General features: G+C 35.4%; 15 protein-coding genes across 23 annotated transcripts; 6 read left to right on the top strand and 9 right to left on the bottom strand.

Moving 5' to 3' along the window:
- The first annotated feature begins 12,786 nt into the window (after positions 1-12,786).
- LOC133883113 (uncharacterized) lies at positions 12,787-15,679 on the top strand. The gene is made up of 3 exons (XM_062322327.1): positions 12,787-13,119; positions 13,476-13,597; positions 14,965-15,679. The coding sequence occupies exons 1-3, from the start codon at positions 12,885-12,887 to the stop codon at positions 15,127-15,129; spliced, it is 522 nt and encodes a 173-aa protein (XP_062178311.1). The 5' UTR covers positions 12,787-12,884; the 3' UTR covers positions 15,130-15,679.
- A 3,435-nt stretch (positions 15,680-19,114) lies between these two features.
- On the bottom strand, positions 19,115-25,348 carry LOC133851729 (3-epi-6-deoxocathasterone 23-monooxygenase CYP90C1). The gene is made up of 9 exons (XM_062288285.1): positions 24,942-25,348; positions 23,461-23,785; positions 23,216-23,365; positions 22,868-23,140; positions 21,271-21,360; positions 21,052-21,130; positions 20,867-20,973; positions 20,370-20,497; positions 19,115-19,526 (listed from the first exon to the last, which is right to left on the bottom strand). The coding sequence occupies exons 1-9, from the start codon at positions 25,139-25,141 to the stop codon at positions 19,430-19,432; spliced, it is 1,449 nt and encodes a 482-aa protein (XP_062144269.1). The 5' UTR covers positions 25,142-25,348; the 3' UTR covers positions 19,115-19,429.
- Positions 25,349-30,576: 5,228 nt separating this feature from the next.
- On the bottom strand, positions 30,577-34,755 carry LOC133852323 (CDK5RAP1-like protein). The gene is made up of 3 exons (XM_062289068.1): positions 34,407-34,755; positions 32,546-33,603; positions 30,577-31,428 (listed from the first exon to the last, which is right to left on the bottom strand). The coding sequence occupies exons 1-3, from the start codon at positions 34,691-34,693 to the stop codon at positions 30,917-30,919; spliced, it is 1,857 nt and encodes a 618-aa protein (XP_062145052.1). The 5' UTR covers positions 34,694-34,755; the 3' UTR covers positions 30,577-30,916.
- A 236-nt stretch (positions 34,756-34,991) lies between these two features.
- Positions 34,992-42,464, top strand: LOC133852421 (D-2-hydroxyglutarate dehydrogenase, mitochondrial). The gene is made up of 16 exons (XM_062289179.1): positions 34,992-35,160; positions 35,246-35,559; positions 35,875-35,976; positions 36,134-36,181; positions 36,663-36,733; positions 36,970-37,088; positions 37,400-37,495; positions 37,583-37,692; positions 38,362-38,442; positions 38,889-38,989; positions 39,636-39,744; positions 40,615-40,720; positions 41,083-41,168; positions 41,253-41,378; positions 41,476-41,569; positions 42,093-42,464. The coding sequence occupies exons 1-16, from the start codon at positions 35,043-35,045 to the stop codon at positions 42,095-42,097; spliced, it is 1,686 nt and encodes a 561-aa protein (XP_062145163.1). The 5' UTR covers positions 34,992-35,042; the 3' UTR covers positions 42,098-42,464.
- Positions 42,465-48,692: 6,228 nt separating this feature from the next.
- On the top strand, positions 48,693-54,863 carry LOC133851463 (probable ubiquitin-conjugating enzyme E2 16). The gene is made up of 6 exons (XM_062287897.1): positions 48,693-48,826; positions 48,973-49,076; positions 49,483-49,585; positions 49,702-49,765; positions 54,147-54,235; positions 54,475-54,863. Exons 1-6 carry the CDS (start codon positions 48,797-48,799, stop codon positions 54,568-54,570), a joined length of 486 nt encoding a protein of 161 aa, XP_062143881.1. The 5' UTR covers positions 48,693-48,796; the 3' UTR covers positions 54,571-54,863.
- An 8,474-nt stretch (positions 54,864-63,337) lies between these two features.
- Positions 63,338-65,369, top strand: LOC133883126 (uncharacterized). Its single transcript, XM_062322343.1, has 4 exons — positions 63,338-63,745; positions 63,889-64,071; positions 64,177-64,418; positions 65,048-65,369. Exons 1-4 carry the CDS (start codon positions 63,464-63,466, stop codon positions 65,295-65,297), a joined length of 957 nt encoding a protein of 318 aa, XP_062178327.1. The 5' UTR covers positions 63,338-63,463; the 3' UTR covers positions 65,298-65,369.
- Positions 65,370-66,554: 1,185 nt separating this feature from the next.
- LOC133851735 (uncharacterized) lies at positions 66,555-68,144 on the top strand. The gene is made up of 4 exons (XM_062288290.1): positions 66,555-66,836; positions 66,934-67,116; positions 67,372-67,613; positions 67,818-68,144. Exons 1-4 carry the CDS (start codon positions 66,555-66,557, stop codon positions 68,065-68,067), a joined length of 957 nt encoding a protein of 318 aa, XP_062144274.1. The 3' UTR covers positions 68,068-68,144.
- Positions 68,145-69,321: 1,177 nt separating this feature from the next.
- On the bottom strand, positions 69,322-76,347 carry LOC133851856 (folate transporter 1, chloroplastic). 2 transcript variants are annotated; one of them, XM_062288454.1, is made up of 11 exons: positions 76,105-76,347; positions 75,943-76,019; positions 75,116-75,192; positions 73,411-73,504; positions 72,792-72,885; positions 72,109-72,182; positions 71,581-71,694; positions 70,608-70,679; positions 70,497-70,517; positions 70,232-70,299; positions 69,322-69,590 (listed from the first exon to the last, which is right to left on the bottom strand). In XM_062288454.1, the coding sequence occupies exons 1-11, from the start codon at positions 76,220-76,222 to the stop codon at positions 69,461-69,463; spliced, it is 939 nt and encodes a 312-aa protein (XP_062144438.1). In that variant the 5' UTR covers positions 76,223-76,347; the 3' UTR covers positions 69,322-69,460. The 2 variants fall into 2 exon arrangements, with proteins under 2 accessions (XP_062144438.1, XP_062144439.1); XM_062288455.1 differs by having other exon boundaries at positions 71,581-71,691; positions 76,105-76,345.
- A 1,068-nt stretch (positions 76,348-77,415) lies between these two features.
- LOC133851857 (uncharacterized) lies at positions 77,416-80,610 on the bottom strand. 5 transcript variants are annotated; one of them, XR_009895849.1, is made up of 3 exons: positions 79,847-80,610; positions 77,801-78,026; positions 77,416-77,708 (listed from the first exon to the last, which is right to left on the bottom strand). XR_009895849.1 is itself a non-coding variant. In XM_062288458.1 (2 exons), exon 1 carries the CDS (start codon positions 80,439-80,441, stop codon positions 79,848-79,850), a length of 594 nt encoding a protein of 197 aa, XP_062144442.1. In that variant the 5' UTR covers positions 80,442-80,610; the 3' UTR covers positions 77,416-78,026; position 79,847. The 5 variants fall into 5 exon arrangements, 3 of the variants coding, with proteins under 3 accessions (XP_062144442.1, XP_062144440.1, XP_062144441.1); XR_009895850.1 differs by lacking the exons at positions 77,416-77,708; positions 77,801-78,026 and adding exons at positions 78,055-78,327; positions 78,429-78,977; XM_062288458.1 differs by having other exon boundaries at positions 77,416-78,026.
- A 1,943-nt stretch (positions 80,611-82,553) lies between these two features.
- LOC133851654 (peroxidase 72) lies at positions 82,554-84,723 on the bottom strand. The gene is made up of 4 exons (XM_062288172.1): positions 84,429-84,723; positions 84,092-84,283; positions 83,838-84,003; positions 82,554-83,115 (listed from the first exon to the last, which is right to left on the bottom strand). The coding sequence occupies exons 1-4, from the start codon at positions 84,651-84,653 to the stop codon at positions 82,703-82,705; spliced, it is 996 nt and encodes a 331-aa protein (XP_062144156.1). The 5' UTR covers positions 84,654-84,723; the 3' UTR covers positions 82,554-82,702.
- A 7,343-nt stretch (positions 84,724-92,066) lies between these two features.
- LOC133851039 (uncharacterized) lies at positions 92,067-99,664 on the bottom strand. Its single transcript, XM_062287334.1, has 17 exons — positions 99,353-99,664; positions 99,166-99,257; positions 98,373-98,414; positions 98,198-98,251; positions 97,211-97,285; positions 96,440-96,505; positions 96,257-96,299; positions 95,434-95,479; positions 94,653-94,746; positions 94,492-94,544; positions 94,256-94,340; positions 94,021-94,123; positions 93,850-93,942; positions 93,243-93,309; positions 92,789-92,855; positions 92,619-92,672; positions 92,067-92,421 (listed from the first exon to the last, which is right to left on the bottom strand). Exons 1-17 carry the CDS (start codon positions 99,384-99,386, stop codon positions 92,317-92,319), a joined length of 1,173 nt encoding a protein of 390 aa, XP_062143318.1. The 5' UTR covers positions 99,387-99,664; the 3' UTR covers positions 92,067-92,316.
- A 120-nt stretch (positions 99,665-99,784) lies between these two features.
- On the top strand, positions 99,785-106,272 carry LOC133851038 (uncharacterized). Its single transcript, XM_062287333.1, has 7 exons — positions 99,785-100,388; positions 101,340-101,482; positions 101,827-102,098; positions 103,196-103,350; positions 103,740-104,002; positions 105,429-105,491; positions 105,697-106,272. Exons 1-7 carry the CDS (start codon positions 100,142-100,144, stop codon positions 105,952-105,954), a joined length of 1,401 nt encoding a protein of 466 aa, XP_062143317.1. The 5' UTR covers positions 99,785-100,141; the 3' UTR covers positions 105,955-106,272.
- Positions 106,273-106,665: 393 nt separating this feature from the next.
- Positions 106,666-110,241, bottom strand: LOC133851040 (uncharacterized). The gene is made up of 3 exons (XM_062287335.1): positions 110,084-110,241; positions 108,212-108,433; positions 106,666-107,028 (listed from the first exon to the last, which is right to left on the bottom strand). Exons 2-3 carry the CDS (start codon positions 108,377-108,379, stop codon positions 106,831-106,833), a joined length of 366 nt encoding a protein of 121 aa, XP_062143319.1. The 5' UTR covers positions 108,380-108,433; positions 110,084-110,241; the 3' UTR covers positions 106,666-106,830.
- Positions 110,242-111,943: 1,702 nt separating this feature from the next.
- Positions 111,944-112,934, bottom strand: LOC133852070 (dehydrin Xero 1-like). The gene is made up of 2 exons (XM_062288744.1): positions 112,483-112,934; positions 111,944-112,397 (listed from the first exon to the last, which is right to left on the bottom strand). Exons 1-2 carry the CDS (start codon positions 112,804-112,806, stop codon positions 112,191-112,193), a joined length of 531 nt encoding a protein of 176 aa, XP_062144728.1. The 5' UTR covers positions 112,807-112,934; the 3' UTR covers positions 111,944-112,190.
- A 3,116-nt stretch (positions 112,935-116,050) lies between these two features.
- LOC133851149 (uncharacterized) lies at positions 116,051-128,608 on the bottom strand. 4 transcript variants are annotated; one of them, XM_062287461.1, is made up of 9 exons: positions 128,198-128,608; positions 126,765-126,863; positions 125,895-125,989; positions 124,801-125,479; positions 124,468-124,549; positions 122,980-124,023; positions 118,575-119,378; positions 117,167-117,427; positions 116,051-116,454 (listed from the first exon to the last, which is right to left on the bottom strand). In XM_062287461.1, the coding sequence occupies exons 4-9, from the start codon at positions 125,189-125,191 to the stop codon at positions 116,295-116,297; spliced, it is 2,742 nt and encodes a 913-aa protein (XP_062143445.1). In that variant the 5' UTR covers positions 125,192-125,479; positions 125,895-125,989; positions 126,765-126,863; positions 128,198-128,608; the 3' UTR covers positions 116,051-116,294. The 4 variants fall into 4 exon arrangements, with proteins under 4 accessions (XP_062143445.1, XP_062143446.1, XP_062143443.1 ...); XM_062287462.1 differs by lacking the exon at positions 126,765-126,863 and adding an exon at positions 126,131-126,284; XM_062287459.1 differs by lacking the exon at positions 126,765-126,863.
- Between the last annotated feature and the right edge of the window lie 4,599 nt (positions 128,609-133,207).

The following is a 133,207-nucleotide window of genomic DNA, read 5'->3' as shown; positions in this document are numbered from 1 at the left end:
CATGATAAATGTAACATTTTATGTTTGGCATCACAAACATTTTGTTTGGCATGTTTGGAATGTTTGGGTGTTCTTTTTTTGTCTCTTTTTTTTTCCTTGATATACATTTGGAAACTCCTGCACGGAACTTAACTTTTTTCAACCCAACTCAAAAAAACAAAAATTAACAAACAAACACAAGAATTAGAAAGAAAAAAAAAAAAAAAAAAAAAAAGAAGACAATCAAGAAAAAAAAAAAATAGAAGGGACTCGAGGGTGGCCGAACTACTCCCAAGCAGTTTTCGAGGGTGGATAGGCCACCCCGTCTATGCTCAAGCGTAGCCACCCACTAGTTCGGGGGGAGGGGGGGTGATTTGGCCACAGAAAACCACCTCAATTTTTTTTTTTTATATATATTTCAATTTTTGGTTTTTAGAATTTAGAGATAATAATTTTTTCCAATTTAATTACATTCTCAAACATCCTTTTTCAATTTTGTTTTATATTTTTTAAACTATTCAAATATAATTTCAAAACTTATCTTCGTCTGTATTCGCAATTTTGAAAACAATAAAGAAAAATATGAAAAAAAAAAATCGAATAAATCTAATTGGCTAAGAATGCCACTAGGGTACTACGAATTCTAATGCAATGAGTTACAAATCGATGTGAATCATGTTATATTTTTACGCCAATTATTAAACTGATATAATAATCTATGTGACATAAAAATGTCTTATAAGTAAAGTAAATAAGGCATGGTTAGACCACCATTTCGTTTTACATTTTAAGGGAATAATTTTTATGGGTGGCTAACTACCCTCTTAGGGTCAAAGAATAGTTATTAATAGCTCTCGTCAAATCCTTAGGGGTGGTTGAGTACTCCCAAAAACATGGGAATGATGACAACCTCTCTCTCATGAGCCATAGAAGGTAATTCAGCAACTCTCTTAATTGATTAGAATTTCTAAAGCCGTTAGAGATAGCACGATTAAGTAATAGTGCTTGCACCACCCCCGAGACAACGGGTTAGTCAAGACCACCCCCTCATGAGCAAACTAAGGTGATTTGGTGACCCTCCATTCTGCCGGAGCCCCCAAAAGTTCTCAAGAAACATCCCGATTGGCGTGGAAGAGGGTTAGAATTGTTGAAATTTTTTACCAGGAAGAACAGTAGAGGGACATTGGAAACCGTATTATTATAACGAAAGTAGAAGCATGATCGTTTGCGAAATCTTGTTAGTATTGTCCAGCCAAAATTGCTAAATTGGCAATGAAAGTATTCTAGTTAGGCTTTGGCAACCTTCTGTCGGTTGGCGGTAAAAGAGTCGTTATCTGAATCTTTTATTAAAAAAAAGAAAAAAAAAAGAAAAAAAAAAAAAAGGATCGCTGCAAATTCTTCTAAATTCATGGAAAAAAGTGTAAAATCATCATCTGATCTGATCGCGCTATTATATTAATTAATAATCAGTTTCTAAGATGCTCTTAATTCCTCCAACGGCTTCTAGTCAGTCTAAAGTCAACTGGCTGTAATTACACAGATGGTAATCATCTTTGTGTCATATGCCCCCACATGGCATGTTTAGTGGGCTAATTAATGAGACAAGTAATTAATTAAGCAACGGTCTGTACCATTGTTTCCTTTTGTTACTTCCCTTTGTCATACGTTTTCTTTATAGCCTTCAACGGCGGGAATGACGGAAGGAATAGGGGAACCCTAAGACAGTGGGACCTTCGTCCCACTCCGCCATATCTGACCACTGCCCACCCACTAATTCTAAGCGCAGATTTCGGGTTTTTATCTCCTAAATTAGGCCACCCACTGATCGTAAAGGTCACCCAGTAATTAAACTGACTAACTACTTAATTCCTTAGACAAAGAAAAGATAAGTAACTATCAAACGGTAATAACACTGTGTCTGCTCAATAGGGTGCAATCAAAGCCACGCTGTCCTCAGGTTGAGACCTCAAACTTTCAACCGGTGATGAAAGAAAAAAAAAACCGAATAGTTTAATTAAATGTGTTAGACCCTTCAACTCTAATTTATTAATTTTGTGTTGAGTTCATATTACATTCACGTGTCGTGTCAAAAATTTTTACTCATAAATGTCGCGTGTCAGGTTTAAATCGTATTGTGGAATGAGTATAATACTATTTAGGTTAATTATAATCTGAGCCATTTAGTTAATTAAATGGGTCATGCCCCAAAACCCTATGCTAATATTGTGTCCTGTTCGCGATCGTATCAAAAATTGTTAACCCAAGTGAAATCTAACACATGAAATATTCAATTGAAAATAAAGAGCACATAAAGTGTTCAGTCAGGAATCCAACTCATAATATCTGCTGTAATATTACAATGTTAAATCACTAAATATTTCAAAAATTATAACTAAAAATTGTGAATTTAATAATTAATTAATACTTCAACAACTTTATTTGATACGGATCCATATTTCCCAATGGAGCAAGGTTATCTTCTTTAATACCAAGCGACATGCTTTTGTCCGTAAGGTTTAGTTGTACATCAAAATATAAATATATAACTTGCATAAGAGCGAGGGAAGAAGAAAACAATTCATCCATCGAAGCATTTATTCGACAGTGAGAGGTGTTGAAGTGGGTGCAAGTGATTGCAAGAGTCCTTTATTGAGGTTTTTCATTATTGTTGAGCTGCCTTAGAATCCTGCAACATTATTTCAATCACGCCACCTTGCTCAGGCCCTATTGCCGTTGTCTACTCCACTCATCCTTCACAACAAATTTGACAATGACTGCGTTATGTATGGATGCCAATGTCACATCGCATTAAGAAAATTAGGTATACCCTTAATGTACACAATAATAGCCAATTTGGACCTCCATATTTAGGGTTAGGGGTAGGCAAATTATTTACCTATTGCCTACTGATTGCCATCGACCGCCTACCAACTAATTTTGATTCGGTAGTCAGTATAAAATTTTGTTCTAAAAGTCGGTTCAGTAACCAAACCGAACCGTCTTTTAACCGACTTATCGAACTGCCTTTTAACCTACCGATTAACCGAACTGACATAGAACTTAACGACGTTGTTTTAGTAAAAACAAAACGTTTTGATTGTTTTTTTTTATCCTTTTAAAAAATCAAAACGAAATCGTTTCATTACTCATGTTAACCAACTTAATCGAAATAATTTACTAATTGCATTCCGACAAAAGTCGGTTAACCAACTTAACCGCCTACTGAACCGATACCCAACCCTATTTAGGGTGTTTGAATAGCTAGCAATTCTTACAATTTCATAAAGAGAATAATTGTGAGGCTCGCTTGCCACTTGCCTCTTGCCTCCTATTTGTCCCAAACAGCCCTTCATGTGCCTAAAACAAGTGGATCTTATAATCTCCCACTCCCTAAGGATGCCTAAATTATTAATAATTCGGACACCCTAGTCTAGGAACTCTTCATCTCAATAATACCACATTCATCACAGTGGCCTATTGAAGTGGGTGGCATAACGAACTACTTTTTCCATAACTAGATTAAAGTTAGAAGCTAAGCACCTTTTGTAAGCTTTTACCCATGCTGCTGCATTAGAGCTTTGGGGGTTAGGTTTTATTTTTATCAATGAAAAAAAAAAAAGCCCTGCTCACCTAACATTTCGTCCCTACAGGCTACAGGGACATCACAACCACCCAAAAAAGGGGAAAGCACTAGCTAAGTGTCACAATTTTGTGCACATTCTTTATATGTAAAGCACCACCATAAATCAATGGCGACAAGCAAGCATGGTTTCTGCGTTTCCTGATCCATTTGAAAATGTTCGGGTAAGTATTATAGTTTTTCTTATATATATATATATATATATATATATATTTTAAAAATAATTACGTAGTAATAGCTTAATAATTGAAAATGCTCGTGACTGAAGTGGTAACTATAACGTATAGTTGATAAGAAATTTATAGTTATATATATTATTTGATAAAGTGCAAGTAGTTGATCCTTAAGCTAATAAATTAGGTTGTTTGGTACTACTATTCACTGTTATAATTAGGCTGCATGACAATATCATAGCCTGCTTTAGGGTTAGAAAGCACCTAATTAAAAGATTCCCCTTTCTTAAAATAATAATAATAATAAAAAAAAATAAAAAATAAAAAGAAGATTCCCCTTCGTCCTTCACTATCTTTTATGGTCGCAGTGACTTTAGAAATTCGATTGAATCTTGTGTATGAATTTCCCTTTGAGCAGATAAGTGCCTTTTGTGTGATAGACTCCAAATATATACCGTACGTACGCAGCACCCACCTTAACGCACTATCCAATTTATTAAATCAATAGGCCTTAGGCCCCACTAAATTAATAGATAAAAATCATTAAAAAGAAAAAGAAAAAGAAGTGTTATGTATCACATTTTCAACAGGAATTGGTCCAATAATTGATTGGACCGTCACATTAACATTGTTACATTGTAAGATAATTGTGGATAAAAATATAATTTATTATAGCATTACTTTTAAAAAAATTAATTAAAAAATTAAATATTCAATTCTTATCGACTTAAATTTTTGAGATAAATAATAACTTAACATCATATAAGAACAAATGTTTTAAGTTCGAATTTTGTGATTCACTTCTTATTTTAAATAAATATTTTATAAATTTAGTCTTAGTTATTAAAAAAAACAGTTAAGCTCCAAGTAAGAATATTAAAAAAAAAAGTATTATAAGAACACAATGTAAATAAATAAAATAGTATATGTCAAAATAAAATTAATACACGTTAATCATATGATATGATAAAAAAAAAAAAAAAAAAAAAAAAAAAAAAAAAAAAAAAAAAAAAGCGAACGAAAGAAAGAAAGAAGGAAGGAGAAGATTAGACAGCATTAGGAGCGGTAGTAGAAGTTGTCTCTGGACAAAGGTCATGAGAGCTACAACAGGGGTAGCACCGCGTGATTTGCTGGGTGGGTGATGGTCCACGTGACAGAAGGTGGGCGCCACAAGTGTGGTTGTTGTTGAGGGGTCCATAGCCAAGCGTCGGTGCACGTGCAGTGCATGATTGTCCTCCAGGGCCAAAAAAAACACCGTTTGATCACGTTCCAGTGGCCGTTACTCACCGCCGTTTGATCTTCGCGTGCTGATTCGCGGTGAACTCTCGGGATCCTCCTGCCGTTAACGTCGGTGGAAACGACTCCGTTAGGCTGACTTGTTCCTTTTTACGCTTCTATCCTCGTGCAAAATATTCTCAATTTCTCAGGAGGAATACTAACGACGCACCGTCAGGGATCGTGAAAGTCGCTCCAATCAGGTTGTTTTGCCCAAATTTCCTGCGGTTTCATTCCGAATAATTCTAGCCGTCATAGTTATGTTATTTTTATGTTATTTTAAAATTATGTATTTTTTAAAATTATTATATAATTTATAATAAATTATTATTAAATTTTGATCAAATGATAATGTTAAAAGTCATATCAATCTTAAAAGAACACAAGAAAAACTTAAGTATAACCAAGGACGGAATTGGTGGGGGCCGCCAGGGGCATTGCCCCCTTCAATTTCAAAAACAAAAATTTTTAAGAAGTGTATATATATATATATATCATTTTTTTTTATTAAAAAAAAAAAAAAAAAAAAAAAAAAAAAAAAGAAAAAAAAGTATGAAACCACTTTGAATAGAAAATGCTAGGTCATTTTTTTCTTCATAAAAATAAAATGTGATGTAAACAAAGTTAAACAAAAGTCGTACAACAATCATTTTTCCAATATCCAAAATCATAATCTTATAACCAACCTGCCCTAAACTCCAAGCAACCAAATGGATATATATATATATATATAATTTTTTTTTCCTTGTTAAGCTGATCATTTTGTTATTTTATTTTGTAAGATTTGAAATATATTGAATATTGGTTCAGTAATAGACTTCTTGGTAGCCTATTTTCTTCAATAACAAGTTTTCTCTCATCTACATGAGCATTGTCAAGCGTCTATCTGATATTCGATAGCGCTTTGACTGAGTGTGGTGTTTGGCTATTAACTCTTAACAAATTATATCTCAGGTCACATCGCCTTATAACGTGATACCATTCTAATTAGATAATTGTGTCAAATTAGATAGCACATGCTACGATTATAGGGATGTAAGATTCAATTCATGTATCAAGATGTGGCGCGGTATTCTGCTGAGAATATAGAAAGTGATTTAAGTAACACAACGAAATAAGATGACGTTCCTTTTTAAACTCTTTGTGTACCGAGTCATTAGGCTCTCGAGAGGCCAGGCTTGTTTCGACATAGCTTGTTTGTAGTGTCTGCTTATAAGATGAGCCTTATTAGATCTATCTCGAACTTAAAAGCCCACTACCTAAAAATTATTCTTGGGTACAGCACATATACTTATTTTTTTTTTACTTAAAACTAATAAACATTATTTTTATTGTGAGAAACAATTCTCACTGTCCTTCGTTTTTTTTTTTTTTAAAAAAAAAAAAAGAACAAAAAACAAAATTCAAGCCCATCTGCCCATGGACACCATCATGTCTATCCTTTGTAATTCGTAGGAAGTTTCCTATCAAGCCCATACACACCTCGTCGAGAGTACGGCCTGTCAGGTAAGGCGAGCATACCCCACTAAATATCTATGTCGGATCCTATGACATTTTGTGCCGCCACGTGGTAGGATGTCGTTGCTTTTAAGTTTTAACCTTCCTCAACCCCTCGCCCCAATCCCAAATATTCCTTTGCATGTATGACAAAGCAAGTTCTTTCACTTTTTCTTTTTTATTTATTTTTGTTAAAAAAATAGTTTGGTATTTGTTGTAACAATTTTTAAAATGCTGTTAAAGATTTATAATTTTATTATTATTTTTTTTTTTATATAAATGAACGTGACAGTTCATATGAAAGGTTAATCTTCCATTAAAAACGTTACTATATAGTCTATATGGTACTATTAAAAATGTTGTAAAACTTCCTTTATTACATCAAAATACTCAATAATACAAAGACGAAATTGAAATCATGCTTATAATATCAAGAACTAAAATGGTAATTTGACAAAATAAAATTATCAGCTATCACAAAATTTAAATTAACATATTAAAGTTAATCTTCAACGAACAAAAAAGAAAAAGAAAGTAAAAAAAAGGTCAAGCAGGTTAAAAGAGCAAATCAAGATTATAGCACTAAACCCTATTAATAAGTCCCGGAAAGAATTGTCTCCAAGAGGTCGCTCAATCGGCTGGGGATCACGCCTCTTGAAGCGGAGGTCACTAGTTCGAATCTCCTCTCTCCCTTTTGTATGAACATGTCAAAAAAAAAAAAAAAAAGTCCCGGAAAGAATTATGGCCTTTGTGTTTGATGTTGCCGGCTGGTGTAGCAGGTCTTCTCTCCTGTTTGGGGTGTTTGTTTCCCGTTTCTACCGGAGAGACTTTCGTTCACACCCTAGTCTAACAGAAGATCTTATTCCCGTTACATGAGGGGGTTTTGCACGCGCTTACAAAGGCCATTCATTCGTTTAGACGATTTACTTAAAGGTGGCACCTTTTCAGCCCATGATTACTAGTTTGACACTCTCCATATATGCTTTGGGGCCTTAGATGATGGTCCTTAATTCTTCTTTTGGTCGGTCCTCTGATTCCTTTACGTTCCTTCAACAAGAACACACTTGTATTCCTAACCTTTTTCTTTTTCTCCTTGTTCTGTTAGACCATGATCAATATAAAGGACTTTTTGTGGAACTTGCAGTTGGGGCCAATTTTAGGGGTGGGTATTGGTTCGGTCGGTTCAATTAAATTGATTTTCAATTCGGTTAACCGGCTTTGCTCGTTAAGTCAATTAATTAATTGATTTCATTCCGACAAACTATATTTTTAAAAATATTGGTTAAGTCGGTTAAAATTTTAACCAAACAAAACTGATTTTCGAAACAAAATTTTATACTAACTACCGAACCAAAATTAGTCAGTAGGCGGTCGATGGCGGTTCGATAAGCGGTCGGTAGGCGGTAGTTGGATAATTTACCCACCCCTATCCAATTTAACCAATGCCCAATTAAAAAAAAAAAAAAAAAAAAAAGTTTTATTTGGATTCATGTGAGAAGATTATGCTGGCTATTGATGAATTCTGAAGTAGAGCCTCCCATCAAGGGAGAATATAAAACATTGGCAAATAAGGGGTTAATAATAATAATAATAATAATTTTTTTTTTTTTTTAAAAAGGCTTCATTCTGGTTGACATGTGTTGAAGAAAATTTATCTGACTCATTTTATTAATTGATGTGTGTTCTTAGAGCATGTGATTCTTATATGTATTTTTAAAAATTACATGTTCTAAGTATACATGTCAGTTTAATAAATCAGATAAAAAAATGATTTGGATTCAATTTGAAAGAAAACTTTACCCTTTAATGCATGGACTTCCATGTTTTACTGTTATGTTCTTATTAATCCTTATTTTCATCTTTCCTAAATGTTAATCTCAAAATTTACATGAAATAAAGAAAAGTTGTCAAGAATGGACAGCTAAGCAAAAGTTATTTCATTTTAATGAATTGGGTTTTAGAACAAATATTTTCAAGCATTTTGGGTTAAAAAGAAATATTAATGAGCCTATGAGCACATAATTGATCCTAATTATCTTGTCGACTAAAGTAAAGTCCCTGTTTTTTTTTTTAAAAACCATAGAAAATACATCTTAAAAGTACTTATAAATACATTTATTGATATTTTTCTACTCTTATTCACTTATCTATAATTATTTTCATATTTTTACTTGTATATATTGCAAAGTTAAATAAATTAGTACAATGTCACAAAATGGTAAATAAGCACAAACTTATGGCTTTCAAAAGTTATGGGCTTTAGGACTAGTCAAAGCCTTAGGATTTTTTATTTTTTATTTTTGAAAAAAAAAATAAAAAAAATTAAACATTAGGCTTTCGTTGAGTTGCAAAATTGACAAATAGGTTATTGAACCCAACTTACCGAGTGCCACATCAGTACTTATTAAATTGCGACACGTGTCTTTTCATATATATATATATATATATATATATATATAAAACAAAAAAAATAAAATAAAAGAAAATAAATTAAAAATGAGTGGTCGGACCACCCCTCATTTAGCTATTTGGGGTGGGTAAATCACCCCTATGACCCTTCTTCTTCTTTTATATATATATATATATATCGGGGACATGTGTCACTTGGAAAGCAAATTCATCTACTGCATCTTTAAAAAGGAAACTCATAGATAATGTAAAAAGAGCCTTGAACTACCAGGATAAATACATAATAACCCCCCCCATGTGGCTCAGCAAAAAAGAGAAAGGAACAAAAAGCTTTACTAGGTAAGACTTCTTAAAAGCAATGATTAATTGGCACATTAGCTCTAATCATTTCTTGGTAAGTATGAACTCTAATCACTGCTAAAGGGGAATCCTACAAAGGGGGAATTTGATTCATTAGGATTCGCACGATCTTCGAAGGCCATTTCTTCATTTACACGATTGACTCAAATGGTGCACCTTTTGAGTACACGCCATTATCACCAATTCTCCATGACATTCTTTGATTCTCCACACTATGGGGCCTTAGATGGCGGCCCTTTATTGTTCCTTCTCCCCCCTCTCCAAAGTAACCCCTTTATACATGTTCCTTCAACAAGACCACACTCCTAAAGTAGATTATTCAACTTCTCAATTCTCACCATTATCACCGATTAAAACACTATTAATAAAGTAGTTAAGTAGATTTTACCATTAAGGATGGAGTAACCGATTACCGATGGCCCATTTGGCCCACCAACGAAGCCCACTGTCAAGGGCTCATTTGACCCCGGCCGCCACCCTCAGGCCACCTCCCGCATCAAGGATCACTTAGGACCTATGCCTTGAATCCGTTCCTCCCCACGCCTATAGCCAGCCAGTTGTGACCATATAAGACAATGTGATTCAGCCTTTATTATTTTGTTGATCTTAGATCAATTTACTAAGGAAAGTTACCATTAGGAAATTCTACGAGGGAAAGTAATTTGCGAAGGACTTACTGCCTTCCTTTTGGTAATTGCCAAATCAGTGCTTAGCAGACTTCACTTGCTAATTAGAGATGAGAACAGTAATTTTCTAAATGAAGATAATTACTCTCTGGGTATGCTCTCTTTTACCTTCACTCTCTTTGCTTACATATTGCCTTGTGGAAGGCCTCAAGGAACAATTTTTCTTATATGAAAAAATTGTACCCAAATATTATTGCATTGATTAAACTCTCTTATGATTTTGTTTTGGTTTTGTCATTTAAAAGGTGAACAAGGCCAAAGAAGACACATTGAATAGTATAGTAGTAGCTTCCTCATACAAGTATAATTAGATAAGTCCCAGAGCCATGCAAGAAGTAATCATTTTAGGTTACATTGCCCTAAAAAGTATACACCACTCACATGCATGTAATAAATAAAAACTCCCCAAACCCAAGCTAGAAACTATCATTAACATTAATTACCCAAAAAAAAGAAGAAAAAAGAAAAGAAAAGAGAAGAAGCTATCGTTAGTTATTCCATGCTGTAATCATGATTTTCTTTGTTCATATAAATATTCAGAGTTTAGCATAGCAATAATGGTTTGATACTTTCTGTCGGTGCCTAATTACAGGGTCGTGGATGAGATTTTTCTATATTTAACTGCCTAATTGCACGCAATTAGGGCATTAATATTTTAGCGACGAGAGATTTAGATTCTTTTCAATTTTCTATTCAGACCGCTAACCATTCAGATAATAAAATTATTGAAAATCTCTATCCCCATATGGAGAGAGCCTGCGGAATCATGAGATTAAACATCCTGGTCCATCTCAAACCCAAGTGTTTCTCTACCACACACAGCATAATAAGGTATAGAGGGCCAAGATCATGTTTGGTCACTAGGAAAATAATTTATAAGATTCCAACTCCATTTTTTCCATAATATAGAAAATAATTTAGAAGATCATGTTTGGTCCATAATATAGAGCACGTTATTTTTATGTGCATTTAAAGTTTAGGTGAAATTTTTGTCTACTTAAAAGCTTAACCCTCTATTTGAGAATGGTTGAAGCGTTACTTACATCAGGGCTGTCAATTTTTTACATCACCAATAAATCTGACATGAGCCCTACATGAAATTTAAGAGTTAAGGTTGAGAAGTCTGATTCGTTTAATTAAATAGGTCGGATTATGGTTGAACTATATAGTCTTATACTTATGTTTTGACATGATACGATTCGAACACGACATGCCACATAATAACATGTAATTTTTGACATAACTCGCAAATACGACATAAACCAATACAAAATAAGAATATTAAGGTTGGAGGATTTGACCCGTTTAATTAAATTGATCGAGTTATGATTGACCTATATAGTCTTATATCCACACATCGACACGATCTGAATTCGACACACGAACACGAATTGTCATCCCTAACTTTTATTTATATATAAATATTGAGGCCCATAAGCCTTCTGAAACTTTTTCATACTTTTTAGGTAAGAGCCTTTCTAGCTTTCAAAAAGCTCTCATATAATGGTTGAGCCTGGTTGGGCCTAGTTGCGGAATAGGGGAGTTTATGACCTCTTGTAGAGTTAACCCATCACACAAGACCTCAATCTTCCAGATAATATTACCATTCCTAGAAGCCCTTATCAAAGTCTGCAATAAACTTCTTTTTTTTTTTTTCTTTTTTTTTTAAAGACAGTCTGCAATAACTTTTTAGTCATATCATGATATGATTAAAAAATTAAAGATTTTTTTTTTTGGTAAAATTTAATAAATCCATTGTGTGTCTACCATGTCTTCGCCTGCAAAAATTAATTAGAAAAATGAGAATTGAACAACACATTATATCACTAAAAAATGGTTTAAAAAATGTCTTTCGCCTTCGAGATTTTATGCTGTAGTGGGGTTTTTTTAAGAATGAGAATGATGTTACTGCAAGAATAAAGAGGCGATCCAAAAGAAGTCAAAAGAGAGGAAGAGACCAAAAAAGAGTTGCACAAGGCGAGAGGGAGAGACTGAGGGATGGAGAGACCAAGTGGTCTCTAGCCAAAAGAAAAAGATCCCCTCCTCTCTATGCCTTGTCATTTTCTACAGGGCCTCCTCTTACCATATACAATTTTAGAAGGGCCCCATCTTAATATTATATTATGTGTGATATTTCTTTCTAACAAGTTTGATCAGACATTATATAAATAATTTCATAGTTTGCTGAGATTTCTCTTTTCATCCAAGAAAGAAAGTTTGGATTTGATTCATTGTGGGTGTGAAAGAGAAATCCAATATACCACATTTCTAATTGCGCAATTATATCATAATATTGACGTGTCAATTCTAATCAACCTTTTGATATATATATATATTAACAAGAAATAATCCAACGGTTAGTTGAGACTACCACATCAGCATTGTAGATAGTTGTGAAATAAAAAAATAGTTTATAGCATTACTCGGAAACAAATTTTCTACAAACTGATTTGTAGGAAAAGCATCTAAAAGCGACATGTGTTCTTTAAGCTATTAAAAAAGTACGTGAAAAGTACATGTAAAGGACACATGTCAATATTAGAAATTAATTTGTAAAAAAATTCATATAAATCAGCTTGAAGCTTTCTGTCCGGTGTGAAATATAAAAACAAAGTAAGAAGAAGAAGAAGAAGAGACGAAATGGGCTTGTGGGGCTGGGAAAGAGAGTCCAAAAGCAAGGGAAGAGTGCCGATATTCGCCATTTTGGGCTTTGTAGCTTCAGCCCACATTCGAGCCCTCTGACTGGAAAAGTACCATTACCTGTGGTCACACCAATTCTCTGTCCGTCCATCCCCGAGGTTTACTCCGTTCTCTCAGTAGAGCTTCTTTCGCAGCCATTTCAACCCGAGCAGAAAAGAGACAGAGATGGGGTTTGGAGCTCTAAGGACCCTAATTCGACCCCTCTCTAGAACCCTAATCTCTCGTACCTTCCCTCGGCCCACTACGACGCTGTTTCCTGCCACTCTCACATCCCCGATTCACCGCCGAACCCCGTGGTTTCCGATCACGAACCATTTCCACAGCTTGACGGACACTCGGTTCCCGAAGAGACGGCCCACCGACAAGCCTCGCCGCAAAAGAGTCAGCTTGAAACCCCCAGGTTCCTCATTTTCCCCTTAAGAAAAACAACTTCTACTTATTTTTTCCTGTTTCTTTTTCTCAGCAACCAAACACAGAAAATGCTCGTTTTCCGTGATTTTTTTTTTTGTTGTTCTTTTTTGCTCCTTACATATATGCTTTGCAATTCATGCCTGGTGCGTGCGGTTATGTGAAGTTGGGGTTTTTGGAGAATGAGTTTAGCGATTTAGTTGCATTTGGTGGATTTGGTTTAGAATTCACAGCAAAAATTGGTTTTCATTTGGTGGATGTGATTTAGGATTCTCAGCCAAAGTTTCTTTGCATTTGGCGAAGAATTCAAAGCCAAAACTGCTTACTGTGATTAGTTGAAGAATGCAGGGCCGTATGCTTGGGTTCAGTACACACCAGGCGAGCGGATACCTCCGTGTAGTCCCAATGAAGGCAGTGTGAAAAGAAGGAACGAGAGAAAGCGCATGAGGCAGCGCCTCGCGTTCATACTGGTGTGTGTTTTGCAAACGCTCTTAAGAAAGTTATCTTTTCCTTTTTAATGTTTTTGGGAATTGATTCGTGTTGTTTTTGTTTCTTTGTTCGATGTTCGAGTGGTTTTGGCTAAACTCTTTGAGTGCATCACCTGGGTATGTTCAGTTTTGAGCTGATGCGAATAATTGATTTGATTGGAGAAGATGATTCAGAAACTCTCTTCTGCTCTAATATACTGCATTATCAATATATGTTGCAGTGATGGTATCGGATTTTCAATTCATTACTCATGATTCTTGTTGGGTCATGTTGATGCAGTAGCAGCTTGAAAGTGTTATTGATAATGTAAGCGCTCAAAAGTATAAATTATAACTAGCATTTGTCCATGGAGACTGTGTACCATCATGGAACTAGTTTAACCTATATTGTGGGGAGCTGGTGATCGGCCAATGTTTGACACATCTTCCCTTGCTTAGCTCTTCTCTCTTTTTTTTTTTTCTTTTTTTTTTTAAGGAACGCAATTGTATGCACATTATCATAACTTATATATCATTACTAATTGGTGAAGTTCCAAGGATCACTGTCTATAACAAGATTTCCAACCAAAAGGTTTTCTTTATAGATATGTAAGTGTGACCTCTGGCTTAGCTTTATCCCTTTTGTTAGTAGATTAGCAGTAATGTTCACAGGTTGAGTGGTGTTATCACTTCTTGAGCTTTATTGTGGATCATATATTCAATCCGACTATGGCTTGGTCCACATAAAAAAGGACAGTGTTAAAAGATCCAATTGAATCTTTTGACACATTAGATAGGACATGTTAAAAAAACTGGAGATTATTTCAGTGTTTATAAAACTTATTTTCAGCTCTTCCTAGATTTATATTTCTGTTGACAAGTATGTCTGTAATATTTGTGTGCATGCATTAAGAGCCTGCATTGTGCTATATGTATTATAAAATGAAAGATACCAGATTTCTTGTTCTTTTATTGTGTTGATTCCTTGAAAATATTACCATTCATGTGCGGCAGATGAAATAATTTTGGAAGTTGGAGAGGTGGTTTATAATGTTTTATCATTGGGTGCCACTTACCCTGTATTACACATTGCTGTTGGACCTTTAATCTGCTGGAGACATCCATAGATTCGGATATATATCCTCTTTATTTTTAGTTTTTATTTATTCTTTGTACGAAATTTTAGTTTATGCTTATTCATAAAAAAAGAAAAAAAAATTTAGTTTATGCTTTGAGTTTTTTTTTTCCCTCTCGCCCACTTGCACAAGTCACCTGAATAGACAGGCTTTTGTGTTGAAGTTGAATTCAAATTACTACCTTGTATAGTTGATTGTTTTCTTGAATGGGACCTTGATTTTGGGCATGTGCAGGCAGAAAAAAAGAAACGGCAGGCTCAGTTGCGGGAGGCTAATAGGAAGAAGAGCATTAAGAGGGTAGAGCGGAAAATGGCTGCTGTGGCAAGGGACAGAGCGTGGGCTCAAAGACTTGCTGAGCTGCAGCAGCTTGAGGAAGAGAAGAAAAAATCCATGGCTTAACATTCATTCGTGCTTGACTTCAAATGCAGATGATGTCGCTGCTTTTTGGCTTTTTGCCCATTCTCGAGTGATCATCCAAACTAGTTTCTTTAAGCACCTATAATGTACTTCCTATCTGTTAGATAGGTCAGCCTGTGTTTAGTTTGTCAGCATTTAGCCTTCCTAACATATACAGAGGTGTGTTGTTTTGCACATTGTTCAATTGTAGACTAGCAGAGTGGCAGTGTGTACTCTGGCATGCTGGGCCTGAGTTTTTAAAGTAGATAGAGATTGAGCAACCGTATTGGCTGTCCTCCCCAGCCCCTCTCCCCACTTTTCTTGAATTAATGCCTTGTTGGGGCCATGAAATCCTGATTGGCTTATTCTCTTCACAAGGGCTTATCATTTGGTTGGCCCAAACCTGCTGACTCGAACTGATGGGTTCGATTGGGAAAACCCGACTACCCGTCTGTTGGTCTGACATGATTGGGTGGGGGGTCTTGCTAAACCGACTATATATTATATGAAAATTTTGATGTTTCTAATAAAATTGTTTTGTTTTTTGTTTTTATCTTTGCAATGTATGTCTTAAATTTTCCACTTCTAATGGTAATGGAGGAAAGAAAAGGGGAGTGAAAGGAAATGCTTCAAAACAAATTATGAGAAGCGGCCTATTTAGCACTTTGATGTGTATGAAATTTGGCACATTTTGAGATCTTCAACACAATCCACTTCTTAACAAGGAGCAGCTGCTGATGGATGTCGGTGATGATGGGGGCACAAGGCCAATCGGTAAAGAGATGGCTTTTGTTGATAGCCAAGTTAACAGAGTCACCTTCAAGGGTGAGAGCATAGCATCAATGAAACTATGAAAGACTGGCCTCCCCAAGTGAATACCCGGGGAAGTTGCAATAATGTTACCCTCATGGTCACTCAAGGCTACAGCAACCACAACAAATTGAGGACGAATCTCCACTTCAAAATTAGCTTGATAGAGCCTAATGGAGGGGGAATCCAATCATTCGAGGAGGGAGAGATTTTTTCCCAAGCTGAGAGATGAGCTTTCACTGAGGTGAGGATGGTTTTCAGGGAGGACTGACGAGGAAGGGTTAGACTGAACATTGCTATGCACAAGCTTATTCCTAGCCAACCAAATTTGATCCAAGGAAGCCAAAGCAAAGATTTGAAAATCATGTACTACATTCTTGGGAATTCCACCAGATGGTGCTGAAGCAAGAATTTTGTCCAGACCACAGTGGGATGAGAACCAAAGTCCGAAGAATTTAAAGGCCACCTGGAATTGCGCCAAATGGATCTGGCAAAAGGGCAGTCCAAGAAAATATGTCGAATGGTTTTCGGAGGGCCATTACACATAGGGCAACAGCAGCAATCTTGAATCTTGATCCCTAGAAGGGATGAAACGATAAACGTTTGCCCTTACTAGAAGAATATTCCAAGTGATCTTCCAAAGCAAATGTTTCAGCTTCTGCTGAATTTTAAAACTCTTTTAATCAGTCAGGCTATTAGGAGACGAACTAGAGAAGTGGCTGATGGTATCTACTTCGTGGGCAGATCTTACAAAGAATTGGCCCTTGGAGGAGGAGACCAAACCCAATGGTAAGTGGAACTAGACTGGCCCAGATGGATATTTAGGATTTGCTGAGCTGAGATGGGATCAAACAGGTTGTTTATGAGGCTAGAATTCCAGGTTTTGATAAGGTCAGCTATGTGCTTGTCATGAGGGTTGAAAAGGTTAAGGTTTGGTACTGGTGCAAAGAGAGAATCCATGGAGAATTCCAAATGTTCAGAGCAATACCATTGAAAATTGCCCAACAAGCTCCTTTTTCCATCACCTCCCTACTTCTAAGAATCCCTTTCCACAGCCAAAAGCAGAGGGTTTGACAGATACCTGAAGGAAATCATCCCTGTGGAGATACTTGGCTTTGAAAGAATCAACCCAATTCCTAACGCAAATCTTGATTAGTAAGGACTTTTCCACGACTAAGCCTAGCTAGTAAAGCTCTGTTATGATACTCCATAGACCTAAGCTCGGAGCAGTGATTCACGGTGGACGTTTTTCCGTCTCTCAACCGACACTTTTTAATAAAAAAGTAATCTCTAATGTCAAATCAGAAATTACTTTTTTATTAAAAAGTGACGGTTGGGGGACGGAAAAACGTCCCCCACACATCATTTTCGCTAAGCTCGAGGCCCCCAATAGACCTATGGGAGCAAATTCTGTTCTAACCAAAACGAGTGAGATTATTATTATTATTATTCTTTTTTTTTTATTGGGGGAAACGCCACCGAAACTATCTAAGAGCAAAATAAATATCCTGGCATAGAGATTTAGGCAACATGAAGAGGGACATGGACATGGTGTAGCTTGGGATGCATTGACAACTGTTTTAATGAGGGTGGTACGAGCTGCCTAGGATAGAAGCTTGGCCTTCGAGCCAGAAATCCTGCTTAGAAATTTGGCTATGATACGACCCACAAGGAAAATGGAAGGTGTGTGGTCACTATTTGGTGCATTTGGGAGGAAGGGAAGTGGGTTTTCCTGCCAGTTTAGAGCCTCAGTTTGGGTGATAAACTAGTCAATATCTGCTTGAGTCTTGTTCATGGCGAAGGAAAGTGGGGGTACGTAGATAGGGGAACGTAAGGGTGAAGCAGAAAGGGATATGAGAGTATTCTCGGGTAAGCTCTACGAGAGAGAAGATTATCTTTTGATTTTTGTAATTTTTTAAAGTCAGTCCATTTGATTTCATTCAAGTTCTGCTCTTTTTTTTTGATTAATGAAATTGGTGTCTAATTTGGTAGATTATTTCTCTTGACAAATAAAGTCCAACAGAAACTTAGATCGTGCAAGGATGTCCATCACGTTTGCTTATTTACCTGTTGCATGTTACTTTCATAGGCCAGTTTAGGATAAGTCTTAAAAGGGATATTTATCCTAAAAACTTAATTGATAAAAAAAAAAAAAATGATAAATTTAATCTTTAACATTTCCGTGTGAATTCAAACTCTCATGAGACTCAATACCTAAAATATTTAACAGAAAATAAGGATAAACTGTGAAATCAAAATCTATATTCAATCATTGCTTATTTCAAAAACTCTAAATTAATATTTTAACAGATAGTTGGCTATGATAAAGTAAGAACACTATGGTTCACCATCGAGTAGTTCGGTTATAAACAACTCCGAATTGTTAAATTATCAATTATCTCAAATGCTTAAGTTAATGGGAAGAAGTAAATTTAACTATTTAATCAATACTTTAACATTAACACTCTTTCTCACGTGTGTACTTAAACTTCTTTTTAATAGGTAAGGTCTAACACGTGAAATATTAAATTGAAATTGAGTGAATTGATGGAATCAAGGTTCGAACTTAAGATCTTTGGCTCTGATACTATGTTAAATTATAAATTATCACAAAAACTTAAGTTAATAGGAAAAAAGTAAATTTAATCACTTAATCAATACTTTAACACTTCCTCTCACATGGAGCTAAAAGGATAATTGATAATTTAATATGGTATCAGAGTAGATTCATTGGACAATGATTGACCTTTTCTTCCCGAAGTTGAACACGTGTTTGGCCAAAGTTGCCTCACGTGAGGAGGTGTGTTAAAGTATCCAAAATCACCAAAAGATACATGACTTAGATACTTTATAAGACATAATGTCACATTCTCTTTCAAGCCGTCTTTTGAAAGTGAGTAACATCCATGAATTTTTACATGAATGTATTACCCATGTATATCATGCTACGTGATGAAGATGCTACCAGAGTCATTTAAAAGTTTTAAATAATGCGTCATCACGTACACCGTTGCAACAAAATAAAAATCTCAAGCATGAAATGACTGGTGTGGATCCTTGTCCCAAAATAAAAACATAAAAAAAGAAGGTAATTGGAGGGTACGGGACTTGTACTAGGGCTCCACTAACCTAACGTTCATTAGTCCAGCACATGCAGTCGATGGAAGGAGAAGCATCATGGCCCATGCAACCGCCGAACTGTTATTATCGAATCAAACAGAAAATTTAATAGTTCGAGACCAACATTTGAAAGTTAGATTTAATCTTTCCCCACTTGCATTGCTCTAAGGACAGGGACACTGGCCCAAACAGCCCGTCCTGCCATGAACACAGACAGTGACACCAGAGCTAACACAATTATAGAGTCCTATTTGATGGGGGATGCAACCTCGTGGGTCTGTCTAATTGTATTTATCCTTTAAGGTTTAAGATCCATGTGCTGGGCTTCTTCCTCCATTGGTTAATTTTCATTCTTATTTGCAGTTGCACCAAATTAGTCTGAAGTGCTTATGGAGGTGACCCTGATGGGGAGCTTTCTCTTCATCTTCACCGTTGGAAAATGGACTATGTCATCCTGTTGAGCTACCCACCTGCACAACGAAAAGAAAACAAAAAAGAAGAACAGAAAGCTCTATCAATTATTGACTGTTTTTAGCCCCACAATTTCCCACACCAAGTATCTTGTTTGGGAGTACCTCTCGAAAAAGAAAAAGAAAAAAAAAAAAAGATGGTTCGGTTTGAAACGTGCCAAAATTCACGTTTCGCACTACGGAAACCACTAAACCACGACATTTTGAAACCGCTAAACCAAAATGACATATTAGAGCATTCCTAGTAGCCTCACCAAATTTTACTCACCAAAATAACTAAAAATTACTTTTTTCTATTCTGATGAGCCACTTTATTAAAATTCCCCCAGCAGCCTCACCATTTTAACTAGTCAATATTTACTATTCCATTTAAATAATAATTTTTTTCATATTTCTTTATTTTTTCTCTATATAATATTTTTATAAAAAATCATTTATATCCATGAAATAAGGACATTATCGTGTGAGAGATGGGAGATGAGAGAAGAAAATGAGAGAAAAAAGGAAAAAGTGTGCTAATCATGTGAGAGAGAAATGTGAAACAAAATTTGGTGAGTGGGTTGTTGAGTGAAAATACCTGGTCTAATTTGACTAGTAATTTCAGTCATCAAATTTTTTTGGTTAAAATGGTGAGGCTGCTGGGAGTGGTTTTTAAGAGTTTTCATCAAATTGGCTCACCAAAATAGCTAAAAAACTAATTTGGTGAGGCTACTAAAAATGCTCATGTTTGAACCGATATTCAATTCTTTTTATTTTTAAATTATGTGTGTTTAACCAAAACGACATATATTAGTGTGATTCGGTTATCTTGTAAGGTGTGCAAGATTTGGTGGGCAAAATTACCTGTAACTAGTGACGAGATGATGAAGAAATATTGAGAGCTCAAGCCGGGAAAGTTCTAATCCAGGGCATAGCCTCTGTCCACCACCGAATGGTGTTAAACAGTTGTTGTTAACAGCAGCTCCTATTTTCTGAAAACAAAGATATCATATATAATTAGAGACTAGAGAGCCCACAAAGATTCCATGCCGACTAACCTGATGAACATGATATTCCATGCTTCAAGTGAAAGAATCATTATAATTTGTTTAGTTTCTTAAGCTTAAGTCGATACGAAATAGTTGATTTAATCACTTAATTAATATTCTATATATTAATCATTTGCTCACATGTGTGTTCACACTCTCCTTCACGCGCATGCTTAAACTCTCGCAGGCCCAACACGTGAATTAGTGAATGATGGAAAAATATTTGAACTCAAAACCTTTGTTATGATACCGTGTTAAATCACCGGTCGTTGTAAAATTTAATAAAATATTCTAACATTATTTAATACTTACCTCCCATCTCCATGGATCAAACTGATTTGGGTTTTCGTAGTTGTTTTCATCCATGTGAACAGAAATAAAAGATGCCAATACACACCATCCCTGAGGTATCGAATAACCTGCTAACCATCATAACAAGCCTAAATAAAATTGAAAAATTGAACAAAGAGAGATTGCAAATTCTCTAGAAAACTGACCTTTGATTTCTACATCCTTGAGTGCTTTTCTCCACACCCCGTTGATGATATTCGCCATTCTAAGAGTTTCACTAATCACCTTTTGATGAAGAATAAGAATAACAGGGTCTGATGTATTAATATATATCTCTAGTTTCTTGAAAATAGCTTTAAATTTCATATATAATGCTGTAAATAGATTATCAGTTCCCTCTCTTTCTAACTGTTGATGAGACTCACATTTTGAGTAAACTGCAAAGACATGTAGTCAGTCCAACCATAATCATCACAGGAATCGGTCTTCCTCTTCTTCAATTCCATGTTCTCCTCCTACATGATAATTACCTAAACGCATTAAAACCAAATGCATAAAAAAACAATGAAGTTTTCCTCCTAATTTTCTTCAAACTAAATGTTTTAAGGATAGATGCAGTAATTTCCTCTTACCACCCAATTCAGAGAAAAACTTTATCCCATAGAAAATGAATGAAATAAAATCAACACTGTAAAATTTAAGGCCAGGTCACCAATATCGATCACAATTACGTACAATACACAAAATCTAAAGATTGTTTGGGACTGGCCGACACATCAACATTGTAAAATAGTTGTGATTTATGGCATTACTTTTCATAAATATGTTTCACCCACAAAATTTAGCCACTCATGCACATTTGACAAGTTAACCTATATATAAATATTTTCTTTTACTTTAGAATACAATTCACTTGGCTAATTAAGGATAAATTTATGTCTTAATTAATTACAGATTAATCCTAATTCTCATGAGAGAAACTTTAGATTTACCTCATAAATTACAGGGCTACCATTTGGGTTTTAAGATACTGTGCCTTGATTCATATCATATCAAAACAGAATGATTTTTCAGTGCTGAGGAGCACAATATATATCAAAAAAAAAACTTTCTTATTACAACCCCTAGATCTGTTGGTCCGTTTCTGGCTACCGGCACTAAGAAATTTACATGTTTTTTACAAATTGATGCGACCCTTATTTGGCACTTTTCACCTCACTTGACGACTAATTTTTTAAAAAGGTAATGTTTCGTGCACAACAAATGATGTAGCAGTTGTCACTTAAGATGCCACGTGTTCATAGAAAAATTGTAATAAAATTGGTATTATCTCTAACATTTTCCAAATGGTTAATACCCAAGTATACCCTAGCATTCTCCTTGAAGAATTCCAAACAGATATAGTAGCAAGGTCGGAGTGATATAACCCAAAAAAAAAATGAAAAAAAAAATAAAATTAATACAACACTTTACATCGATTTATTACACTAATTTTACACAATTTCCATGACATATTTTAAATGATTTTATACTTTTATTTTTTAAATGGTTGATATTGTAAATCTCTTCAAACACGTGTTTTAGTCGGTATAATATAAGCCTGATAAAACTAGTTATGAAGAGTAGCTTTATTAAAAATAAATAAATAAATAATAAAACGAAAGGAAAGAATTCCAAAGTGAATTTACTGAACACCGACAATATGACAGCTAGTGGTCGCAATGCGGACAGACACGAAGTTAATTAGGTGGTCCTGACCTGACAGCCGTTCAATCAAAATCATACGGCTGCCAAACGTCCACTCCTTACTTTAACTCCACGTGGACCCTCACACGTACTCTATGTCTCACTCGTGTGCTTGTGTTCGTGCTTTTAGCAAAAGGTCAAACACTTTTAACAATATATATATATCTTGAAGTGGACATCTCGGGGGGCCCATCGATGTACGAACTCAGAAATAATCCCAACCGTTGATTAAAATCGAAGTCAAAGTAAAAAACCATATTCGAATCTATTACGTACCATTAAGTTTTCTAGAGCAACAGGGCAGTCACTGAGGAATTTGACAGCTAGGGTCATTGCCGTGGGCATGGTTTCCTCTCCGGGTACCATCATTTCTATGATATTCCCACTGATGAAATCCAACGGCAGGCGTTCCGTATCGTTTGAATCACTACCATCCCGTAACAGCACGTCGAGTGCATCAATTATCGGACCCTTCTCGTCTGTATTTTTCCGAGCTATTTTTCTCTCCTCCACTATCTTCTCCACCATCTTCAACATCCTCTCCTTAGCCTACATGCAACACCATGAAAAGTAAACCCTAACAAATCCTGACATAATATAGAAGAGCTTTGTTAAATTAATTACCTTGAGAGATTTATATAGTCTTGTTCCAGGAAGCTTAATAGGTAAACAAATCAACCCTTTGATGAACTCTTCAAATTCTCTTTTCAAAAAGTTCAAATCTTCACCTGGACCAACGCTCATCAATGCTTTAACCAGTACCTCAAACGTGATCTGCGACACCCAGAAGCCAAAAACTTCATGAGAGAGGGAAAAAAAAAATTGAGTTGTTTGTAGTTATATATTGTTGTGTTTAGGGGGAGAGAGACCTTTTTGGTTTCATCTTGGACGTATATTTGGTGCATGTCCTTCCAAGTAGCTAGGGAGTTTTTGACCGAGTTTTCAATGTCTTTGGTGATCCGGGCTTTGTGCTGTGGGGATCTAAGGAAGCCTGCGATCAGTGCGTGCACCCTCTTGTGAAGATTTCCGTTGATTTGGAGTATAGAATTTTTTCCAAATAATTCTGTAATCGATTTGGGATATGCAGGGATAAAAGTGTTGCCATGGTTGTGTAAGATCACCTTGTTTACGTCCGGATCCGTGGAAACTATGATGGGTGTTCCCAAGATGTGTGTTTTAAACACCTTCCCGTACCTGTTCAGAGAGTGAGAGAGAAGAAGGGAGTTGCTTTCATTACCGCTTTTGTTTCTTCTTTTTGATTGATTGATTGAAGCAAAGAAATGGTCAGTTTATTGGGAGGCTGAAATATATCTACAGAGAGAATAGACTCTGGTTACTGATCATCTTTTATCTAAGCCCCTAGAGGTCTAGTTACTGCAAATGAGCAGGCTTTTCTTTCTTTTACTTTATTGGGCTGCTCCTGTCTAACTTTGTTTAGCATTACTCTATATATTTAATATTTAATTTATAAAGCACCATCCTCTTCCAAAACTTTTCGTAAGTTTTTTAATGGTAAGTAGTCCACATATTTTATAATGGTAAGTAGTACTCCACATAATTTATAAAGCACCATCCTCTGCCATCTCATTTTTTGTTCGTAATAAGGTGTCAGAAAATGTGATCTTAGATAAAGCTTAATTTGCTTACACTATTTATTTCTTTTCTCTTTTCTCTTTTCTCTTTTCTTGAGCATATAACTTATCGAATAAATACTAGCCAAGTTTGCTTGTACAGTTGTACTTGTTCAGCCAATTCAATCATATTTTGGTGGGATTTCTAAGGAGCAAGACGGTTAGGTTTGTTAAAATTTCAAACATCCTAAAATACAACTCAATCCTAAAAATACAAAAACATTTTTGGCCTTTACATGACAACCATCCTAAAATATAAAAACAATTTTCACTTTTACAAAGAACGGTTTTACAGATCAAAAAAAAAAATATTATCCCAAAACACGTTGACAAACATTGCCGTTTAACATGTTTTTAATTACAGCAATTGATCATGCATGGTCTTTTTTTTTTTTGAAAAGGATCATGCATGGTCTTATGATGAGACAAGATGATCATGGACAACATAAGTAAAGAGACTGCAAGCCGTTGCTGTGATCTTAATATGTGATGAAAATGTTTTGAAAAACAACAACATAAATAGAACTCAGGCTTTTTTAATTGAAATCAAAATTTGAAACTGATTTAGAGTAGGAAAAATTAAAGAAAGAAAGAAAGAAAGAAAGAAAAAGGTACATCAATCTATGGAGGTAACAGGGCGGCAGGGGGACCAAAGAAGGGGAAATATTGGCTGGGTAGGATTGAAGATGAAATAAATAGAGAAGAGAGAAAAAGCTTACAGAGATTTGCGTTTGTCCATGAAGCTGACAGGTCGGCTGGTGTAGCCACAAGCAATGAAGTCGAGAGTTTCTCCTACGAAAGGCCAACCTAAATTCCCTCTTGGAACCCCACTCCTCTTTTCTATCTTGCTCTTCTTCTTGAACCAATACCATCCCACAACAATACCTATCAAAACCCAACATCCAATAACCCACTTCATTTCTCTCTGAAACCTCCTTTCCTTCACTTTTTTAAGAGCTCTGAAACCCTAGCTCTACACCCTGCAATTTTTTTGAGGTAACCAAGACATGTCACTCCATGCAGCTCGATTTTACCGCTTTGTGTGTGCGTCTTTGACAGAGAGAGCCACAGAGAGAGAGAGAGAGAGAGAGAGAGAGAGAGAGAGAGCCTGACAAGGAAGAACTTGTTTGTCCGTGTGAGATAATTGAAAGATATGGGGATATACATCTTATAATAGTGGGCGATCCGGAAGATCTAGGGCTTACAACAAACCATTTAATGAGGTGGCCATATTGGGTGCACCTAATGCGCCACGCTTGCGCATTTTGTCTTCACTTCATTGAGATATATACGTATTTCCCGGAGTTGTAGTCTAGCATCTCCAACCGGCCGATCCACCAAAGTTGTTACACATATTTCGTAATTCATTCAAGATGAGAATTATATGATATTTATAGGAAGTCATTGACAAATGGATGAGGATTCTCTTTTGAAATGGAGAAATGGAGAGAAACTAATTTATAGTTTAATTAAATTTTACAAGATAAATGTTATATATAGAGTATTCTTTTATTTTATTTTTATTATACTTTGTTGATGTGTCTATGCAAATCAGTTATTGTGGGTTCTATAGATTTAGTGTTAGATCTAGAAAAAAAAAAATATGGATGGAGTTAGGCGGGGGTGGACAGAAGAAGGAAAAATAGTATTTCTCTATTAGAGAAGCATTCAAATGTTAATTGATAGTACGTGTATTGCATCAACAAAGTGACATATAAGTATAGTGTATGAGATACGATACGATTACAACTTTTGTATAATTCCTGAAACTTTTTTTTAAAAAAAAAAATTAACAATTATATCTATTTTCCTACGTACATGTAGGTCTTATATATCTAATGATTAATTTTTGTTTTTATTATTATTATTATTTTTTAAAAAAGTTATTGGGGTTGTATAAAAGTTATATAAATGTTGTAAACGTATCATATCTCATAGTGTATAACATTACTCGTATTACAAATAATAATTGATATTTTCTCAAATGATGAATACGTAATTCAAATAAAATAGAGAGGATTTTATTCTTGACAAATATGATGATGATGAACTTCCTTTTTAAGAAGATTGAGGCTGTGATTTTTTTGTTTCGGATTTTAATTTAGAGCTTCTATATTAAAAGCATGAGTAATGCTACTATTTACACTATTTTTTATATCGATTGATGTTGCGTGTTATAAGTTGCTAACACTTTCATTTTTTTTAAGTGACTGATCGACATGGGAAGTCGCCTAAAATACGTCACGTTAACTGGTATGAAATTTGTGTGATAAACAAGCATAAAGAGTTACATTACTTTAATATATATATATATATATATAGTACAATGGTTAGATATTAGTATTTAGCATGATGCACAATTGCACATGTAATTCTTATAAATAAGTCAGAGTCTAAATTCAGATTCATTACTCTAATATCATGCTATATTATTAGAAAATCAATAGATTTAAACCCATATAAAAATAAGAAATTAGTATTTAAAGATATCTAAACTAACTATATATAATAAAAATGAAAATCTTAAGTCAAGAGAGTTTGAGATTTCAACACGGATCACATATGTCAGAGTCTAAATTCAGATTCTTTATAAGATAATTAACAATCAAAATGAGATTGCTTCCCTTGTATAAAATATCCTTAAGGAATTCAAAACATTACTTAAATTACACAATGTATGTAAATAAATCAATGAGAAATGATATTCCTACACCTTCTACACATTTACTATATATCTCATTTTTAAATCTACTATTAAATTTATGGGGCACACTGAGTCCCACAATATCAATGGTGAATTTGAAACTTGGTTGTATGTAAATGTGTAAAAAACGTATAGGAAATATATGTGTATCATTTCTCTAAATCAATATTCAATCTATAATTTAGATATTGTATGGAACACAATCGCTGAATTTAAAGTGAAATAGATAATACCTATTTTATAGTTTTAACAAAGTTCATGTTATTTATATTTCTTTTGTTTAAGCTCTCTCTCTTTCTTTTACTGGATTTTATATATGCCGTAACTAGCTTAAATTGTTTAGTTTAAAGAAATTTTATCATTGTTTTTAGTTTTGCTACAAATTATTTAATACATTAATATCTTTCTGATATTTATCTTATTTGATTGCATTAAGTTCCTGATTATTAATTTTTTGTTAATGAATTACGATCTTTAATTTTTTTTTCCTAAATTAATTGATTGCAAAAATCACATATAGTTTTTTGTTGTTTTTGGTGTTGTATGGGATATTCTGTTGGTTGCATATATATCTTGGGATGCGTTGTAATTGTAACTTATAAGATAGGAAGGGCCAAGGGGGGAAAAAAATCTAATTAAGACCTAACTAAGGCCCTCGGATGCCAATAAATTTTGTTGTTAATTAAGTATTGTTCTGATAATCTCTTCAGACTTCCGAGCTTGCACCTTTCATATATGTAAAGCTCTAAACATGATGCGGTAATTAGAGTGAAAATTTAGTCCATCTCTATTGTAATTTAGATTATGTCTACTTTTATTAGATATTGATGGGTCTAAGTTGTATGGAATTGTCTCAATTTTTTGTATAAAATTTTCTTTTGTTGAACAAAATTATTTCAATCTAATTTATTAAATTAACATATGTCCTAAGAAATATAATTTTCACACACATTTTGATACACATAAAAATTACATGCTCTAAAAATAAATATCACATGTTTTCTTAATTTGATTGAATAATTCGAGAAGTCCCTCATGTGTGACTATTGTGTCCCTAAAAAAATGATGTGGCTTTTAAAATCACAATTTGATCCAAATTAAATAGTGATCAATCACAAGCTCAATAATGATTTTAAGAGCACCTCATTTTTTGAGAGACGTCTTCTACTCTTCTAGCGTTACTCTAAAATATATATTAAAAATCACGCATTCTAAAGACATGTGCATCTTAGAAGTAATTCTAAATGTTCATCTAAAAATGTGATGGCTTTTAAAATCATTATTTGATCAAAATTTAATAGTGATCAATCACACGCTCAGTGGTGATTTTAAAAGCCACATCATTTATAGATGGAGTTCTAACATTACTTGCGTCTTAGAGTGCATTTGATACTAACCAAAAGTGTGATTGTAAACCAAATCACAAAAAAAAAAATATTGTTTAGGGAGTGTGCTATTAAAATATTACCAATACGTGCTTTCAAATCGCAGACAATAAAATGCATTTTTAAAAATACACGATTTTAAAGGTCTAATTATTATATTTATAAAAATTATAATTTTAAATAGCATATTTTAAAATTTACCGTCGAAATCGAAACGGGCCGGGTGGTGGTAGTGGTCTTCCAAGTCATCAAAGCCGGTGTTTGGCACGCATGGTTGCAGAGAGCATGTACGAAGAGTCCATTCACCATTGGGCCGAGAGAGGGCGCCGAAGTTGTCAGTCAGCCTCGTCATCTGGGCAAACCAAACCCTCGTCTTGTCTTCATCATTCTTCAGTGATATCGACAGTCTCCACCTCCACCTCCAACACCACCACCACCAATCCTTTCGCTCGCCAACTTTTTTTTTCTTCTTTGAAAACTCTTCGGCACCCAATATTTTGACGAAATCACTTTGACCCAGAAACTGTTTTCGTGTGATTTTTCTCGGCATATATATATATATATATATATATATATATATATATATATACATCGAGTGGATCATGGCAACCATTTTATATCAGCATGCACTAGCAAGTGGTCCGTCTATTTGCGTGTGAAGCTCACTTTAAACAATGCTGAAATGCTTGCGCTTAATGCAATATGGGCCATACAAACTGAGCATGATCATGCAATACTAGGCGAAGCTTCGGATAGTGACACATTCTATCATTGATTCATTGATCGATGATGATATACCAATTACACCATCGGTGGTTGGGTCAAAGAAAGCAATCATTGAACGGAGCAATATTGAGGAATGGACGGCAAGTTCAAAAGCAGATACAACTGAGGTGTTCATGGGCGATGAATGGTCGCTCAACCATCTCATGTTTGGTATGATGAGCGTTTTCTGAGCACACTTGGGTTGGGTTGGGTGGGGTAATATTTACTGCTAAAGTCCACAATAGCAAGCGCAGGAAAGAGATGGGGGCTGGGGGCATGTGGATCAATTCTCATGTTTACCAACCAGAAAAGAAAAAAAAAAGAAAAAAAAGAAAGAGAAAGAATGACGATCGAAAAGCTAAAAATGCATCTTTAAGGAATTTTTTTATTTTTCTTTCTTTTTTGGCTTGAAAAAATATTTAATGAGAGGAAAAGGTGAAAAGTGTTTTTAATTATGATTTTACGAGTGTTTTGTATTTTATATTATTTATTAATATTTTTGTTTTAAGAATAAGAAACGAAAATTTTAACAATATGGTAAGACATTTATATTCGGCTAAGTAAATTTCCTTTTAATTTTAGCTAAAAGATTATATTTTTTATTTTTTAGTTATAAACTTTTTTGAAGCACCTACATCCGGCTCTTTTTTTTAGTCATTCACTTTTACTATTATATTTAAATATTATTTTTCAAACATTTATTTACTTTTTATTGAGAAGAGAAAGAATGTTAAAGATTAAAAAATGCATAATTTTTTTTTAATTTAGTTATTCACTTTTACCATTAATCAAATTTGATGAGCAATGCATCGTAGAATCTTACCAACTGTTTTTTTTCCAAATTCCTCAGCCAGATCCAACTCTTTTTACTCTCATTTTGATATCTTGGCCAACCAAAATAATGTTTGCTAGTAGGATGAGAATGCTCTTAGGCCACTAGCATCCGGCTTAACAAATTTATTCTCAATTTTAATTAAAAAAATTATATTTTTTTTTTTTCTATTTTAACTATCTATTTTTTTTAAAGCATTTACGTCTGATTTTCTATCTTTATCTATTCATCTTTACTATTCTATTTAAATAATTTTTTTTTCTCAAAAATCTCTTTATTCTTTATCAAAAGGAGAGAAAATATTAGAGATTAAAAAATGCCTTATTTTTATATTTGGTGAGTAAACAATGCTCCCCACATGCACACTCTTGTGTCCTACTTTTTAACATCTCATCTAACCAAAATAACTTTTAAGAGCATTATGTAGCTTGATGAGAATGCGCACACTCTCGTGTCCTTCGGTTTCTGTAGATGATGCAGTCATCGAGACCAACCAAATTGTACCCGTTCCTCATGATGCAAAAAGTTCACGCTGGAGAGTCTAACATGGATGGACCTTTTCAAACTCAATTAGAACGAAAATTGTTTACATTAGCAATTACATTGAAATAATATATAAACTACTAAATTCACATTCACAGAACAAATGAAAGCCTAAGAGCAAAAAATTTGTATGGAATGCAGATTGCAATGGTCAATCTGCAAATGCTCTCCATCAGAGAGCTCCATTGACTGATAATTTGAAAGTGAAATACAAAAAGGTGTTGCACCTCTACACTATGTTGAAGTTGCAAGTCATTGGAGACAATTTGAAGCACAATCTTATATTGTAGACTCTCACGCCTAAACCATTTTCATGGCAAGAGAAATTTTAACACATTGTGATCCAATCAGATCTCAATTGCCCAGTAAGAAGCTGCCCGCCAATGCTGAACAAGAATAATCTTGCAAAATTTCATTTGAGGAAAAAAGGGAAGATAAAATGGCACATCCAAAGCTGGAGAAATTTCAACTTCGGCTTTCACAAGCAACAGCTTCTTCACCCACATTGTTGTAAAATGAACTCAATTTAGTTATAGCAAGTGCCTCCCCAGAGAGTGATGCTCGGCTAGATTTCAATATATGAACTTCCACATAATCACCGACTACAGGATTTCTGTTCCCATTAATACCATCATCCCAGCATGGTACTGGCAGATTTATAAATGAAACTCTATGACCTCTATCACTCTTGCCAATAAGCTCTGTATCTGGAGCTCTCTTATTGGGCCCTTCAACCAGTACCAGTTGCACAGTTCCGACCTGGGAATCAAAACATTGACCTGTACTCTCACGGAAAGCCTCAATCAATTCAGTCAGTCGCCTCTGCTTGACGTCCTCAGGAACATCATCACTGTAGTTTCTGTGGGCATGGGTTTTCTCCCTCATACTATAAGCAAACATGTATGCCATATCGTAACCAACAGCCCTAATGAGGCTTAGCGTGTCCGCATGTTCATCCTCTGTTTCTCCACAGAAACCTGCAAAAAGGAATAAATTTATAAAGAGGGCAATCAAGTATGTGTCTTAAGTTTTCACGAAGTGAAAGATACAAAGAATTGTATGTTGTGATTTCTGGCTGAGGCATGTCAATGCACCATTTGATACCTAAGAGACTGTTTGAAATTGTGTTAAGAGTTTTAAAAAGTACTTTTAGTATATAAAAATCTGTGCCAAACAAAAAGTTGGTATGTTTGGTAAAAAATTATAGAAGTACTTCTTTGATTTTTTTACTCTAAAAGGGGCTAAAACACGCTTTTGAGAAAAACTTTAAAATAAAGCTTTTTCTAAGAAGGTTTTTTTTTTTTTTTGGCTTTAAAAGCTATATTTCCCAATGCAATCCCAAACGGCCTCTAAATAGCTTTTTCTAAAAGGTTATTAAAGCTACTTATCGTGCTATTTCACAAGCACAGAAAATAGCAAAAAACATTAAAGTAATAACAGTGAGTAATGCCATAGGATGCAACAGGAATTCCCTTAATTCATAAAGCATCACTTCAATAGAAAGAAACCATGGTAAAAGAAAAATTTAACCAGCAATGTCCATGATAAGACAATGCATCAATGGTATGCTTACAGGATACAAGCATGAGACGGGGATGAGATTCCCTAAGAAGAATATGTCACTAATAAGAGCTCAAATACAGATCTATAATGAAAAAGTGTATGAACCACCATGATAGCATAATATTGAAGACTAAAATAAGAAGAGATGGAATTTGCAAGTGCATACATTGATAGTAAGTAGATTAACGTTGGTAGCATTAAGAAAATATCAAATTGTCACATGATTTGTAATCTGATCTCTCGCATTCTTTTGAAATAAGAAAATAGGAATCCATATGAAGAAGCTTCATCTCCAAGATAGCTGTGATCACTTCATCTCTTATATTTTATTCCTAAACAATTAACTGGGCGCAAGAGAAGGTAGGTCTAAAGTATTTTGAGTGTAAAACTTTTAAAACATCAATCACATCCGGAATAATTCAGTAATTAAACAATTTCCTTGCTGCTAATACTTTCAACACTACTGTACAACAACCCAAGTTTTCATACGTAAAGAAGATTTAAAAATTATAAGAATCTGATAACGCTTACCACATATGAAATCACTGCTTATTCCCACATCTGGAATAATTCTTCGTATCTTTTCCACAAGATCTAAGTATGCCTCTCGGGTATATCCCCGACGCATTCTTTCAAGTACTGTGCTACTCCCAGTTTGTGCAGGTAAATGGATATATTTGCAAATATTATGTCTGTCTCGCATTAAATAGAGTAACTCATCAGGGTAATCTTTCGGATGTGGGGATGTGTATCTGAACCGCATCTCAGGAAATTCTGTGGATAGTCGATCTAAGAGATCAGAAAAACGTAAACCCATTTTTTTTACCTTGCACATGCTGGAAAAGCCTTCACTAAGGCTCCAATTAGTTCCTGGTTCAACTTCTTTTTCATCCCCAGATGCATCATTATAGCTGTTTACATTCTGGCCAAGAAGTGTTACCTCTTTCACACCTTCTTTCCAAAGCTCCCCCACCTCCTTCACTATTGATTCCACAGGGCGTGACCGCTCCCTGCCTCTAGTAAAAGGAACAATGCAGAATGAGCACATATTATTGCAACCCCTCATCACTGAGACAAAAGCAGTAACTGAATTTTTGGAGATTCGAACCGGACTAATATCAGCATAGGTCTCTTCAAGTGAAAGAAGCGTGTTGATCCCCTTTTGTCCGTACTCTACCTCTTCTAACAATTGTGGCAAGTCTCTGTAAGCATCTGGTCCACAGACCACATCAACCATTTTGTCTGCGTCAAGTATCTTGTCCTTTAACCTCTCAGCCATACATCCCAAGACCACTACTTTTGGAGGGTGCACCGAGTTTGATCTTCCAATAGCGACATTGCTCTTCCAGTGTCTCTTAAGAAACCAAAAGTAATTAAGCCTCTGCCACACCCTTTGTTCCGCATTGTCCCTGATAGCACAAGTGTTGATGAAAATGATCTCTGCACTCTCAGGAACATCCACCACATCACTATATCCAGCATTCTTCATGATAGATAGGACAATCTCCATATCATTGATATTCATTTGACATCCATAAGTCTCATGATAGATGCGCCCTCTTGAAGTTACTTCAGAAGCTGGTAATTGGCTAGACAGATAAGTAAAGAAGAAAACAGAGTTATGAGATACAGTTGCATAATTTGCAATCGTGCAGAAAGAACATCAGGAGCTTTGCATGTGAAAGTTCCAGAGCGGTCCATACAGATAACGAGGCAAACCATGCCAAAGATAATAACATTAAGAAAAAACATAAGGAAACAAATTAATGTTGATTCATATAACTATCGTCTTTCTGAGAACTCTGGGATCTAATAGTAATATCTAATATCCAAATCTCTCTCTGTGTGTATATATATTCATTGATTTGCTTAACTCATTTTACAACTTCAAATGCATTTTCCACAGAGTATCCTCGAGTGATCCCATAGATTTAGCCAAGCCAGAGTAGACCCAATAATTGATAACGTTATCCAAGTAAAATGGGATCAATAATAGTCCAAACACCAAATGGGCATTATTTCGAACATGATTTTTTGAAAGTCACTTCACTCAGAAGTCACCAAGTAAAAAATGAAATTGTAAACAGAAGTTAGAGACAGGTTGTGGCAGTCATTCAAACACACTTGCAGCTCAAGCTTGGGGTTTTATTTATTAATTAAAACAAAAGCAAAACATCCACTAAAGAATAGCTTAGCAATGCACAGCATGTTGGGCAGATAAATCATAAACACCGCCCTTAATCCAAAAGCTTAAGCCCATGAGTTTAAACATAAAATATAATCAAATCCCATTACAAATATAATCAAATCCCATTACAAAGCCCTACATCAATAAATCTAATAATGCAAAAAAATAAGCTCAATAATTCAAAATAAATAATATGCGACTCACTGGGGCTGGGCTTGGGAGGCGGTGAGAGCAGCTTGAGCGACGAAATGGCGGAGGCTTGGGCCCTCCGGGACGGAGAGATGGGATTGGGAGAAGCTTCTGGAGGAGAGAGCGAGAGGAACGGCCCTCCGGAGCGGTCGTGTCGCTCGGCGGGGGAAGCAGCGGGAAATCGAAGCCTGGGGCTTAGGTGGGGAGAGAAGTATGAGACCCACGCGGCATCGACTGTGGAGCCTCTTGAGGCGGAGACTGCAGTGGGGGTGGCCGAGCACGGAGGATAACGACGACGCCATTGAAGCTTTGTGCTTGTGTGCAACCAGTCGATAAGCTTGGAACTGGATAGGGAATCGATGATGATGGTGCTGGGCCAGAATGGGCCAAAAGCGGGCCGGGCCGATATGCTATTTGAGCTCGAGCCCGTTAGTAAGCATGTCAGGTTAATTACTCCAAATAGCAAAAAAAATTAGAAATAAATAAATAATTTTAATAAAATTATATGATAGAATATTTTAAAGGATTTCAGAGACTCTCCTCGACTTGCAGGCAAAGAACACGTGTACGAGCTTTAAAGGCTACTATGATCGTCATTGCGACGTCTCGTTGTGCTCAACAGTTGCACATACACACCTGAAACTCCAAAAAATGATAATGGAGAGGTTGAGAGCTACACGTCGTCTCCTCAATTACTCACCCAAGTCTTTCTTTGCTCCTCGATCGCATCCAAATTCTTCCGAGCATTCAATTTGTCGCTCTGCCTCCGGTAACATTCTCAGAATTATGCCTCTGTAGCTCACAAATTTTAACAGAATTTTTTAGTGCCATATCTTTATTCGGCTTTACAACAGGTTTTGCGCATTGGGGCCGATATAGTGAGCATCAAAAGCGGAGATTTGGAGGAACTGTTTGGGATCCTTTGGGAATAGGCCTTGGAAAGGCGAGCACAATCCAGTGCAGATACTTTGGTTCAGTGGCAGCGAAGATTCAGAGGGACCCATCATTTTCACCGTTGAATTCTGACGATATCAGCTATTTTAAGGGAATATTGGGCGAGAAAAATGTGATTCAGGACGAAGACAGGCTTGCGTTTGCAAACACGGACTGGATGCGGAAATACAAGGGCTCCAGTAAGCTTCTGCTACTACCGAGGAGCACTGAGGAGGTTCTGCTCTCTTGTCTGGGACTCCCTGATCATCATTTTAGCTGTGTTTGACATTTTCGGCAACTGACATTTTAGCTCGAAATAAACACACTCTAGTTGTTCAATGCTTTTTAAAATGATTAACATAGTTTTGTTGTTCAATGCTTTTAAAAATGACTGAATTTTTTTTTATTACTTATGAGTTGCGAAAAAACTCTTTCTGGGTCTAAACTATTGCCTTGAATAATAATACACGTTGATGTATCATGGGATAAAATTACCAAACTAAGAGGTTCCTGCATTTCTTTTGGTTTAATTATTATTTTCTTATTGCAGGTCTCTCGGGTTCTTAAATACTGTAATTCCAGACGCTTGGCTGTTGTTCCTCAAGGTGGAAATACTGGCCTTGTGGGTGGAAGTGTTCCTGTTTTTGATGAAGTAATGTAATCGTTTTCCATTTTTTGGTTTCTTTGGCTTTCTCTTTCAGTGGGTGGAGATTGGTGTTATGCATATTACCCACATTGGTTCAGTGAATAACATCATGTTTCTGATTTGCTATCGATCTGAATAGCTTTTCTGTGATATACTTCTACAGGTGATTATCAACATGAGTTCAATGAATAACATCATATCTTTTGACAAGGTAGAGATTTCCGGCCATTATGGTGTTCTTGTTTTGAGCTCTCTCTCCCTCCATATATAGAATTTTAAAAGACTCTTTTTCCTTTTTGGGCTTGTTACTGTGCACTCTCTCAGTTATGTGTTCATTGAGTTGTGTTATTAAATTTATTTCAGCAGTATTTTGTATCAGAAAGAGGTTCTCTCTATCCTTCAGTTCTTAGGAGTTATAGCACAATAATTTTTCACCTTTCTCTCCAACAGCTGGCTTGTCTTACTGGCTCTCCTTGTAGCGGCCTTGACTGAGATTTGAAGACCCTAAAGTTAGGGGTTTAAGAGCTAGTAGAGAGAGAAAACTTGCTATCCTTGTCTTGACGACTTTCAGCAATAATTTTAGTTCTAAATGCAGTTTTGACTCATTTAGTGTTCTAAAGTTAATGTTGAACACCGTTGCAGCAAGATAACTTTGTGCTTATTTATGGATTGCCCTTTGCTCCTTTTTTTAGGTCAGTGGTATATTGGTAAGTGAAGCAGGATGCATTTTGGAAAATCTGGTTTCTTTTCTGGACAACCAGGGGTAATTTTCTGTTGAACCATCACTTTCTCTGCTCATAAGATCTGTGATATGTTATGTTTACCAGAATCACAGGTTCAAATTTCACAGATGTATAGTGTTAAGAAAAGTCCCCTACTTGTATAATCACGTCAGACTGTTGAATTGTTAGTTTGTCACGGCTCTCGCCCATTTAAGCTATGCAAAATGGAAATTTGACATATTTGCTCTTATGCTACTTAAGTTATGCTTCCATTCAGATTCATTATGCCACTGGACCTGGGTGCAAAAGGAAGCTGTCAGATTGGTGGAAATGTTTCAACAAATGCTGGTGGTTTGCGTCTTGTCCGCTATGGATCTCTTCACGGAAATGTACTTGGTGAGGACATTTGTTATGTATTGAACTTTAATGCACAAAGTGGACTATAATATGCTTCAAGGTTCATCGTTTGTTTGATTTAATATGCTCATGGCTAGTTGTCAACAAAAAAAAAAAAAGGGATGGATTTACTAGTTCATTCCATTAAGGAGTTGAGCAGAAAAGCATAGCCGTCTTAGTATACAAAGTATTTCTGCTGCTATGACTCAATATCTTGTTTTTTAACAGAGTACACTTGGTAAAACTTTTCTTCTTGTAGGGTTTTTTTTTTTTTGTTTAATTCTGAAGCATATTTTCAACTGATGTTACAGGTATTGAAGCTGTTTTAGCAAATGGTGATGTGCTTGACATGCTTGGGACTCTTAGGAAAGATAATACTGGGTATGACTTAAAGCATTTGTTTATAGGTACGTATTAAACACTATATTGTATTGATACTTTAATGCAAAGAACTATAGTTTTAAGTGTATGGACTTTTGCTATCATCATCGTAGGAAGTGAAGGATCCTTGGGTATTGTAACTAAGGTTTCCATTCTTTCCCCTCCAAAGCTATCTTCAGTGAATGTTGCTTTTCTTGCTTGTAAAGACTATTTCAGCTGCCAGGTATGATTAGTTTCCTTACTCGGAAATTTCTTCTGCTGACTCATAATACTTGATCCATAAGTTTGATGCCCTAAACGATCAAAACAAACAATATATTACCATCAGTTATATGCGAAAATGCATTACAGACAGTGTGACAATCTTACTCTCTCTCTCCAGCAGGTTATACTGAAACTGTACAGAGTTGGCAATAATAATCTGGAGAAGAAAATAAAAATCCCGAGAATAAGAAAAAGTAATCTTTATTCACATAGAACAAGTATTTATTAAATAAGGGTAAATCAGATAGATCATGATTAATAAAATCTGCTCTCCCACCTCCCTCATAAAGAAATAGAAAATAATCTACTGAGAAAATTGAAACTTTATGTCACATCATATCCTGTATACCTGACCTGCATGCTTTGGTTAAAAATTTTATAGGCTTAAGTTGCCACTTAATGTCTAGTTAAAATTTTTGGTTTCCTGAAATTTACACCATTATATATTTCCTAAAGTTTAATAGTCATATTGACTTTTCTTGTGTTTTTTTTCTTCCTTGAATGGCCGATGTTTAACTAAAAATCTAGATTTTTTACTTTTAAAAATTCCATGCACTCTTCATCTCTTCCTGTCTCTGAGCAAGAAGAATTGCTGTCTCCTCACCTTTATTGCCATAATGTTTATCAGAAACTTCTATTGGAAGCAAAGAGGAGACTTGGAGAGATTCTATCTGCCTTTGAGTTTTTGGATAATGAGTCACTGGATCTGGTAAGGTTCTGATGGTTGTGTAATTGACAAGATTTGTTTTAGTTTGCCTAGGGTTTCTACCTATGTAATTTAATGGTCACTTTCGATCTGTTTTTTTTATGAATGTTTGGCATATATATGACGTGTCTATAAAAAGAAGTTTGCAATTTTATTTTTATTTTTGTGAGGTTGTTTGTGTTCTTGTTTCGTAGTCAACAATATTATTCTTCATTTTGGGTAGGCAAGGTTAGAGCATTATTTATATGAGGTTTATTGTAATATGTGCAATTTACAGATGACATCTTGGATCTTTTTTAGTTGGAAAGTGATCAATATGTTCTTTTTCCTAACATCTCAAGAAAATTTCTTGAAGATTGTACTTATCCATTTGAAGAGAAAGTGAATGCCATTTTCTGTTTGATCATTGTTATATTTTTGAAGCATACTCATTTTATTTTATGTAACAGGTTCTGAATCATTTAGAGGGTGTTAGGAATCCGTTACCTCCCTCAATGCACAACTTCTATGTTCTCATTGAGACAACGGGCAGTAATGAATCTTATGACAAGTGAGCTACTTACCAGTTTGATTGTTTACCAGCTTGTATTAGAGTGCTTTTATTCTTGGAAAAAATAATTTCTAGTGTTGAACTTTACCTATTAGTCCGTATCCATGGTCCTCACTGGAACAAACAGAACTGTAGTATGGGAATCTACAAAGGTTCACAAACCTACCCATAACATCTAGACCTTGAGTAATTTCTGTTCTCACTCTGGTTGTGACTCCGCGTGATTTAGATAAAACGTTTTGAAAGCTTGAGTAAAATGTGGCTTCTAACTGTAGACTGCTGGAGAAAGTGAAAGTGATTCTATATTTTTCTAATTTTCCTAAAAAATCACTTAGCATAAAACTGAGGCTGGATTCCTACCTGTAATTTTCCACAATGAATCTTATCATATGCTTAAACAAACGTACAGATTCTCAAACTAAGATGTTCCTTATCATTTTTTTCTACAGTTGCCTGTACCTTTTTACACTATACTATGATTTTCAGTTGACTGCTTTAAGGATGCCAGTAGCATCCTTGGTTTGTAACATATTGTATTTTTCATGACAATATTTTAGACTGTAATTTGTTTTCGCAAATGCCTTAAGAAAAATCAATGGCATGTTCATATTTCGAAGATCCTAAAGATTTATTTAAAAATTTCCAGAGAAAAGCTTGAAGCTTTCCTACTTCGCTCAATGGAAGGTGGTTTGATTTCTGATGGTGTTCTTGCACAAGACATAAACCAGGCCTCATCGTTTTGGCGTATACGTGAGGTTACCATTTCTTCCAGTTCATTGACTTTCTCTATATGTTGAATACCATATGTTCAAACTGTCCTCAATATAGTGTTTGTATGTGTTTCTTTTTTACTCAGGAAAGAATACTTTAGTCTTCAAAATTATTATTATTCATCAAAAAAAGAATACTTAAGTCTTCATACAGTAATGAATTACCACTATGGGTCACTCCCAGTTCACTATTAGTGCTCCCACCTATTGTTCTGGACCAGTACTAAGAATAGTCCAGTTCTTCAGCTTTAAAACTCCTTTCTTTCTACTATCTGTCTGGATCATGTTTTCTTATCAATGATCATCTCACCCACCCCTTATTTTACGATGGCAACTTGGCTTTTTCTGTCCTGCCCTCAGAGTGCCTTCAACTTAAATGTCATTGGTTGTTGTTGATGTGATTAAGTTGTCTTTGCTGATCATAAGCAAATTATTGCAGCACATTTTCTCACATCTGTATGATAAATAGCAATAGGTTCCGCCCTTTGCTTCTCGCGAATGCTTCTCTCTTTTAAATCCAACCTTTCTTGTATAACGCAATCCAACCATTTGCTTATCCTCACATCTGTATGATAAATAGCAATAGGTTCCGCCCTTTGCTTCTCGTGAATGCTTCTCTCTTTTAAATCCAACCTTTCTTGTATAACGCAAACTAACCATTTACTTATCCTCAAATCCTTTTGGTAAGATACAATAAATTATCGTTGCCATCTCTTGAAATTTATTCTTCTTAACTGGTCATTTTCCCTGTCAATTATTTTTGAATCACATATAACTTAATTGCGTTCTTAAAACATTTTAAGAATGTGCTTCAGTGGATCTTTTATTTATTTTATTTTATTCCAATCATCACAGGGTGTAGCAGAGGCACTCATGAAAGCAGGAGCTGTTTATAAATATGATTTGTCATTACCTGTTGAAAAGATGTACAATCTTGTCGAGGAAATGCGGATAAAAGTTGGTAAGACAACCTAGTATGGCTACCTACATTTTGAAGTATTGTTTTCTTTCTTGCTCCGGTGGGAAGATGTATCCTCTTTTGTGATTGTGTGGGATAGGGTGTGATATGAACACGCAGGCTTTTCCTTGCAGGAGTGGTAATTTTCAAAAGAACAATTTGAACAGTAGAAACGTTGGATGTGCCCTTAACTTGTTTAGTGTGACCAGTTTCAAATTTCCCACTATATAATCCAGTGAAAATTATACTATTCCGTTGAAAAATGTCTATGATGGTAGTATCCTAATCTTGCATCTACAGAACAGCAATGTGTTAGTTTAAAACTCCACTTTCTTATGATGTATATATTGTTATTTTGCTCTTAGGTAGTTCAGCTAAAGTAATTGGATATGGCCACCTTGGAGATGGAAATTTGCATCTTAATGTTTCAACTCCACAGTATGATGATATGGTAATTTCGTTCAGCATACTCCAAAAAGCTGCTCATATGTTCTATAATAAATGGTTTTGTATTGACATCTTCAATAAATTGCAGATTTTAGCACAAATTGAACCCTTTGTCTATGAATGGACATCTAAGCACCACGGGAGTATTAGTGCAGAGCATGGCTTGGGACTGATGAAAGCTAATAAGATTTTCTACAGCAAGTCACATAAAACTGTGAGAATTTTGTGAATAGCTAAACATCTAAGATGTATTTCTTATAGTATCTACATCAAGAAATACAGATGTCTAATAGAAGAATCTGTTTGGACAGGTGCAACTAATGGCTTCTATCAAGAAATTGATGGACCCCAATGGGATACTGAACCCTTACAAAGTTCTTCCGCACTCCATATCTTACAGCACAGGTAAGGGACTTTATCTGTGATTCGTTTTTCTCATTCTAAATGATCACACTTATGTTTGAATTTTTACCTTCTGAAGAGTGATTGCAAAGTTGCTTTTGAAATTTAGAATGTATTTGGGGAACAATGTCCCTCTAAGCCAGCTGAAACATGAATGAGGAACCAAGTTTCCTGGGTAAAGAACTAATACCGCTGTTTAATATTGCATTAGGAAACATTCTCCCTTTTGTTTTTGTTTTTAAAACAAAAACATTAACAAACAACTCAAAAAAACAAAACATTTAAAACTGTTTTCACCTTTATATCACGTCAGGACACGATTTCAAATAAAAAACATTAACAAACGAGGCCAACGTGGCCAATCAATTAGTAATCTGCAAGATGCAGATAATGTCATCTTATATCACAAGTTGAAACTGCAATCACCAAATAATATAATTCAATCTTTTAAAGTGTACTACTTTGGAGAATTGTTAACATATTGTGTTATTTTCAGTTGATGTCTGTTCATGTTATTCTAATGCAGTCTAAATCTGAAATTCAACACGCCCGGTGGTAGCCACATCGTGGTCTGATCTCAGGTCGGAGCAAGTGGACATAACTCAGTGGGATGCAATTCTAACTCTATTCAGTGAACTAGAGAAGTTAGAGGCTCTCTTTAATAACTGGCATCTGACTAGAGAAAGATCAAGTTGTGCTAAATACAGATCACACCAAGCTAGCCAATGGTTATTTTGGCTAGCCGGGTTGCAAATTTAGGTGCTAAAATAGTTGTATCCGGCTAGTTACTTTAGCCCAAAATTTGGTAAGCTGATACAATGCTCACCAAATGTAAAAAAAAATAAAAATACAAAAATTTACTTTTTATTCTTGATAAGACATGCACACGACTTTGAAATGTACATGCTTTAAAAAAGAAAATATATTTAGATAGAATAGTGGAAGTAGATAATTAAAGTTTAGAGTGATATGTAGGTAGTCAAAATATAAAAATTTAGGCACCGTTTGGCAACCTTTTATTCTCCCCCCCCCCCCCCCCCCCCCCCCTTTTTTTTTCTTCACTTCTTTTCAAAAAAGTCAATTCCAAAACATTTGAACTTTTATTTTTATTTTTTATATCACATCAATTATTTTTTAGGGTAAATGTATAATAAATCTCTAAGTTAATGCGCAATTTGAAAATGGTTATTCACTTTTTAATTTTAAACATTTACTCCTTAATCTTTTCGCGTTTTTGAATTTGGTCATTTTGTCCATTTTTCATCCAATTTTGTTAACTCCGTTTGGTTGAGTCACCGTTTGGCCACATTAACATCGACAACTAAGTTTAAAACGACGTAGTTTCAATATTTTCTTATTTTTTTAATAATTTTATTTTAAAAAAAAGGGGTGGCTCTTCATTTTGGCGAAGGGGGTGGCTTAGCAATCCCTTTGGCTGGTCTGGGGTGGCCAAACCACCTTATAGCAGAAAAATAAAAATAAAAAATGGTTCGGCCACCCCATACCGGCCAACCCTTGGCCAAAATGGGGGTGGTCGGCCACTCCCCTTCTTTCTTTCTTTTTTTTTTTAATTTTTTTTTCTATTTTATTATTTCTAAATAAAATTATTTAAAAAAATAAGGAAATATTGAAACGGCATCATTTTTAGGCTTAATTGTCGATGCTGACTCAGCCAAACAGAGTTAACAAAATTGGATGAAAAATAGACTGAATGACTCAATTAAAAAATGCAAAAAAGTTAAAGAGTAAATGTTTAAAATTAAAAAATGAAACAATTTTCAAATCGCACGTCAACTCAAAAATTTATTATACATGTATCCCATTTTTTATTACTATTTAAATAAAAAATTGGACTACAAAACAAAATTTTTTTTTCACTTTTTTATAAAATAATTTTTTTTTTTTTTAATATTTTATATCCCATCAACTGTTTCTTATTACTATTAACAAAACTTTGGCAACCAAACCATTTTGAACTTCAGAGGAGATGAAGTGATGTGAATGCTATGAGCAATATCAAACAAAATGTCATGTCATTGAGTTGTGTGCTTAATGGGGTACATCATGAAAAGAACTGAGGTGCTATAGTTTTTGAGTTCATACAGACCCGATCAATTGTCGGCATAGTGGTTTACGCAAAAATGAATTTGTACAGCATAACTCTTTCTTCTTTTATTTTTTAGCAAAATGAACAACATTAAAACGAAATAAAACTACAATAGTAGGGGTGAGGATAAAAAAATAAAAAAGTCAAGTGCAAAAAAAAAAAAAAAAATTACAAATAAAATAGAAAATTGATCCAAACAAATTCGTTGTTATAGTTCCGGTTCCCGTGCCGGCAATAAGTAATGCAATTGGAAGAATGGACCATCGAAAAAAAAAGGTGCATTAAGCTGTCTCCGGCAGACTTGCTAATTTAGTTAAATTTGATTATTATTAACATTTTTTCTTCTCCAGCAGAATAATCAATTTAACCATTTTTCTTAACACATGAACAGTAAATAAGCAATGTTGCTTATTCACTGTTCATCTGTTTACAATTTTTTTTATTAATATTTTCTCTCTCTCCCTCAATCGATCTCTCTCTGTTCTCTCTTCTCTACGTGAACACGACAAACAATACAAGACTGGGGGGATGGATAGGAATCAGAGAGGGAGATTGAGAGTGAGAAAGAGAGAGATCAAGTGAGAGAAAGAGACAGAGAGAGATCGGACAGAGAGGGAGATCACCGGAGAAGGAGAGAACCAGAGGACCCATGACCCAGAGGAGTTGATCAACGGTGGGTCGTCGTCGTGAACCCAACCGGGGTGATTTCCGATGAACCAGGTGCGAAGTTCGGCCGATTTTCGATGAAAAACAGTGGGATTAGGGGAGACCGGAGAATGAGAGAGAAATGAAAATAAATTAAGAAAAAGATTAAAAAACAATATTTAAAAAAAAAAAAAATAGAAAGTGAACTGTTGGAGTGTGTTTAGAAAAATGAGTAGCTAAAGTAGATATTTATACTTTTTCAGTAGCTATTTTAACTTCTCTTACTGGAGATGCTTTTAATGATAACTATAAAAAGGTAGTGGATGAATATCTGATTTCCCACCTCCTTAGACAAAAGAGCATCTTCTACTAAAGTTTTCTAGCAAAAGAGAGAATCATTTCATTTGATTGAGGAAGGAAGTGGGAATGGGCCATCGGGGGGTCAAGGATCCTCTCTATTTCAAATGAAGATGATTCCTCCATTTAGTTAAATATGAAGGGTATAGTTGTCTTTTCATATTTTTACAGAGTGTAAAAAGACAATTATATCTTCATTTTTACACTTAACGGAGAGAATTCTCTTTATTTGAAATGGAGAGATCCAAATTCTCATCTGGGAGGGCGGCGCTTGTTGTTCATGATAACTTGTTGATCGATGTTCAACCCATGGAGGTGCTTTGGGTGTTGGCCGGCCCATTTTTATTGTGGACCTCCTTTTCCTGCCTGCTTTCACGTGTCCTTCTTGCACAGGTTTTCTTTTTTAATTTGGAAAAGCATTTCTTTGCATCTTGCTAAAGGCATCAAAATTAGAGAGACAAGTAAAAGCAATCCTTAAGGAATAACTTTTATATTATATACCCTAAAAATATAGCTTCCACTTGATAAATGGTAGGACTCAGGAGAAGAATCACTTTATCAAATCCGCTTCTCAATGTTCCATTCTCAATGTTCCATTTGGACTTTCTGGGGAATAAAAATAAAGAATGAAAAATAGTTTCGTTTTTAATAGGGGTCGGCAAATTATCTGCATACCGACTACTTACCGAACCGAATCACCTGTTATTCCGACCGATTAACCGAACCGACATAAAACAAAACGACGTCGTTTTAGTAAAAATGAAACGTTTGATCTTTTTTCTTTTTCTTTTTCTTTTTTCTTTAAAAAAATTAAAACGACGTCATTTCATTACCCATGTTAACAAATTTAACCGACTTAACCAACTGCCTATTAACCGTTTAACCGATTTAACCAACCGCCTATTATCCGCTTAACCGACTTAACCGAAATAAATTCACCGACTGCATTCCGACAAAAGTCGGTTAACCGATCGAATTAACCGACTTAACCGCCTACCGAACCGATGCCCACCCCTATTTTTTAAAGGAAAAATAGTTTATATAGAGTGCACGGCTTATTTTGAAAAACTAAAAAAAAATACAAAAAAATTAAAAACAATATGATGGAAGAATACAAATAATAAGTTACCTCTATAAAAAAATGTGTTACCCAAACATGCCCTTAATCTAAAAGGTATTTCAAATGAAGGGCAATAATATATATTTTTTAATTGAAAAAAAAAAATCCCTTCTTAGTGGAAGTCCTTACCTTGAAGGTTTTTCAATGGACAAATTGCTAGGGAACATTTCCATATTAGTCAGGGCTGGAATATGCTAATCCTACTTTGCCATGGCCCTCGAATTTGAAGTTGATTGAGAATAAACTTAAAGTGAAAGGGAGGGCAAATACATGCCTAAAAAGATGCCAAGAAAGCAAAAAGCTACTACCAAATAATTAGAAATTGGTCTTCTTTATTGCTTTGGTGCTGGATAAGAAGAATTTTGGAACACAGCCCAATCTCATACAAAGCAAAAGGGTTGAAGAGAAGGGCACAATACATGCCTAATAAAAAGATGCTGCCTCCCGAGTTTGACTGCTCTTTTGTTTGGGCATACCCTGCAGGCAGATATGATATAGATTTTAGTACAAAAGTCAAGTTCTTTTCAAGTCTTTAACCATTTACCTGAAAAAGTTATACCACTTTACTAAATTTTTTTTTGTTTCCCTTTGGCTTGTCCAGCAAGTTATTTTAACTAAAATTGATGAATTGCTATTATACTTACCTAACATATATATATATATATATAATTAATAATAATAAATTAAAATTTAACTTTTGATTAGATATATACATGACTTTAAAATGTGCATGCTTTTAAAAAAAATCAAATAGAATATTGAAAATCATAGTTGAAATAAAGAGTGTGAAGTACGTGTTTGGAAAAAGTGAATAGAATAATGCTCCGATTCTTTCGGTGTAAAATGATTTCTGAAAAAATGATTTTGGTATTTTTCGGTATTTGGTATGGATAAAAATAATGGTCAACTAGAAAATGATTTTTATTTGACCAAAAATGCTTAATAAATTTCGGAAAATGATTTACGCTTTTTAAAAGCGTAATTTTTTTTTCGTAGATGGTAGATGCAATCGATTCTCTTTTAAACAATGCAGTTGACCTTTACGTTCAAGTAACGGACTATTGTCGGATTTCGACAAGCCAGATTCCGACTCCAGTCGGTGCCGGAATCCGACATATTAGGTCAGAATCCGGTGACGTCAGGCAGATGTCGCCGGATTCCAGGTATACCGTGCTTGATTCCGGCTAGACTGGCCAGAGGATCCGACCGTTTTGTGCCGGAATTTGTATCTGGCAAATATAAAAAAAAAATATTTTTATATTATTTTATATTACTATTTTTTATTTTGTGAATAAAATTTATTTATTTTTTTAAATTAATATGATTAAATTAAAATATAAAAAATATTTGTAATTTTCCGTACGCGCCAAACACCGAAAAATGATTTCGACAGAAAATATTTTTCCTGAAAAATGACTTCTCCAAAATTATTTTACGACGGAAATCATTTTACACCGAAACAAACGGAGCATAAGGTTATTTTTTTTAAGCTAAATTAAAGAGACAATTTGCTGACCTGGATATGAAGCACAAATACTAAAAGTTAGAGCAAGAGAGGATTAATGATTGTAATAATAATGATGTCCGAAAAAAATAAGAATAATCTTAATATTTTTTTTCTAATTAAGCAATAAATAATAGTAGTATAAGATGTGGATTCTATTAAGCTGTTTAAATTTTACAGAAATTACTCGTGGGGTTTCAAATTAACTCATAAATTTTCATAAATCCCACAGTCATGGATATTAAATTCCTCTTATTTGTTCTTGTCTTCTTGAAATAGACAAAACGCAATTGATAATTCTAGTGTATACAGTGCTATATTATTTAAAGTTAATAAAAATTAAATATTTATTATCCATGTGCCAATTTCAAAAGTATATAAAGTAGATTTTTATGGTTGAGCTATATATTGTTTTTTTTTTTTTAATGCAATAATGCTATATATTGTTATATTCTCATTCCACCCTTATTTTACTGGGCTAATTTGGTAGTACTTATCAGATCTTGATTTATTTTTTTAATAATGACTGATTCAAGGGTTGATGGACACTATTACCTCAACCTAATAAAATAAAGGTAAGATGTGGTGTAATATATATCATTTCTCCTTATCTATTATAGAACCTTCATTCCTTAGCTTGAAAGAAGTAAAATTAATGATAAAAAGATGGTAACTATTTTTAATTGATGCCATGTTATGTCTTATGATTTATGAAAATTAAATTTTCATATCAAATATTCAATTTCAAAATGGTTTTTTTTTTTTTTTTGGAGAGAGATTCAAAATGGTAATACTATATATCATTCCCCATCTCCTAATGCTTATTTGGATCCTTTATAGTATTTGATGTATAAAGATTAACTTTTTAATTAGAAGATCACACTACGTGGGTATTGAGAGATGGGGTGATAGGGGGGATGAATTAAATTGAATTACTCATAACTCTTTCAATTCTATATATCAACCTAGTTCATATAAAATATGCCGTAATTTAAGTGGCTTCTCATATCGGTCCGAATAAATAATAATTAAAAATATATCACATCGATCTATATGTTTTTTATTTATTTATTATTTTATAAATAACATGTGCCAAAAGAGTCGGAAGAGTAACATTTCTCCTTTCAAAAATAAACAAAAGTTCTAATTATCACTCGGTAGATACTCTAGTGTTTCAATTGAAAAGGGAAAAACCATGAAAGAAGAACAAGACAATTTGAAAATGACAAGATGGAGAATAGAAAAAGAAGGAAACAAGAACAACGCGAAGCAACGTCGAGTCGCACGTGTTAGTCAGTTGTGACGACGTCGTTTTAGGGATTAGTGCCTTGTCAGCACAAAAAGCTGCCTTGGTAAGATAAGACGTGAAACAAATAAATAAAAATATACGGTGGGGGCAAATTGGCTCACACAAACCGTCGCTGGCTCTTTGTCCATTTCGTCAAACTCCACAATCTCTCTCTCTCTCAGACTCTCCGCCATTGTAGAGAGAAAGCCATGACCAGCTCCTCCGCCTCCACGCGCAAGGTTTTGCCCTAATTTTCTCACTTCACACATACGCTTCACAAATAGATACAATAAAAAACAATCCTAATTCGTATTTATATGTGTTATTCAAATCTTTCATATTTATATTGGATTGTGGTTGTGATTTTGAATATTGGTGTTCTTAGGCTCTGAGTAAGATTGCTTGCAATCGCCTCCAGAAGGAGCTTGTCGAGTGGCAGGTCAATCCTCCTGCAGGTTTCAAACACAAAGTCACCGATAATCTCCAAAGGTAGTTTTGATTTTTTATTTTTTGGTTCTTTAGGGTTTTATATGTTAATCAATTCAATTTATAATCTCTGCTTGCATACTGAGAAAGCCTAGGGAAGAATTGTAGACAATAAAATTTTGAATCGTTGGGCTTTGAGCGTGTTTTTGATTCCTAGAAATGATTGACTGGCCTTAACTTAGGAAAATAGTGATGTTAGCGTCGGGTTAGTGGACATGTGTGTGTATATGTGCGTGTATTTTATAAGTTGTTTTTAATATTGTAAGTGATTGAAATTTTGGGTTCAAAATCTGGTTTCGATGTCTTTTCGTCTACTTTTTCTCTGATTTTGATGTATTTCTACGTTTTACTGCTTTAGTTAGTATATTGAAATTGAGTTGTTATTTTTTTGGGAATTTTGGATCCAAAGGTGGGTAATTGAAGTCAATGGAGCTCCAGGAACCCTCTACGCAAATGAAACTTATCAACTTCAGGTCGACTTTCCTGAGCATTACCCAATGGAAGCCCCACAGGTCTGCATGAAGTCGTTTAATTGTGTAATATGTACTCGACCTCGGGTAGAGTTAAACAAGTGTTTTGGTGACGTTGTCCTGTTGTTTGCTTTTGATTCTGGCTGTGATTTTGACAGGTTATATTTCTGCATCCTGCTCCACTGCATCCTCATATATATAGCAACGGCCATATTTGTTTAGGTAATCTTGTTGGCCTCATATTACTAGCTTATTTTTTATTTTTATTTTATTTTAAATTGTTAGCATCCCCTTTTTGTATAATTTCTTATCATCTAATGACATGTGTCTTCGCTTATCGCTGTTTCTTTTTCCCCACAAGTTGAGTTATTATGGCCCACTCTTTCTTGGAGGTTTTTGGTGTCTGCTATATGATTAGTTATAGTTAGATCATAAGTTCTTTTGTGTATTTTTCTTTTGCATTAATTCTATTCACTCATTCGTGGATTGTGATGGATTTTGTCCCCAGCTCTGGTGTAATATTGATAGTGAGCATCAGATAGCTCTTTTTCTTTAAGAAAGTTTTTCACAACTTTTAGATATGAGGTAGATGTTTTTGATCTTCAGGTATTTCAATCTCTCTCTCTCTCTCTCTCTCTCTAAATCAAGTAAAAGACCAAAACCACATGTGGTAGCATTAAATCTCTTTGAAACATGATTGAAATTACTTATCAAAAAAAAAAAAATCTCTTTGAAACATGAGATAAGAAAAGCCTCCTTTGAACTACGGGTAGCGCAAATGTTGTGTAGTTGGTTGAATGCTGAATATACAGAGGTTAGAAAAGAACTTTTGAGATAATGGGCTGTTACGAGTGTAGTCATGGATTTTTTCTTTTCTTTAACTTATAGGGCTTGTTTGATAAATACATGTACAGAATAGAACAGAGCAGAGTAGTGGGTTGTTAGTTTTGAAATTTGTAAAAAGTGATGATGTGATATAAAATAAAAAGAATTTGTATAAAAAGGTGAAAAAATTTTGTATTGTAGTGAATTTTTTTTATTTGAATAGTAATAAAAAATTATCGATGTGATATAAAAAGTGAAAAAAGTGGGAATGTTTTGATGTTGATTGGTGGTGAAAAATATAAAAAAATGAAAAAAAAAAAAAAAAAACACATGAACAGTGTTGTATTGTTTTGTATTCTATCAAACAAGGCCATAATTTCAAGACTCAACATAGCAGATTTAGTTGGAAGCGGTTGTAGCTGGAAGCGGTTGTATCTGTCGAAGGGTTGCAGAGTTACTCTTATAAAAAGCTCTCTCTAATCTTCCTACGTACTTGCTTTCTCTATTCCCTATTTCCTCCAGTTCTTGTGGGGAGGTATAGGTGAAGAATTTAAATTTCATCTGGTTAATTGGTCCAAGGTTTGTTCTCCTATTTCAAATGGTGGTTTGGGCATCCGAAATTTGAGGATCTTCAATAAAGCTCTTTTAGGGAAGTGGTTGTGGCGTTATGCCTATGAGAGAGAAGCTTGGTGGAAATCTGTTGTGGATGCAAAGTATGGTTCTACTTGGGCTGGTTGGTATTCTTTAGACCCCCCTGGGTCACATGGAGTAGGGCTTTGGAAGAATATTAGGAAGGGGTGGAGTTTGCTTTGTAGCCATACCATACTCATTTTGGGAAATGGATTTAGGATCCGTTTTTGGAACGACGTGTGGTGTGGTGAGGTGCCCCTTAAAGTAGCTTTCCCAGTTTTGTATGACATAGCGCGTGACAAGGATGCACATGTTGCAGACCATTTGGTTGTGGGGAGCGGGTCCTATCAGTGGGATGTTAGCTTCTTTTGAGCGGCTCACGACTGGGAGGTGGATGTTTTGGCCTCCTTTTTCTCTTTGTTGTACTCAACTAGAGTGGATGGTGATGGGGAAGACCAACTCCAGTGGTCTCCTTCTCACAAAGGGAAATTTGATGTTAGATCTTTCTATAAAGTTCTTGCTTGCAAAGAGGATATTCAGTTTCCCTGGAAAAGTACATGGCGGACCAAGGTTCCCTTGAAAGTGGCTTTCTTCGCTTGGACGGCAACGCAAGGGAAGATCCTCACCTTGGACAATCTCAGAAAGAAGCATGTCATTGTGATTGATAGATGTTGTATGTGCAAAATGAATGGGGAGTCTGTGGATCACCTTCTTCTCCATTGCGATGTTGCATGGGCTCTATGGAATGCCATCTTTAGTCGCTTCAGTCTGTCTTGGGTTATGCCTCTTCGGGTGGTAGATTTATTCGCTTGCTGGTGGACGGGTGGTCGCTCTCGGAGTGCGGTCGTGTGGAAGATGGTCCCTTGTTGCCTTTTGTGGTTCTTGTGGAGGAAACAGAATGATAGATAGTTCGAGGACAGAAAGAACCATTGAGGAACTCATTTCATTTTTCTTTCATTCTTTGTACTCTTGGTCGGCTGCGTTCCTCGCACCTTTAGTGTTTAGTTTTAATGATTTCTTTGTTTTGTATTCTTCTTCCTCTTATATGCCTTTCTTGTATACTTCATGTGTACTTGATTGCGCTTTGCGCTTTTTAATGATATTTCTCTTACTTATCAACAAAAAAAAAAAGAAAAAAGTAATTGGAACTATAAGAAATTCTACCTTGAATTTTTGACTGGCATCAAACAGGGAGAGGTGAAATTGTAATTCTGCACTTCATTTAAATCCTTGGGGTCATTTTGCAAGATTTCTGAGTAATGTATTTAGGCCATCATGGGTTTTGTACTTAGTGCCCCCTCCCCCCCTCCCCATTCCACCCCATACACAAAAAGGGCCAGGCCCGCATGTCTCTGTGTGTGTGTGTGTTGGGCTCTGTTTAAACGTAGGTCATAATTGGAATTATATCGACAGGCCTCCGATATGCAGCCAAAAATTTGGGGAATAAAGAAAAAAGAAGTAGATTGAAATTCTGGTTTGAATTGCTTTGCATTTATGGATATATACCAAGGTTGAAGCTTATGTAGAAATAAGAGTAGTGCTAGTTGGCTTTATATCTGTTAAGATATCTGCTGCTTAAATCAATCAGTTCCAGATGTCATTATGTTTAACTTCATGTAGCAATAAGCAAGTGAAGTATATTACATGTGCCATATGATAACTTTTCAACCAGGAGAAAGTTTTAAATGTCCTTAATTTTTAAATGTTATTATTCTTCCTGTTGTTGACATTCAAAATATGAACATAAAGATGGTTTCAGTTTTCCAAAATGGTTTTCTGAGTTGAGTTCAGTTTTGAATTGGTAGGTTTACATTTGTGTTTAATTTTGTCTAGAATTTACTGCCACCTTTTGAATATTAATATCTCTTGTAATTATGCTGGGAACCTTGAAGTTGTCTTTGGTGGGACTTCAAAATCATAATTTCTCTTTGGCTGTTGATATTTGCTGTTTACTATAACCCATGTGTTTGGAAATAGTGATGAACTATGATATCTCCTAATGAAACTAGGGCAGGTTACAGACCCCCTTAGTCAGTTTTTGGCTATTTCCATTGGCCGAACTGATGGGTGTTGCCGAACCCATGGGTGTCCACCGGAAATCGCCCCCCAAAAGATTGTTCAGGGGATGATTGTCGAACCCCACAGACATCGTCAGGTGTCCGTTTGCTGGTTGGTTTGGGGTGTGAGAAGAGGAGCGCCTGGGGGGGATTTTTGCTTGTTCAGCAGAGGATTATTTTCTCTTTTTTTTCTTCTTCTTCTTCAGATCAGGTCAAAGAGATCAAATCTGAAATGGCTATAAGCGGAAATTCTCTCACATAGCTTAGAGTTGCGCAGAGAGAGAGAGAGAGCTGACTTTCTTATAAGTTGGAGGGGGCTTGCCCACGACATGGCTTCACCTTTTCACCCACCCCGCAGAGGTTTACTGGGTGCCTAGGTCACTTCTCTTGCTTCACTTGCTCTTACAAAAGGGAAAAAAAAATAGAAAATAAAAAAAAATCCACCAATGGAATCAAAGTTCAAAACCCAATTATAGAGAGAAATTGAGGGTTTGTCCAGAGAGAGGGAGAAGTAGAGCAAGAGAGGTTGGGGGTGCAAGGGGGAATAGGCAAAGAGAGGGCGGCAGCTAGGGTTGGGCTTGGGCAAAATACATATTTATACCACCACCGTTGGTTGGATCTGTAATGGCTGGGCTTCCAACTCACCAGCCAACCTTCAATTGACCATGTCACTTTTTCTATTTTCCTACCCAACACCAACTGCACCTATGCTGGAAACTGACTGGTTTCGGCCCATTTCTGGTCGGATTGGTTGGCCGGTTGGGCATTTGCCCAGTCCTAAATGAAACATGGTATTCTTGATTATTCTACTTCCTAAAGCAATGAATATGTATGGTGCGCACAGGCATGTGCAGAGAGTTTAAAGCAATGAATATATATATTTTTCCCCCTTTGGTGAAATTATGTTTAAAAAGACCTTTCCTGTGGAGGTTTTCGTTCTTTGTGTATATGGCTTTTTAGTGCCCATGGTACTCATTCTTCTTCCCTTGTGAACTTTACCCAAGTTTGATTGCCTTGAATAAAATGTGCAGTTGATTACCTTTGCAGCAAAACTAACATTAATGTACTACATTGAATGTGGCATTTTGTAGATATTTTGTACGACTCATGGTCCCCAGCCATGACTGTTAGTTCTATCTGCATCAGCATTCTGTCCATGCTATCAAGCTCAACTGTGAAGGTTTGGGCCTAATTATTTGTTTTTCTAACTTTTAGGATATTCCGGTTCCCCAAGTTTCCGAGTCGGTGTTAGATTTAGTGTGCTACTGTTGGTTTACTGATTTTTGAGAGTATATCAGTGATTCTGCTAAATTGTTCAAACCAGAGAATAAGCAACCGTTGTCTTGGTGAATGATATATGGGCAAGCATCTTTATTGGTTTCGAATCTAAACTTGTGTTGTCTTGACCTTGCTTTGCAGCAACGACCTGAAGATAATGACCGCTATGTAAAGAACTGTAAAAATGGCAGATCTCCCAAGGAGACCAGATGGTGGTTCCATGATGATAAAGTGTAATAATCACAGCATCTTCTTCCTTCATTGGTTGCTCAAGAAATTAGAGTAGATGGCTCGCCTTCTCAAAGGAAGATGAAGACAGAGAAAAGAAGCATTCTGAACCGGGATTTTGTCCAAAATGCTCAATAACTTGTGTAAATTGGCAATGCCTGGTATTTGTAAAGGAAGATTGACATTTTATGTTTCAAGCAAAAGGGGACAAACAAACAAACTCGTGTCTCTGTTGACTGTGAGAGTAACTTTGTATGAGTTCGGATATGAGACACTTTAATCGTTCATGCTTTCTCTGATGATTATTGGTCTTGGGGTCTATTTGGTTTTGCAGCTTCAAAATCAAAATGTACTGTTTAAAAAATATCAATTTCAAAATGTAGTTAAGCGTTGATAAAATTACGATTTGATTTTTATCATAGTTTAGTCTTTAAAATTATATTTTTTAAAAATAAATTCTTTTGCTTTTGATTTGTTTTCAAACCTCCATTTTTTTTATTTTTTTGTAAATAAAGAAAGTATTTTCAAACTATGCGTTGTTGTTATTTTATTTAAGAACACACTTTTTGATATCTATATTTCGCTGGTTTCTTTTTGGCAGGAAAAACAATCGAAATCATCATAAAATTAGAAGATAGTAGTGCTTTTCTTAAAGCGTCGATGTAAGAATTTTAAAAGCTTAGCTTTCCACGTAGTTTACACATCATAAAGGTGTTATCATATTTTTAAACGACTCCTTTTAATTATTGTATCAAAACATATGTTTAAATTTTAGGTCAGATATCTAAAAAAAAATAAAAAAATTAGGTCAGACCAGTAAAAGTATAAAATTTTTTTGGAAAAATTTCTTTCAACACACTTTATTAAATTGACATGCATTTTATAAAGTATGTTAGTTTAATAGACTAGATTGAATAAATTAAAAATGAACATAAGAATTAAAAATGAATGTCATATGCATTTGATCACGTATCAATTTAATAGACTGGATTAAAAAAAAAAAAAAAATTCCAACTAAATTTGGAGCAAAACTTCATCTCAGTAAGAATATATAGTGCAGGACATACAATGTGAGAATTAATCTTAGCAAACAATTTCTAATCGCAATTTTTTTTTTTTTTGAATCCAATTGCATTTGGAATTAATAAATGTGGAGGCGTTGGAGCTAGCTGTTCTATCGTATAGCGGATCACATCTGTTTATCGAAAATATATTTCTTTGTTATTTTAATCTATTTGTTTCATTCTAAATTTGTAAAATAACTCTATTGATTAAGGCAGTAATTAAAGGGTAAGGACGCATCTAATAAAGCCGAAAAGTAATAAAAATCTGGAATCAATCAGGAAAAGAGATATTCTCTTAAATAAATTTTATTAAGAGAAGAGAAAAATACATTTGACCCCTTTAAAGTTAAGACTGCTTTTTTTAATTTTTTTTGCTTCGATATTTAAAAATTAGCAATCCATGAAGTTTTTGAAATTGTCAATATTATTCATCATTTAACAAATTTTGTCTTTTCTGACAGAAGAATGCCCAACTTTAAAGGGGTAAAATGTATTCTTAAAATAACTAGCATATAACCTGCGTATTGCGCTGGTTTTACAAATTAAAATTGCGTTATGTGCTTATGTTTTAAAAGTAATAGATAATGTACAAAATAGTTTAAAAAAGTGTTTTGAGTTATTCTATTAAAATGCTAATTAATTTAAGAAACAAAATAAAAAAAATTTAGGAATAAGAATAAAAATAAATCGCATGTATTAAATTTTTATAGATGATAATTCAAGAGACCTTTTACATAATATAAGAATTCACAAAAACAAATAACAAAATAATGCACTCACATCATTGCAATAACTTGTATTCAATATTTTCAAACTGGATAACCTGTATTAAAAATTTCAAAAATTTTGTTATGGTATATTGTCATTTTTAAAACATTGGAGGTAAAAATCAAAAAGTGATCAACCTTTGAGGGGGTAAAATGTATTTTTGGTTTAATTTTATGAATTAAAATTTTATGACCCGGTCCACTAAAACGCGCGGTATCTAGCCATACGAAATATCTTCACCAATAGATTTGATTCATATAGTATTTGGACCAGGGCATCAACAATAGATGAATCATGGTTATTGTCCGATTGATTCAAGACATTAATTTTGTTTGAAACTTTATTTTCAGTATCATAGAAATATAATTGTGCAAAACTGGGACTTGGGCCATCAGCTGGGAGTAGTGTTCCAATTCTATGGTGGTTTGGATTATTAAGTTTGAAAATATAAGGACTTCTTCAATCAATATTAATTCTATGATCTATTTTCCCACCCATTGATGTCATAGCAAACATGGCGTTATAACTTCTAATTTGTGCCTTAAATTTTTTTGAATGCTGGTCGCTAGTTGGATTTAGCAATTCTTGAAGAATAGCATGTAGTTTCTTAAGCAAATGCAATACACTATGCCATCCATACAACACATGCTAAATTTAGGACTAGCAATAGTAGACCTTCTAGATTTTATTGTTCTCTCTTCCTACCAAACTATTGCACCACAATAATCACAAACCCAAACGAATCTTAAGAGTGCAATATAGTAGGTCAAAGTTCATTTTAAAAAATAGCAGAAATTTGAAAACAATAGCAACTATTTGAAAGGTCAAACTCCAATTTAAATACTAAACCACAATTTACCAAAATTTGCACATTTTGAAATTGCTGAACCAAGCGGACTATAATTCAAGCTTGGTGTTATCGATCTCCTCGCCCAAAATCTCTTTTTTTTGAGAGAGAAATGAACCTAGAAAAATACTAGAGCATCTTCTCGTGTTTTTCTGGTGTTCTTCTGAAATAACATAGATGTAATTAAAAAATTACATCTATGTCCTTTTGGATGGCATAGATGCAATTTTTCAATAAAAAAATTACGTTTATGCCATTTCAAGAGAACACTAGAAAAACACAGGGGATACTATAACATTCCTCGACCAACCTAATCTTGTCCGATGCCTGAAATTGAAAAGTAGAATGATTTTGCATAATTAACATTAAATCGTTATAATAATTACACATAAGAATGTGGTTCACAAAACACAATCTTACTTCAGAGGCGTTGGAAATTAACTCCATGAGGAAAATGTCCTTTGTTTCCATAGAGGGAGTTGAATGTTCCAGCAAAAAAAAAATGGAAAAATACAATTTAACCCCCCCAACTACCATCGATTCTCTGGATGGCACCCCAAACTACCAAAGCTTGGATTCCGGCCCCCCAAATTACCAACTGCTTGTTTTTTGACCCCTTCCGTCAGTTTGTGCCGTTTAAGTGGATGGAAAGTGAGTCACGTGCGCGGCACATGACTCTTTTAGCTCAAAAGTCCAAAAATGCCCTCTCTTTACATTTTGAAAATCCCATTTTGCCCTTCTCCTTACACTTTGAAATACCAATCTCCTCACCCGAAAATACCCCTCTCCTTAAAGTCTGTGGCCTCCCAGCCGATGAGGATGGACTTGTCAGAGAAACCTCTGGTTTCTACCCAACTCTTTGTCTTGCTCCCTTCTTTCTGGCTCATGTCCTGGTGATCTGGCTGCGTTAGACCATGTTCCATGGCATTTGGTGCAGACCAATTGGACTCATGTATCGGTTTGAATTTCTATAGTTCTGGCTTTGACTGCCATTGTGTATATCCAAGACCACTTGGGATGGGAAGTGGGTTTTGGAGTGCCGACAATTCTAATGGTGTTTTCTGCTTTGATGTTCCTGTTGGGCTCTTCTCTCTAATCGTGGCTTACCGAAGGGAGAAAAAGCTTCTTAGTGACCGAGCAAGGTGAGGCTTCTATCCAAAATTTTATTTTCTCTTTTCTTGGCTACTAACCGGTTGCACAAAGAAGAGCAAGAAGAGTGTAAATGAGAGCTTTTGCTTGGTAGAAAAAGAGAGAGACATTAACGGTTTTCAAAAAGAGTAAGCCCTTCTCTTCTGCCACTACTAACAAAGCATTCAAAAGAATAAGCTAACAAAAAGGAAGTGAAACCTTTGAAGAAGAGATGCTTACCGAAGTTGTGTGAAAACAGGGGGTGTACTTCCTATTTTGTTTTCTCCTTCGAAGAGCCACTGACTAAATAGTTTTAGGATCTGTTCTTAGAGTTTCCTTTTCTTTTTCTTTCCACAAACCGAACACCCATAGAGGAGAGGCGAGGGAGGGTATTTCACGGACCCATTAGTGTTTTAGGTGAGGATTTTGCAAGTTATTAGGAAGGTTTTCTGCTGAGTTTCTGCCACCATTTTTTTCTAGCAAATAAGGTGCAACCCGTGAGAACAAAATGGAGGAGAAGGTGTTTTCCTCTTCACAAAACCGGAACAGAATTGAGAAAGATGGATGCTCTGTTTTTCGATCCAGTGCTGTTTGAGGAGAAGAGGATGGTTTTTCTGGATTTTTCCTTTGTTATGGTCGGTAGAGAAGCAAGAGAAGAGAGAGTGTTCTACGGATTTCACTGCACTAACTAGGAAGGAGAGGTTTCACAAGAGTTCAACAAGCAAGAGGCTTTTGGTTTTTCTTCTTTTGCAATGATACTCGGCGCTTGTCCCTTCTTATAGAGAGCTCGAATGGTGCAGATCGTCTGAGGCAAAATCGATCAATGGACAGGGGAAAGGCAAGTGTTTGGCATTCAGGGCAAGCGAGGATTTGGGTCGAGAAAGCAAAGTAGGAGATAAAAGAGATTGACTATCCATGCATATATGCTGATCATGACAGTTTATAGTCATTCTTGGTAGTCTTGGGGCTAGCAATGGCATAATTCTTTGCATGGAAGTCCAGGAACAGAGCCAAAAGAGAATAGTAGAATACCACGTTGAAGCACCAACCCCAGACTCTGGAGCACCCTATTCCGGTGAAATGGGAAAAGCAGCATCATACCCAGCGCCACAAAGCTAAACATGAACTGCAATATTGATAGTTACTAGTTAGAGGTATAATACGTACGGGAATCCCTTAAAAGTTAAAAGGAGGTATTTTAGAGGTATAATGTTGTGACAACCGGGAGACGATCATCGTGTCGGCGACTCAAACTCATCAAAGAGAATACCGAGGCACTGTGTTTCCTCCACTCAAAAGGACTCGCTCATGGAAACTTAAAGACGACCAACGTCTTCCTCGACGTTAATTATCAAGCTGTATTGGGTGATTACGGTTTCCTTTTCTTTCTGGGTAAGGGTAAATCGGCCTTTGCTGGCAAGCAAGGGGACATGTTTTGGTTCGGAATGCTTTTGTTGGAAGCCATCGTCGGAAAAAAGAAGTTGGACGATCGGAGGCGAGGGAGAGACGATGGGTCTATTGGGGTTTGCATGGAGCACGCATGAGAGGGGAGATAATGGCATTTTTGGGCTTTTGGCTTAAAAGAGTCATATGCCACGCACGCGACACTCTTTCCATCCACTTAGACGGAACAAATTGACGGAGGGGGCCAAAAAACAAGTAGTTGGTAATTTGAGAGGCCAAAATCCAAGCTTTGGTAGTTTGGGGTACCATCTGGAGAATCGATGGTAGTTGGGGGGCTAAATTGTATTTTTCCAAAAAAAAAAAAAGGTTGGTCTCTCTCTGCCAAAACGCACGTTTCTCTTTTTCAGTTTTCCATCTTTTTACCTGCTTTTTTGCAAACAATTCAACTTTTTTTTTTTTTTTTTTCCTTCTTTTTTTAAGGGAAAGTCAACTCTTTCATTGCTGGAAACAACAATACAACACAACACACCATAAAGGTGAATATAATCAACCACCTCAAGGGTGTACAACCGTCAACCAACATGAGTCAAAAAGACTCACACAACTACAGACAGTTACTAATATACAAATCCAGCCAACAGAATGATGCATATGCATTGATATAAACATTTACTTGAACAAAGAATCGGTCACATATTTTGGGTGACAACCAATGACTGAATTAATGCAAGCACAGAGCAAACTGTCATAAAAACACAAAACAACCCAATAACAAACGGTTCAACTTGTTTCAAATATTTGTTTCACAAACAGTTATGATGCAGTTATTTTGTAGGAAAAGTAAACTAAATAAGAGGCAGTTATTTTGATTCTATAAAATAGGTATACTTATCAACTGTATAAGATGCCACTTGTCATGATTATAGGTTCTCTTCCTATTGATATATATATATATATGATTAGAGTAACAATAATACTATGTCATTCAAAACATGCCTATTTATAAGGAATAACTCAACACTCTAGCTTGTTGACTCGTAACTAAGGAAAAATACTAAATAAATCCTGAAAATAAGGAAATATAAATAATGAAAAATATAATATCACAAAAGCTAATTAATCTCTTAAGTAAGAAAGTTTAATAACTAATTCCTAAAAATAAAGAAAATAAAAGAATAACTAAAGCAAAACCCTAGCTAGCTGCCGCTTGAGGATATTTTCTTTTTAAATGAATTTAAGATATTTTCCGTTTGTAAAATAAATCTCCCTCTTATCTTTCTTTTCGAACAAGGCAACAAGAGAGGGTTTTTTTTTTTTGATGAATAAACAAGAGAGGGTTTCTTCGACCCCAAGGAGGGTTTCTTCCGCCCCAAGGATTTATGGGCGTGGTTACGTTGTATATATATGACATGCTAGCCTTAGGTTACACACTAAACCCTAACCCTAGGGCTACCGCCTAGGGTTTTGTGTGTTCAACACCATGACTACTCCTCCAGCCAACTTGTTCGCTCTTTTGAACGACGACGTAGAGGATGGTAGCCATGACATTGAGGTCGCTGTGGCGGTGAGGGAGGAGCAGAAGAAGGTGGAGGCGACGGAGAAGAAGAAACAGTCTCAGCAGAATAAGGAGGAGGAGAAGAAGAAAGAGCAGTCTCGTGCTCGTGATCTACAAAATACGGAGTTTCTTCGAGCGAAGCGTCTTGTTCTTCCACGGTCTGTCATACGGTCACAAATCGTTTTCAGAAAAGAGAAGCCCGAGGAAGAAGCCCCCCAACATGGTAAAACGGTGCCGTCAAACGGTGCCGCCGCTCAAAAACACGACGGTGGGCATCAGAGGAGTAATGGAGAGCGGACGGGTGGCCGGGTTAATGGTAATAATCGAGGGTATTACAGAAGGGCCAACGGTGGTAATGGGAGGAGGAATGTTGAGGAGAACAACCATGGAGGATCAGTACTTGATGAAGAGGGATTCCAGATGGTATGTAGTAGGGGAAGACGCAACGGTGGAAGAAGTGTATTCAGTGATAATAAGATTGGCTTGGCGGAGGAGACTCAAGCTGGAGCGCTTGTGGCCAATCAAGAATCTGGGAAGGAAGTTCAGAGTAATGGTGGTGATGAGGAGCCGAGGGAGGAGAAGAAGAATTCCAATGAAGAAAACAGAGCAGCCAATGCTTACAAGGGAAAAGAGAGTCCTTCCAACAAAGAGAAGAACTCTTTGGAAGAGAAGAAGAAGAAGAGGGAGGTTCAGCAGCGGCCGGTATTTACTCTTAAAGAGTACGAGATCCGTCTTCAAAAGACGAAGGGAGGGTCTCCGGGAAACACTGGCCAGGAGATCAGAAATTCCATAAAAGTGAATGGCACAGAGTCTGAGAAAGAGAGCCTTGACAAAGTTTTGAAGTCCAAGTTCGTTTATACAGTTAGGCGCTAGCTGGTCGGATGAAGTTGAGAAAGAATCTTCACAGCAGCGGAGAGTGACTGAGTTGACTGAGCCTACGGCCAAGCCTGTGGAGTGTGGATGTTCCTGATCTCAATCAATTTCCTGAACTAATTACCAAAAAAAGCGCTTAAAAGAGTTGCCGATTTAAATTTTGTTCTTCCCTTTTCTTTTGTCTTTTGTCTTTTCTTTTTTTTTCCTTGGTTCCTAATTATTAAGAATATTCAAAGCTTTTTTTGATTTAAAAGTCTCTATTCTTTTTGTTTTCAGCAGCTGTAGCTCGAATCTCTTTCTCTCTATATATGAATGGAAGGAAGATATAAAAATAAAATTCGATTGGGGTTCTTGGCATAATTTATTTCCATTAATGCATAAGCCTAATCTGATGGCCATTTAAACTAGCTACTTCACTGAAAATTGGTGTACTGAGCAATGCTTGATGAACCCATTCATTAATTTTTTTTTTTCATTATTTTTGTTATTGGGTTTCCAGATGATAGGACGGAAGGCATTTGGTACAGAGCATGCACATAAATTTAATCCTCTGTTCCTTTCTCTGCTTTCTAATTAAATTTGGTATTGATCTCCGTTTCCCCTAAATTATATATGTCTTGGGTGTTGATTTAGCTGCTCAATGGTGTGACTATTCCTACAGTAGTATTCATGGTCATCATGTATGTTCTTGTTCTGTAATATGGTTCACTATCCCTTTGAAATAGTTTACTAGAAAAGTGGAGTTTTGGCCTCTTTTCGAGCTCATGGGCTTGTTTGATAAGCCACAGAATAGTGGCCGGTACTATTAACAATTTTTTATTTTATTTTTATACTTTCAAATAACAATCAACATCAAAAAATTCTCACTTTTTTTTTTTCACTTTTTATATCACATTAATAATTTTTTATTACTATTCAAATAAAAAAATTCACTACAATACAAATTTTTTTTCACTTTTTTATACAAATTCTTTTTATTTTATATCACATCATCACTTTTTATTAATTTCAAAACTAAGAACCCACTACTCTGTCATGTTATTTGCCAAACAAGCCGCATATTGTGTATATGACTGTGATTGGAGCGTGCAATTCCCCCACCCAAAAACACAATGGATAAACCTTCCCCGGGTTTAAAGTCAACTTTCTCGTACATGACGTTTTCCTTCGTTTTTTTTCCAACTTCTACATTTTCCTTTAAACCGGAGAATGATTCACAAGGCCTCTCTCTTTCTCTCTGAAGTTTGAGAAAAGTTAGGAACCATGAGTGAAGTGAAGCACCAGAGGATCAAAACCAACGGGATATGGATGCACGTAGCAGAGCAAGGGACCGGACCACTTGTTCTACTGCTTCATGGCTTCCCAGAGATCTGGTATTCTTGGCGCCACCAGATAACCTTCTTGGCTAACCAGGGGTATCATGTGGTGGCACCGGATTTGAGAGGCTATGGCGGCTCTGACTCACCAGTCAGCCCCAGCTCCTACACTGTGATCCATATTGTTGGAGATCTCATTGGCCTGCTTGACCATTATGGTGAACAACAGGTATATATATGTTAATTTGTTTGTACATATGTTGTGTGCTGGGATCTGAATCACCAAAAATTTTCAGCTCGAAATCTGTTCGGGCAAAATTGCTGGGATTTTTATAGGGATTTTGACTGTTCTGCTTTTTGTGATGTGAGAAGGCATTTATGGTGGGAACTGACTGGGGAGCAATTGCTGGATGGCATATGAGCCTGCTCAGGCCTGATAGAGTCAAGGGACTTGTCACTTTTAATGTTCCATACTATCAAAGATCTCCAAATACTAAGCCTAGTGAATCTATCAAACAAATGTTTGGAGAAGAAAGTTATGTCTTTCAGTTCCAGGTACTCTCTCTCTCTCTCTCTCTCTCTCTCTTCCCCATTTGCCAACATAACTGCAAGCTTGTAAATGGGTTTGTTAACTCGATTTTAATGTGGGTGGTTGAGAAGGAACCGGGAAGAGCAGAGAGGGCATTTGCAAGGTATGATTATTTGACAGTGATGAAGAAGTTTTTGCTTATAAAGAAGACAGATAATCTGGTAGCTCCACCGGGCATGGAGATCATTGATTATCTGGAAACTCCATCGCGGTTGCCACCATGGATTACTGAAGAGGAGCTCCAGGTCCATGCAGACACATTTCTGGAATCTGGTTTCACCGGCCCCCTCAACTACTACCGTGCCATGGACTTGTAAGTATAACCATGAGTCCTCAAATCTTTTTCTTTTTTGGGTGTAGAAACTAGAAAGCCTTCGTTCACCGATAAAAAAAAGAGCTCCCTTTAATCTAAGAACGACTTCTGAGCTCTGAATAAAAAGTTTGACTGGAATATTTCTTTAACATTTTTCAAGATTCAACCCAAGTGGTTGATCCATCTACATCCGTGCACCATTGCACCCAAGTCCACCATGACGTAAAGATTGATATAATAATTTAATTAATATTTTAACACTTCTACTTACTCAAACTCATTTTTAATAAGTGATATTTAATACGTCACAAAAAAAAAGGTCTGAATTCAAAACATTTGCTCTGATACCAAGTTAAATTACAACTTCTCCTAAAAGTTTAAATTGATAAAAAAAGATTAATTTAATTATTTAATTAATATTCTAACAAAAATGATCACACCTTATACACAACTCCGAGCAACTTACAGAAATTCTACCAAGATAAAAAAAAATTGCGACTTGCAATAGAACCGCCATGACTTTTCGTTTTAATTTCCATGTTTGAGTGACGTAGAAATAAAACAGAATATTTACCTGTATGTGATTTACCTGTACTATTTTTACTATGTTACTTTCAAAATGATAACAGGAATTGGGAGTATCTAGCACCATGGCAAGGATCAAAAATAACTGTTCCTACAAAGTTCATTGTTGGTGACAAAGATATTGGTTTTGAAGCTAACGGAACGAAGGAATATGTGGAAGGAGATGTTTTCAAGGGCCTTGTCCCCAACCTCGAAGTTGTTATTCTAGATGGTCACCATTTCATCCATGAAGAGAAAGCTCAAGAAGTCTCATATGAAATTCTTTCCTTCCTTCGCAAACTTTCTGTGGAGTAGTGGACTTTTCTTTAGTTTGACTTGTCTTGTTTCTTCAGTAACTATTTCATATAAACAATCTTGATTAAATGAGTTGCTTCTTACGCATTCTTAGTTTTTTTTTTTTTTTTTTTTTCAAAAAAAAATGTAGCATAATCAAATTCGATGATGAGGTTCCCCTACACCAAAAAGGTTGTGCCACTTGCCTCTGGCAGCCTGAGGTGTGAGAGTGATACTAAGGTTGACAATTTGTATTCGTATGTTAGGTTCAAGTCTTATTAATGCATGAGTATAAAATTATTGAAGTAAATTCCAACCCGACTTATTTAATTAAACAGGTTAGACCCCTCCAATCTTAATCCGTTAATTCGTGTTAGGTTCGTATCGTGTTCACGAGTCTTGTAAAAAATTGGCCGCCCTAAATGTCATATGTCAGGTTCGAGTTATGTCGAGACATGTGTATAATACTATATAGGTCAATCTTAACTCATTTAATTAAATGAGTTAGACCCTTCAACTCTAACTCACTAATTTCATATTAACTTCGCAAATCATATCAAAAATTGTCACCCCCATGCAAAACCCTCTCGCCCAAGACAAATAGATCCCCCAACCACTTTATTATGATTATAAGTATCTCACATGACTTAAGCACAATCTTAGTATTGTGTCTATAAGCTATTGGACACTCTCTCCCTATAAACCAGTTTTCAAAGGTGAATTCTACTTCAGGCTACCCTTAGAATTCCAACAATTTGGAAAACCCAATTGTAGGAGATTCCCATCCCAAATTCGAATGGCTGCTGCTAATGAAGAAGTTATAAATTTTGAACGCTTTGATCTGAAAATAAATAAATAAAAAGCAAAAACAAGAGGCTGCCGAACATAGAATGGGGTTGTGTATATTAATATATTATTTATTTTCTCGTTTTTCTTGAGTAATTATAGAAGACTTTTACGGAACGAATTAAGGTTGATCGTTGAAGATCCTCTACTAGCAAGAACCCCTAGACCACGTTTCAAGTCAGATTATTATTGATGTTGAAAGTTTCTCTTCCCCCATGTGGTTCGAGCATGGAAATCCACCGTGTAAAGCGTGTCGGCCATGGAACTTTCAATTTCCATTTGCCCGTAGTTGACTTTCACTATTAAGCTCACCAACCAACTTCCAAATTCACCCCATTCTTAAAAATCGGGGTAACTGGACGCCATTGATATGATCGAGCTAGTGAGCACCACTCTATCCCTCTTTGTGAGATCTGAGAGAAGTGGGAGACCATGAGTGAGGTGAATCACCAAAGGATCAAAACCAATGGAATATGGATGCACATAGCAGAGCAAGGGGCTGGACCACTGGTGCTTCTTCTTCACGGCTTTCCAGAATTTTGGTATTCATGGCGCCACCAAATCACCTTTTTGGCCAGTCATGGTTATCATGTGGTTGCACCTGACTTGAGAGGCTGCGGTGACTCTGACTCTCCTCTCACCCCCAACTCCTACACTATAATACATCTTGTTGGCGACCTCATAGGCCTTCTTGACCATTTTGGTGAACAACAGGTATAACCCAGATGCATGCAGCAGGTATATATTTGTGTGTCTGAGTATGTATGTATATATCTCTGTCTTGATTTTGCTGATTTTGTGAAATGAGAAGGCATTTGTCGTGGGGCATGACTGGGGCGCAGTTGCTGGGTGGCATCTGAGCTTGTTGAGGCCTGACAGAGTCAAGGGACTAGTCACTTTAAGTGTTCCATACTTTCAAAGATCTCATAGTTATGCAGCTGTTGACCATTTCAGGCAAACGTTTGGAGAAGGGTGTTTCATCTGTCAGTTTCAGGTACTATATTTGCACTTTTATGTGTAGATAGATATGCAAAAATGATATATAATTTTTGACACGACGTGTGAATCCAATATAAAAAATTAACAGGTTTGGATTGAAAGGTTTGACCCGTTTAATTAAACAGGTCGGGTTATGATTGACCTATATCTCGACACGACTTAAAATCCGACTCATGAACACAAATCGACACCGCTATGTATACTTGCATGTGATTAATTAGTTGGTGTTTTGGTGGGTTTGGTTGAGTAGGAACCGGGAAGAGCAGAGAGGGCCTTTGCAAGGTATGATTATTTGACAGTGATGAAGAAGTTCTTGCTTTCAGCCAAGAGGGATTATCTGGTAGCTCCTCTAGGTATGGAGATCATTGATTACCTGGAGACACCATCGGTGATGCCAAAATGGATTACTGAAGAGCAACTCCAGGTCTACGCAGACAAGTTCCAAGAATCTGGCTTCACAGGTGCCCTCAATTATTATCGTGCTATAGACCTGTAAGTGTCCAAACACCTTGTGAGCTCTTAATTTTCAACATTAGATCATACTCAAAATTAAAATCTCAAAGGTCATATTTTATTGAATTATGCAATAATTGTTCTGAGCATACACCCATAATTGAAGCTTCCGTAATCATGATTAACAGTATCATTGCCCATACAACTACTATGTTTTCACCTGCTACTTTCAAAATGTGACAGGAACTGGGAGCTTCTGGCACCATGGCAAGGATCAAAAGTTACTGTCCCAACAAAATTCATGATAGGTGACAAAGATCTCGGTTTTGAATCTATTGGTACAAGGGAATATGTGACAGGGGATGTTTTCAAGGGACTTGTCCCCAACGTAGAAGTTGTTATACTAGATGGGCACCATTTTATCCAACAGGAGAAAGCTCAAGAAGTCTCGGATGAAATTCTTTCCTTCCTTAACAAATTTACTATGGATTAGTGGATTTTCTAGTGTTTTGAAGCACAGTAGTGCCCTTCCTCTTCAGTTATTATACATATACGAAATTTACAAGTTTATTTAATTTGAAATAATATGGAAAAAGACAAAGTTCTATGGGTGAAAAGTGCAGACTCAGAAAATAAACCAAGGTAGAACCTTTAAGCTGTTAACAACTCACGCCAAAAAACACCACGACTGTGTAAATGTTGTTGTTGTTACTTATAAATAAATAAAAAAAAATAAAAAAATAAAAAAACTCACCCCAAAACCATATCAGAAACATATATCAATCAATTACTTCAAAAAAACATACAGTCGTTAACAACGGCCTTAACTAAGGACTTGTTTGAATTCAGAAACATATATCAATCAAATCCACTGCAGATATCTTGGTAATTGGTAAGCTAACCCCTTCTCACATCGCTTTTTTATTCAAGTTTCTTCAACAATAATAAATAAAGTAATAAACAAGTTAGAAATTTTACCATACCTTCCTTTATGCATGAGCACTTGGTCTTAAAGGTCTTAACCATCAGCAAAATGGTTGTCGTCCAGAAGGAAGTTTCATTTAAATAGAAAATTCAGCAAAGGCCCTCAAGAAGCAATTTGTACTTTTGAGGTTCTTCCAAGAATCCTTCACCAGCCACAGTTCTATTTCTTCCTCGCATCAGCTAGACTACTGTGTGAAGCATGGGTATCGACCTTCAAGGAAAGTATAAGTTGAACTTTGAGGTTAACAGTATGTTAAACATGATAAAGTAAATGCAGGTTATGCAGAGTTTTTTTTTTTTTTTTCTTTGTTGACCTTCATCTTTATGACCTAATAGGTTCCTTATCCAAAACAAGTTTTCCAGGTGCAAAGTTAGCTTCAAATCCATGCTATTAGTTTAATAAAGAATTTTTACCTTGTGACACAGACAACCTATAAATGGCTCACACTCCCACACTTTGGTGGTCGTGTTGCACTCCAGGTAACAAGCTTAACATCAAGGCTGTTATTTCACTTGGACTGATTCTAAACCAAACTTGCAGATAGTCCAGTCCCCTAAAGCACACATCACTAGAAATACCTAGCTTGAATGAGAGAACAAGTCAAGAAAATCATGAAAACTACACAAATTAAGATCTAAAGCACACATCACTATTCAACCTCATAAGGATGAGTCCATAAGTAACATCCACATAATGCAGCCATTAAGCAATCAAGATACTCTAGCCAATTCAATTGAGGGGACAGGGGGCAAAAAAGAAATAGAAACTAAAAGATGCACTTCAAATAATTTGCAGAGAATTGTCTACATGCCAAAACTTTTTATCACCACATTTTCAACCTCACAAATATCAAAGTAGGCTACAGAAAGAATTAAAGGGCAACTGAGAACAAAAAGAAATTTCAGTCCGTCCTTGCATTTTTTAGCAACTTGAGGACATTTTCATACACAATAAATGTTATTGAAGCAGCAGGAACATTTTTCAGAAGGTTTGGTGTTATGCCCTTGTAAAAACCTCGAACACCCTCAAACCTGCAAATCCCAACAGAATAGAATTAGTCTTGGAGAGGAGGAAATGTCTGAGGTTTATAATGGAAGAAAGAACATTCTCAACCTAACAGCTAAGATTTTTCATAGCTTGGTTGAGCCCAAATCTCTGACATTGACAACTTGAGATCAATAGCTCTTAAGTTTGACAAAATGAAACAGATTTCAGTATTTTGCTTATAGCAACATCATCTCTAAAAATAGGCTCATCAGGTCCTTGGTGCTCAGAGCAAAAAATGTTTAGTGGATGTTCTCTTTGCCTTTGCCTAGTTTTCTCGTAAAGGATAGGGACTATAAAATTCATGTTATCACAGCCCCTCATTAACAAAATAAAAAAAATAATAATAATAATAATTAAAAAAAGAAAAAAGAACAAAGAAAAAAAAGGAAAATATCACACTTACGGTTATTATAAAATTTCAAAAACCTGAATCTGCTATGCATCAAATCATAGAAAAGATAGTAATTTATTCATCAAGACTATGACATAGGCTGAATCACCAAGTTGAGTGTGACCAATGAATCATTATTGACAAAAGAGCAAGGTGTTTTACTCCAGTTTTAAATCCTTCTTTGGCTATGAAAAATATGAAAATCAAATATGGGCTGAACTTCATCATACTTACCGTGCAGTTTCCTTCACAACATGCCAGCTATCCATATATCTTGGAATTCCATCACTACTGGGTCGTTGCTACAGGGAGAAACGGATATGACAAAAATCTAGTCATTAATAAGAAAGACCGGAAATCCTAAAGGCCATGCAGTATTTCAGGGGGCGACTTGTAATACTTATGCTAAAGGGAACCAGTGGTCTTCCTTAGTAATGTTGGAGAATTTGACAGCACATACAGGGACAAAAAGGAATTAAAGAGTTTAACATTGTTATACCTGCAATCGAGCTCGTACAACCTGGAAAATCAAGCCACCCAGCCATATAAGAAGCAATGATCAGATACCAAACAAATTCAAGGACTTAAACCACCAAATAAAAATGCCCACCTGGAATGGATACGTCAGAAGAATGGCAGCAATTTTTGAGGATGCACCCAGAACAGCATAATCAACTGATTTCTGGGAAAAAAATGATACAAGACTAAGAATTTGTAGAACATATCAATTTATATGAGATACAAACAAAAGCAGTTGCTAGTATCACCAAGCAAGAAATTATACTTTCAGATCTACACCTAACTTAGAGAGCCTTGAATGAGATGGAATGGAAAATAACCAAATTGCCATACTACAATTGATGATTAGAGTTGTGGTAGCAGTCCAAAAACCTACACTCCTTTCCAATGTGTCTTTGTGAACTTAAAAAACTCAAATACTAAGAAAGCCTCATGTTCCAATACTTTGGTTAAAGTACAGTGGACATGAAAATTTATTGCGACTTATTCCTGCAAGTGTAGTAAAATTAAAGATATTAAAACCAAGTAATACTATGATTCCTAAGCAAGAGAACATAATTGCAATACTCCTATACACTTATTTAACTAGAAAAGAAAGAGGGAGCTCATCCTCATTGGTTTTGGTCATGCATAGGAGATACATATAGACAAATCTCTGGTGTGTGCATCATCTATTTAAGATGTCATGGTCAATTTTTTGTTATATTAACCCATATCAAGGGTAAATGAACAAGGACTGAGAATGTATGTTGTTTTGCTCCCTCATTAACAGTACATTGGGATAGCAAATACCAGCAGAAACAAACTAAATTCCATTTTATCTTCTTAACTTGACGTACACACCCCCACCAGTCCAGTAATATACAGAGACGCAAACACGAATTTGTAGCAGTGGAGCAGTGGAAAGAAAAGACATCTCTCCATGATTGGATCCGGATGGCCAGAAGGGGGCCATTTGTCAAACTATACAAGGCAGGGGTGTAAATTGGTACTTCTAGTATATGCGCATTTATGCAGTTAAGATGGACCCAAAGATATAAAGGACATTGATTGTAGAGGCTTACCAACAGTTTATCATCACTTTCAGAATCCTTTTTGCTCCCTTTAGACTTCAAGTCAACAATAACCTTACGGAGTTCCTCATATGTTGTGAACTGAATAGCACCATGAGAAACCTGCTGAAGCAACACAAACACATCTAAGTGGGTAACTTCTAAAGAAGCTAGAGGTTAAAAAGTTATCTTAGCATAATTGACACTGATAACATGTACTAATATAATTGTCACATGATTCAAATTTAAATACATAGGCTTGATTCTAGAATCAATTTTTATTCTCTCTGCCCTGCAGCGTCAACTGCCAGACAAGATGGAATCACATCTTCTTGCCAACCTTTTTTTTTTTTTTTTTTTAAAAAAAAAAAAAAAAGCTTTAATCAAGGAGTTTAAACTATATATTTGTTTTTAATAATGAATATCATGTATGCTTGGACACAATGATGAAATTTAAAAAAAAAAAGAAAAAGAAAAAGAAAGAAAGAATACTATAAGCTAAAAAAGCAAAAGGTAAAAAGATAAGAGATAACAACATACTAGAAAAAGACCAGGAACAATCCCTTTGTACAGTGCACTCCATCCTTCCTCTCTAATTATGGTTCTTAAAGCATCTGAAATTTGATGAAACATATCAGCAAATTGGACAATTTCTGAGCAACAATCAAGATAAGTAACAAATAAAATCATTAAAAAAAAATGTAAACTAGTGTAAAAATTCAACAAAGGGGGCTAACTCATTAGCCAAATATCCCAAGGACCAACAAGAAATAATAGTATGATGGTGGTTGAGCTCCGAGTCGAACACATTTGATTTATTTCCTTAATTGGCACTTCATTCAAACAAAAAGTTGTCATCTAAACAAAGGCATCTTGATGGAAACTTTGATATTATAAATTATACTAATGAAAAGATCAAATTGTCTATCAGATACTATCACTCAAATAAATATATCTGATAAAAAGAGAATATCTTCTGAATTCTAAAAATCCACATCACTATGATTGATCCTTATCTGAGGTGAATAAGGGGGTGGGATCGGGATAGACCCAAGTTTAAGTCTTACTTAGGAAAGGAAAAATGAAAGTCTACGGCGCAAGAGAAATCAAATAAGCTTAATGTGATCACTAGAACTTAGAGCCAAAGTTTATATGACTCACAAGGAAAAGGGATATCTCAGAGTGCACATTATTAGCAAGTTAATGTAAGATGCAGAGCAGACCATAAAGCCCAAAATATGGTCGAGTTTGATGAAGAGGTGTCTGAAGCTGCAATCTTGTTTTTACAAGCCAAATAGGATTCGTGCACAAACAAACCTGACAAAGCCACAAATTTGGAAACATCAATAGGAAAACCAGGCGTGATGCCTGTATATATCTCATAACGATGTCACAAGGGAATAGGAGAAAGGTTTCTCTTCTCTTGAAGCATTTAGAAGCAAAAGCAACCAAGCTTTTGAATGAAAATATGACAATTCTTACTAAAACAGATAACAGTTCTAAATGCGCTAGTGCATCACTTCAACTGAGAGTATGACAAGAACTCTTATAATGACAAGCTGTTAATACTCCAAGTTAATGTGAATAAATATGAACGTATCTTTTTATTAAATCACCCCTCCCCTCCAAAAAAAAAATAAAAAAGAAGAAGAATTCCCAACAAGTGCCAACATTTCGGAGGTAATTGGAGCAGGCAGAAATGGCTATCATGTGTACAAGACATGTAATGACAATAGGGTTGATACAACACTCTTCAATGCACAACCATCAAAATGTATCCAGTATATGACTGATATCCTAAGTTAATCTTCTCCATCATATATTAGAAGTTTGCATACTCACCAAAGCTCCTGCTTCTGCAGCAGAAGCAAGATGTTCACCAGGACTCAGCTTCTCCCCCTTGTTTTTTGAATACCTTTGTTTTGCTCTATCATAGCTGCAAATATAACAAACTTTTTTGTTTATGAATTAAAAAAAAATTAACATCATTCAACAAATTAAATCAGAAATACAAAAGTGAAAGCATCCAAACTGAAAGATAACTGCACAATGCAAGCAGCATCCTTTGATTTTCTCTAATGATGAACGAAAGAAGAAATAGGCAGGACAACATGCATTACCATCATGATGATCTTCTATGGGTCATTCATAAGCTTTAATCTTCTTTTAGTAAGAAACATTACAAAGCCTCACTGAAAGAATGTATATTATAGAATTGCTTACAGATCCAAGTGTTGGGTAATTCCATTCATTTTTTCAATAAAATATATATTGATAAGTCAATTGCATATTTATATATTACCATTGGATAATCTAGATTCTAAATGCAGATAATATCTTCCGGGAGCTATTTCTTTAAAAGGCATGCTGCAATTGATAGGATATATTTTTTCTGTTTACCAAACTATAAATAAAAGTTATTCATTTTGCTAAGGTAAATGTACTACAAGCAGGTTGTATTTATCATATAAGTACATATGGGCACAAACCATTCCCTTTGTTAATAATGTGTGTTATGAGTTAGAGAAACTACTCTGGATATTGATGGGAAAAGGAAGAAAGGAGATCCAACTCCAACCTATGATTCCCACCACAAGCTGTAATTTTCTTGTAATGAAAGATAATTAAAGAGAACCCCTAAATTTTAGTCCAGTTTCACTTTACGGACTGGAGAGCCGTGCTCGTTCCCCTACAAAAGTGTTTGGAAGATTACGGCCTCGCCCCACATTGTGTTCTTTACTTGGATGGAATCTTGGGGAGAACCCTTACAGTTGATAATCTTTGAAGGCAGGGTTTCACTCTTGCAAATTGGTGTTGCCTTTATAAAAAGAATGAAGAGACCATCAATCACCTATTCATCCATTGTGAGTACACTAGTAATCTATGGCACTTGGTTCTTAACTCATTTGGAGTTTCGTGGGCGATGCCTAGCAACATCCAAGAGCTTCTACATTGTTGGACTTAAGGGCGGGACATCCCAAGGAGGCTATTTGAAAAGTTATTCCTGCGTTCTTAACATGGAGCATTTGGAGAGAAAGGAATCGACGCCTCTTTGAGGCCTGGGAGTCCAATGTACATTTTTTAAAATTCTCTTTTTTTGAAATCTCTCTTGGATTGGGCTGTAATCTATATTCTTAATTTCTCCTCTTCAAATATTTTAGATCTTGTTAACCTTTTAGATTCCATAGGGTGATTGTTTTTCTTGTATACTTTTTGTTTTCAAGCGATTTGCCTTTTCTTTTCAATAAACTGTTATTCATTTAAAAAATATATAAATTGATTCCCACCACTTCCTACCCTAACCAAACACGCCCCCCCCACCCAAAAAAAAAAAAAAAATCATTTTGAACCTAATAAAGCTTAAGCATGAATTCGTAAATTTATCACTTGGACATGATACTAAATGTATATAAGGTTTGACTACAAATTTTGCATTTGACTGTCTGCCTAACAAAAACCCATATTTTTTCAAAGTAGGCACTGGCTATGTAAAGGATGAGAAAAATCTAAAGATTCAATCTCAGACAACCAAAACATCAGTACTTACAAGAAGAAATATAAACCCCAAGAAACAGTTGACCCAAGAACTGCAGGATAGAAGCCTGCGTATAGCCCCCTCAAACCCTGCAACACAAAGCAACGTAATTTCAATGAAATTCCTATCAGGGAAACAGTATACCACAGAAAGAAGCTTTGAGTCCAAAGAATGATTTATAGGAAAGAATGGCATGTTGCGGTTCTAATGTGCAGTATACCAAGCCTTAGATCTAACATATACAGCAAAGTGAATGAGGTTTGTTTTACGTTCAATGTTTCATGAAAATTTTGCAACCCCCAGTTTCATTTAGCTAGAAACCGTAGATTTTGCTCTCAACAACAAGGTAGCATATAAAGTAAAACGCATCTCCATGATAGCTCAGGCTTTGAAATTTGAATGCTCTTATAACGTAGTTGAACAAAAAAAATACACACACACACATAATTAAACTACAAATAATGAACGTAATCATATTAAGTACAAGTTCATGGTTGAGCTAGCATCTAATTGACTCATCTACAAAATGAGAAGGCCATGAACCTAAAAAGAAATATTTAAATAAAGATCATTTAGGTCTAGCGCCCTCCAACTTTCCTCAACATCCCTCGTTTTACAGTTTTATGGTTGCAATATATTCATTCTGCAATTCAAACACAAGATAGCAACAAAATTACACACACGTATAGATGGTTCAAAACTAGATATACATGATTTGAGAATTAAAACAGAAAAAAAAGTAGAAATCCATGTAACACAGACTGAATCAAGTGGAGAAGGCATAGCCAGAGTGAATCAAGTGGAGAAGGCATAGCAGCAAAGCGGTAGAGTCAACAAACCTCCAAGCGAGCTATTGTGAAAATAGCGTGAGCGGTGTTCTTGTAGCTTGGAAGATTGGAGACTCGGCCATCGTTAACTGCAAAAACCAAATCAAAATCAAATTCAAACAAAATTCGATCAAATATATACGTGTGTTTTGTGTGAGTTTTTTAGAAAAGTACCTTGAAACCTGGTACGGACAACGTCGAGGGGGTGCATGGCGGCGACAGTGGCGAATCCGGCAACGGCGCCTGCGGTGGCGTTCTCCCATTGCCACCTTTCCGACTTGGACTCTGGCATTGACTGTGACTGTGCGACGCCGTTTTGAATGAGAGAAATTAGGCAATGGTTTCGTGCATTGTTCTAGGCGGGGCTCTTCAGTGGAAACAGTGATGTTTTTTTTGTGACGGTGCCGTTTTGGGAGTTAACGAGAAACTGCATTTGCGTAAAGGGTCTGCGTGCTGTTTATTTATTTCGAAGGTTCACAAATTAAAAACGGTGTCGTTCACGTGCAATCAATGGAGGAAAAAAATTGATAGGAAAAAGTTGAGAAACATCATTGTTGTTTAATCATCTTATACTTATAATTGAACAAAAAAAATTTACAGGAGGAGAACATATTAGTCCGTCTAATGAAATTGTAACAGATTTATAAAAAATAAAAAATAAAAAATAAAAACATATAAATGTATTAAAATAATTATTGACCATCTTATTCTCAATAATTTCAAAATATAGAATTTTTTTTTTAAGATTCATGTTGAGATGAATATGGTTGATTACTCTCTTTCTTGTTTTAAAAGATGTAATGATTTAGTTCCGTAGAGTATTTTATGGTCATGTGTACATAGAACATTAGACAAACTTCTTTATAATTTTATGCATTTTTATGTTCGTTGTATTTAGGGACAAAGTCTCCGAATTGGGTTGGAAAAAATTTCTCTAATTCAATTTATTAAATTGACATCAATTATTAAAGTACATACGAGAAATATTAGTTTATATTGAAAATATGTGAGAATTATATGCTCTAATAGACGTCAATCAAATGTCATTTATTTTTCCTGATTACAACTTTGAAAGATCATTTTTGTTTGCTCATACTTTTCAGAGTTTGGATTTGGTTAACTGCTCATTGCGTTACCCATTGTGCTTGTGTTGGGTAAAACAAACATGATGCATTGCAAAATGCAAAGGCATTACCAAACAGTAGGAACTAAAAGAAGAAAAAAGAGAGCAGAAATTAACGGTTTGAATTACAAATGATCCCATCCTTTCGTGTGAAATGGGTGAAAATCGTATCAACCTTAAAGGAATGCTAGTTTATTCTCTTAAAAAGTAAATATATCTTACAAACTTAGAAGAAAAATCGATAAAAATAACGAAGAAATAAATTCATTTACAAAAAAAATGTAATCATCCAATGTATTTTGAACATGTGATCTTAAATCTCTTAATATTTTTTTAATGGTTAAGATAGATACTCATAAAAATTGTTTGCAAATTCTATTTTTGTTTTATTTCCTTATCTTTGCACCCATTACAAATTTGTCTTCTGCTATGTTATTTCGAATAAACCAAATATAATAAACATGTATAATGGAGTACCTCTAATTATCCAAGATTTCAGACCACAGACATAAAACTTGAAGAGGCAGTAACATACACAGTTGATTAAAAGATAACAATAATAACTGCTCCCACACCATCCATCCAAACCAACCAGGAAATGAGGTGCACATATACACACCGACACATCCACCTCCTTTCATTCAGCTGTGTCAAGCTGCAAGGTTGGATAGAGATTCTCAGTAATTTTGTTGTCCGGATTACTCGTAATTTAGGTAGCAAATATGAGAGAACTCCTATAAGACTCACCTGTCCAAGCATATTTCAGGCAGCCCCATCCACATGCTTGGGCAAATAGGCTTCATAGGGACTCATATTTGCTGCTCGAATTGCTAGCAAGTCGGATAACAAATTGCTGACGATCTGGATCCATGCAAGGCTATTGTGGTGGCAGATGCTACAGTTGCTGCTACTAGAAAGATATGAAATGCAAGGTACAATTCTTAAAATGGTCCATGAAATGATCGAAGCGGTCCTAAAAAAAACCAGTTGTACAACAGGTGTTAAGAATTGTCAGGAACACTTTATGGGAAAAAAATGCAAGGTAGGAACAATATAACAAAACTTGCTCGGATTCGTGCTTGCCAAGTTGAAGAAAATGCAAAGCAGCTACAACAAAGAATGTTCTCAAATTATGAAGAAACCTAAAACTGATCTCTATAACTTGCCAATAGCAACTCAAGTGTGACACATTAGTATCTGCTGCCCTTGATCTTGACAATCCATACCATAAAGTCTCTCATTTCTTGGTTTTCATCCACTTCCCCCAGGCAAGTCTAAACAAAAAATAAAACCAAAAATCAGGTATTGATATTACCAAGCATCATTTTACCAGTACAGTACTTCAGTAACATTATTATTGACAATGATTGTTTACCATTGTTGGCTTGATACATTAGCCAGTTATGAAGCTGCTTATGTGATACTTTAAACAAATCTTCCAAGTTAAATGCAAATGATGTGTATTTGTTGCCACTAGCCATGCGACAAGGTTGTTTGATTATGTTCAGATTGCCCCAATTTCCACTAATAGTCCTCATTTGCCTAATAGATCTACTGCCAATAACATGCTTATATGACCATCATCTACATCATTTTGTAAGGAACATCCTTCCTCTCATTTCTCCATGACTTTCAGCACCTCATTTCGATCAGTTTCATGCTCAAAAACCATAATAAGCCAGAAGAAACAGAAGGCAAGAAGAGTTGCTTCACACTGTTTTGGCCATCTATATGGAAAACCAAATTTTGCTTCAGATAGGAAGAGACGATGATCACAGCCAATCACGATTGTCTATCCTCCAACGCCATGAACAAAACCATCGCCCATTGCACCTCAGTAATGCAAACTCCATTCTCCATTATACATGTTTACTCAATACACACCATCAACAGAACTACTGCCAACTTGCAAAAATGGAGCGACCTGCAGCCCCCATTATAAAAATATGTCTCCATTAAATGTAAAATCTCATTGACACCAACTGTATTTTCATAATTAGATCTAACTTCTTAAGTTTACACAATCTTTCTCTTGATTAGTGATTATTCAAATACTTATATTTCCCATAGGAGAGTAAGTAAGAAGGTCATTTACAACACATTATCAATTTGAACAATCTTTCCATATCGCCTTCTGAGATAAATCCAAAATTTTCAACTTTATGATATTCTGTTTATTTCCTCGTCATATTTGTAGCACCAAGCTGGCAAGCTTCCATATAGCAACATACAAGCATGCAGAGCAGAAGCAACCTTTTTACTGGTGATAAATCTCTAGATATACCTATAAAGCTGCTTGGTGGGTTCATATAATTGAATACGAACCATGTCAAAGTTCCCATCGCAGGTAAATTATCTCACAATCATTCATTTCCAGGAATAGAACACCTTGTCACGTGTTCTTCACTTATATTAGCCATACAAGCCAAATGCAAGCTACTTTTAACAAGTCAAGCTAAAGATCATCCCTTCTAGTCATACTCTCTTAGAACTCTTTCAAGTACCAGCAAGTAATGATATTCTCTTAGCACCATTGAAGTGGGTGCGTGCACCAGGCCTACAGGCTACACATACCAAGCGTAAATAACTGATTAATTACCAGTTATACCAAAACTTTAAGTTGATAATAAAGAGTGAATTTAATCATTTAACCCATTTTCTAACAATTACCACCTAAGATATACAAAACTCACTCAAAACCAACCTATGATGACCAATTCAATCAAATCCTCATTACCAACAAAAAAAGTTAAAAAAAATCCAAAAATTCACAAATGGCCAACAGTACATTACCTTATTCCATCGAAACTTTAGCACCAATCTGCTTCAACTTCTCGATAATCTTCTCTGCCTCGTCCTTCGTCACCCCCTTCTTCAAAAGGGTCGGCGCCTTCTCCACCAAGTCCTTGGCCTCCTTCAACCCCAAATCCGTAAACGTCCTCACCTCTTTGATCACCTTGATCTTGGCCGCCGCGTCGAACCCCTCGAGCTTCACATCGAACACCGTCTTCTCTGCCTTCTCCTCCGCCTTCGCCGCCGCCCCGCCCCTGGCTGCCGCCCCGCCCCTCAGTCCTCCGGGAACCATCCCCGGCATCATCACCATCATTGTAGGCATCTCAGCGACGCCCAGCTTCTCCCGCAAGACCTCCACGAGGTCCGAGACCTCGAGTAGCGTGAGGCCCGCGAGCTCGTCGACGATCCCCGCTACGGTCTCGGACGGTGCCGGCCTCGATTCTTGCGTAGAAGAGGTGCAATTGCGCGTGGAATCAACCAAACACGAGGATGGAGAAGGTGGAAGTTTGGATTGGATTAGGGTTGTGCGGAAATTGGGGGTAGGGTTTTGCGGGATCGATTTGTAAATACGCGAAATGAACTGTAAATACCTCATTTTCTGGGGGGTTATGTGTGATTAGGCAGTTGGATAGGTGTTATACTGTTATATGAGCATTGTTGCAGGTCGATGAGCTTCGTTCAATTTTCATGGCTTTGAAGGTTCACAGTGACAGACAGGCTTAAACCCTGCAGTGGAGATCTACTGTGCATAGAGTGAGGTTTTACGGACGTTAGTTACTGTCTATGGATTTCGAATTCGTGATTTCATGGGCTTCTTGGGCCTTGTACATTGGAGAAGACCGAGTTAGATGGGCTTCGATCCATTAGAACTGAGGTTAGCCCATTAGCCACAAATTTCCCACTCTATAGTCTATATGCAATTTAAAAAGAAGGGCTTCACTAGGATGGATGGTTGTGAAATTCTCTAACAAAGTTTTCAATTGAGAATCACACGTTTAACGTTTTAATGAAACATCACTTTAATAGACTGGGTTGAATAATTTTTTTTTCGACACAAATACTAATGAATGGGTGTGAAATTCTCAAACAAAGATTTCATGTGGAAATTACACGCTTTAAAAATATATATAAGTTTAATAGGTAGGATTGAAAATAAATAAATGAATTTAACCTAACTTGAAGAAAAATTGTCCGAAATTCTCCACGGACTATCGAGATTAGCATTTACACAAATTTTAGTAACATGAAAAATTCAAAAACCATTCCCTTATTGTTTCAAGTTCTATCATTCATTCGTTTGATTAGTGTAAATGAAGAACATAGTTTTTCCTTTCGATTTGAATTAAAACTATGAAGAGCATGTGAAAAGTACAGAGTTCATTTAACAATGCCTTTTGCTCTTTATGAAAAAATATATATATATATATTAACAAATAATTCAAAATATAAAACACTTTTACGTCGAATTAAAACACTTTTTTTAAACAAAAAATAATAAAAAAGCACATCTAATAATTTTTTGGTAAATGAACTATTTTTGTCGACCTTTGGATTTAAAGGCAAGTTAAATGTGGCTTGAAAGGTTTTATTTTCTCGCTTAAAGGTTTATATATATATATATATATATTTAGGTCTTTCGTTAAACTTTTCCATAAAATATACATACGTGCAAATCACGAATATTTAGAAAATGCATCACTTTCACTTTTGATTTAAAAAGTTGTACCTATTCAAAAAAAACAAAAAAGAATGTTGTACCTATTATTACTTTAGAAAGGTGGCACCTAATAAAGTATCAGTATATAATTGTTGATTGCACATTATGTCATTTTAATAAAATGAATCTCTTTCGCTTTTGAAATTACAATTAAGTTAACAAGCTCACATCACACCACGCACAATTGAGTAAAGTGTAATTTATCAAAACATCAGTTTCACACTTTCATAGCCCTAACTTAAAAGGCAAAAGAAAACAAACTCCGAAGTTACACATGATTAGAAAAGTGTGTATAACTCGCATTTATAGAGTAGCGTAACCCTAAGTTTAATTCTCCAATTATATTTTGGGTCAGGAATTATTGGTCTGTGATTGCTAAAATTCGAACAATTTTACGATGATATTCAAAACGTTTTATTCAAAATAGCTATTGGTCGGTTCTTAAAGAGTAGTTCAATCTCATGAATTAGATGTCATTAGTTCGAATCTCTCATCCCCCTCTTGTGAGAACATGTCAAAAAAAAAATAAAAAAATAAAAATAAAAAAAGCTATTGGCCGGATAAACATACTGCATGTCCATAAGACCATAAGAAGCTATTACCTCCACTGTAAGAGCTAATGGCCAAACATGTGTTCAACAATGAGAGGAAAATGTTCATCATCGCAAAAAACTTACTCTGATACTGTGTAAAAGTTTATGAGTTTTACTCGCTCTCAAAAGATGTCTTAAAAAATGAGGAGTGTCTATGACTTATAAAGTTCACGGTTCAAAAAAATCTTACCGATATATATTAGACGAGAAATTATCCCTACACTCATTTCTCACAACAATCTCACAACAAGCTGATGTGGCTGGTAATATTTTATTATTATTTTTGTTTGTTTTGTTTTCTTTTTGTAAAAAAATAATAAAATATTACCAGCCACATCAGCTTGTTGTGGGATTGTTGTGAGAAATGAGTGTGTGAATCATTTCTCATATTAGACACTTTAACACAAAACCACTTATTTTATTGAAATAATCAAACAGAAGGGTACATAAGAACATAGCTAAAAATATAATGCGGAAAATGCGCACACAACTTTTATTAAAGTTTCAGCTCGCCGGAACTGCACCAGAATAGTACTCCGGCCTATATCAAGAGTTAACCTTCCTGCAGTTCTTTCTAATCTCTCCCCTTGAACCTGTCAATGGAGTAATGTTTCCCAACTTAACCATGGACTTGGCGAACTGCTCAAAGAAGAGCTGGTTGTTCTCCGCGTACTTCTTCACCAGTTCCATGGATGCTTCATTCTTTGTGAGGAGAACTTGGTCAGAGTTTAAGAGGCCTTTGTAAGCCAATATGTTCTTGAAGTAACTGTTGTCAAACTTTGTTGGGCTGACAAAGTCCAAGAAAAACAGGTTACTGTCACCGCCGGATCTTGGGCATCTGCCACGCAATTGGGCGGCATATGATTGGTCAAGTGTGTAGTCAGGCTGCCCGTTGCCTGACTGGTTGTAGAGTCTCTGCCTGAAGCTGGTGCACCGGGCATTTCCTATGGTGTGGCTCCCTGTATATTACAATTGCTAAGGCTTCAGCCATGAGTGGTAAAACTTTTCTTTTAAATTAAGCACAGCAAAATATCAACTTAATTCCTAAGGCTGTTTTTTTTTTTTTTTGGGTTTAAAAAAGTGTTTTGATGCGTTGTAAATTAAGGCAAAAATAGTTTGTGTTTTTGGTTGTTTTTTTGTAAAGATAGTTGATGTGAATTTTATTTTATTTTAGTAGTAGGAAGTAATGATTGATGTGATATTAAGTAGAAAGAAGTTATGAATTTTTTTATAAAGAAGAACGATTTTTGTTTTTTTATTTTTTTGTTTAAAAGTGATTAATGAGATATAAAAAGTGGGCGGAAAAAAAAGTTACCAAACATAGCCAAAGTATTTTTTTTTTTGTTATTGTATTTGACTTAAGAAAACAAAAGACGTACCCAAATCAAAGTCGGCAAGAAACATTGGTGTAGGTCAAACAACAGTATTTTCGTGTGTTCTTTCTTCTATTATTTATTTTCTTTTATATATTTTAACATAATATCATAAGTATGTTTTTATGCCCTCTAATAGATTATATTATCTGGTGCATTCTTTGTATTATCTACTAATTCCACCCACATGCCCCCCACATGTACCACATATCAACCATTATTCATAACAAAACCACATTCTTAAGATTAAGGAACACCAAATTATGGCCAAAAAGCTAGAAACATTATTAATTAAGCTCTTCAATTACCGGATAGTGTAACAAGATCAACAACATCAAGCCCTTGTCTCTTGAACTTGGTGAGGATGGTCTGGAATGTGTTGTTTGGAGCAGGAATGTTGTTGTTGGAGCCACTCAAGCTCGCACTTCTGGAGTCCCTTCTTCCTAGTGGGACCTCCCAGCTGGGTCCGCCGGACTAAATATTCAAAAGATTGTGATTATTATTTTGTCGTGCAAAAGTACGACAAGGTTATGAAATACTACAGTACTAGTGTACTACTTACTAGAACGGTGGAATCTCTAGCAGCAAGAGATAAAATATCAGCACAAGAAACTGTATGAGGGCACTCTTTCTCCAAAGCAGATTTGATCTCGTCTAGGACCTCAAACCCTCGTGCTGAATTCCTGTTAGGATTTGACCTCTTCTCACTGGTTATGCTCCCACTGCTGTCTAGCAGTATCGATGCATCACAGCCCTGCAATATGTGTCCAGTAAATCAGCCACTATAAAGAGTTTTACTCAGTGAAAATAACGTGACAGCTTCAATTTTACAGCAGTTATATAAAAGTATAAATAGCTTTGCTTATAAGGTGACGTGCATGGGCAAAAATGAGAGAGACCTGGACAAAGCAATCGTGGAACTCAAGCCTAAGCAAAGAAGCTGCCATGCGGGCTTCTTTGGCAACAGCCTTGGCGACGACGGACTTGACGATCTGTTGAGCTCTTGGGCAGGAATGGTCATAAAACTGTGGGAACAGGTAACCCCCATATTTCTTGCTAGCGAAGCAAAGGGGAGCAAAGGCAAAAAGAGAAAGGACCAGGAGAAAACTCGTAAACCGAGACATTATTGCTGTATCTTTTTTTGTCAAAAGACCCTGATGCAGAGAAATTATCAATACCTGCAATGATGAGAGGTGATGAATGGCTTGTGGATATATTTATAGAGGAAACTTCGTAGACATTTTGACAAAGTCTTGAGAGATAAGAGACGCAGGGAGAGAGAGTAAAATGTGGGGGAAGGGAACAAAAAAGTTGGAGTCGGTAGCTAACTAGCTGAAAACATCAACGTCAAAGAGAGAGAGAAAAATTAAAAGAAAAGGACGCTATAGTTGGTAGCTAACTAGGTTCATCATGATAAGCTCGTACGTAGCTGATTACAGGGAAGCAAACTTTTGACTTGTATAGCAAACTAAAGTTTCCTTGGTTAATTTAACATAGGAACTAGAGAAGAATTGCTTTGAGCCTTTGATCGTTCTCATGTTCATTTTTGGTGGGAAGTGTGGTCTAAATCACGAGCCTTTGCTTAATTATTAGCATATTATGCTCATTGCTTCAACCCACAACAAAATTCTGGTTTTGTTTTTTTTAGCAAGTTTTGGTTGCTTGGAGTACGTTTTGTAATAATTACGGTTTTAAAATTCTAGTCAATGGGCATATTTTAAAAAAATGCACGCTTTTTTAAAGGCTAAAATATAATTTTAAAGTTTAAATTGTGATCTTTCTGCTATTTCAAATTTAATGCTTTAAAATTGTTATTTTTAAATTACTCGATTTCAAAATCGTAAACTTAAATAAATCTTATAATACAAAATAGTCAAAATTATTTTTCACTCTTATGCATATCATGTCAAAACATTTTTTCAAACAAAAACTAAAAAATTTCTTAAAAGAAAAACATTAACGAACGGAACAAGAGAATTAGTCAATTTTTCTTATTATACCCATTATAGGAGCATTTTAACGAGTACAAACTATATATGGTTATGAAGCCTAGCCTCCACATTAAAATCAAGTTCCACTTGTTGTTTTTTGGTCTCCTTGACGCGATTAGATTAGAGGTGTTCACTAATTCCACATGAGCCAGACAATTAACTTTATAATTTAATTAAATGCATGCATGTTCGAGTCATAGCAAAAATAATAAAATTAAAGGCATGTCCGAGTCATGGTCAGCCTGCAGGCATTTATTTCTAGAAGCGCCAAAAGTGGACTTACCTGCTCTGTTGAAAAAACCAGTGAACTCAAAATTATAGGTGTATTCAAAGTGTGACCAACTTAAAATAGAATTGCAGCATTTTGACTCTTTCATGCACTTGGTAACTTAAACCGTTCAATCTCTTCACTTATTTCAAATGAAATAGTAATTATTTAGTCGATTTCTTTAATTAATATGAACAACTTTTGTTTGCTATGGTTTTGTTTTTTCTTTTATGGGTCACGGAAGTTTACTCCGTCATATTTTAATAGGTAATTACTCCATTTATATAAACATAGGTGTGCGACCACTCTCGAGGCTTCATGCAATCAATGGTTGTAGGGTTTGATGGCGTCAATTCGCCGGCTATTTGCAATCCTTGCATCTTCTAGATTCTAATTAAGTTGGTGGAGATAATTTTTATTGGTGGTTTTTGCCTAAAAGATGTTAAAGTATTGATTAAGTGACTAAATTTATCTCTTTTTATCAACTTAAACTTTTAGAATAAATGTTGATTTAACATGGTATCAAAGTCAAAAATCCTGAGTTTGAACCTTGACTCGGTAATTCACCATATTTTCAATTGTAAACCACGTGTTGACCTCACCTATTAAAAGATAGTTTGAACTCACAGGTAAGAGAAAAGTATTAAAGTATTGATTAAGTGATTAAATTGACATCTTCCTATTAGCTTAAGCTTTTAGAATAAATTGTGATTTAACAAATACATAGAGAGTAGTTTTAAACTTTATTTTTTAAATTTTGGCATATATGTTTAAAACTGGTTATTGAAATTAAAGATTTGAATATACACTTAATTATTTAATCAATTCGATCTCGATCTAATTAATATAAACGACTTTTGTTTCCTATAGTTTTGTTTCTTATTTTTTGGGTCACCAAAGTTTACTCCGTCAGATTTCAACAAGTAATTACCCCATTTCTTTAAACATAGTTGTGCGACCACTCCTCGAGGCAGGGTTGATATATATGCCGTCAATAGTTGTTGGGTTTGAACTTTGATGGCGTCAATACGACGGCTATTTGTAGTCCTTGCATCATCTAGATTCTAAGTTGGTGGAGGTAAGCAAAAATGCATGTGGTTTTTGGCTAAAATAAAGGGGGAGTACATTTACACTTATATTAATTTTGGCATAAAACTAGTTAGTGAAATTCAAGATTGTAATAGACACTAACATGACATATTTGAGATTGTTCGATGTAAAGAAGGGCCTTGAATTCCTTAAATTGCATGCTCCAACAATTTAAGGGAATTTTAGGGGACCTTTATCTAGTGTAGGATCCAATGAATCATTTCGTGGTCAATAATTTATGGGTGAAAGTTCGAAAGCGGATGCGGTTATTAGTAATATTCGCATCCCATAATGCAGTTATTTCATGTATCCATGCCTTCATCTACATCATGGGATTACTATTTACATCCGTGCAGTTTTTACCCGTTATCCGTATATGAGGTAATGAAATATTTTGAATGACTATCTAAATCTATATGCAATATTAAATAATGCAGTTACTACTGTATGAAAGCTTAAATAAATTAAGATTTCATTTGTTACATAATTCACGATTATCAATCATAGATTGTCATTATTAGAATAATCGGTTTTGAATTGCCCAAAGAAAAGAAAAGAAAAAGTAAATACAGTGAGACGTGACTTTAAGATGTTAGTGAAAAAAACATATAATGCATAACCTAAGGATCCTAAACTTATCAAATTCAAAACAACCTCATTTTAGTGAATTTAATTAAATATATATTATATATAAAAGGGAATGCGGGTGCGGTTATTAACCGAATTCGCGTACCCTAAAACCGCTATCTACATCCGTATATACGGGATAATAGGTTTTGGTAACCACATCTGTTATCCGTATGTTCGGATAGTGGATGCAGGCAGTTTTTATCCGCCCACATTTTCACCCTTAGTCAATATGATTTTTCACATATCTAATAATGTATATATTGCTTCCGGATGAATATGTTGTCACGTCATTCAAAATTTTTAAATAATGTAACACTATATATTATTATATACGATAAAACAAAATTAGATAACAAAGTGAATCCTCTTCGTTTCAAGTCCTAATCCCCCTCATATGTTGTTGTACATAGTAATTTTTCATTTGAGTAATGTTATACACCACACTTTTTATTTCGCTTTACTAATATGATATTGTCAATCAACCTTTAGATTATTTATTTATTTTTAAACAATGACAGACAATGTCATACCAAACAAGTGAGATAAAAACATGAGAAATGCTTCTTGCATTTTGGCATCCATCTTGCATTCACATCCCGTGGGTTGGCATGCTCCATCTACCCGTAATTTAAAAAGAAAAAAAAATATATCAATGGTGAATTAATCAATCCAACTTAAGGAAGATGTATGCAAAATGGACTCCATAATGTAAAAAAATATATTTTTATAATATATAATAAAATAAAATAAAATATTATATTATACAATCCCTTTATATTTGACCTTTTTTGTTGGGCCCATGGGGTAATTTTTTTTTTATTTCTTCTGTTCACATGTTGCCATTAGATGGGACGTATGAAAAGAAAATATAATGTTAAAATTACAACTTCTATTCAACTATTGCACAACTTCAAAATACATTAAGGTGAGACCCATTATGTGAGCCACACCCCAATGTGCCTTGGAGTTGTGTAAGAGTTGGGGTAGAGTTGTACATGAATCAAAGCTCGAAAAGAAACCCGTCTTCTACTTTTGATTTCAATCAATTATAATAATAGGAGGTATTTGACTGTTGTTGTATACGTAGGGTCATATATATATATATATATATAGAAAAGGAAAAGGCAATATTATAGCTAGTATGAAACAAAAATAAAGAGAATATTAGGTTCCTCCAATCCATCCCCACCGACGATGTAATTTAAGATTTAATTGCTGGGGTTGGACAGCTACTCCTTTAACTTTTTGCTATCATTCTTAAATTGCAAGCCATCTTTTGTAGGCCCTAGCTCTCTCGATCAAAGAGCATATTATTATCCGTATATTATCCCTTCCCAAGTTGATTGGATTTTTCTTTTTAGGCTTTTTAACTTTACTTCAAGAACATTCAAATCAGCTTTTTTTATAGGGGATGTTTTCTTAAGTTTTAAGAAAATTTTTTAAAAAATTATAAAAATTTTTCTACATCAACTTCTTTAAAATTTTTGTTTTCCTATAAGTAAATAGTACTTCTCAATGCATTGAAAAATACTATTTACTTCCCATTAAATTGATTATCCTAAAAACATATAATCTCTCTCCTACTTTATCTTTTTTTTTTTCTACTTTTAATTAAAGTTAAAGTTAAAAAAAAAAAAAAATTTAATGATATAAGAAAAAATGAAGGGAAACTGCTGTGGGATGCTTTTTAATAAAAAAGTAACAAGTAGTTTTGTTTCCTATATTTAGAAAAAATAGTTAAAAAGTTGATAGGAATGTTCTTATTAGTATATTGTTCGGCTTTAATTAGGCTTAAAGAGCATTATCATTTTGTTTTATTTTTTATATCAAATTAATCATTTTTTATTATATTCAAATAAAAAAATTAATACAAAACAAAATTTTTCTTTTTTATACATAAATGTTTTTTACTTTATATCATATCAACCAATTTTTATTATTATTAAAAAATAAAAAATACCAAAGAATCTTTCACCGCGGCTAATTTGATTGATCGGAGCAACTTTTCCCGACAGCAATGCCAAATTGCCAATTATGTCCATACACGCGGAAAGCCGAGTATTTATTGTAGACAAAATCAGCATCACTTTTTCATGTCACCTCGATGATCCTCACGAACACGAAGCACGTAATGGTTTGACACAAGTAGAACCTTCTTTCTCTTTCTCATTAATTACACATGGGGTTTGATTTTTATTTTTTTTTGTTTGTTTGTTACCGAGCACCTATGGAGGTGGGATAATTAAAATTTAAACTTTAATAACCTTTTTACAAAGACAATCTCTATTTTTTTTTTAATATATTTTTTTTTTTAAAAAAAATTTCATTTAAGTTAAGCCAAATTCTTTCTTATGAATTTTTTACTTTTTTTTTTACCTTTTTTTTTTTCGTTTGTTTTGAAATCTTTCCCGCACCACGTTTATAAGGTGGGATTCCCTATGACCCATCACATGATCACACCACTCAATGTCCATAAAAAATTAGAAATTCTTAGCCAATTAGCCATGGATATCGAGGCATCGAGCTTTCTTTCTTTTTAAGATGCTAACATAAAAAAGTAAATTTTTAGGCTCGGTGGAAAATTCTTGTAACTTAATTTATTAAATTTACATTTGTCTTCTAAACATATGATTCTTTATGTTTTTTTAATAGAATTAATAAAATATATGATTTTTACATCTATTTTAAAAATATATGTGAAAATCATGTGTTTTAAGAACAAATATTGATTTAATAAACTAGACTAAAAAAGAAAAAATTCAAACCATTTTTTTTTTACTAAATTTGAAAAAAAAAAAAAAAAAAAAAAAACTGTGTAAATAGGATGTTGGCATGTGAGTTGACATTGGCATCTGAGTAATTTTCCGTTCACGTTCTTACCAAACAACCCCATGATTTCCTCCTATTGGTACGCAGACTTGGACTTTCAGTTGCAGAAAAGATGAAAGCTATTTCTAGGTTTGAAAAGTGGGTCATGCTACAATCAATAATCATTAGGGAGGCAGTTCTTGCTAGGCCATTAAGACCTAATCTGAAACTATCAGAAATTCAGCAAGAACGTACCTGTGCTTTAGGTTTTTCAAAGGCTCATAATAGGTTTTTATTTTTTAAAAATTTTATTTTCATATTTTTCAAAAACAATCAATATTAAAATATTTTAATTTTTTTAAACTTTTTCTTTTGCATTAATAATTTTTTATTATTATTTAAATAAAAAAATTTACTACAATACAAAACTTTTATACTTTTATACAATTTTTTTTATTAAGTACTTTTTATTTTATATTACATCTATTACTCTGTACTATTTTTTAAAAAAAACTTTTAACTATTCTGTTACGGTCACTCACTTGTCAAACATACTAGAGAGAAGGTGAAATTTTATTTAAATCCTTAGTTTTTTTTTTTTTTTTTTAGTACCTAACTTTGTTTGAAATTTTGACAAAAAATTGTCATAATACCATATCAACACTATAATAATACGACATGTGTCTCCTATAATAAATATATAAAACTAAAAATATAAATATTAAAAAAATTATATGGGTAGGGGTGGTTCATTGACGATTTTCGTCAAAATTTCAAATTGAAGAGTTTTTTTGTCATTTATATTTATCATAGGAAGTTTTAAGTAATTTTTTAAACCCTAAAAAACTTATTACAAATAGGTGCAGCCACAAAGATTAAAAATTTATTTTACATTTTTCCCTTTTTACTTCACTAATAATCATATGGGAGGGTTCAGAGACTGCTACCACGACAAAAAGCCAAACTTTTTTTTCTCTTTCATTTGTTGCTAATGGCTAGTACCTTCTATTAGCTGGATCCACGTTTCAGTTAACTAGCTGTAAGCCCATGCAAATGCACGGGAAAAATACGTTTAGAATTTTTTATTTTTTATTTTAATTCTGTAATATATATATACTTGTGCTATTAAAAAATCATAGTATTTTCATTTAAAGTGAAGTAACATCTCCCCATGCCTTTCAAAAAAAAAAAAAAAAGTAAAATCTCCCCATGAAGTTTTCCCTCATTAGTAGTCAAATTATCCATACCCATGAATTTGGAAAAACTCATGAGTTGTTGGAATATTGTCACTTTAACATATTATTAGCATGTAGAAAAGCATATGTTCTTTTAGTAAATAATTAGGAAGTGATATTACCAAGAAAAAAAGAAAAAAGAAAAAAGAGTTTAAGTAAACTTTAGCATATGCAATATTGTTTTATCATATAAAATAATAGCTCGGTTATTTTTTATTTTTTGAAAACATATTCTGATGTGACATTAATGTGAAAGCTGTTTTTGTATTTGAGTTGTTTGTTAATGTTTTTGTTTTGAGATGAAAAAATAAAAGACAGAATACAAGAATTTTAACAAATGAAGCCAATGTATTTTTGAACATGTAGTAAAAAAGTTACACTAATTCATCTTTTTTAAGAAAAATTAGCCTCGCACAAATTCATTTTTCTTTTCTTTCTTCTCTTTTTCTTTTTCTTTCTTTAAAAAAAAAAAATAATAATAATTCTCACACGAACACAAGCACAAAGACTTGAATATGGGGAGGATGCGGACAAAATTGTATATATATTCTCTGAAATGTAAGAAAACAAATACAACAACAAAGAAGGCAGTAAATGAACTTAGGAAAATATACTCACATGGGCGATTACAAACTCTCGCTGTAGACTTCGATTATAGTATGATAAGGTGGTGAGACTTCATGATCCCGCATATCTTTGGTTGATACATGTGTGATTTGCAGTATAAAATTCGCTGGAAATTGAAATGTGGCGAGGTATATAGAATTCAGATGGAACCATATTTCTTTTCACTTGGTTGTTCCCAAGAGGCTTTGGCGAAGGCATTGTTAAGGTCTTCTGCTCGCGAGTAGCTTTGCCCTGCTCCACTCACCTATTCATACATCCCCAAATTCAATTAACTATTAATGTTTCTCTAACATTTTACCCTAATAATATCAAAATCTCTCCACATTTGGCCGCCGTCCAAGCGCACCCTTTTGTTTAATCAATATCAATGTAACAAATAATAGAACATTGTTAAATCTAAGGGTTCCAGTTACGTAATTGCCACAAGTACAGTAAACTTACAGTTTCTAAGCAAGCAGATAGTATTGTCATGCCCGGCAATGCATCAATCCCATGCTACATGTGACCAAAACATAAATAGATGATTGTAGAGATGTGTATTTGCAAAATATGGCAAAAGCGAGAAACTAAAGTACCATTTAATGCATGTAAGCAAAAGCTAAACAGCTTACCAGGCGTTCCACTCGAGTTTTGTAAATGAATCCTCCGCAACAAAACACTGTTGAACAGACAATGAATCTGCTCCAGGCCAAATTCCAATTTGGCCAAACATCAAATATTCAGAAAGCAAAGAGATATCCAAAAAGATTTGTAACATGCCGGTGGAATATAGAGATCAACCCTTGCTTAATGAATATTAAATGGAGTGAAATTGCTACTGCATCACATGCAACAAGTTGAGGCCAAATGCATACCATGAACTAGTTTAAGGGTATTTTCATACTATATATTCAAAGCATATACCAGACAATCTATCAGTTGGCCAAAAGTGCCTACATAACACCAATTGCATATTATGCAGATGCCTCCATCACATGTCCTGGTTATTTTACTATTCAAAATTGAACATATGTGCTCTTAGTACTTATCTAATGGAGAAAAAAGACATAGTGAAGCTATTCATACATGCACGATACCACTCCAAATGTAGCCCACCCTCTGGTCGCACTTGCCCCTTGATCCTGCCTATATTCTGCAAAATTTGAAAAAACAAGGCTAGTTCTTTATGGAACTGAGAGCTCAGATATGGAAGCAATCAACTACAAACTGAAAGTGAACTGGAAGTAGTAGGGTTTTTTCAGTCCGTACTGTGTTCAACTGTCACTTATTGCCAACTAAAGACGAGTGCTATTGCATACAAATTTGGGAAAGTAGATGCCAACACAGGGACTCATTCACATATGATGGATTGTAAGATCCTCCAAAATCACATATCAACAAGCAAGTTATAATGAAAGCAGAGACACATTAATCACAAAGCAACATATCCCATCTCCAGAACTAATGAGTTTTTTTTTTTTTTTTCCTTTCTCTTCTCCTGCATTGGGTTTTGGGGGGGGGGGGGGGGGGGGGGTGTTTGGTAACCTGGTGTGTCTCTTTTTTTTCAATAAAATCATTACTAATAAATAAATTGATTTTTTTTTCTGAAAATTTAAAGGAGAGTATTAAACCATCGATAAATTCTGCAAAGAGAGAGAGAGAGGTTTTCATGATGACAGCAATGTAAGCTTACCACACATTTTTGTAAGAATGAATTGAATGGGCTCATAACCCTCTACTGGGATAGTGACATTAACTTCATATGGAGTATTGCGGGCCTTCTCACCTGAAGATGGGGAAAAAAAAATGTTAAACCAGTTTAGAAGATTATACATCAAAAATTTACTGCTGCAAGAATCTATACATCTCCAATCCACAATCAGCACTGTGGGCGACAAAGTTGTAGGGGGTTTCCCAGTTGCCCCTGAGCCTGATAACCGAACTTCCAGGCCATTTTCTGGAAGAACCTGGAGGCAGCCAAATATATATCAGATATTAGGCATATATACTTTTGATGAGTAAAGTAACAAGTTAATGATTAGGCAGATATAATAAATATAACATGCTTCCCACCGACTGAAATGACAAAAGAAGAGTACCTCAATAATAGGCTTCTGCACCAATTTCGATAGAGAAGCAATCGCGGTCATATAAAGGGCTACATGAACCTGTTCAGTTGTAAAGCTGTAAAAAGTAATGCATTATTCTCAAATTATTGGTGACAATAATGGAAAAAAGTTTGGTGTATGAAGCATATATTCACCATCATTGATGACAGAAGTTTGAAAAAGAAAAAAGAAGGCAAAGCAAAACAACTTTCAGCAAGATCACAGACCTGAAATCACGGTGAGACTTTTCAAAACCCAATTGGGTCATACCATTGTAAACCTACAAGTTCATAAAAGGTAATTGTTTTTCTTGTCCTTTTGCAGGGTAAATTTTCTTTCTGGCAATACAAAATTAAGATACATTACTAAGAATAGCATAGGGTCTTACAATTTCCCATGATCGTGGATGAAACCCAACAGTGAAGCCCTCAAATACCCGTGGACCGGATCTCTCACATTGAATAGCAAGTTCAACAAAAACTCTGACAAAATCAGATACAGCCACAAATATTGAGAAGTTACATCAGATTTTATGGGAGGCGAGATATAAATCGGAAAGAGTTATAAAATGTCTCAAATCAATATAATAATGAAGCAATTTTTGTGAGTTTACCACCAGCACAGTAATATTATTCAAATCTATTTTTGACTTATCCACCACCCGTAAATTATAATCTAGAAAATTCTCTGTAGGCTTCCAAGAACTAATCGTTGGATAGTTATGAGTTCTTACTTTTATTGTTTTATCTTAGAAAAGAGAAAAATCCTATGGAATTTTGAATCTTATTTGTCAAATTCAAGAAAGGGGCGTAATAATTTAACAGAGTGAAACTTGAGCTTGCGTTTCTGTAATATGGATCCAACTTTTCTTACGGAACTGGCTGCAAACAAATTTAATTAATATATGTCTTGCTCTTTATTAAATTCTTATGCATACATTGATTAATTTAATTTTTGGTTAAAATGGAACCATAAAAGCTTTAGCTGTCAATAATACAGAAACAAGCTCTTCTCTCCTGCTAGTTGTAACAACGTAGAGGCCTTTAAGTACAAATTTGAAGCATTCTTATCATAGAGGTAGCAATTCAATGAATTATACACCAAGAATCAACACTACAAGAAAAAGAAATAAGAGGAATATAAATGGAACTCAAGGCAGTGTAGAAGACCTGCAAGTTGACTCATAGGTAACATTGCATATGCATCCAAGCCCATCTGAGATAGAAAACAAAGATAATTTTATGTGCCTTTAATTACTTTTAAAAAAATTTGTACTTAAAAGAGGCAATTGACATTTAAAGGTGCAGAGGCAATTAAAGACGTATAAAAATATGAAGAACAGTATATTTTCTAAAGAGAGATAAAAGCATTGTACCAAATTAAAATGACCCAACAACTAAGAGTGCCTTGTGCCATATGATGAACAAAAATATCAATTAGGAATCGTTATCTTCACCTGGCATGCAAAAGATTTGAGGGAATATCCATCACAAAAAGTATGGTCCCAACATTCTATTCAAGCTTAGTGAACAGAACCAAGAACCGGTCACAACTACAGCCTTTGTCATCACTTTCCCTCAAGAAGTAGTATTTCATTGGCATATATGGTTAAAAGAACTACCATTATTGGACCATTTTACCCCTCCTAAATACACTAACTGGATGCTCTCCATTTCATTTGAAATGGAGAAGATCCTTCTCCTAAAATCTGCTTCAGAAGTCAAATAAAACTTGACCATTGTGCGGCACGCACTGAAATTGTCTTCCTTTTTCCAATTTGTTACGAACCCTTCAGCAGAATCCTCTAAGTTCATCATTTTAACTATTCTATTAGAAATCATGAATTGACAAATCAATTTGGCTTCCAAGCAACCAAACACAGGCTTATCAACATAGTAGAAACTCAAAAATGCTCATGTATTTGAGGGTCATGCATTTCCATGTGTATGAAGCAACTAGACATTGAAACTCAGAAATGAAGAGTTCACAAACCTTTACATTCTTCATTTAAACAACTTCCACATATAACATTTACCTGAAATCACACAAACAACAATTGGGGGAGTTTGTAGAAGATTGGTTGATCGAAAGAAATAGGAGGTTCTTACAGCAGTAATATAATAAGATTTTATGAATTTTAACAAGAAAAAAAGAATATCTTAAAACATAACCAACCTGAGCTGTACGTCCCATTTTATCATAACTGTGCTCACAATTCATCAGGTCACCATTGAAAAAACCCTAGACATAAAGATAATTAAGATGATCAGGTTTTTAAACTTGGCAGTCTATACCATGAAGACATTAGGTTTAAAGAGAACGGTATAAAAGCCTCAAAAAGAATAATTCAATCCGGCAACCATTACAGAAATGTCTGACTTCCTTCTGGTATTTAACCAAGAGTGTGAAGGCAAGGTGTGCCACAGAAAGAGAGAGGGTAGAAGAGGTGAAAAGGGTCTCATAAACAAACGGTGAGAATTCATTACGATTGAAATCATATAAAATAATTTTCACTGCAATTGGGTTCGAGGCACTTTAGCCATCGTACTGACAAGATTTTGGACCTCTGATGTGCCCTGGAAGCAGGGGCCTAGCAGAGTCCCATATCGGCAAAAAGGAGGGGCAACTTCTTTTCAGATCTTTTTATTTCAATAATAATGACATTCCATCTCTTTTGCAGTTTTGCTTCTTCTGTTGTTTCTTCTTTTAAAGATTCAACATCACTCCAATAGTCATTTACTTAAATCCTCCCCTCCCCCCCCTCCCAAAAGAAGAGAAAAAAAGAAAAAAAAGAAAAATAGCATAAGCTGACAGTCTGATACAGTTCTTTCCTACAGCACAAAAGTGAGTTGCACGGCACATAAAGTACCTACCTACATCACTCATGTTTATGGTTACAACTTACAAAGTTTCCCAAAATGCTGTTCAGGTTGAAATATGGCTTACTTGAACAAAATCAACTTGCCCTGAACCAGTAACGAAGTAGTTGAGCTTATCAAATCGGCCAAAATCCACATATCCCTGCATAAGTATAAGCACATGCACACCCTATGTGAACCATATTTCTAAAAAAGAAGAAAATGCATGAATTTTTCTTTTCACCATATAGCAAACCAAAAGGATATATGACTCTCATATTATCTATAGCACAATATATACGATCTTCATGAATGATTCTTTTGAAACTTATGCTTGAATTATGCAGAGAGTGACCAATGGACTAAAAAGACTCTTATTTCTGCATCTTTATCAATGAAGAGTGCACAGAAATGCCAAGCTTCATGCATCACAACCCATTTTACTCTCCTTTTCACATTTAGAGTCACAAAAATGACTCGTTACATATATGTCACCCATGCTAGAAAGAAAAGGTAACCCGATCAACCAAGAACCTGAAGCTCTCTTTCAATTATTTATCATAAATAAAAATAATAATTTCATTGTATTAAAGAGTACCGTGTCATCACATTGACTTTCTTGTCAAACTTTTGGTTCATTCTCATATGAAATTACTTGTGCATGCCATTAAAGTACTAAGCATGAACGCAAAGTTTCTAATGATTCACCAATTGACTGGGGAATGAAAAGAATCACAACTAAGTAGAATGCAAAAACTTAATCACCACTGACTTGTATAAGCAATCAATATTTTGTGAGCTGTGCAATTGTTCAAAGAAATTGAATTGATTAAACTACGGAATTTTTTTGCATTCTTCTTCTGTTATCTATCAGTTTCATGACTATCAGTCATAAAGCTAGAATAAACGGGTGAGGCCAGTTGCCTTATATTGAAGACTTAATCAACCACAACACGCTGTAAATTTCTTCAGACTGGAATCATCAGGATTTGCATTAAGTTAATGGAGGCATATAATTAAAACCAACAAAAAAAAAAAAAAGTAGTAAAAGGATTTATCATAAGGTATGGACTACCGCTTGTGATCTACTCTCCACATCTTTGCAAAATCGAACCACCAAGTCAGAGCCCTGCAGCAGGACAAACTTCTATTGTAATACCCTCCGGATTTGAACATCTATCAACTGTACACTAAGATATCAATAGCAAATGTGGACTTTATTGATCATTAGCTTTATATAAGGACATTACCTTCCCTTCATCATACTCAAAAGGATGCCCAACCCAGCTACTCTGATTAACAGCTCAAGAGAAAACAACTTTACTATAAAGTAAAGACAGGATTGAAATTTAAGTACACTTAGCAGCAGGTTGAAAAAGAAAAAGTATCGTTTTAACTCAAATGGAAACTAGGAGTATCCAAGTAAGGACTTTGATAGAACATACGGAGACACCACTTATCCCAAAAGCGTAAACCTATAAATTTTGAGCCCAAAAATGTTATATAAAAAATGTTTAGGAGTATTGCAGCTTTTACTACAACCCTTACAAAATGATGTGGCACTGCCAAGCCAGCAACAATTAAATTTAATTATTTAGTAGATGACGTGACAATTGCCGCATAGACTAACACGTCAATTTGTAAGTAAGAGACTTGTAGTAAAAGTTGCCGTTTGCCCAATCTTTTTTGCTTTCTACCAAAAAAGCAAAAGTATTAATGAACAACTCTAAACACAAAATACTCCAAACTACTTTTAACTTTATGTCAAATCAAAATACCCTTTTCAAACAAAAACAAAAAACACCTTCTAAATTTTTTTTCCAAATGAACTCGTATTAACCCTAGCAGTAGTCATCAAAAGATGAGGCAATTAATCATTACAATCAGATTAACTCCAGGCTCTAAATATCAACTGATACATATCTTTTATGTACACGTGTAAACATGCTTTACGCGTACGTGCAATTAGCTATTCTACTGTAATTCACCGTGAACACTTGGGACATATTTCTCTAAATCAGAGTCTATAACAATGTAGGATACAAAATCAACAATGTGACTAGAATTATCGAGGACATAGCAATTGGAACTCGGTACCACAACTGAGGCGGCCCCAAGTGCCTGTAAAACAAGAGCTGAAACAAAATGAAATTTGTGTATCAGATAAAACAACTAGCTAAAGCATATTTCACTAACAAAAATCCAGAACAAAATTCACATTGAAACTTACCTGTGACAAATACAGGTAGCCAAGATTTGGTCATTATGAAACTTGAGGCAAGCGGATGATTTTTCACTGGAGTTAGTTGGATTTTGAGGTTGGCAGGAATTTTTGGAGATGGCTATGAGAAAGGAAATACCTCGAAGCGAGTGGCTTTGCCTGTGCCCCCAGGCCCCGAGTAAGAGGAAACGGGCTCCGGGGAGGAAAATGTGTTGCGTCAATGCGTTTTGCGAGGTCTTTCTGAGATTTCTAAATGCCAAGACTACCCTTGTGTTAACGGGCGGATTACACGTGCACTGTTCTGTGGCTCCCACGATAGGACTCACACTCAACTCCGTTGAGGCAGGTTCGAACTATAACCGGAACCCAGCCCAATAAGGAAAATCCGCCGTGACAAAAATTATTTATAAACGTGTGGCCGTGCAGGCTTGCGTCGATAATCAAAACAAATATCGAGTCGAAACGTTTCGACGTAACAAGTGGAAACGGTCGCCTTTCCAAGAGTAAACGAAGACCTTTAAACGACTATCGCGGTCCAAGTTCCATCCAATTCTGAAGAAAAGCTCTAAAGCGCTGCTATTCGTACGGTTCCGTTCATTCTCCCGACCAATCGGAGTTTCATAGTTCGAACAGCACAGTCAATTTCAAATCCAGCAAGACCCAAACCCGTTTTTACAAGTGTCGAATCCACATAGCCAAATGTGCAAAGACCACCACGCCGAGACCCGACCTCAAGCCCTAAAATGCTGAAGAAGCTCATAGCGAAGCTCGCAGACCACCGAACTCTCACCCCTAGAGATGGCGAAGCACTCGGGAACGTGGGCCGCATCGCACTCGCGCTGGCTCCTCGCTCTCCTTATGATGCTCTCGGTCTCGACGTTGATCGCCTTCTTGATCAGACCCGCCTTCGACTCCTGCGATCGCCGCGTGGAAGTCGTGAAAAAGCGGGTCGACTCGGCCGCGCAGACCGGGTCCGCGCCGAGTCCACTCGGTTTTATGAAGTCCAAGCGCGTCCTGCTTGTCTCGCACGAGCTCTCTCTCTCCGGTAACTCTCATTATCGTTGTTTTATTCTTGCTTTATTTGTCAACTTGTAATGACTTTGTTTAATAATGCCGTAGTGTTAGTTTTTTGCGCTAATTTGTGTTGTAGTTAGTTCAATTACATGTAGCGACTGTATTCAGTTTAAACCTAAATCATTGGTTTCTATGATGGTCCTGTAATAATGGATTGGTTTATTAACAGTCCGTTTGGCCTGCAATTTTGACGGCCAAAAGCGTGTTTTTAAACAAAATCACAAGAAGTATTCGGTTTGGAAATGCGTTTGAAAAAAATAGTGGTATTACATTTTCAAATTGCAGGTAAGGGCATGTTTTAAAAAAAAACAGACGATTTTAAAGACCGAATTGTGATTTTACCAAATATTTAACTACGTTTTCATTAACTGCGTTAAAAAACAATTTGTGCTTTTTGGTATGCTAACTGGTGTTGTGCATTTCTCTATGCTTCTTGGTATGTTTCTCAAATGACTTGTCAGGGGGCATTGTGTAGGATATTATGCTATAATATTGTTTGGGGAATACGTTAGAGCTAGTCCTGTTGTTTGTAGGTTTGTTAACTGTGGAATTTTATCAAGTGGCAACACGTTAGTAAATTAGGAATTCCTCTTTTTAGGAACAATAGGAGTTAGTACTTTGGAGTTGCATACCACTGTGGCGAGTTGATGAGGATCCATAGAGTGGACCCCAATTTAATAGATATTAAGCTTAGTTGAGTTGTTTAGGTTTTTCTTGGTAAATGCGTTGAGTTAGTTGAAGACTACAAAACCAATTTCTGTTATATCAGAGTGTGTGTGTGGTGTGCATGTATTATATTATACTATATGAGATAATATCCCGTAACTCTTCTTTTGAGAAACTGCATGGGTGTCTTCTTTCACCGAATTGTTTTAAATCTTTTTGTGATTATTATTTTTTTTAAAACAAAAAATTCTTCCAGGTGGACCATTGTTGTTGATGGAGCTGGCATTTCTGTTAAGAAGTGTTGGTGCTGAGGTTTGTTGGATTACAGTCCAGAAGCCTGCAGAAACAGATGAGGTGATATACAGTTTGGAGCATAAGATGTTGGACCGGGGAGTCAAGGTAATTTCTTTATTGGTTTATATAGTTTATGTTTTCCCTTGCTTGTTACGTCTTTCAAACCTAAGGTCTATCCAGATCCCACCTTGCCCTTCGCTACTCGAGCCAAATTCTAAGTGGCTATGTATTTTTATATCTTTTGTGATGTTGGAAGCAGTATGCCTTTTGCCTCAGTCTTCTATTCAGCATACAACTATTTAGGCCAAAAATTCTTGTTATTTGAGTGTTAAATTTCGCCCTTTATGGATTTGCTATGCATTGATAGTGCTAATTTTGAGAGGTTTGATTGATTTCTCTGTAATCTTTGAGTAGCTTCTAATTATGTCTTTGTGTACACACATTGTTAGGTCTTCTCTGCCAAGCGTCAGGAAGCTATAGACATAGCTCTCAGAGCTGATTTGGTTGTTTTGAACACAGCTGTTGCTGGGAGATGGCTTGATGCTGTTCTCAAGGAAAATGTTCCTCGTGTTCTTCCGAAGGTGTTGTGGTGGATCCATGAAATGCGTGGACATTACTTCAGACTGGAGTATGTCAAGCACCTGCCTTTGGTTGCTGGTGCTATGATTGATTCTCATGTGACGGCAGAATACTGGAAGAATAGGACTCATGAGCGCTTGGGGTAGGTTTCTAAAATCTTGATGTAAACTTGCTTAGTTTAGTTCTTCTAAATGCCATTCTTAGTGGATTTCTAGTACATATTTTTCTTGTGGAATGCATTGTTCCATGTAGACTTTTGAAATCTGAAGGTTTAGGCACAAGTATAACAAGCTTCCGAGTCTGGATGTAAAGAACTCAATATAGCCATGGCATCATGAATACCAAGGTCCCTATTCAGTTCCCATTTTCATTTTCATTTGGACTGTATGTACATGGCCTAGGCGATGCCCAGGAAAGTCAGCATGCTTGTATTTTTGGGTCTTATGAAACCTCTACTTTCAGATATCAACCGTAAATGAATGATACTCTTGAAGTCATTATCTCTAAATTTTTCTTGTGTACAGTATTTAAGCGAGATGTTGCACTTTTGGCAAGTGATGATTAGATAGCTAATTACCTTATATATGTTTGGGGGAGGTTTCTGTTAAATTGGAAAAGAACAGAAAAAAATGGAGTAAGGATGGATGATTCATTGATGTGACCCTTCAAAGGCATATGTTACTTTAGGAAGGAAACAAAAGGAAACATATATATTCTCCCATCTACATGTTCCTGGTGAAAGTGATTCTTTTGTTTAGATGTTGCATTTTTGTTTCAATCTAGCCTTGCCTTATCATGGTTATTGAGGTTGGACAATTGTTTTTTCGCAAGTATTTATGCATATCCTGATTCATGGCCCTTCAAAGGGAATTTGGCTGGCCCATGTAGAAATATAATGTTTTATTAGAAACTTGCTGATATTTGAAAAGGCAAAAATTAAACTTGGAGATTGTGGCAGATTGTTGCCTATTTTTGGGTACATGAGTCCTACCCAAATCCGTAAATGAACCACACAAGCACACAACTCCCCCACACCTCAAACACGCACACGCGCGTGCACACACACACACAACCTCTGATTCATTACAGTTCTGGCAAGTTAGGTGGGTTGATTGGGTCAGGAATTTTGAAAGGCAATAGTGTTTGGAATGCAGTGTTCACGTTCAACTATTCTTCCCTTGATCCTTTATTTATTTAATACAATATGGGGTTAATATTTTTATAATTTGCACTCTGCAGGATTAAAATGCCTGAGACCTATGTTGTTCACCTTGGAAATAGCAAGGAACTCATGGAAGTTGCTGAAGACAGTGTAGCAAAAAGGGTTTTGCGTGAACATGTCAGAGAGTCTCTTGGAATACGAAATGAAGATTTACTAGTTGCCATCATAAACAGTATGTTTTCGTTGCTAATGTAACCATATGCCAGATATTTGCTATTGCTACTTCTTTTATATAGATCAAGACACTTGTTATCTGTAATTATTATATTTGGTTATCCCACCATCGCCATAGCTCATTTGGTTAAAATGCTTTACGACAATTCCGTGTTTTCTAGTGCTGCTCTTCTTTTTCACTCATGGTTGCTTCTTATATGTTTGAGAGGATTCTGTTTGTTAATTGTCATAACACCATTTACCGCATTCCCTGGGCCCTGTTCCAAATAGAGAAAAAAAAAAAAAAAAAAAAACAAAGAAAATTAATACTAAAAGAATGCTTGTTACGTTTATGCTAGTTTTTGTATATTCATAGCTTATGGGCACTAAAGGACTAAATAACTGCAGGTGTTTCGCGTGGAAAAGGCCAGGATCTATTTCTTCGTTCATTCTATGAAAGCTTGCAATTGATCCGAGAAAAGAAGTTGCAGGTGCCAACGCTGCATGCAGTAATTGTTGGAAGTGACATGACTGCTCAGACCAAGTTTGAGTCAGAATTACGTAACTTTGTAATGCTGAAGAAAATTCAAGATCGAGTTCACTTTGTAAATAAAACTCTGACTGTAGCCCCTTATCTAGCTGCAATTGATGTTCTCGTTCAGAATTCCCAGGTAATCTTGCTATCGCAACACGCTCTCTCTTTCAAGTATTATATCTTATTTTAAACATTACATGAGTTTATTTATTACTTATCTTATATTGCTTCTCTGCTTATTTTTTTTGTTATTTTCATGTGCACGTTGATTGTTTATGTTTCTATAGATTTTTTTTTCTTGTAAGTAAATCAATTTTATAAAAAAGTACAAAGGAGCGCAACCCCAGTACACGAGTATACAAGAGAAACACTCACTTAAGGAGAATAACACAAATCTAGAAATTCTAGGAAGTTAGAAAAGTGAGCACTGATGATAGCAGCCATCCACCCTTAAAGTGTTTTGAACATTATATTTTTTAACTCTATCACCTTTCTTTCACAATCTTCAAAGTTTCGGTAATGCCATTCTCTCCTAATACACCATATCACGCAATGAGGAGCCATCCTCCGTGCTTTTAAATTATGGTGACTACCAAACTGGCTTCTCCAACTAGCCAATAACTTTGCCACCCGAAAAAGCATTACCCACTCTATCCTGAAGACGGAAACCCAATTCCCACGAGCCTCTAGCAACTTTGCTATGGAGCATAAGATGATTGATGGATTCCCTGCTCTCCCTGCACATGTAACACCAGTCCATTACTATGACATGCATTTTCCTTAGATTATCCAAGGTTAAGATCCTCCCTACCGGTCTATGGATGTTTATAAGCAATAATGTCATTTAGAGGCTAATGGTGAAAAAAGTTGCGACTTATTAATATGAATGACAATAGCAGTCTGTCCTGCTTTTTCCAATTTAGATAAGAAGAAAGAGTGTAAAAGAGACTTTGATATTCTTGAGAAAATATTAGTGACATCACATTTATGAAAATGTGAACAGTTTTAGCCACTATTTACCTTTTTTTAGCTTGCCTACTTGTCAACTTATCACATAGTGGTTATTGAGTTGGAAGGAGACAATAATTAGTCAGTCAGAGGAACAAAATATCCTGCAAACAAAATGCAGTACATGAATCAAAAGTGAATTTAATAGCAAATATGGTTAGTGAGGATGAAATTTGGTCTTGATCTGGGGCCAGTGAGGTTTAATTTATTTATAGCGTAATTGTATTGTAGGCATATTAGTTCGCTGGTCTTGGACAACCATTTCTCTTATAGAATGTGAAAGCCCAGAGTTCTCTCATTCTTTTTTTAAAAAATGTGAAGCAGTTCCGTGTTGGTCAAATAGATAAAATATGTGATGCATAAAAAGGGTTGACCTATTTTCTCTGCTCCAGTTAGTGTGGTATGAATCTAATGAATTTCATCATAGGCATGCTAGTTTTATTTTCATTTAATTGGCTTGTTTTTCTGATTACTATGTGACAGTGCACTTAAGTTCCTTATCGAGTAAATAATCCATTCTTTTCCATTTTTTTTTTTTTGGTAATCCCTTCTAGGCACGGGGAGAATGCTTCGGTAGGATAACCATTGAAGCTATGGCATTTCAGCTGCCTGTACTGGTAATTAACTCCCTTCAGTTAGTTTTCGAGTACTTATCTTCCAACTAAGGCTCTAGGTACTAGGTAGAGTTCATATAATACCGTCTTGGCAAAGAAATTAAAAGAAAAGAGAATAGTACAAGAGCAGCATATATAGTAGTATGCTTTTGTATCCTTATGTGGTAAAGGAACAGTCTTATTGCTTTATTTTCAAAACATTTGTCAGGGAACAGCAGCAGGCGGCACCACAGAGATTGTATTGAATGGGACGACGGGTTTGCTGCATCCTGTTGGGAAGGAAGGGATTACTCCCCTTGCCAAAAACATTGTCAAACTCGCTACTCATGTTGAGAGGAGGCTCACAATGGGGAAGAGAGGGTATGAGAGGGTCAAAGAAATCTTTTTAGAGCACCACATGGCGCATAGAATTGCTGCTGTTCTGAAGGAAGTGTTGCGTAAGTCAAAGAAAAGCTCATATTCTTAATGGCTCCTCCACTTTTTCAATGCCAAATAGAACTCCCCGTGTTTAACTTGGGATGCATTAAGCTAAATTGTGAAGCTCTTTCAGTAGCAGTGGCCAAATCTACGACCTGGTTGCCTTATGTTATCCATATTCTGGAAGGGCTGTAGATCATGTATAGATGATAAATTACGCTAGTAGCCTGTTCATATAGTTTTCATCAGTTGTATAGTATGTGAAAATTTTTTTCCTAAGGCATCGACTCGCTAGCTTTTGGCTCTCATGGCAATAGGCCGATGATTTTAGGCAGAACTTAATATTACAAAAGGCTTTTCCATATCATCTTTTAAGTGCTATGTTTAGCGTGGTTGATGCCAGTTCTTGCATTGTATATTTGTATGCATCTCTCTTCTTTTCGATCCGTATTACGGGCATTATACTGCAAAATATTGACCAAGTTTTCCTTTGAATTGGGTTGGAGGAATTTCTTCCAACTCAATCTATTTAAATGATTCATATTCACAATGTATGTGACAATTATATACATTTCAAATACATATCAGTTTAATAAATTGGGTTAAAAATTATATACATTTTAAATAGAAACTCATTCTATCTATTCCGGAGGAAACTTTATTCTTTCCTATATTATGGCAAAAAACGAGGAATCATCTCCCCTCCCCTCATCTCCTCCCTGCAGACACTTGTCCGTGACTTAGAAATAAGTCTAAAATCTTAACAGTCTGCAAAGCATAAATTTGATAAGTGACAAATCGAACAAGTATAAATCAAACAGCCATTATATACACAGGAAAAAGAGAAACTTGCAATCAAGCACATCTTTGTTCTGGCATCTACATAATTGTAGCAAAGCAATTGCAGTGAGGAAAACAATAATTTCTACGGGGACTTTGGTGTTGAGGAATCATTAACTGGTTTTGGCTGCTTCATGTTGGGTTTTGTGAACCAAGTTGTATATAGAAATTGCTTGTGAGGCCCTACATGGTTGCATATTTGCCTAAGCTTCTGCCTCTCTCTCATCCACCTCAACACTATTTTCATGTGCCTTTTGCTCGTCAATCCTCTCAAACCAACTTCCTGAAAATGATTTAAGACATAAATCATTAAAAAGCATTTCAAAAATTTGCAGGAAATAAACATATGGGATCGTGAAACTTTTAGAGATGGAGACTGCAGCAAGATAGTCAAGGAACGGAAAGATCTCGAACTGAAAGCATAAAAGAGAAAGAAATTCTAAAAAGCAATAGCAATAGCAATAGCATTTCCCAACTTTAGTTAGCGTCTGAGATCAATATGCACCCAATGCAACTTAACAAACCAATCATTATCTATTGGGATATAGGTTACACAAATGACACTAATATTATTCAAATCACAAATCCTCCTGAATTGAATGATGCATGATGCTGCCACACCTCCCGACAAGGAAACTAATAACTCATCTCACACCCCTTTGTTCCAAATGTTAAACTTAATCGCTTGATCAATATTAAGTCCAACACATGAAACTTTTTAGTTAAAATGGGTGGCTCCAACACCATGATAAATTGCTACCGTTAAAGTAACAATAGCTAAACAAAAAACTCATCTAATGATCACACAAGAAGCTCAGGTGGTTGTCTGTCCCATTTCCAATCGAACTCAAAGACTCACAAACACTCTGCTTCTACTGATGTAGCAGTTGCTGCAGATGATGAGATAAGGCTAAGCAGAAGGTTTCGGTATCTGATGATGAAGGGAATATTCAAATGGACATTGACAAAGGATCATTCTCAGCGGTTAGCTAGGATAACAAAGTTCTTGTATTTGCTGTATTATTTATATTTAGTTCGTTGTAATTATCTTTGAGTTTCAGTTGTAACTGCACATATGCTCCAAGTTATCATTGTACAGTTTACGGTCTATATTGAATACAACACAGCAGGAGAATTTATCCTGGCCAAATCAATTTCGCAATTCTTTCTTTCAGCTACTAACACTTCTAAAGATATAGAATATTGAATTTAATCACTTAATCCATATTTTAACAAGCAGAAAGAAAGTGAATTGAAAATGGGGCAGAACTAATTTCACAGACTAATGCATTAAAATCACCATACTGCCCAGTACAATGTTACAATCAAAGCTGCTTCTATTGGCTATAAGCTATCAATCTTCGAAAGATGACATATTTTTTCACAAATCAACAGCAAAGACATAGACCCATATCATCAATGTTACAGGTACAACGATACAAAGAGACAAAGGGAGCTGGAAGTACCTTAACACGATCCCAGGTTTCTGCAATGGTGAGAGGACCGTGCTCCTTGACGACATCGAAGATGACCCTGGTTATGGTCTGCGTTTGCTCCGGCGGGGTCTTCAACTCTATCGGTTTCATCTTCGGCTTGGGTTTCTTCGCCACATACCTAATCGCCGTTCCAAACATAGTCTTCTTTCTTGCTTTTCTCTATCCCACTTGAAAAGCACCAATTTCAACCCACTGAACCAAAATTTTCGTCAGCCTAGCCAAAAATGAGGAGTTCTCATGCAAATGAGGAAAAGAGAAAATGGAGTGGAGCTACCCTTCTGAAACTCACCGTTTTGGACACAAAATCTTTTATATTATTATTATTATTATTTTTTGAAGGTTTTATATTATTATTATACGGGAACGTACAGTTCTTTTAAAAATAGAATAATATATTTAGCATTATTAAATGAGAAAATAAGATATCTATATCCTGAAAAGTGATCAAACATATTCTACCAAAAATGTAGTTGAAGCTTTATGTCTTGTATTTATTCTTTTATTTAAAATAAAAATATCATCTTTTAAATTCAATAAACAAAATAATTCTCATTTGACATAGCGTAATAGTAAAATGAATTCAGTTTGCTATTGATCCATTTAATTTTTTTTTTTTTTTTAATCTTTTTAAATGTTAAACTGAGATGAAGACTTAGTTAAGTGCAATTTATAAAATATGAACATGTGGGATTAAGACCTTTTGGCTGAAGCAGAATTGGAAGAAGCAACATCTTTTCCTTTTGACGACACTTCATCAAAATCCAAACCCACATGTTCTGAATCATTTATATCAGCAACCCTTCAGCCATTCAAATCCATAACACTCTAAGGAATACCCGAATTTTCACAAAGCTTGGCATTAGCGGTAGTGTATCTGAATTCTGAACATCCCTTTAGTGCTCTACTTACAGCATTTAGTATGAATTAGTGCAAACAAATTCGTAAAGTTGGTTCCTAAAGGTACAAAATGGTCATTGAGGATAGATGTGGTCACTGAGGATGAAGGTTAAGCTATTTGATTGGAAGTTCTGATGAGGAGGATATATAGAGGCTCCCTTCTCCTTGCAGAACTGACAAAGGAGAGTATTCCAAGGTTCCTACAGTCCTCAAGATTTTAAAGTGAGCAACGAATCTTAAGTCAACTACCCCAAACTCCGAGCCTTCAAACCATGCATTGCAAAGTTTCCCCACACCAAAGTGGTCTAGATTTTACAAAAATTAATGCATGCTTGGCAAAATAACTTCAAAATATCAACATACGAAAATTTAGTCAAAGCCCAACAATCAATTTTGGGTTGTCACTGATAATGGTGTCGCTGAAGACTAATTAGTGTGGAAGGGGAAATCTAGTCAAAGCCCAACAAAAATCTGTAGCACTTAAAACATAATTGCCCTACAAAAATTGCAACTTGCATAGAGACATTTTGACAAACACTTTGAGTGCACATAACAGCCAAACACACGGGTCCCCAACCTCTGTCAATCGTGACCCATGACAACGAGGAAATGCAAGCAGGAGAAGTACCAAACCAGTGAGGGTAAACACAGAAAATATCACATAGAGCACAATAGCATCACATCGGGAAAAGATACAAAGAAATCAGACCACCCAATAGCAAATATCCCCGCCCCCCATGCCAACAGTCCCCACATATCAAATCCAGATCAACCAAAACCCAAATATCACATGTAAACCATATAAATTCAGACAAGGGAGAGAAAGCGAGAGAAAATGCACAATCGAGTTCTTCCCTTGAGTTTTCTCAGAAACCAAACGGAAGTGAATGCTAAAAACCCAAAACGAAAATGAAACGCAACAAAGAGAGAGAGATGTGAGATTACCTGAGATGCTAGCGGAGAGAGAGAGAGAGAGGAGTTGTGCGTTTCAGTGTGAAGGAGAACATGAGAGAAGGTCTCGCGCGTCTGTATTTGAGGAGAAGACGAAACTCTCGTAAAAAATAGCAAAAGTGCCGGGTTTTCGAATGAGTTGGGGAAAATGACTTACGGAAATGAAAAGCGTAAATCATTTTTCAAAATTTGGTAACTAATTTTGTTCGAATCGAAATTATTTTACCGTAAACTCTTATTTTCTTCCTTAATAAATACTGAAAAATGTCGAAGTTAATTTTTAGAAATTATTTTAGGCCGAAAGAAACTAAACATAAATGAGTGAAGAAAGTAATTTCAAATAACAAGACACTTATTAAATATTCATGGTAATAAAATCTGCCCATGTGCAACTGCACTTATTTTAAAATCTTTAGGATTAAATATAATTTAGCTCCCTCAATAAACAATCATTTTTTATCCACAAACTGACAAGAACCATTTAAACTATCAATTTGTTGCAACTTAGCCTCATTTATTGGTCTTAGACTGTGATGTTGGATGGAAAATTAAATTTGACCAAATCATTAAAAAACCGTTTCTTTTCTACTAATTAATAAATAAAAAATTGTCAAAACAAAGATATTTTCGAACCATTTTAATTAAATTTGATTTTCTATCACAACATAACGGATGGTCAATTTGAGGGGACCAAATAATAACATATTGACGATGTAAAGGGCCAAAATTTATAAAGTATTTTGAAAGCGGGTCCAAAATTCTTCGCAGCACGTACATTTTGCTGAATAAATGAATATATATTTTTATTGGTTTAACAACATCATATACAGGGGTAAGGAGATGGTGGCAGCCGGGAGGTGGAAGGGGAGGAAGAGACCGAGTAGGCCGGGCTAAGGAGCAGAGGAATGGCTGGAGAGGAATAGGCCGATATTACTTGCAGAACCGCTATTAAACATAACATGATCCTCATCAATACCGTTAAACCACTTGTATCCATAGCTCCTCTCTCTTGTTATCGAGACTCTGTTTTGTGGATAATTTATAGGCCTTCGAATTCGCATGTTGCTCCTTGTCTTCCATGAAGATTTGTGTTGATGTAGTCCTGACCGAAGACGTAACAATTCCAGCTACAAAGGAAGGATGGATAATATTCTGCAAAATGACAAGAACACACTGTTGTGGGTTTTCCTACGGTTCTCCTCCGAAGCTCAAATTAGTCTCACACTATTTTTTAGAGAGGTTTCTTGGAATTGAAAGCAAAAAACCGAGAGAGAGAGAGAGCCCTCACCTTGTACCTGGGTCTTGCTATTTATAGGCTATTGTAATTTTGACTAGGCAAGGTTATTCCGGCTTTTAAGGGACATCACTTCTTTTGACCTGAACAGTGTTTATGTATACTCTCAATAGTGACTGACAAGCTAATTTACTACTGATGAGGTATGAACTTTCAGTGAATCTCGAATTTCTCGGAGTTTAGTCACCTAATCGCGTCTTTCAGCCGGCCTCATAATCATTGCCTCATGTCGGTCAACCGTGCATCTGATACTCGGGCTGCTCGAATCTTTCTTGATCGGTTACTGCCGATGTCGGGAAAGGCGGATTTCCTAACAATTTGCTCGAGAATGATTACTTTTTGAAGTCGTGTCTCATGCATGGCTACATATATATGACTCCTCGTACGTAAGACTTGAGAGATGATTGCTTACAATTTAATTTGGTGACCCAAAATAGATCGATGCACCATTAATGATTGTTCCGTTTTTATGCGTACTCACTACATAATATTATCGATCCTTCACACAATTTACAGTCCGAAACCATCTATTAATTACTACAAACTACAACAATAAGAAATACACAAATGATATTAAAATTATATATATATATTAAGTACTACAAACTATGACAACAGACTCATAATACAATACATGACTGAACCGTATACGCCGATATATATGTACCATACCAGCATACTGGCTCTTAGGGAAAAAAAGAAAAGACACCAAATATTATAAGACCGCTTACTGCTTGAGCTACAAGCAAGCATTAATTTAGCAAAGAAAACCAAATATAGGCATATATATATATATAAAAGCGACATCTAGTGATGTCCAGGAAGCCTCTCTTTGATCTTTTCCATCACCCCCTTCTTCTCACAATCGTGTACTCGCCCCTCGTCGTAACCGTATGTAGTAGTTGCACTTGTATTACAACGGTTATCCTTGTGTCCAAGCCCAGGTATCTTCTCCTTTATCTTCTCCGTCAGCCCCTTCTTCGTCCTTCTCCCGCCATACCCATCATCCTCGGACTACGAACACAATTTCCAAAGATTAAAAAACCGAATATGAAGATCAGTAAGGGCATTTTATGTAAATATATATGAGAGGGCTTACAGAGCTATTAGAACTTGAGCGATGAAGCTTGCCAGAAACGCCATGGAGCTGCTGCCCATGGCCGGTCCCCGTTACATCATGACGCATACCTTGGGGAGTGGTGGTGTCGAATCCACCCGCTCCGAATCCGCCGGCGGTGCCAGCTGTGCGGTGGATCGGGTTGCCAAATTCGTCCGTTCGAATCGGTTTGCCATATTCGTCTGTGCGAATCGGGTTGCCATATTCGTCTGTGCTAATTGTATTGCCGTATTGATCTGTGCGAATTGGGTTGCCGTATTCGTCGATTTGGCCGGACGCAGCGTATTGGTTTTGGTAATGTGCCATTTTCAAGGTAATGAGCAAAAACGAAGACACCAGTTGATTGTATATGGATATGTTTGATGGATTTCGAAGACGGCCTGAGTTTTGATTTTATATAGGTGACACAATGTAGCGGGCGTGTTTGAACGTGGAAGACAACAGGATGTTACACATCACAGAAGCCTTTATCACCTGCCACGTTACTATTCACGGCTTCGATCGTGGCGCTCTTAAAAGCGGACAAGTTTCTGATCCGACAGGAGTAGTTAATCTCGTATGCCTGGGCGGGGTCCTGGATAGGCATGAAGGATTTTTTATCATCTCATAGCTAGGTCCCACGTGGAGATAACCATAGGTTGGAAGAAAAGTTCTACACTTACTAAAATTTTCTAGAGAGATTTTTTAAAAAGATGACTGCAGATTTTCTTAGGCTTCAGGAAGAGGATGGAAACTAAAGTTTATCTTTGGTCATAGTAAAATGAAATGAAATTGTAGCTAACACGTACATTACATTTTTTTTTTTTTTCTCAATTAACAAATTTTTTATTTTTTTTAATCAATTATCATCGTGTGTGTATATAAGTTTCTTCAAGTTTTCAGCACCTTATTACACCGTAATTACAATTTGGATAGGAAAGTGATCATTGCACAACACACTTTACACAACAATTACACAACACACTCACATAGATGAGACTCATGTGATGGGTCCCACTCACATGGGTCCCACCCCAGGTGAGTGTGTTGCGTAAATATCTTGAGTACTGTTTCTTGCACAACTCTAACAATTTTCTTTTAAGATCAATCATTTGATTTGTTTTCCTACACGTATGTAAAAAAAAAGTTATAAAATGCTAGTGATCGACAAAAGAAAAAGATTAAGAATTTAGATTCATGTTGTCCGTTGAGTTTAGTCACATTCCTGGCTGTATATGTAGCTGGCCTGTAAATAAATTGAGCTCATCATTAATAGTTTGAGCTCGATCAGCTCAAGTTCAGTTCACTTATTAAACGAACAAAACTTAAGTAGTAATTTAATTTCGTTTATTAATTAAACGAATCGAACTTAATTGTATAAATTTGACTCAACTTGAGATTATATTAATTAAGATTATAATATATAATATAAAAAACTTAATTTCATTATTAAAAAATTATATATGATTTATTATAAATAAAAGGTTTGTGAAGTTAATTTTTATAATTTTATAAATAAAAATTAATTTTTCATATTAATTCAAATAATTAAATCTTTACAATAATTAATTAAGCAACCAACATTCATAATTTTTTCTCTAACGTTTATTTGAATTGAATGTTTAAAAAAATATGAAAAGTCTTCAAAATGCATAAATTCTCATTGTTTGCATTGTGCATAATAGATATATAGAATTACACCATCAGTGAGTTCTTCAATGTTTAATAATTTTTTCCACATTATGTTCTACTACAAATCAATCATTATAACTTATTTTCATTTTTCTCTTTATTTTTCTTTAAATCTTCTTATTTCATGTCTTTAAATCAAGTGATAAGTCATTCTATCTAATAAGTTATAAAATTAAAAAATATTAAAAAATATTTTACAAATAGAAAAAAGTGCTCTAATTGACATATTAAATAAAAAAATATAATATAAATATTAAAATAAATTTAATTTAATTAATATTTAAATATAAGAAAATTATCTAACTTAAACTTGTCGTCTTAGGCCTCAAATTTTATTGAGCCGGCTCCACTTACTTGCCTACCAGAAGAAGCAGACCCACCACCCCATCCCTCCTTGTAGGTTCTGAGGAGAAGTGTGAGCAACCAGGTTTGGGTATCCCAATTTGAGGCCAAATAGTCGATGATTTCCAGGGTATGCGCCTTACGTGGAGGCTCTACTCTCGCAAAACACAAAAGACTCTATGGTCGTAGGTGAATATTCTAAATGTTCTCCTTTTTTTTTTTTATAAGTTTTTTGTTTTGTATATTTATTTATATAGTTTACATTAGAATAGTTTTCCCGCATTGAAGGCACACCAATGGTTAAATTAGATGTAGTATCTAGTAATATTACTCTTTTTGAAAAGAGTCCATTTAGCCTGAATATGAATCTTTGATGCTTGAAATGTGACGGTCCCTTTTAATTATTGCCATGTAGTAGAGGTCTTTTATATTTAAATGGGCTTTAAACTAGGGCCCAACATGGACTCACAACGAAAGCTTCCCTATTTTGGCATGAAAATGAACATTACTTGATTCCTCCCTTAAATCAATTCATTTAATTTAGCAACTATAAATAAATTTATTCTTAAATAAACCCTACACCAATGCTAAACAATACCTTTTCATTTATAGCTATCGAGCATTGATGGGAATCCCTTATTTAGATAAGTGAAATGCGCAAAATACTCGTGGTGCATAACAAGTGTACTACCACAAGGCACAAGGGTAATGTTAAAAATACAACCACACCTCAACTATTGCACAACTCTAAGGCAGAATAGGGTAAAATCCATTATATGGGCTCCACCCTATTATGCTTTGGAGTTGTGCAATAGTTAGGGTGGGGTTGTTTGTGAATCAGGGCCCCAAGGCACAATGGAATAGGTCCCACTGTATAGAGCTCACTCCATTGTGCCTTGTGGTAGTGCACTTGTTGTGCACCATGAATGCATGTATCATTCACCGACAGATAATAGCCTACCATGAGAATCCAATTCAAAAAAATCTGACAAATTGTGAAATAACTCCACGTATTATATTGTGAGCCAACATTTTGGAATTGCTTTTGAAATTGCATTTTAACCATATAAGATTTATTTATATGTTTATTTATTTTTATTTATTTTTGACGCCTCAATGCTATAGATTACCCTATCGGGCTCGCTCAAGTTCATCGATGGCATTTCGTCGAGCTGTGGTTAACAGAGAATCATTATTTTCACAACAAATTACAAAGAAAAATTGGAACCGGCTTTGTTGCGCCCGGGACGCATGGACGTTCACATTCACATGAGCTATTGCACCCCAGCCGGGTTCAGAGTGTTTGCTAGCACACACCTTGGGATTAAAGACCATAGCCTCTTCGGAAAGATCGAAAACCACATTCAAGCTGCAGAAGTAGCTTAGCAGCTTTATGACGAGCAAGAAGCCTGAAGATGCCCGGGAAGGTCTTGCAGAGTTTCTTAGTAGAAAGAGTGAAAACAAAAGGGCTGAGCCGAAAAAGGACAAAGAAGAAGCCCTAGATGATAAGCAGAGTCGGGAGAAGCACCCTGAAAAATTTATGAATTTTGTTTCCCATATTTTCTGAATTGCTTAACAGAAGAGTACCATCTAGTAGACGACGAATAAATTTTACAGACTGTAGAGTCAATTACGCACCAAGCACTGGTACAATTAGTTTGTTTAGCCTCTACTTGTCCAAACATGTGGTCATTTGATTCTATGAACCCAAAGATATCTGTTCCTTTCTAAATATTAACTTTGGAGTTACAGAAGATCTAATCCATTCAATATAAGTACGGTTACCTCCGCATAGATGACAAAGATAAACCTTGGAGGCAAGAATATGAGGCTGGAAGTACATCCTTTCTTGACACCAGAGATTTGATCAATTCTTTTATTTGACCGGTCAACATGAAAACTTCATCAGCTAAATTCTTCGTTTCCCAGTCTTCTACCATCCTGCATAAAGCTTGGTTACATCAGTTTCATTAATAAGCACAGAATTTCTTTATAGTTAAGATTAACTTAATACATTAATACACCAAACTGAATCAAAACACAGCAATAGTGACAAATAGTCAGGGAAGCAAAAAAGATGACTGATTTTTTTAGGCTTTAGGAAGAGGATGGAAAATAAGCTTATCTTTGGTCATAGTGAAATGAAATGAAATTGTAGCTAACACGTCGCATTTTTTTGTTTCAATTACTGAATTTTTTTTTTTTCTTTTTTCTGAAGTTTATTGAATCCCTTGAGAGATGCAAGATTAAACTCTATAGCTTCAAGAAAACATATATCTCCACAGAAAAAAGTGCCGCCAGTCTGTTTGTGTTTTTAACAATGTTGGAGTGAACAAGTATATACTTAGCTTATCTGTTGATTATGACACTACTATTACTCAAGAGGGAAAGACATACACTCCGTTTGTCAAAAAATTTGTTTTTTCTTCTCAAAACAAAAAATTAATAAACAACTCAAACACAAAATACTCCTAAAAACACAAAAACAGTTTATTCATTTATGTCACATTCACACTTTTTAAAACAAAAAACACCCCCAGAACATATTAACAAACGGAACCAAGCTTTCAATTGACCCACAGCCCCTCTCCCTTCAATAATGATAAAGGAGTAAAGAAAGCAGATACTAAAAGAGCGAAAGTAACAAACAAACCTTGATTGAGATTCCGTACTGTTGCTGCAGTCAGAGTAAAGCACCTTGATGACAGGATGCAGATACATATTAGAAACTGGCCCGGTGTGGCCCTCTGCTTCCACACAGTAACCAGCACAGGACCAAGAATTTGGATTTAGAAGAACAATTTGCAGCAAAGGAGATTTGGTTTTCACATCCTTAACCACAGTCCGATATGATGATTCATCCTTTGCACTTTCCAGGAGCTGATTTGTAAACATTCTTTCCAAGGTATACTTCCTGTCCACCAGAACAAATTAATTTGTGTAATGAACTTTTATTTAACAATATCAATAGTCAAGAAGAAAACTTCAAATCTAATTCTTCCTTTTAAGAAAAAAAGGTAGTACTCCTATCTGTAGAAAAAAATATATTGACTGGTTAAAGAAGAAATTATAATAATAGCTCAAATTACAAGGTGGAGAGAGAGAGAAAAAGAGAGGACCATGAACATTTAGCATCATGGAATTTGTCTAGAGATACATGCATCACCATGCAAATCCCTCTTCTGCATATTCACAATAGTATATCTTGGGATCTATGATTTGTAGGTCTTTTGTTCTACATTAAAGTGTGTCAGAAACTACAGGACACCATACACACGCCTGTTAATCAAAGAACTAGTGTTTTAAGATATGTGCAGTACTTCAGGGTGTTAAGAAATTTTTCAAGGGGCTTACATATAGTCTTGATTTCTTAATCATTACTGTGTATGGTTCTTTTGCAAGCAAATATACACAAACAATAGGTAAATACATAGGCTTTCATATTATAAACTCACAAAGACATACACATACTGCTGTATCCTTGTGGGTCGTGTCTATATTTTTGGGAGTCACCAGGTCAATGTCGAAAATAGACAAGCCCACAATTTGAGCAGCCAATGCATACATGCATGTCCAGAAAATCCTCAACAGAAGTTCTAACGCATATCCAGAAATTCTGTGCAACTTAGGACCACCTTAAGGAAAATTCAAATAAAACATAACACTACTCACAGTACTAATGTAACTATGCAATTTCTGTAAGAGCCAAATATTTACAGGTGCTTAAATTAGTTTCCAACAAAGTTCAATCTTATTGCTAATCTGTAATATTTGCACTCTAGCCAACAGCTCCAAATCATGCTTGTCTTCCCTACTTTCAGACTTAACATCAGAACTTGAATAAAGACTTGCCACCCCAACAAAATCCTTCTAAATGGAAGAAGTACAAATTTTTGCAGAACATTGTGCTTTGCCATATTACTGAGTAAAAATAATGAGCTAAATCACTCGGATGATTTTAATAATAAAACAACCAAAATCATATATATCTCTACAGCTGTTTTCAAACATAAGCACACTAAAGATACAAGCACATGAATTGTAGATCACTATTTGCATACCTGAATAAATCCCCCGATCCACCAACTGGCGTACAAGTGGAAATGTAACATTTAAATAACCGAACTCCAGAATCTACAGGTGCATAACCATTGCCGTAAGGGTAAGCTCCAAGAAGAGATGAACATTGAGGGCAAACATATTCAATCCACTCAACATCTACCGATCGATTGAAGGATCTAACCATGAAAATATTTCCAAGAAAGCCATTGAGCAAACATTTCTGATTTCCCTTGATCTCCTTAGTTTCGGACACATGATGAGTGTGATCTTCATCAACATGATTTAGAACAAGACTTTTCTCATGATTGCAGCAACCAGGCGCTGATGCCTGATCTTTAGAGAGATCTGATTCTGGCAACAAACAAAATGAAGCATCATCATTAGTTTCTTCCTCATTAACTCCGCACCTGAACTTTCCAGCAATATCTCCATTCTTAGAATGCATGAATTTTCCCCCATCAGAAGCTTGTGTTTCCTCGCGTGGATCATCACAGGTTATTCCTCCTCCACACTGACTTCTAGAATCTAGACTACCTTCACCAAATCCATTGTCGCCTTTGACATCTGGTCCAGAGTCAGACCGCTGGCATCCAACCTGGTCACAGGATTTCCATTCCACAAGATCATCCTTGCAAAGAGTAACAGTTGTGGAACTTAATTGGCAAATACCCTCAGCACATGTATATGATTTTGCATAACCAGTCACCAGCTTCTCACTTACACCTCCAAACGAACAACAGCAAGTCCCAAACCAGTTATCAGCCACCTCTCGCCAATCGACTGATGGCATTTCCACAAAATGTCTTCATATATGAATTAAAAATTTGGGAAAATTGTCAAAATAAATCGAATAATTGAATGCAAGTTAACAATAACAGATTTGCAATGTGAAGGAATCAAGAATCAGAAAGTAGAGAGAAAGAGAGAAGACGAAATGTGGACAATGAATGATTTCATTATTCTGTGTAAAATGATACAAAGAATCCTATCTTTATACAAGAATGAAAAGAAGAAGAAAAAAGCAATCTAACTAACTCTCTTCATTACATCAGGGGTCAGTATAGCTATAGCCAACTAACCAATCTAACTGTCTAACTAATAAAGTTAGCTTTAACATTTATTTACAACTGAAACGCCTCGTCAAGATGAATGGTATAAGTTGATAACATTCATCTTGGTCAATAACAAATGAAAAGAAGCTCGAGAAAATGGCTTAGTAAGAATGTTGGCTACTTGGTGCTTAGATTGAATATGCAAAGTACGTATCAATCCTTGAGTAGTCTTGTCATAAAATATAGAATTAACCGCGATATGTAGGGCAGCTTGACCGTCACAAAAAACCAAAGCAGGCTGAGTATGAGGAAGCCCCAAATCCGTAAGCAGAGCACAAAGCTAAATAATCTCGCAAGCGACAGATGCCATAGACCAATACTCTGCTTCAGCAGAGGATCTTGAAACCGTGTGTTGTTTCTTTGATTTCCAAGAGATCAAGGAATTACCCAAGAAGACACAGAAACCTGTGACTGATCTACGAGTATCTGGACACCCAGCCCAATCCAAGTCACAAAAGGCTTTTAAATGCAAGCTAGATGAAGCAGAAAGGAAAATACCTTGACCCGTAGAGGATTTAATATAACGTAGTACATTGTATGCAGCATCAAGGTGAGTCCATAAATTGACTCAAGAGCTGAACTAAATTGGATAGATTAGGCTGTGCAATGGTTAGATACACTAACCTACCAATCAATCTGCAGTAGCTCGTAGAATCAGTGAGCAATTCACCCTCATCACGAGACAGCTTGAGGTTTGGTTCCATAGTAACTGGAGCAGGTTTAGCAGCAAGTATACCACAGTATCAAGAATTTCAAGTGCATACTTCCTTTGAGAAATAGAAATACCTTTTGCACTCCGGCAATTTCAAGACCAAGAAAGTACTTCAAAGCTCCAAGGTGTTTAAGACAAAATGTTGCATTAAGGAAGCTTGTGAGGTCTGAAATAGCATAAGTATCGTTACTAGCTATTACGATATCATCCACATAAACTAGCAATGCAACAAAAGAAGATCCTTTCACACGGGTGAAGAGGGAATAATCAGATTTGGACTGTGTAAACACGAGTAATCAAGGTGAAAGAAAATTTTGAGAACCATTGACATGAGGCCTACTTAAGTCCGTACAAAGACTTATGAAGTCTGCATACTTGTGACGCCCCTTTAGTACCAAAACCGAGAGGCATCTGCATATAAATTTCTTCATCCAAGGTGCCATGCAAGAAGGCATTATTCACAACCAACTGGTGAAGGTGCTAATGATTAACAGCTGCAAGAGCAAGGAGGCATCTCATAGTCATAAGTTTGGCAACTGGAAAAAAAAAGTATCACAGTAATCCAGTTCTTCTTGCTGAGTGTATCCCTTAGCTACCAACCGAGCCTTATAATATTTGATTTCACCATTTGCTTTGTATTTGATCTTATATATCCATTTGCAGCCAATAGGATGCTTGTTGGGAGGAAAATCAATGATAGTCCAAGTGTTGTTAGCCTCAAGAGCATTGATCTTAGAAGCCATAGCCTCATGCCACTGAGGAGAGGTGACGGCTTGACGAAAAAATTTAGGCCCAATGTGGGATGAAACAGATAGACTAAAATCCTTATAGGAAGCTGAAAGCATATTGTAATCAAGAAAAGAAGCAAGGTCATATGGTTTACCTGAAACAAAGGCCACATTTGGAGAATCAACTAGAAGAGAGGATTGAGTGGCTAAATGACAATGATATTGTTGTAAGTATCCTGATTTGGAACGAGTTGACCTTCGAAGTTGAAGATCAGAATTAGAAGAATTTGAAGTAACATTGCCAGATGATAATTTGGGAACAATAGGGAAAGTAGGAGTAGATGAAACAGGAGGGGCAATGGGGAGGGAATGAATGTCAGATAAAGGATTAGGAATAACAAGACATCCATCAGAATCAAAAGTATTAAGAGTAGAAACGAATGGAAATATGACCTCATGAAAAATATCATCACGAGAGATGGAAACAGATTGAGTGGTAACGTCAAATCTTTTGTAACCCTTAATGCCAAGAGGATAACCAATCACATGGTTTTGCTCGAGATCAAACTTGGTTCTATTACAAGGTAGAGTGGATGAATAACACAAACATCCAAACACGCGAAGATGAAGATAAGGAGGATTAGAAAAAAGAAGCTAATAAGGAGACTTATTGGATAAGTTTGGAGTGTGAATGCGATTTATGATGTGAGTAGCAGTGAGAATGCAATCACCCCAGAACTTTAAATGTAAATGAGATTCAAAACATAAAGCACAAGCAACAGTGAGTAAGTACTGGTGTTTACGCTCAACAACAGAGTTTTGTTGTTGAGTTTGAACACAGCTTAGCTGGTGTATAACACCTTTGGATGTAAAAAGTCAGGCATACAAAACTCAGCACCATGATCAGATCTCACTCTTTATCTCAGTTTAATCTAGGTAAAGAATGATTAAATGAGTGGGCGAGTTTGAGATTTAGAATGTAACAAGTATACCCAAGTGTAACGACTAAAGTCATCAACAATTGTGACAAAATATCTACTGCCATTTATTGATTGAACTGAGAAGGGTCCCCATCTGTCACAATGGATCAATTCAAAGATAGAATGAGATAGTGAAGTGCTAATGGGAAAAGAAAGTCGACGTTGTTGAGCTAAAGGACAAACATTACAAAGAGTGTTTGAATTACATGAAATAGATGGAACTAAATCAAGCAACAAGTTTATTCTAGACTGAGAAATGTGACCTAAACGATAATGCCATATATCGGCTGTGGCAGTTTTGAAAGAAGTTGAAACTGAAGCATTGACGCAAGCAGGTATGGATGGTGAGGTAGACTGCAAGGCAGGACTATGTAACTTTGAATCTTGCAGTAAATAGAACAAGCCACCCTTTATCTTATCCATTCCAATCGTCCTCCAAGTGAGTAAGTTCTGTATGAAACAAAACCCAGCAACAAAGATAAGACATCAATTGATATTCTTGATGAGTTTACTTGAATAAATTAAGTTGAAAGAGAATGAAGGAACGCAGAGAACATTTGTGAGAATGAAGGTTTGTGAAATTTGAACTGTGTCTACATGGGTAACTTCAGTAAATTGGCCATTAGGTAACTTAACTCTGCTAGATACCACGGCAGTAATTGACGTAAAGAAAGATATGGAGTAGACCATGTGGTCAGTGGTTCCTATATCTATGATCCAAATATTGGTATGACATTTACTTTGGATTGTTGACAGATGTGAAGAAGAAAAAACAGAGTATTGATTATCCAAAGGAGTAGATAAAGATGAAATGCAGAGTAAGTTACCTGCCATATTCGAGAAGATGTGATCTTGAGTAGGAGAATTACTACCTGCTTGGATTTACAGAGGATGACTCTTGAGGCAATTGCAGCTTTAGTAAAGCAAGCAATTGTTTGCATTGCTCTTGGGTAATGGACAACTGAGCTGACTCTTGAGATGATTCTTGAACTTGATGAGCAGAATGATTGGTAATCTTTCCCTTATTAGACTTAGGTGGATAACCATGTAATTTGCAGCATTTGTCAACAACATGTCCAACAAGCCCACAGTGAGTACAAGTGGGATGTTCTTTGCGGAAAGAAGCCAGCCTAGAAAATTGATTCTGTGGATTTGAATCAGCTTTAGACATCAAAGCTGCAGTATCAGTAGGCAGAGAATGCGAGAAAGCAACCTCTCGTTGCCTTTCTTCTTGAAGTACCAATGAAAATACCTTGTTGATGGAAGGCATTGGATCAATCAAGAGGATTTGACCTCTTATACGTGAGAAAGACTCGTTTAAGCCCATAAGAAAATGGAAAACGTACTCTTGATGGTGAAAACCAAGGAATACCTTCAAACCACCGCATGAGCAATTTGGAATGGGACGAATGTTGGAAAGTTCATCCCACAGACCTTTGAGATGAGTATAGTAGCTACTTACTGAATGATTGCCTTGTGTAAGGGTTGAAATCGCCTTTTGTAGCTGAAACACTCGAAGTCCATTGCTTTGCGAGAATCTTTCTTTCAGATCCTCCCACATATCAGCTGCAGTGTTGAGAAAAATCACACTATTTGCAATCTCCTTTGATACTGAATTCAGGATCCATGAGAGTACCATGTTATTGCATCTCACCCATGCATGTAGTGTAGGATCTGTAGATGATGGTTTGGGAAGTGTACCATCGACAAAACAGAATTTGTTCTTAGCCATTAGTGCCAGCATCATGAATCGCTTCCAAGTAAGGTAATTGTCACCATTCAAGGGCTGAGAAACAAGCAAAGAGCCAGGACTGTCTCCATGATGGAGATAAAATGGGCTAGAGAAATTTTCAATTGAAAGTGTGGTGGAGGAAGAAGAAGGTGGTTCAGACATTGCGAAACTCTTCAAGGGAGCTCTGATACCATAACAGATTTGAATCAGAAAGTAGAGAGAAAGAGAGAAGACGAAATGTGGAGAATGAATGATTTAATTATTCCGTCTAAAATCATACAAAGAATCTTAGAATCCTATCCTTATACAAAATGAAAAAACAGAGCAATCTAACTAACTCTCTTCATTACATCACGCATCAGTATAGCTATAACCAATCTAACCAATCTAACTGTCTAACTCATAAAGTCAACTTTAACATTTATTTACAACTGAAAAACAACTCTGCCTAGCATATAAATATGTAAGATGCGACGATAATCAATAATCTAGCATGACCATAGCAACGATACACAGTTTACAGGAAAATCGTACTGATTACTACGCGCATGCTTCAAAAATAAATAGTACTGACAAGACTGTGACAAGTGAATACAGTGACAAATTGATGCAAGTAAACGTAAATTACCTGAGAGGACTTTTAGTCAACTCAAACGAGCAACTTTTACAGTAAAAGTGAACTCCTCCACTAGAAGATAGACTCTTCAGGTCTGAAACACAATCATTACACGAAAGAAACAACATTTCCTCAGTAGGAAGATGAATTATACAACAGGTAAGTAAATAAAGAAGAAGAAAACAGCAAATTAAAGCAAAGCCCTCTAAACTACATTCCGTACATAGAATTCAATTATAAACTATAATTTTGCTTTCCTATTCCACTAAGTTTTTTCAGCAACCAAACCCGTCTTGATTTCACAACAACCCAATATATTAAGCAAATAAAGCATAGAAATCTCACCGGAGTCCATTTCTAGCGGCTTCAATGCATCGAAGACCGCATTTTCTCGGCCTTCAGACAAATTCAACACGGAATCGAAATTCGAAACGATTGGATGATCGACCGGAAGAAGCAGGACGAGCTTGACCTCGATGTGATCATCAAAGGCTCGAAAGCTCACAGGAGACTCAGGGTCGACCAGAACCCGTGGAGTCGGAACCCTGAGCGAGACTTCGAGGTCTTCAAACCAGCTCACCAAGACCAGAGACTGTGAGGGATTGAGATGGACCTTGAGATTCTGGAACTGAACCAAGGGCCTAGTGCACGAATCGAAGATGAATACCCGAAGGATTGGCACGTGAGATTGGGCTTCCCATGTGAACCGCCATTTCCTAGGGTTTTCGGTGGACATTGTATTACTCTGCTCCTCTGAGGTTAGTGACGAAGCTGAAGTTAAGAGTTACCAAAAACGTTTCAAAAACAGAGGACTGGAGGAGGCGCCCAATGCAGTTTTGAAGGCCACCCTTGCCGACGCGTATATTCTTTGTTTTTCGGGTCTGACGTCTTGGGCTAAGGAAACACGCCTATTCATAACGTGCCCATGGGCCTGACCTCTGGCAAGAAGGCCTGAAGGTAGCCTTCCAAAGATGCGTACGTGCTGCTAGGCCCATATTGCTAAATTCATCAGGCCTGCCTGTGTCTATCAGATTCAGAGAACCTTAAAAGAAGAGCCCATAAAAAAGAAGAAAAAAGAATCATCTGGGAAAACAAATTTGAGTTCTATATTTAACCGGCAACAAATTCGCTTCCCTTAACGTTATTTTAATATAAAAAGTCTTTCTGTTTCTTGTTTCTTTTTCCTCTATCATTTATTTGAATGAAAAATTTAAATAATATTCTCTTTCCTCTCTCTTTATTTAAATAATGTTCTCTTTCCTCTCTCTTTCTGCCCGAGCCCGTCCCGTTTTGAAATATAAGGGAAAACGCAAACTTAAGTGTTAAAAACATTTAAATGAAAGTGTACATTTACAACATATAGATTGCAACTTCCTATTTTATTATTTATGCCTATTAATAATTCTTTACAATGCCATGAATTCCAAAAAGAGACATACTATACAATATAAAAGTTAGGTCGGTCCACAACGATTTATTGCTCTTATCGAAGTCTACGCCTTTACAAAAAAATGACTCCGTCTTACTGTGTCATCTGAAAAGATTAGAGAGAAGATTGGTGAGTTTAACAACTCAGTAAAGAAAGCACAACAAATAAGAGTATAATATTTTTCAAAAATTCTAAAAAAAAGAGTTCAAATAATTTAGTAAGTAAAGAATCAGGTAAATGACATACAATTAGATCAAATACAGAATGATGCATGAATCATTTATGCAGCGTGTAAGTTTTAACCTCCACTGGCCCACCTCCACGCTATTTAACCGAGAGCGGCGCACGTTACGTTTGGCACATTCAAAAAGACCGATCTTGAAGGACCTAAACGCTCATCCTGTTGTCACAGGGAAGAGCCGACGGATTAGGAACTTCCCTAGGTGAAGACCCCCCGACCAATAGCCCACACTTTTAGTGTGGTTGCCACGTTACCCATATGGATCCAGATCGTAACACGATACTGCCGTGGAGTAAAACTTTGTGTAATATATGCACATATAATTACGATGATGCCATCATTCTGTGCTCACATAGAGCATATACAACATATACGATATGCTGCACAAATACAACTATACATAATCTCATGAAATCATATATAACACATATGCATTTCGAGAACCATAATTCCATCAATTTCTTTCATATGGTGCACGTATAACTCATTCACAATTCATACTTTGAGAGCTATAATTTTATCTACATCATATAATCACATGAATTCTCAATCACCTTAGATAATAAGAATAATTTCATGACAGAATTTAAAAAGACAAGTAATATAGAGAAGTGAAAGAGTTTTAGAAAAATCCCCGACTTTTTCTCTTGAAAAAGTTCTATTAAAATTTCGCCTGGGTTTTAAAGTTGTGTTCCCTTTACTTGGAGTGGTGATTAACATCAAGGTCGACCTTCTTACCTAAATAAATTGAAAGAAGAAGCTTAGAAGAATATTCTGAAATTTAAAGCCTAAAACTTAATTAAAGTATACATAACACATAACCAAAGGTCTCCAAATTGCACTGCCTGCCCATAACCATAAGTCAGTCAACATTAATACTTAGTGACTAAACCACCAACAAGTGTGACTCAATTAGCCCAATCACCGAAAATCTTCCAAAAATAGCAACCCCCTTGAATACCTAATCCTAGTCCAAGAGTCCATGACCCCAACAACTCAATATTAAACCAACTCAAGCCAATCAAGTCCAGCAAGTACTACAACAGGAAACACATGGGGTACATAGCACTTGGTTTAACAATACATCTATAAAATCTCAACTACAACAATCTCATATCACCAAATCTGTAACTCATACCAAAGTCATTTACCAATGTTATTTTCCAGAATTAATCACCCAATCCATCTATGAAAACAACATCCCAAAATCACACAAAACTCAAGAAAAACCATCAAAGAATCATAATTACCCAACAATGCATCTATTCAATACTTCTCACAAAATCCTTTATAAAATAACTCCAACACCCAAAAAGAATCAACTCAAACCTCCATATTCAGCCATCATCAAGCCACAAGCCTAAGGTGAATTAAAAACACAAACAATCCAATAGTTTGCAACAGATTTTACATTCATTCGGCCAAGACTCATAATCTCAAGAAATTCAAAGCACTAAAAATCATCCAACAAGAAATAATGAATAGAAAACCAACATTCTCAAGCAAACCCATAATTTATTCTCAAATTAACCAATGAATTAACAATTCCCAGTATATCGAAACTCAAATAAAATTTTCCCAACAAGATTATTCAGAAAAATCATCACCACAACGGTTCCCAATCACCAAACGGAACAAGAATTAACCCAACTTCAACAGGAATTCCAAATTAAAACTTGTCAAAAACCTTCACACAAAATATTTCCAGAATTTTCTACACCCACTCGGTTCTTCCAAAAAATTTCTTCCACACGGCTAACCACAAAACCGAGAATCACCCAACAAAATAAACCCAAACTAAAAATTAGCAATAGGATTGATTCACACCCATTCGGTTTTTAGCTAAAAAAAAACCCCAGAATTTCACAAATCAACCCACCAACAAATCAGCATCAGAAGAAAATCCAGAAATCTAGGCCAATGCCCACTCGGTTCTCTTCTCAAATAAACCCAAAAATTTGATACCCACTTGGTGTTTCTACCGAAATTCATAAAAATTAAGCTTCAAGCTCATAAACAACACAAATCAACCAAGAATCAAAACCCAAAAACTAGAGGAGAAGAAAATTTACCTTGAATGAACCCATATGATTCAACCGGTCATTTCCTCTCCTTCCTTCGCTCCCGGCGAATTTCTCCTCTCTCGGTGAGTCTTTTTCTCTCTCGATGATTCTGGGTTTCTCTCTCTCGCTCTCCTCTCTTTTCTTCTCTCCTCCTTTCTCTCTTCTTCTCTCTCGCTCACTCTTGCTCCCTGTCGCAGGAACAGACCAGAAAATAAAAGAAGAAAGAACAGAGGAAAAGAAGAAGGGAAGAGAAATAAAAGAGGGAGGGGTGCGTGCTACCACTGCTATGTTTTCCTTTGAAGCCTTACGCATGTCTGCAACGTGTACTGGGGTTTTGATAAGCGGCGATCCACTTATCACAAAAGTATAAGCGGATAGTAAATAATTAATTTGATCATTTACTTAATATTCTGTCGATTATATTTTTTATTTTCTTTTTCTTTTTCTTTTTCTTTTTTCCTTTCTCAACAAATTCCAAGTTATTGTTTAGGATGCTCTGAGTTGATAATTATTATATCAAGTTAGAATATCTTTCAAATTATATTTTTTTAAGTATTTATTTTAGAAATGTATTCAGCGTCATTATATTGCACATCTTTTTCATAAATTTATCATTAAATCTGTAGAATTCATATATTTAATAGTGAATTTGCACGTTTCTTATGCAGAAATAAATAAAAAATATGCAAAAAAATAAAATCAAACGTTTATTTTTATTTTATTGGGTATTTGTTAAGGTTTGGTTGTCCTTTTAGTTTCATTTTGACACCCAAACACGCTAGTCCGTCAACTTGCTACATAAATTAGCTATAAAATGGAAAGAGAAGCATAAAATATTACACCGATTAATCAAACTATATAATTGTAACTACTGAGATAAAATGCTAACTACATATGCATTATGACCTAATAATCAATGTGACAATCCACCAACTTGATATGAGACTTTAAGTTTTTAGGATGCGACAATTATGCTGGGACCAACAAAATCATGGGTAACATGTCTTAATATTCATTAGATTAATGGTTTCTTAGGGATGGAGGCACCCAAAAAAAATTAAAAACCTAGAAAAACAATTATTTTTTAAGGGTTAATCATACGATGGCTCCGGTAAAAATGAAATTCAACCCACCCTCCCCAAAAAAATTTACTCTACTAGTAAAAACGAGATTATGTAGTAGAATGGAATATAAGCTTCTAACATATCATTTATTAATTTATGTTAAAAAATAAATTGCTAATGATTTCACTATAGAAAAAATGATAATGAATTAATTTTATTTCATGAAAGATTGCCGTTGAGCACAATTAGAAGGAGATACAAAGTTTTTTTTTTTTCAATTTTTTTTTTTTTTTGTACACGTCTATAACAAAAATAACTACTTGAACTTATAAGAACAAGATAGAATAATTACATGTTACTCAAACTTTTCCATCCCATTATATTCGAGGACAATTTTATATATATATAGAACACTGAACCTTTTAATGGAGAGATAATAATAAAAAATGCAGCTTGAGTACTCATTAGGTGCTCAAAGGTCAAGCCTGCTTTATTTAAAAAATAGAACACCCTTATTCATATAATCCATCTGTCTTTCGTTTCTGTCGCCATCACAGCTATGTTCAATCTCATGCCTGATCAAAAGTTAATTAAAGATTAAAAAATGGGATTTTTTTTCTTTTCTTTTCTTAACTCGATCGCCTTAGTTTATTGTCAAAAATGGTTGGCGACAAGTACCAGTCATCCTCTTAATAAAAATTAGCAATCTTGGGGTGTTTTTAAATTTTAACCACGCAATTAATCAACTCTAAGAGTCACAAAGTAGATTTGGGTGATGTATCTTTCTTATTCCAGCGTGTAGAAGATGGATTATTTTTTTGTTCTTGAAAAGAAGGGCTAATTAATTAGAGAGCTACTTTATTTTCTTTCTTCTTATGGGATCTGAGTCCTTACCTAACTTACCCACCTCTTTTCCTTCTTCCACTTGAGTCAGCAGAAAGTGTAATGCACATGATCGGTTTGCATGGCCTTTTTGGCCTTCTGAGCCAATGAAGAAAGCAAAGACAAAGAAGGGGGGTTTTATCTGCCACACAATTTGTATGGGGTGTAAAGCGGATAGGTTATAACCGAGTACTTGGTTATTGGTTATCGGCAAATTAGTCAACTGATTTGATACCCAGTTGAAAATAACCGTTAACTAGTCCTACTAGAATGGTTTCCGGTTTTAGAAAATATTGAAATCGATTATAACTGATAACCGGCCGGTATATATATATATTTAAAAAATTAAAATTTTATACTTTTATTTCCAGTCTAACTTAGGCCAACATATTGGGTCAAAACACGTAGAAATATTTTTTAAATGGCTAAAAATGTCTAAATCAAGTCTAAAAAGTATGCCAAATACTCAAATTATGCCCAAAAGACTTCTTCATTAGTTACTATAAAGTGATAATTGTTGATATCACAAAATTTCCATTTAATTTGAAAATAATATATAGTTGAGAATTGAAAATAAAAATAAAAAATTGTTTTATAAGATACCCTAAAAATTATAGAGGATCCTCATGACCCATAGCAATTTAACAAAAGAAATGTAAGTGGTGTCCAAAATAAGTCCAAGGAAGTGCCACGGGAATACAGCATGGTACCTTCCTCTTCTTCGATTAGCATAAACAAGTGTAAGTCACAATGTCGACTCGTCTCAAAACGTACAACTACTCATAATTACAATTTATTTTTTATTTTTTTAACAAAAAGCATGCCCTCGTTTCATTACTAATTAAACAATCCAAAAGGCATTATAAAGACAGATAAGAGGTACAAGACACCTCTATATTCATAATCAGACTGAGTCTAACAAAGTAGCTGCCTAAACAATACATCAAAATTACATGAACACATATTGAAGCCCCTCTTTACAATTAAACACACCTTAAAAAGATAAGAGAGCTGATCTAGCTACTACAGCTAACAATTACTCTAAATTAACATTAATGAAACTAGTACTAGTGTCGTAATTTTTTAAATGGTTTAGTTTGATTTTAAATTTTTTATAAGAAGGGGAGAAAAAAGTAAAATTAAATATGAATAATTGAAAATATATATTACAACATATGCGCTGTAATTATTTTTTACAACGAACACTTAAGTCAAATCCTAAATTTAATTAGACCTTTGCAATTGTTTTAAGACAGGTCAGGTTTCTTGGGAAAGATCTTATGGGAATTAGCATAATTTTCTGCATAAACTTGGTAGCAACACTCGGAAGGATGCTTGATTGTTATTTTGCATTCTTTCATTAATTATATTACGCTGACGTGGCATGCTTAATGCACTACTGATTTTTTTTTTTTTTTTTTCCTTTTTAATTAGAGACATGTTATTTAGCATTATCCCAACTGACATGACATATATGTTCAATACATCCTTAGATAAATCTTAATTAAAAAAGGAAAAAAAAAAATCAAGGGTGGATTGTAGGGCCGAGGTTGAAAAAGCGGCCAGGTATTAACCGCTTGTTAACCGTTTTTGTAGGCGGTTGAAAATAATCTCTAACTGCCCGCCTAAGACAGTGTGGTTAGAGGTTTTAGGGGTAGGTGAAAACAGTTAATAACCGCTAATTGCCCATCCATATATAAATATATATTATTTAATATGTTATATATATATATATATATATATATATATATATATATATATATATATATATATATATATATATATATATATAACAACGTCGTTGAGATAGAGTTTTCGGATAAGTGAAGCTTATTAGTTATTAGGCCAAAAAAGCCCTGAAAATTTTAAAAAAGTCTCAAAAACATTTTAATTGAGTCCAAAAAACAGACCCAACACCCAAAATAGGCACAAAATGCCTAACCTAGTAAAAGTTGTTAGTGGTGTGTTGTACATTAAATAACTACTAACCAATGGTTATTATATAACTGTTAATGGCCTAAGGCGATTGCGGAGGCGGTTATTAAATTTTACTAACAGCATTAGGCGGTTACGGTTAGCTATTTTAGCCAATAAACTATAATCGTAACTGGCGCCCGCCTTTTCACTCCTAATGGATTGAGCATGCCATCTCAGCTAAAAATATATTCTATGAGAATGCTAAATAGCATTTATCTTTTAATGAGAATGCTAAATAACATTTATCTTTTAATTAAAATTGATCTAAGTGTGGGTTGAGCATGCTACATCAGTTGAGTATGCTATGAGATTGCCAAATAGCATTTATATTTGAATTATGAAAATTTATTTGATTTGGGCATGTAAGATTTAATTTGATTGTTTTATCCTTATTTAGCCGGAATTTTATTCTTTCAATTTTAAGTGAAATTGAGAGGAAATATTTAATGGTCCAGCATTAATCCAGGGAAGAGAATATTGATGATACATATATAAGAAGAACTGCAACAGCTTGAGATGCTTTGTTATCAATTTGTTATCACATGCATTTTAAACACATATCAGTATAATAGGTTTGGAAAATTTTCTTGCGGACTGATTTTTTTTTTTTATTTTTAGAAAAGTTTGTCCCAGAAAAATCTTGAGAAACGAGTTTCCTAGATAGACCATGCTTGAGGCATTGTCTTTCTAATTTATAATTAGCAAACCTAAGAAAACACTAGACAAAAAGACTGCAATCAGTGCAGATGCAAACAAAGTGTTGCTTGATTAGGATGTTGATCCATTCAGGTTCGGAGAAATTAAGCTTTTGTTTTATTCTCCCTGGCAATAATTTAGGTATATATGAGCTCATCATTTAGTTATATATGTTCTTTATGTCTAAAGAGCCTTTCTTCCCCACATTACTTCACCACCATGCACAAAGGAGCCTCCACTAGCTAGCAAACCCCAACATCTAAAATTTCATCATCATACCTTTATAAATATAGTCTATCAATATCAAACGTACGTGTAGAAGCAAGACCAAGCTAGCAATAATGTTATCATTAAATTCTTAATATATTCTTTTGTCCAAATGACTACGTCACCACGTACA

The sequence above is a fragment of the Alnus glutinosa genome, chromosome 12, assembly GCF_958979055.1.
Source record: "Alnus glutinosa chromosome 12, dhAlnGlut1.1, whole genome shotgun sequence".
NCBI classification, from domain to species: Eukaryota; Viridiplantae; Streptophyta; class Magnoliopsida; order Fagales; family Betulaceae; genus Alnus; species Alnus glutinosa.
Note: the sequence above shows the minus strand (reverse complement) of the source record. Positions and strands in the feature narration are given on the sequence as shown.

Coding starts and splice junctions, on each gene's coding strand:
- LOC133883113 (XM_062322327.1), top strand. CDS start 12,885: ATGGGGTTTGGAGCTCTAAGGACCCTAATTCGACCCCTCTCTAGAACC. Junction 13,120..13,475: donor AGTCAGCTTGAAACCCCCAG/GTTCCTCATTTT, acceptor TGAAGAATGCAG/GGCCGTATGCTTGGGTTCAG. Junction 13,598..14,964: donor AGCGCCTCGCGTTCATACTG/GTGTGTGTTTTG, acceptor GGGCATGTGCAG/GCAGAAAAAAAGAAACGGCA.
- LOC133851729 (XM_062288285.1), bottom strand. CDS start 25,141: ATGAAGTGGGTTATTGGATGTTGGGTTTTGATAGGTATTGTTGTGGGA. Junction 23,366..23,460: donor TCCAAGATGAAACCAAAAAG/GTCTCTCTCCCC, acceptor TGGGTGTCGCAG/ATCACGTTTGAGGTACTGGT. Junction 20,498..20,866: donor TTGATCCATGGAGATGGGAG/GTAAGTATTAAA, acceptor CTTTGTTTTCAG/AAAATAGGAGCTGCTGTTAA.
- LOC133852323 (XM_062289068.1), bottom strand. CDS start 34,693: ATGGCGTCGTCGTTATCCTCCGTGCTCGGCCACCCCCACTGCAGTCTC. Junction 33,604..34,406: donor GCCTCCCAAGCCCAGCCCCA/GTGAGTCGCATA, acceptor TTATCTGTCTAG/CCAATTACCAGCTTCTGAAG. Junction 31,429..32,545: donor AAGCAGTGATTTCATATGTG/GTAAGCGTTATC, acceptor TCCTTTTTGCAG/GTTTCTGTGGAGAAACAGAG.
- LOC133852421 (XM_062289179.1), top strand. CDS start 35,043: ATGATAATGGAGAGGTTGAGAGCTACACGTCGTCTCCTCAATTACTCA. Junction 37,496..37,582: donor CTTAAAGCATTTGTTTATAG/GTACGTATTAAA, acceptor TCATCATCGTAG/GAAGTGAAGGATCCTTGGGT. Junction 41,379..41,475: donor ACAGCAAGTCACATAAAACT/GTGAGAATTTTG, acceptor CTGTTTGGACAG/GTGCAACTAATGGCTTCTAT.
- LOC133851463 (XM_062287897.1), top strand. CDS start 48,797: ATGACCAGCTCCTCCGCCTCCACGCGCAAG. Junction 48,827..48,972: donor CCTCCGCCTCCACGCGCAAG/GTTTTGCCCTAA, acceptor TGGTGTTCTTAG/GCTCTGAGTAAGATTGCTTG. Junction 49,586..49,701: donor ACCCAATGGAAGCCCCACAG/GTCTGCATGAAG, acceptor TGATTTTGACAG/GTTATATTTCTGCATCCTGC.
- LOC133883126 (XM_062322343.1), top strand. CDS start 63,464: ATGAGTGAAGTGAAGCACCAGAGGATCAAAACCAACGGGATATGGATG. Junction 63,746..63,888: donor ACCATTATGGTGAACAACAG/GTATATATATGT, acceptor TGATGTGAGAAG/GCATTTATGGTGGGAACTGA. Junction 64,072..64,176: donor GTTATGTCTTTCAGTTCCAG/GTACTCTCTCTC, acceptor GTGGTTGAGAAG/GAACCGGGAAGAGCAGAGAG.
- LOC133851735 (XM_062288290.1), top strand. CDS start 66,555: ATGAGTGAGGTGAATCACCAAAGGATCAAAACCAATGGAATATGGATG. Junction 66,837..66,933: donor ACCATTTTGGTGAACAACAG/GTATAACCCAGA, acceptor TGAAATGAGAAG/GCATTTGTCGTGGGGCATGA. Junction 67,117..67,371: donor GTTTCATCTGTCAGTTTCAG/GTACTATATTTG, acceptor TTGGTTGAGTAG/GAACCGGGAAGAGCAGAGAG.
- LOC133851856 (XM_062288454.1), bottom strand. CDS start 76,222: ATGCCAGAGTCCAAGTCGGAAAGGTGGCAATGGGAGAACGCCACCGCA. Junction 72,886..73,410: donor CTGCAGAAGCAGGAGCTTTG/GTGAGTATGCAA, acceptor TGGCTTTGTCAG/GTTTGTTTGTGCACGAATCC. Junction 70,680..71,580: donor AAAGTGATGATAAACTGTTG/GTAAGCCTCTAC, acceptor TTTTTTTCCCAG/AAATCAGTTGATTATGCTGT.
- LOC133851857 (XM_062288458.1), bottom strand. CDS start 80,441: ATGAGGTATTTACAGTTCATTTCGCGTATTTACAAATCGATCCCGCAA.
- LOC133851654 (XM_062288172.1), bottom strand. CDS start 84,653: ATGTCTCGGTTTACGAGTTTTCTCCTGGTCCTTTCTCTTTTTGCCTTT. Junction 84,284..84,428: donor TCCACGATTGCTTTGTCCAG/GTCTCTCTCATT, acceptor CACATATTGCAG/GGCTGTGATGCATCGATACT. Junction 83,116..83,837: donor TGATCTTGTTACACTATCCG/GTAATTGAAGAG, acceptor TGTAATATACAG/GGAGCCACACCATAGGAAAT.
- LOC133851039 (XM_062287334.1), bottom strand. CDS start 99,386: ATGACCAAATCTTGGCTACCTGTATTTGTCACAG. Junction 98,252..98,372: donor TTGAGTATGATGAAGGGAAG/GTAATGTCCTTA, acceptor GTCCTGCTGCAG/GGCTCTGACTTGGTGGTTCG. Junction 93,310..93,849: donor CATTCTTACAAAAATGTGTG/GTAAGCTTACAT, acceptor CAAATTTTGCAG/AATATAGGCAGGATCAAGGG.
- LOC133851038 (XM_062287333.1), top strand. CDS start 100,142: ATGGCGAAGCACTCGGGAACGTGGGCCGCATCGCACTCGCGCTGGCTC. Junction 100,389..101,339: donor GCACGAGCTCTCTCTCTCCG/GTAACTCTCATT, acceptor AAATTCTTCCAG/GTGGACCATTGTTGTTGATG. Junction 105,492..105,696: donor CATTTCAGCTGCCTGTACTG/GTAATTAACTCC, acceptor AACATTTGTCAG/GGAACAGCAGCAGGCGGCAC.
- LOC133851040 (XM_062287335.1), bottom strand. CDS start 108,379: ATGTTTGGAACGGCGATTAGGTATGTGGCGAAGAAACCCAAGCCGAAG. Junction 107,029..108,211: donor AAACCTGGGATCGTGTTAAG/GTACTTCCAGCT, acceptor AATCATTTTCAG/GAAGTTGGTTTGAGAGGATT.
- LOC133852070 (XM_062288744.1), bottom strand. CDS start 112,806: ATGGCACATTACCAAAACCAATACGCTGCGTCCGGCCAAATCGACGAA. Junction 112,398..112,482: donor GCTCAAGTTCTAATAGCTCT/GTAAGCCCTCTC, acceptor TTGTGTTCGTAG/TCCGAGGATGATGGGTATGG.
- LOC133851149 (XM_062287461.1), bottom strand. CDS start 125,191: ATGTCCACCGAAAACCCTAGGAAATGGCGGTTCACATGGGAAGCCCAA. Junction 124,024..124,467: donor TTGACTAAAAGTCCTCTCAG/GTAATTTACGTT, acceptor TTATGGTATCAG/AGCTCCCTTGAAGAGTTTCG. Junction 117,428..118,574: donor GGATCGGGGGATTTATTCAG/GTATGCAAATAG, acceptor TCTGGTGGACAG/GAAGTATACCTTGGAAAGAA.